Source organism: Hyperolius riggenbachi, chromosome 4 (genome assembly GCF_040937935.1).
Source record: "Hyperolius riggenbachi isolate aHypRig1 chromosome 4, aHypRig1.pri, whole genome shotgun sequence".
Classification (NCBI taxonomy): Eukaryota; Metazoa; Chordata; class Amphibia; order Anura; family Hyperoliidae; genus Hyperolius; species Hyperolius riggenbachi.
This window is the reverse complement of record NC_090649.1, coordinates 311,897,311-312,037,458: the sequence shown is the minus strand read 5'-3', so window position 1 is coordinate 312,037,458 and position 140,148 is coordinate 311,897,311. Positions and strand designations below refer to the sequence as shown.

Genomic DNA, 140,148 nt, shown 5'->3' with positions numbered 1-140,148 from the left:
GAACTTGTCCAGAATGGCAGCCCCAGCCCAGTAAAGCCCTTCCCTCTCTCCCTGATGTGCTGCCCTGGACCGGGTCCACTCGGCTAATAGAATGGCAGCCCCAGCCCAGTAAAGCCCTTTCCTCTCTCCCTCCTTCCCTCTGCAGAGTTGCGAGCTGAACATTACAGCACAGGATACTCGCCGGCTTCTGACGTAGCAACGATAACTTCTCTCTTCAGCAGCGCCTGGTTCCTCTGACAACGGCGGCTCATGTCATGTGACTCGGACGTGCATGCGTCACATGACTAGAACTGTCGTTGCCAGGGAGAGGAAGCTGGACGCTGCTGAGGAAAGATGTAAGCGCTGGCACGTCGGAAGCCGGTGAGTTTCTTCTGCTGTAATACGGTAATGCTCCGCTCGCGACTGCAGTCAGTAATTTTACAGATATTGTACTACTAAATTTATATCATGAAATATTGGTAATATTTGCCAATATTTCACTATGACCTAACCTCTCCCTACTCTCACACAGACCCTCAACAACTCCCCCCCCCCCCCCCCCCCCCCCCCATATGGTGTCTAACTTTAACCTCCTTCAATCTTTTCCTTTTTTCTTTCAGGTCTGCTGGAAAAGACAAAAAGGCTATTCAGGCTTCTATCAGACGCAATAAGGAAACAAACACAGTTCTTGCACGGCTAAATAGCGAATTACAGCAACAGCTAAAGGTAACATTTGGTTACTTTAAAGCCAGTTTATAAGTAGGAATGTATAACAGGAACCGTGATTTATAAAGCTGCCTGCAAATCTTAAAGGGACTCACAGCTGGATAATACAAAACATTTTATACATACCTGGTGCTTCCTCAAGCCCCATAAGCTCTGATTGCTCCCACGCCGCTGTCCTCAGCCTTCCCGCAGCTCTGATACCGAGTCCCCGCACATCCGTCAGTCCGGAGCCAGTCTGACGTAAGAAAAGCAGGGCTGAGGAGTCGGGAGTCTGCGCTCTTTGTGTATCTCTCCAGCAGCCGCTGGAGAGATACTTAGAGGGTGCACTTCTCTTGCGTAGACTGGCTCCGACTGGCTGAAGTGCAGGGACTCGGTATCGGAGCTGCGGGAAGGCTGAGGACGGCGGCGTGGGAGCGATCGGAGCTTTTGGGGCTGGAGGAAGCACCAGGTATGTATAAAAGGTTTTGTATTATCCAGCTCTGGTACACTTTAAAGTATAAAATCAAATGCAATTGCGCTACAAGCTCACAGTCGCATTAGATGTAGAAAACTTCCAGATGATCTCCAGGACAGTTCATCCACCACCACTGTGTCAGACACTTAAAAGACAAGAAGAGTTCCATAGGGTAGTACTGCAGAGCTCAGACTTCTCCATCACCAGTAATCAATATACACCAATATGGATTCCACTCCCCGTTTACAATCACCAAGTGAGTGATAGGCGCCCCCCCCCCCAATTAGCCCGCACTCACCCAGTTAACCTCTTAAGCAAGAGGTATATATAAGCGCTCAGGGGGAATCAATACGTCTGGTTCAGTAATCAGCCTTATCTCTGGAAGGGGATCCGTTACAGACCTCAATCAAATCCAAACGCTAGGGCTCAAATAAGTTGTATATAGTGAAGTATACACACAGTGGCCGTGGATGAACTGTCCTGGAGATCATCTGGAAGTTTTCTACATCTAATGGGACTGTGAGCTTGTAGCGCGAATGCATTTGATTTTATGTTTCTAAAGTTTTAAGTGACTTTTTATTATTGCGCTCCACTAATTGAGACAATATTTCTTATCTCCAGCGCGGTTTAATTTAACACTCTGGTACACTTTAACTACCTAAAGACCGCGTCACACCAATGGGCGTGACCGCGGCGGCAGCCCCAGGACCGCCTAACGCCGATTGGCGTCAAGTCCTGGAGCTGCAGTTTAGCAGGGAACGCGTGCGAACATGCGTGATTGTTCCCTGTCGGTTCACGGAGATCAACCTTACAAAACAAGATAATTCCTGGAACACCCTGGCCTGATTAGCTAGGTGATACACCATTTATATGGGGGAGCATGAGTCTGACCAATAGGCAATACAGTGAAAAAGAGGGATCAGGCTCTGCTTTAATTCACCATAAATAGCTTTATCCAAAAAATAGCAAACACTATATTAGCACATTCATGTCCTTTAAAACCATAAAATCATTCTCCTGATGGTAATAGCACAGCCGGCTGGACTCACACTATCAAGCACACTACATACATGCCAGTCACACCTGGGATTCCCACAATTCTGAGCCATACACAGTACCAGTTGATAGGCAACTCCTAACCTTAACTACAAGAGGACAAAATCCCTCTTAGCATAGTTCACACTAGTTAAGTGTTAAGTGTGTAGTCACTAAAACTGGCGTGGATCCAAGATGGGAGTACAGCTTATATACAGTTCCTAATTCGATCCGGAACGGAGTCCAGCATGACTTATGACCACCTCAACTGTGAGCATGTGATTAAAAGATGAATCTGTATCACAGATATTCATATAGCAGTCACAAAACAAGCCGCCTCACTGAGGCTCTCACCACTTAGTTAACAGGTCTGTGGCTAATGTCCATGCCGCTGTTTCTGGAAACGCTGTCCTCACCCAGGGTCACTTGCCGTACAGCTGTTCTGCCCTGTGATGCCAGAGATATCAGTAGGTTCCCTCTGGTGTATGTTCCAGGCTGTCAAGAAACGTGTGCACATGTATGCCAGTAATGGATTCCATTATCAACGCTGCCCCTTGTGTAAGACGCCTTCCATCCGATCAGCCGGCGCCAGGCTCCGTTTGTAGACTTGTTTAGGGCTTGTGGATCGTCGGTGCTGAGAATGAACGCCTTCTCCATGCGTATCGGCCGCTTCCGGCCTTAATCACGTGATCCACGCCTGTTTTAGTGACTGTACACTTAACTATGCTCAGAGGGATTTTTTCCTCTTGCAGTTAAGGTTAGGAGTTGCCCATCAACTGGTACTGTGTATGGCTCAGAATCGTGGGGATCCCATGTGTGACTGGCATGTATGTAGTGTGCTTGATAGTGTGAGCCCAGCCAGCTGTGCTATTACCATCATGAGAATGATTTTATGGTTTTAAAGGACACGATTGTGCTAATATAGTGTTTGCTATTTTTTGAATAAAGCTATTTATGGTGAATTGAAGCAGAGCCTGATCCCTCTTTATTTCTGTGATCAGCCTGCTAACTGCGATCGCGGTTAGCAGACTGTTTAGAGCCGAAAGAGTAAAGAATTCCCCTTTGTTTACGTTTGTACAGCGCTGCAATCTCCTACAGTGCTGTACGAGGGACAATCGGCTGTCCCTCAGAGCGGCTTGTAATGCGTGGCCTCTCATAGGCTGATGCCTATGAGAGGCAGGGAACAGTGCCGATCGCTGTCCTATGGCGATTTAGGATGGCACAGGGGAAGGGAGGGAAAAGCCTCCCTTTTCTCAATGGAAAAAAAATAGCAGCAGCGATCAGAGACCTCCGACAGAGTGTCATATTAAAGTGGATCGGAGATAAACTTTTACTCATTGCATAATTGTGTTCCTTTCATATAGTTTATAGGGCATTCCTCAAGCCAAATACATTTTTGGTTTTGTTTTAATACTCTAATTCCCTGTAAACTAAACAAGCCTCGCCCACAACTCCTTTTGTGCCTTGGCACTGTAGCAAGAGCTTATGGGAGCTCAGTCTGGGTAGGAGGAGGAGGAGGTTACTAGCCAGATATTTCAGAGGCAGAGGGGAGGAGGAGAGGGGACTGAATTTACACACAGGCAAGCTGATAGCATCTCCAGCCTTCAGCCTGTGACAAACAGAACATGGCTGCCCTCATTGTATCACAGGAATAAATAATCGTACACTTTTGAAGCTGTTTGCAGCTAGATTTGTTGTGTAAACTTTAGATAAGATATATGGACAAGTTACTTGTTATAGTTAGTTAGTTTTTCATCTCGGATTCGCTTTAAGGACAACAAAAGGAGATTCATTTGTGTGGTGAGTTGTAGGGCTGTGCAGCAACCTGACCAAGCTGCACAGCCCTGTATTGTGAAAAATGGTCTGGTCGCTAGGGGGGGTGTAAGCCTGTGGTCCTAAAGTGGTTAAAGTATGATGTATTCAGTTCACAATAGTTGTGAGGCATTTACCAATACATTTTTCTGTTGAGTTAAATTTAGGAAGCTCGCTATCGGTAGTCCAGAGAGTAGAGATGAAGTAGACAGGTTTGTGAAGGCACCAAGTAAACCTGTAGTCTCCCAAAGAAAAAAAAGTTGCATAGAGCGAAGCTTCTGGATAGTCCAGAGCATTCCCATCTCCTCCTCGACCCCACTGATGCTGCGCATGGACCCTCTGAACATATCCGACAAGCGTTTATCAGATATGTTCTCGTGGCCGCTCTCCCCTTCGCGACCGACAGTGGCTGGACTGTGCAAGTGGTGTTGAGGAGAGTATCGGAAACCTCTGGGCTAAGTATCTTCTTTTTCTTTGGGAGACCACTGGTTTACTTTAAAGTAAATCTGAGATAAAAAAAAAGAAAAGCATTTATACTTACCTGGGCTTCCTTTTTAAAAACTAGTTTTTACCTTTTATTTAGCTTAAGGATGATGGTCACTGCTAAGATGCAGCATTCCCGCGGCAGAACGAGCGTTTTATAACCCCCTAATCCCCAGGGCAAAAACTGGGAAGTGCCTCCTGATAGAGCATTAGGGCTGTAGCTTTGCCTCCAGTCCATTCAATCCCCACTGATCGCCGCCTCTCTCAGACTTCTTTCACTGAGAGGGGCAGGGAGAGGCAGAGATCCGCGGGAAGTTTGACGTGAATGGAGGCAGAACTACAGCGCTAAGCTCTGCCTCCCCGGGCAGCAAAGTACACAACTTTGAAAGTCTGGATTTTTGCTCTAGGATTTGGGGGTTATAAAACCCTCGTTCTGCCGCGGGAATGCGGCTTTTTAGCGGTGACCATCATCCTTAAGCTAAATAAAAGGAAAAAACTAGTTTTTAAACTGGCATCAGAGTCTCTTTAAGGCAATTCTGAGATGCTGGAAATAGACTAAAGTTATAATTGCAGATTCTTTACATTCGTTGTGAATTACTTTTTCATTAAATGGCAGTAAAAATTGGTGTTTATTTTCTGGCTTCAAAGCTTTGTACATACTGAAAGCCCTAGTTGACCCTTCCATATTTTTTCATTGTCAGTAAAAGTCAATCGCGAATTATACAATTACTGGCATCATTTTTGTAATTTGTTCAACAATTCCAAGGGAATGCAGAGCTGCCCATAGTGTGGGAGTTTTTCCCCAGTGCAGAACCATCACCATTTTCCACCCACCCCCTCTTTTCTGTGTATTGATGGTCAGTGAAATGTCAATCGTTCTGAGTTGATGCAAGTTTATGTAACTTAATCCCCCGGGTGGTATGATTATTTCCGGATTCGAGGGTCTTTTCTGAACGTTTCAGACCCTAAAACCAGAAAAAATCATGCCGCTAGAAAGCCAGCAGCAGCCCCAGCACTCACCTCTCTGGAATCCAGCACTGCAATTCTTCCTCTGTCCTCTGGGTAGCACTGTAACTGCAGTGCAATCACTGACGGCGATCTCACCAAAGTGATTCAGAGCCTCCGTGGAGAGGAAGTATAATAGCTGTCTGCGTCTATATCCCCCGGGAGGCGAGTAAAAACACCCGCTGCGCTCCATTGCTCTGCATTGAGCTGCCGGCGGCTAGTCCGAGCATAGCTAAGGGGGTTACCGCCAGGGAGGTTAGAGGACAGCTGTAACGAGAGAAATGTGGAGACTTTCATATTTATTTCCTTTTAAGCGATAACAGTTGCCTGACTATCCTGCTGATCATCTGCCTCTAACACTTTGAGCCATAGACCATGAACAAGCATTCAGCAGATCAGGTGTTTCTGACTGTATTGTCAGATCAGAGAAGATTAGCTGCATGCTTGTTTCTGGTGTTATCTGACACTACTGTAGCCAAATAGATCAGCAGGGCTGCCAAGCAACTTGCATTGTTTAAAAGAAAAATAAATGTCACCTTCCATATTGCGAGATTTGATTGATTCATTATCAAACTGAATACATTAGCTTACAGAAATTGCATAATCTTAATTAAAATCGGAATGATTTGTATTTCATTAAATATCCCTGTTCTTGTGTAGAGCACATGTAGGAGGTGGGAAGAGTTAGCTTTGTGTTCAGAGGGAAGGTAGCATTGCAAACCCAGCCAATCAGATCATGAGAAAAAACAAATGTTTTCTTGTGATGCAAACGGATACATTCCCTACAGTATGGATAAACCTGGGATGAAGCGTTCCATCACTCAGTTCACTGGCTGCAATCACCTCGCTAAATATGAAGCTACATGTTTATTTGCTTATTTCAGGGTGTTCACAATAAGTCTTATGATTGTCTGGTTATTCTATTTTAGGATGTCCTTGAAGAAAGGATATCTTTGGAAGTTCAACTGGAACAGCTCCGACCATTTTCTCATCTTTAAAATGACTACTGCTATCTGTGAAAACAGGCCTACCCTGAAGCAGACCCAGATTCCCCAGCTCAGCATGATCCATTGACCATTACAATGATGTGCCTCTGTTCCTCTGCCATGTTCATATTCCAGTAGCCTTGGTTTGTAAACACTCCCCTAAAGAACAACATTATTCACAAAAAGGGAGGTGATGGAATTATGGAATGAGCCAATGCTGACTTCCTTTTGAAAATGCTACTAGCTTGGTTAGTGTGCTGATACTCTGCTTATATAATATATATTATGGATTACTGACCTAGAACAGATGTGCAGATCACATGTTCCAACGTCACACTGACTCTACTGGCTGCATGCTTGTTCCAGGTGAGACTCAGCATACCAACAATATCAAAAGATCAGCATTACTGCCAGGCAACTGGTATTTTGTAAAAGAAAATACAGATGACAGCTTCCATATTCCTCAGTTCAGGTCTCCTTTAAGTATGGATATAAAGCTTTACCCTCCCCCTTTTCATGGATGGACACTGTAGATTCTTTAAGCCTTGGTGCAAATATCACATGTGATGTAAGCCACAGCAGCCAATCACACGTTAGCTTTAAGCAGTCTACTTTAAAGTTAGACTAACCAAAATAGACATAACCTTTGTGGGTACAGAGCACAGATGTTTGCACCATGTGTGATTCAGTAAGGCTTAATGGTCCTCACAATCATTAGACTCCTCTTTCTCCGAAATATGGTATTCTCATTCAGAAATAAGTAGTACATACAATGGTGACTGACAATCACTGCCGTAAGCTTATCCATGACTAAATCTTCCTTCTTTCTGAGTATTTGCACATTTGTTCTATTTATTTAGGTCAATCTGTTCCTCTTCCTATGGATATGGCAAGTTTTGTACCCTTTACTGTCCATGTTACCCTTGACCAATCATTCTTTTCCAAAGCAGCCTGTTAATGTCTGGGTTTCTCCACCTCGCCTGAAGGCCTTACTCCTCCGACCTATTAGAAAGGCTTTACTAATAGCAACAATTTCCCTGAGTGTATACTGCTCTTCAGGTTGATGTACTGTAATAGGGATTTGTTCTATATTGTATGATAAACACCTTTTGATCTCATATGTAAATTTGCATTGAAAGCTGACTAACAGCAATTATTGTATTTAATAGCTTATTCTGGCTGTGGGATCATAGATGTTAAACTGCACGGATGTATCTCAGCAGAATCAGGACTAGCAAATGTGTGATTTTTACACCAATAAAACAGCACAATATTTTACATTCTCTGTCTTTTACTTTTTACACAATCTTCCAGTTTTTAATGTATGGGCCATCTGTGAATAAGACCTGATGCTTACCTGCTGAAGTTAGATTCCCTTGAAATGTCATGCCATAGTATTAGGAGTAGGCATTGTCTGCCTTTTCACATTTTCTATTTTTAAAGTACCACATGACTTTCATATTCCCCAAGCAATATTGTCCGCTTTCCAGCTAGAGCAATTGGAGTTAAACTTCATACACAGGCACAAGTTGCCCATATGAAATTGGTACCTGATCCCTTAGGCAACATGGCTGGTCAGGGGCTGCTGTACACACGCACGGCCTCGGTTGAGTTTTATTTAGCTTATGTACAGGGCATTACACTTGGCCACCTCAATGCATGACTGAGAGCTCTGTATGCACACAATGCAGCAAATGAATCTTGCCTGTGACAAACACTGCTCATATCTGTGTAGCGGCATAACCAATGTGTGGCTAGATAGTAAAGGTAAATATTGTGTACTCTACATTAAAATATCCATTCTCCTTAATTGTACTTGAAACTACTTCTTAGGGCTGGTGCACACCTAAAATCAGTAGCATAATCACAAACACTAAGCATTTGAAGCTATTTTTCAATGCGATTTCAGGCATTTACCTAGCGATTTTCCGTAACTTCGGCCAGACTGTGCAAGCGCAGTGCACTCCCTCCAACGCTATCTGCAGGCGCAGTACTATTATCCACCAGAGAAAGCGTACTGCACTTGCACAGACTGGTCGTGGCTGGCCGAAGTCACGGGACCCGGTACAGAAGACTGAGTACCATGGCGTGTGGGAGCAATCCGTGTGGGTGGGGCTGGAGGAAGCCCCAGGTATGTATATATCTTTTAAGTATGTTTATCTCTGGTTTTCTTTAAATTGAAACCAGACAAGTTTAGGAGATCCTAAAAAATTATCATAGTATAGTCACTGAAATTTCTCTTAACCGCTTCCAGATGGCGGAGATAAAATCTAGCCCTTTTTGGAGACTGTTATTCCTGCCAGCGTGTAGTTTTCACTCACTGCTGCCATACGCTCTCATCGATCCTGCCAATTGTGTTGCTCTCTCCCTGCCACAGCTCGCTCGCCCTGCTATCGGTAACAGCAGAGCTCCGCGAGCCGGGAAGGAGATGATTTCATTGGTTTCTGACCCTTTTATCAATGTGGGCCAATCTCCTTGGCTCAATGAAATCTGCTCCTGACTGGCTCACAGAGCTCTGCCGTCACAGAGACGTCAGAGTGGGTGGGCTGAGGCCACGGGTGAACGGCCGTAGCGGCAATTCCTTTGTATGCACCAGCTTCTGTTACCAGTGGTCTCTGGTCCTTAAAGAGAACCTGTACTGAGTAAAATTATTTAAAATAAACACGAGGTAACTTCAAATGAACATTACATAGTTACCTTGCCATCAGTTCCTCTTTGAAGCTCACCATTTTCTTCTGACAATGATCCATTCCAGTTCTGACAACATTTTGTCAGAACTGAAATATATCAGTTGCTGTCAGTTATTTATCAGTTGCTGTCAGTTATAGCTGAGAGGGCAACTGCTGTGCCAAGTAATGTCTATGTTTTCCTATGGCTCAAGTGGGCGATGTTACAGTTTAACAGTGTGCTGACCAGAAAGCTGTTATGGGGTAATGACCATTTTCAAAATGGAGGACAGAGAATTCCCTTGATCACAGTGGACAAACAGGATGCGAGAAAGCGATTGAGGAGTAGACTACACAGGAGGTAAGTATGACTTGTGTATGTTTATTTTGACTTTTAATTTTCAGTTCGGGTTTTCTTTAACCACTTCCCGACCGCCTAACGCACAGGGGCGGCCGGGAAGTGGAGCCCGCAAGGACCAGCTCACCCACAGAGGCGGCGGTCCTTGTAAGGGCATGGGCGGAGCGATCGCGTCATCCGTGACGCGATCCTCCGCCGGCGCCTGACTCCGTTCACCCGCCGCAACATCCTGCCGGCCATACGGAAGCGCCGGCGGGATGTTAACCCGACGATCGCCGCATACAAAGTGTATAATACACTTTGTAATGTTTACAAAGTGTATTATACAGGCTGCCTCCTGCCCTGGTGGTCCCAGTGTCCGAGGGACCACCAGGGCAGGCTGCAGCCACCCTAGTCTGCACCCAAGCACACAGATTCCCCCCCCCCCTGCCCCCTGATCGCCCACACCACCCCTCAGACCCCCCCCCCCTGCCCACCCTCCAGACCCCTGTTTACACCCAATCACCCCCCTAATCACCCATCAATCACTCCTTGTCACTATCTGTCAACGCTATTTTTTTTTTTAACCCTAAACTGCCCCCTGGGGACTCCTGATCACCCCCCACCCCTCAGATTCTCCCCAGACCCCCCCCCCCCCCCCTGTGTACTGTATATCTCTATCCCCCTGATCACCTGTCAATCACCCATCAATCACCCCCTGTCACTGCCACCCATCAATCAGCCCCTAACCTGCCCCTTGCGGGCAATCTGATCACCCACCCACACCAATAGATCGCCCGCAGATCCGTCGTCAGATCACCTCCCAAGTGCAGTGTTTACATCTGTTCTCTACCCTAAACACCCACTAATTACCCATCAATCACCCCCTATCACCACCTGTCACTGTTACCCATCAGATCAGACCCTAATCTGCCCCTTGCGGGCACCCAATCACCCGCCTACACGCTCAGATTGCCCTCAGACCCCCCCTCCTTATCAATTCGCCAGTGCATTAGTTACATCTGTTCTTCCCTGTAATAACCCACTGATCACCTGTCAATCACCCCCTGTCACTGCCACCCATCAATCACCCCCTGTCACTGCCACCCATCAATCAGCCCCTAACCTGCCCCTTGCGGGCAATCTGATCGCCCACCCACACCAATAGATCGCCCGCAGATCCGACGTCAGATCGGCTCCCAAGTGCAGTGTTTACATCTGTTCTCTCCTCCAAACACCCACTAATTACCCATCAATCACCCCCTGTCACTGCTATCCATCAGATTAGACCCCTATCTGCCCCTAGGGCACTCAATCACCCGCCCACACCCTCAGAACGCCCTCAGACCCCAGCCCTGATCACCTCGCCAGTGCATTGCTTGCATCTATTCCCCCCTCTAATCACACCTTAAGACACCCATCAATCATCTCCTGTCACCCCCTAGCACACCTACCCATCAGATCAGGCCCTAATTTGCCCCGTGTGGGCTCCTGATCACTCGGCCAAACCCTCAGATCCCCCTCAGACCCCCTTCCGATCACCTCCCCAGTGCATTGATTGCATCTATTTTCCCCTCTAACCACCCCCTGAGACACCCATCAATCACCTCCTGTCACCCCCCTAGCACTCCTATCCATCAGATCAGGCCCAATACAACCTGTCATCTAAAAGGCCACCCTGCTTATGACCGGTTCCACAAAATTCGCCCCCTCATACACCACCTGTCATCAAAATTTGCAGATGCTTATACCCCTGAACAGTCATTTTGAGACATTTGGTTTCCAGACTACTCATGGTTTTGGGCCCGTAAAATGCCAGGGCGGTATAGGCACCCCACAAGTGACCCCATTTTAGAAAAAAATACACCCCACTGTATTCTGTTAGGTGTATGATGAGTTCATAGAAGATTTTATTTCTTGTCAAAAGTTAGCGGAAATTGATTTTTATTGTTTTTTTTTCACAAAGTGTCATTTTTCACTAACTTGTGACAAAAAATAAAATCTATGAACTCGCCATACACCTAACGGAATACCTTGGGGTGTCTTCTTTCTAAAATGGGGTCACTTGTGGGGTTCCTATACTGCCCTGGCATTTTAGGGGCCCTAAACCGTGAGGAGTAGTCTAGAAAACAAATGCCTCAAACTGACCTGTGAATAGGACGTTGGGCCCCTTAGCGCACCTAGGCTGCAAAAAAGTGTCAAACATGTGGTATCGCCGTACTCAGGAGAAGTAGTATAATGTGTTTTGGGGTGTATTTTTACACATACCCATGCTGCGTGGGAGAAATATCCCTGTAAATGGACAATTGTGTGTAAAAAAAAATCAAACAATTGTCATTTACAGAGATATTTCTCCCACCCAGCATGGGTATGTGTAAAAATACACCCCAAAACACATTATACTACTTCTCCTGAGTACGGTGGTACCACATGTGTGGCACTTTTTACACCCCAAGTACGCTAAGGGGCCCAAAGTCCAATGAATACCTTTAGGATTTCACATGTCATTTTGCGACATTTGGTTTCAAGACTACTCCTCTCGATTTAGGGCCCCTAAAATGCCAGGGCAGTATAGGAACCCCACAAATGACCCCATTCTAGAAAGAAGACACCCCAAGGTATTCTGTTAGGAGTATGGTGAGTTCATAGAAGATTTTATTTTTTGTCACAAGTTAGCGGAAAATGACACTTTGTGAAAAAAAAAACAATTAAAATCAATTTCCGCTAACTTGTGACAAAAAAATAAAAACTTCTATGAACTCACCATACTCCTAACAGAATACCTTGGGGTGTCTTCTTTCTAAAATGGGGTCATTAGTGGGGTTCCTATACTGCCCTGGCATTTTAGGGGCCCTAAACCGTGAGGAGTAGTCTTGAAACAAAAATGACCTGTGAAATCCTAAAGGTACTCATTGGACTTTGGGCCCCTTAGCGCAGTTAGGGTGCAAAAAAGTGCCACACATGTGGTATTGCCGTACTCGGGAGAAGTAGTATAATGTGTTTTGGGGTGTATTTTTACACATACTCATGCTGGGTGGGAGAAATACCTTTGTAAATGACAATCTTTTGATTTTTTTACACACAATTGTCCATTTACAGAGTTATTTCTCCCACGCAGCATGGGTATGTGTAAAAATACACCCCAAAACACATTGTACTACTTCTCCCGAGTACGGCGATACCACGTGTGGCACTTTTTTGCACCCTAACTGCGCTAAGGGGCCCAAAGTCCAATGAGTACCTTTAGGATTTCACAGGTCATTTTGAGAAATTTCGTTTCAAGACTACTCCTCACGGTTTAGGGCCCCTAAAATGCCAGGACAGTATAGGAACCCCACAAATGACCCCATTTTAGAAAGAAGACACCCCAAGGTATTCTGTTAGTAGTACGGTGAGTTCATAGAAGATTTTATTTTTTGTCACAAGTTTGTGGAAAAAAAACCAATAAAAATCAATTTCCGCTAACTTATGACAAAAAATAAAATCTTCTATGAACTCACCGTACTACTAACGGAATACCTTGGGGTGTCTTCTTTCTAAAATGGGGTCATTTGTGGGGTTCCTATTCTGTCCTGGCATTTTAGGGGCCCTAAACCGTGAGGAGTAGTCTTGAAACGAAATTTCTCAAAATGACCTGTGAAATCCTAAAGGTACTCATTGGACTTTAGGCCCCTTAGCGCAGTTAGGGTGCAAAAAAGTGCCACACATGTGGTATTGCCGTACTCAGGAGAAGTAGTATAATGTGTTTTGGGGTGTATTTTTACACATACCCACGCTGAGTGGGAGAAAGACCTCTGTAAATGGACAATTGTGTGTAAAAGAAATTAAAAAATTGTCATTTACAGAGATATTTCTCCCACCCAGCATCGGTATGTGTAAAAATACACCCCAAAACACATTATACTACTTCTACTGAGTACGGCAATACCACATGTGTGGCACTTTTTTGCAGCCTAACTGCGCTAAGGGGCCCAAAGTCCAATGAGCACCTTTAGGCTTTACAGGGGTGCTTACAAATTAGCACCCCCCAAAATGCGAGGACAGTAAACACACCCCACAAATGACCCCATTTTGGAAAGTAGACACTTCAAGGTATTCAGTGAGGGGCATGGTGAGTCCGTGGCAGATTTCATTTTTTTTTTTGTCGCAAGTTAGAAGAAATGTAAACTTTTTTTTTTTTTTTTTTTTTTGCCACAAAGTGTCATTTTCCGCTTACTTGTGACAAAAATAATATCTTCTATGAACTCACTATGCCTCTCAGTGAATACTTTGGGATGTCTTCTTTCCAAAATGGGGTCATTTGGGGGTATTTATACTATCCTGGAATTCTAGCCCCTCATGAAACATGACAGGGGGTCAGAAACGTCATAGATGCTTGAAAAATGGAAAATTCACTTTTTGCACCATAGTTTGTAAACGCTATAACTTTTACCCAAACCAATAAATATACACTGAATGGGGTTTTTTTAATCAAAAACATGTTTGTCCACATTTTTCGCGCTGCATGTATACAGAAATTTTACTTTATTTGAAAAATGTCAGCACAGAAAGTTAAAAAAAAATCATTTTTTTTTGCCAAAATTCATGTCTTTTTTGATGAATATAATAAAAAGTAAAAATCGCAGCAGCAATCAAATAGCACCAAAAGAAAGCTTTATTAGTGACAAGAAAAGGAGTTAAAATTCATTTAGGTGGTAGGTTGTATGAGCGAGCAATAAACCGTGAAAGCTGCAGTGGTCTGAATGGAAAAAAAGTGCCTGGTCCTTAAAGAAAACCTGAACTGTAAATTAAAAGTCAAAATACGCATACTCAAGTCATACTTACCTTCCATGTAGTCTACTCCTCAGTGTCTTTCTCCTGTCCCGCGTCCTGTTTGTTCACTGTGATCAAGGGAATTTTCCGTCCTCCATTTTGAAAATGGCCATTACATCATTAACAGCTTTCTGGTCAGCACACAGTTAAACTGTAACATCGCCCACTTGAGCCATAGGGAAACATGGACATTACCTGGTACACCAGTTTTCCTCTCAGCTATAACTGACAGCAACTGATATTTTACTGACAGCAACTGATATATTTCAGATCTGACAAAATATTGTCAGAACTGGAAGGGATAATTGTCAGAAGAAAATGGTGAGCTTCTGAGAGGTACTGATGGCAAGGTAACTATGTAATGTTCATTTGAAGTTACCTCATGTGTTTATTTTAAATATTTTTACTCAGTACAGGTTCTCTTTAAGGGGAGTAAAGCCCACGGTCCTCAAGTGGTTAAGGGATTAAGAAAGAAATATTGCGAAAAAATTATAACATTCAAAATGCATGATTATGCATATGTCTAAATGTACAGTAAATTGCTTTATAAATTACTTTTTTGCTATGTTGTGATAACTTTCAGTAGATGGTAAAATTCTGACTCATATTGGACTTATCCATCTCCTAGGGGGCTTCTTTGTTTTTAAAAGCACTAACTGAACAGCAGTTGCTCAGTCCAACTGGAGACTGGCCAGCATCTTTGTATGACCTTTTACAGGCAGTACTTTTATAAAGCAAAAAGGAAATGCTGAGAATCCCCCATGAGGCAACGGGCTAGTCCAAAACCAGTCAGATCAGATTCATTACTGCCTACTGTAAATGACAGCAACATAGGGGAAAAGTAATTTAAAAGGACCCCGAGGGTGAGAGACATGAGTGCTGCCATATTTTTTTCATTTTAACCTCCCTAGCAGTATTAACGGTTATACACATCCATACAATACATGCTGTGAACAGTATTGACTTGCATACACGTTAATACTCTCCTGCACTTTATACTAGACCCTTGCTTGACATATTTTGGCAAGTTACAGGAAAAAAAAAAGGTTATGAAAATAGATTGGATCACTTTTTTGAACAGAAATCCTGAGGGAATTGAACGCCAGGGAGGTTAAACAATACTATTTGCCTGGCAGCCCTGCTGATCATTCTAGCATCAGTAGTGTCTGAATCACACCTGAAACAAGCATGCAGCTAATTTTCTACGATTTGCCAGAAATATCTGATCTACATGCTTGGTTGAAAGTATTTGAGACAGTGGATCAGCAGGACAGCCCAGTAATGTGCATTGTATAAAAGGAAATAAACATGTCCGCTTCCATATGTCTCTCACTTCTGATTCTCCTTAAAGGGTCTCCGAGCAGTGAATAAAAACAAAATTGGTACTTACCTGGGGCTTTCTCCAGCCCACCGTAGGTTCGGGAGGTCCCTCGGCGTCCTTCTGGCTCCTCTCTCGTCCCGGTCCCTCCGCAGAAATGAGACTTGGCGGCACCGGGACCAAGTGTCGGGCTCCCTCTTCCTGAAAGCTGACGTTGATCGTCAACACGCCGGCCGCCTCGCGTCCTGACGCCGGCCGCCATGATGACGACCAACGTCAGCTTTCAGGAAGAGGGAGCCCGACACTCTGTGTCCCTGGGAGCCGCCGGATGTCATTTCTACGGAGGGACCGGGAGAGGAGCCAGAAGGACGCCGAGAGACCTCCCGACCTATGGTGGGCTGGAGAAAGCCCCAGGTAAGTACCAATTTTGTTTTTATTCACTGCTCAGAGACCCTTTAAGGTGCATTTTACTCTTGGAGAAATGTACTTTCTATTTAACGTTTATGTGATAGTGGACTTATAACTAGACATATTGCTTGCCTTTCTAGGTCCTATATTCACAGTTTATTTTGCCCCCTTTATTCTTTCTCTAAAAAACTGGTTATGTTCACAGTATGTAGTTCCAGCGTCATACTGGGACCTCAGGCTGTGTTATTGCAGTGGCCTCTTGCAGTTACTTGCTGATCAGTGGGTGGTGTGGCTTTTAATAGCCAGTGACCTCCCCTCCCCTTCCCAATCTATTAGCCATGGGTGGGGGGCTACAGTGATTAATCATGTGGGAGATAATAGGAGGGGGTTAAGTTAGGATCCAAAATGGCGTGGAGAGGCAAGGCTGCTGCCGCCTCCTTTCCCCACATTTTCAACACAAACAGTATAAGGCCTCTTGCACACTACATGTGATTCTGTGTTTTTTTTTTATACGATCTGATTTTTTATTCCGATTTTAAAAAAATGTAGCAGCATGCATTACTTTTTTTAATCAGAATAAAAAATCAGATCGTATAAGAAATCGAAATCGCATGTAGTGTGCAAGAGGCCTTAAACGTTCTACCTTGCAGTGACTTCTGGCAAATACTGTACAGCTGTATGCAAGCTGTAAAATGAATAGCTGGGCGGTGCTGTAATCCAGAAGCTACAGCAGTGAGAGCTCATAAGCAATGATTTACATACTGCTTATAAGAAGGCTTGTACTTTGCTTATGCATTAATGCTAGGAAGCATGCAAGTCATTAGATTCTCTTTATTTACAAACTTCACACAGCATTGCACATATCCAGCTAGACATAGAGACGTAATTACATAATCCAGTTACATTTTGGTATTTTATTATTAATATAGTGCTGACATCTTCCACAGCGATTAGACGAGTATATATTTTTTTTTTAACTGGCCCTTAGAGGGGCTCACAATATTATACCTACCATAGTCGCATGTCTATGTATGTATTGTAGTCTATGGCCAATTGTAGGGGGAAGCCAATTATTTGTTTTTGTGCTGTTGTGGAGCACTGCAAGGCGAGAGTGCTAACCACTACACCATTGTGCTGCTGCTGCACAAATGAGCTTCTGACTGCCCCCTTCTGAAGCATGTCTTTTATACAGGTGAAACTCAAAAAATTGCAATATCGTGCAAAAGTCCATTTATTTCAGTAATTCAATTTAAAGGGAGTCTGAAGTGAAAATAAACTTATGAGATAATGATTTGTATGTGTAGTACAGCTAAGAAATAGCACATTAGCAGCAGAGATATGTCTCATCGTTTCCAGTACAGGAAGAATTTAGAAAGTTCATTTATCTATGCAAAAGAGCTTCTTTGAGCTCTCGGACTAAAGCGAAGTACACACAGACCAACCTGCAGCCTGATTATCGTCTGACTTCAGTCTGTTAGATGATAATCTGGCATGTGTACACGTGCAAACTACTTAACAGATTTCAACGGTGACCGCTAACAGACTGTTTGCCCAATCCAACTGTCAGATCTATGTTAATCTGATATCGTGCAGTTGGTGCGTGAGTCATTTGAATGACTTGTACGTGTTTTGAATGTGTAGTCAGTCATTCTGCTTGTGTGCACAGTATGTAAATGAGTGGGTCGTTTATCCGTGTGGACAAACCGGTCCTGTGGTTTGTCGTGTTGGACGTGTGTATGTGCCATAGTTTAGTCAGCAATGCTATGTTTTGAAGCACTTATCTCAACCTGTCTCTTTCTGTTTGTTTAAAGGGACTCTGAGCTCAGAGTAAAAATTAAAATTTGAACTTACCCGGGGCTTTCTCCATCCCAGCCCTGGTCGGGACGTCCCACGCCGGCCTCCTGGCTCTTCTCCCGGCGGCTGTCCGCATTGCACGGACAGGCCGGTCCCCCGGGCGACACTGGCGAGTGTTGGGCCTTCTCCTTCCGTATACGTCACGAATGACGTCACACGACGGCGGCCAGCGTGACAGCACGGCGCATGTGCGATTAAACCGCGCATGCGCCGTGCTGTCACGCCGGCCGCCGTCATGACGCGCGGCGGCTGGCGTGTGACGTCATTCGTGACGTATACGGAAGGAGAAGGCCCGACACTCGCCAGTGTCGCCCGGGGGACCGGCCTGTACGCGCTATGCAGACAGCCGCCGGGAGAAGAGCTAGGAGGCCGGCGTGGGACGTCCCGACCAGGGCTGGGATGGAGAAAGCCCCGGGTAAGTTCAAATTTTATTTTTACTCTGAGCTCGGTGGTTTAAGGTTTATCTGTCAGGGTCATTAGCTCTGCTTTATCATTTAAACTGCAGAGGGTAATTTGTAAACTGCAAATATTAGAGAGTGATGCAATGTTATAAAAAAAAAACGAATAACTAAAAAATATGCGATTCTTTGCTACTAATGTTCTATTAATTATCTGTACTACACATACAATATATCATAAGGTTTTTTTGTTTTTGTTTTTTTGCTTCAGTGCCACTTTAAAGGGTGAAATTAATATATATAAAATACTCATTTCATGCAAAGCAAGATATTTCAAGCCTTTGTTATTCTGATGATTATGGCTTACAGCTTATGAAAACCCTGAGGGCCTGTTTCCACTACTCGCAGATTAGATGTAGAAAAACTGACTCCAATGAATGCCTATGGGCCTATTTCCACTAAACGCAATTTTTCTGATGCAGATTTTCCCATAGGCATTCATTGGAGTCAGTTTTTCTGCATCCAATCTGCGTGTAGTGGAAACAAGACCTTAAATCAAAATCTCAGACTATTAACGTGGCCACACACACACTATTCAATAAAATGATCCGATTTTACAGCAATATGATAAATATGTCCTGACTGGAGTATTGACACAGAGGTTAAGGATTGGTGACCTGTACTGAAACTGTTTTATGACACATTGACCCTGCTTAGATCATATCATTTACAGTATGTACAATCTTTCCAGTGACCTTGAATTATCCCTTACAGATTTACATTTAGCTTAACACAGAGGAAAGTTTTAGAAGCTGTACTTCATCTTGGTTGAATGCTGGCATGTATAGCACTCTGGCACGCAGACAGCCAGGTGACCTTCTCTTCCTCTGTAGGTGTAGTACAGACCCACCTTCGCTTTGGACCTTGCAGGACAAAAGCATTCTTCACATCTACAAGTGAAACAATCAGAAGATAAAATGCAAGTGAAAGTCCAGGCACAGGAAATATGGTCTGCTGACAGTATACTACTAATCTGAAATTGGTCTTAGAATCTATTTTATAGTTTATTTTGAATGGTCAATGACCGTGCCTGTTCTTCTGCATCACTTCCAGGCCCAATACTTCATTGGCAGTTGTGTAGTTATTGTTTCTATTCTGTGATAAGCAAAGGGTTTATTTATTAGCAATTATCTGTTTATGTAGAATTCTGCTTTAAAGTGCAATTCTGCAATCTGGGGAAAAAGTGCTTAAATGGCATTTAATATGTCAACCCCCAAACACTTCCAGTACATAAAAGGTAAGTGCATCTGTAGAATTGCAGTACATGGGTTACCAGTGTGATCTGTAACTTTATTTATTTATTTGTTGTATTTATAAAGCGCCAACATATTACGCAGCGCTGGACATTAATTTAGGTTACAGACAATATTTAGGGGTGACATACAGCAATATGACAATACAGGAATACAAGAAAACCAGATCACACAGCACAGTATGAGTACCAGGTAATGCTTAGTCAGTCACTGGATGGGAGCATGGAGTTAGGCAAGTTAGGTTCACTCAAATGCATAGCATGGGTGCACAGTAATAGAGGTGCATGATCAGGTAGGACACAAAAGGAGGAGGACCCTGCCCAAAGGCTTACAATCTAGAGGGAGAGGTAGGGACACGAGAGGTAGGGGACCAGAGTTCGGCTGTGGGTTTAGAGCAATTGTGAGGGGTGGTAGGCAAGAGTAAAAAGGTGAGTTTTGAGGGCCTTCTTGAAGGTGTTAAAGGAGGGGGCTGCCCTAATGGGTGGAGGTAGGGAGTTCCATAGTGTCGGAGCGGCTCTTGAGAAGTCTTGGAGGCGTGCATGGGACTGGGTGATGCGTGGGACGGTCAGGCGAAGTTCATTGGAGGAGCGGAGTGAGCGGCTTGGTGTGTATCTCTGAGTAAGATCAGAAATGTAGGTTGGACAGGTTTTGTGGATGGATTTGTAGGTCAGACACAATATCTTGAATCTGATTCTGGACTGGATAGGAAGCCAGTGGAGGGATTCACGGAGGGGAGCCGCCCTGGTGGAGCGATGGGAGGAGTGGATAATTCTGGCAGCCGCATTCATGATGGACTGCAGTGGGGCTATTCGGGTCTTAGGGAGTCCAGACAGAAGGGCATTGCAGTAGTCGAGGCGGGAAATTATGAGGGCATGGATGAGGAGTTTGGTGGTGGCAGGGGTCAGGAAAGGGCGAATCTTACAGATGTTATGAAGGTGGAAGTTGCAGGACTTTGTGAGGTTTTGGATGTGGGGAGTGAAGGAGAGTGCGGAGTCCAGGGTGACACCCAGACAGCGGGCTTGAGAGGTAGGGTGAATAGTAGTGTGGTTAACAGTGACATGCACATCTGGGAAGTCCAGGGATGACCGGGGTGGGAAGATCATAAATTCCGTTTTGTCTAGATTTCGTTTCCGGAACTTTCACCCTCATACTGTTTTGCATAGCCAGTCATAGCACCATTGCTACGAACTATTCAGTATTTAGCTACTGAAAATATTTTTTTCTCCTCTGTGAGTTTAAGGTTTGTGTTCATACTAGTCCACACTAGTGAAACATCACAAATACTGTATAGTTATGTCTATATTCAGTGTAACGTTAAGAGACATACCAGATTTGGTCCTGTACAAGTTATGTATTGTCCTGCCAGATGTCTGTGCCTAGTATTATTTTGCTCTTTATACTTCACGACTAACTGGCTTTGTAGACACACGCATACGCTTATGAAATTTCCATCATGTCCATGGTATGATACATGCTTATTGGCATTAGCTGTGCACCATCTTGGCCCATTACTACTTCTACTATGCATGAGGTCAGTTGCTGCTTATGGCCAGAACACTTGCTACATGCATAGTCCTTCAGAACTGTAACAAGGATGGTGACTGACCTCAAGTCGCTGATAGGAGCTCTGTTTCTGCTTTGTTTTGTTTTCTTGTCCATTTCTTATAAAGCCCCTCATTTACAGTCAGAGGCTAATGGGGAACTTTTATTACACTTACCCTGGGTGAGGCTTTTTGGTGTAAACTTACATTTTGTATCTGGAAGGTCTTCCACCAATAATCGTGGTAAAGAAACTGAAGCCATAAATTGGTAGGAAGCTGTAGGCACATGCTTGAATGGAATGTAGGAAATGTTGCATCTGGATATTACTAGTGCATCATTGAAGAGGAATAGACCCACATCACTGATCTGCTCATAGATCCTGTGAAAAGAAAGAAAAAGGTAGCCTGAGCTGCTCAGAGAAATTGCTGCATCCACAGGACAGCTCTTTCCTCATAAGCACTGTTAGTAAAGCCATATTGCATTCATATGCATTAAGCCAGGTTGGGATTGGTTTAGTAAGGCTTTGTTCACACTGCTGCTGGGGAAAATGGACATGCAGAAAGTGCCCATGTTTTCCTATGGGCTCTTTCACATACAGTGGGTTGCAAAAGTATTCGGCCCCTTGAAGTTTTCCACATTTTGTCACATTACTGCCACAAACATGAATCAATTTTATTGGAATTCCACGTGAAAGACCAACACAAAGTGGTGTACACATGAGAAGTGGAACGAAAATCATACATGATTCCAAACATTTTTAACAAATAACTGCAAAGTGGTGTGTGCATAATTATTTGGCCCCCTTTGATCAGAGTGCAGTCAGTTGCCCATAGACATTGCCTGAAGATTGCTAATGACTAAATAGAGTGCACCTGTGTGTAATCTAATGTCAGTACAAATACAGCTTCTCTGTGAGGGCCTCAGAGGTTGTCTAACAGAATTTTGGGAGCAACAACACCGTGAAGTCCAAAGAACACACAAGACAGGTCAGGGATCAAGTTATTGAGAAATTTAAAGCAGGCTTAGGCTACAAAAAGATATCCAAAGCCTTGAACATCCCAAGGAGCACTGTTCAAGCGATCATTCAGAAATGGAAGGAGTATGGCACAACTGTAAACCTACCAAGAAAAGGCCGTCCACCTAAACTCACAGGCCGAACAAGGAGAGCGCTGATCAGAAATGCACTCAAGAGACCCATGGTGACTCTGGACAAGCTGCAGAGATCTACAGCTCAGGTGGGAGACTCTGTCCATCGGACAACTATTAGTCATGCACTGTACAAAGTTGGCCTTTATGGAAGAGTGGCAAGAAGAAAGGCATTGTTAACAGAAAGCATAAGAAGTCCCGTTTGCAGTTTGCCACAAGCCATGTGGGGGACACAGCAAACATGTGAAAGAAAGTGCTCTGGTCAGATGAGACCAAAATGGAACTTTTTGGCCAAAATGCAAAACGCTATGTGTGGCAGAAAATTAACACTGCACATCATTCTGAACACACCATCCCCACTGTCAAATATGGTGGAGGCAGCATCATGCTCGGGGGGTGCATCTCTTCAGCAGGGACAGGGAAGCTGGTCAGAGTTGATGGGAAGATAGATGGAGCCAAATACAGGGCAAACTTGGAAGAAAACCTCTTGGAGACTGCAAAAGACTTGAGACTGGGGCGGAGGTTCACCTTCCAGCAGGACAATGACCCTAAAGATAAAGCCAGGGCATCAACTGAATGGTTTAAAACAAAACATATCTATGTGTTAGAATGGCCCCGTCAAAGTCCAGATCTAAATCCAACCGAGAATCTGTGGCAAGATCTGAAAACTGCTGTACACAAACGCTGTCCATCTAATCTGACTGAGCTGGAGCTGTTGTGCAAAGAAGAATGGGCAAGGATTTCAGTCTCTAGATATGCAAAGCTGGTAGAGACATACCCTAAAAGACTGGCAGCTGTAATTGCAGCAAAAGGTGGTTCTACAAAGTATTAACTCTGGGGGCTGAATAACTACGCACATCCCACTTTGCAGTTATTTGTAAAAAATGTTTGGAATGATGTATGATTTTCGATCCACTTCTCACATGTACACCACTCTGTATTGGTCTTTCACGTGGAATTCCAATACAATTGATGCATGTTTGTGGCAGTAATGTGACAAAATGTGGAAAACTTCAAGGGGGCCGAATACTTTTGCAACCCACTGTATGTCTGCTGTAGAAAATTCCAACCAGTATGGCTTTTCCAAACACTAGTTTTCATTCCAATTCATTGATGGTCAATGGGATGCTAATAATTCCAGCTCGCATGCACATTTATTGCAGATTTTATTGGGCCAATCAAAATTAGTAAGAAGTGCATTTAGCCCAACTGCAAGCACTGACCATCTCTGTTCATCAGATGAATGGCATGTTTCAGCAGTGCTGTACCATATGCATACAGTGTAAACAAAAATCTTCTATTAAGTAGCAAAAGAGAGCACTCTTTGCTTGGGTTGCATTAAAATAGAGCAAGGGTTGCAGAACAGTTAAAGGGGTTCTTTCGCGAAAAAAGAAGGCAGTTAAAAAATGTGACAGATGACAGGTTTTGGGCCAGTCCATCTTTTTAAGGGGGATTCTCAGGGCTTTCTTTGTTTTCAACAGCATTTCCTGAACAACAGTTGCAAAATCTAACTGACTTAATAGTGTGCAAGTGATTAGGGAGGCCGGCTGGTATCTTGCTATTTTGGCAGTTAAACTGTTGTTCAGGAAATGCTGTTGAAAACAAAGAAAGCCCTGAGAATCCCCCTTAAAAAGATGGACTAGCTCAAAACCTGTCATCTGTCACATTTTTTAACTGCCTACTTTTTTCGCGAAAGAACCCCTTTAATGAGTTAAGCATATGTGCTGTTGCACTTGCATGCGCACAATACTGCAAATGCTTCTTAAATCCAGGGTGGCCAGGATGTAATGTGATTGCTGTGTATTACTCTATGGAGTGTGCCCTTACTAGTGCCTGCCTCACTGGCCTCATTACCAGTAAGATGCCCCTATTGCCAATGGTGACACTCTACTGGACAGGAGGACGAGGAGAGGAAGATGTTTCACCACCAAAAGGGCAACTGTAGCGAGAGATGGATGGAGGCTACCATATTTATTTCCTTTTAAGCAATGCCAGTTGCCTGGCAGCCCTGCTGATATAGTGGGCTGCAGTAGTGTCTGAACAACACCAGAAAGAAGCATACAGCTAATCTTGTCAGATCTGACAATGTCATAAACACCTGATCTGCTGCATGCTTGTTCGGGGTTTATGGCTAAAGGTGTTAGAGGCAGAGGATAAGCATGATAGCCAGGTAACTGATATTTCTTAAAATGAAATAAATATCGCAGCCTCCATATCCCTCTCACTACACTTGTCCTATAAGTGCTCTCTAACATGTACTGTGTTTCCCCAAAAATAAGACAGTCTTAATTTTTCCTTCAAAATATGTGCTAGGGCAGGTCTTATATTTTGTGGGGGTAGGCAGATCCCCCTAATATATAGCCAAATTACATTACACCCACTTTCCCCGCTCTGCTCCTGGTCCTCTCCTCCAGAAAGTCTGGTCCCCCTGCTGCTTATGCAGCGCATAATTCACACCTCAGATCAGCGGTGAAGGCAGCTAGAGTTGCACAGTAATATTATACAGGTATACTGTACACAGGAAGTAAACAGTAATTTCTGTGCAATTCTAGCTGCCTTCACTGCAGGTCACCTCTGAGCTGTCCTGAGGTGTGAATTATGCAGAGCGTAAACAGCAGGGGGATCCAACCTTCTGGTGGAGGGGGCCAGGAGCAGAGGAGGTAAAGCAGGGGGGTAGCAGGTGAACACCATTACCTCAACCTCCCCGGCCCATGCTCTTCGCTGTGTCTCTGTGTTCCTGCCTCTTCCGCTAGGACTTATTTTCAGGGGAGGTCCTACTTTCACGGAAACACGGTACTACTATCTGCAGTTTCACTAATAAGATAAAGTCACGCATAATAAGTATTTATTAATAGTATTAACCACTTCACCCCCCCAGTGCTAAATTTCTCTGTCCCTCTGCGCACCGCTTCACCCCCAGGGACGGAGAAAGGCGCATTTGTTTGTTTACTGGCTGGGAGTGGGCGGGGAACTCTGGCGCACACTCCAGCCAGCCCGCACAGCAGGTGACTAATTGGATGTGAGGAACGAGCGTTCCTAAATCCAATTAGCCTCGCCGATTGCGAGTAGAATGAAGACTGCTTCAAACAGAAGCCGTCTTCATTCAAAGATGTAAGGTAAACAAACGTGCAGCGACCCACGCGCGCGCACACACCCTCTGGCTCTGCAGTACAATGATTGGTTATGGGGACTCTCCAGTCCCCAATAACCAATCATAGTACATCAATACTGGAATGGAAGCAGCACTGAAAGGGAAAAATCGCGCTGGTGTTTCAGGGGTAAAACCCCTCAGTTGTGAAATGGTTAAGATTACCTTAAGGATGCATTGATTTCTTCATTAACACACTTGAGTAATGCCATATCTTGCTTGTGAATTAGATGTCTGTTTGCTTCTATAAGATTCTAAAAACAGTATGCATGAAAGACAGGAGAACATCAGAATGTGCAAAGAACCCCTTCTCTCCAGTTTAAAAAAAAATGCCCTGTTGGAAAAAGACCACTTCAATGTAAAAAGACATACATAACTAAATTTTAAATTAAAAAGACATGCACAGTGACGTGACTAGGGGTTGACTGCTTCACTTGGACCACCAGCTTACCCTTCCATTCTGCCACACATCTCTGAAGTCCTATGCAGCGATGACAATGTCTACCCTCACAAACATACCCTTCCATTCTGCCACACATCTCTGAAGTCCTATACAGCGATGATAATGTCTACCCTCACAAACATATCCACAGGTAAGCGGAAGAAATGTTGGCAGTCTATTGTGCCTAAAAGGACTAAAAACCTTAACTGCGTACAAGGACATTTCTACCTCTCCCCCTTGCAGTCAGAGCTAGTTAGCATGAATTCTTGCTGCATGGCTAAGTGGTCAAGAGGAAGGATGAGAGAAATGCATTCCCTGAAATGGGCTATACAAAATAAGTGATTTTCCCCTTCCCACCTCACAATATGAACTCCTCCACCCTGAAAGAGATTGAAGGAGGAGTTTGGTTGAAACATTCTACCAGACAAAACTTACAGGGCAGCCATGGATGGTCTTCTGTAGGTGGGTCAGCTCCGTGTCCTTTTCTAAGGTGGCTTTTACCTGTTTAATAACAGTTTTTTTATGTTAATCTTTAAATACAGAGTGGGAGTGGCATGGTATATCTGACTATCAAATCATGACAAATCACAAATGTTATTATGTTTTTCAGCCATCAGCAAACCAATTCCAGATTAAGCGATTGAGGATGAAGGTTTTATCGATAAAATGTTTAATAAATCTATAACACCTTCGTGAATTCAAAATTAGATTTTACTCATGAGATAAATTATCAAAGGTTTGATAAAGTGTTTGATAAAGCTTAGTGAATTGAGGCCAATGTTCATTTCGCTGGTAAATACAGCTGTTGTGATGGAGATGAGGGGGATAGCTTTCTTTTTGTAGAAATATTACTTTACCCACTTGATGACCCAGCCTTTACCCCCCCCCCCCCCTTAAGGACCAGCGCTGATTTAGCTGATCTGTGCTGGGTGGGCTCTACAGCTCCCAGCACAGATCAAACACCAGGCGGAGCGACCAGATCCGCCCCCCTTTTTTCCCCCACTAGGGGGATGATGTGCTGGGGGGGTCTGATCGCTCCTGCCTGCGTGTGGCTGGCGGAGGGGGGGGGGGCACCTCAAAGCCCCCTCCACCGCAGGATTCTCCCTCTCTTCCCCGGAGATTGGGGGCTGCACAGGAATGGATCTGTCCTGTGCAGCCTCTAACAGGCTCCTGCCTGTCATGTGACAGCGATCCCCGGCCGCTGATTGGCCGGGGATCGCTGATCTAGTACAACGCTGCTACTGTTAGCAGCGTTGTACAAATGTAAACAAAGCGGATTATTTCCGCTTGTGTTTACATTTAGCCTGCGAGCCGCGATCGGCGGCCCGCAGGCTATTCACGGAGCCCCCCGCCTTGAATTTACAGGAAGCAGCTGCTCGCGCGAGCGGCTGTTTCCTGATTAATTAGCCGGCGACGCAGATGTGCGTCGCTGGTCCTGCAGCTGCCACTTTGCCGATGCGCGTTATGAGTGCGCGGTCGGCAAGTGGTTAAAGGGAACCTTAACTGAGAGTGATATGGATGTTTCCTGTTAAACAATACCAGTTGCCTGGCAGTCCAGCTGATCTCTGTGACTGCAATAGTGGCTGAATCACACCCTGAAACAAGCATGCAGCTAATCCAGTCTGACTTCAGTCAGAGCATCTGATCTGCATGCTTGTTCAGGGGCTGTGGCTAAAAGTATTAGAGATATAGGATCAGCAGGCAATTCAGGCAACTGGTATTATTTTAAAAGGAAAAATCCATATCCTTCTCAGTTTAGGTTTCCTTTAAATCTTGTCTCTTGTAAATTTGAATTAACATATAGGGCTCTATTCATAAAACATTTGCGGTAAAAAAAAATCTTGGAGGGAAAATACTGCATTGGTATTTTAGACTTTTGTGTGCTAATTCATAAAGAAGTTTACAATTGCGATGTAAGGTCGAGGAATTCCCGCACTAAACTGGTGGTGCTGCTGAGTTGATACATTTCTCTGTGCAGAGACAGAGTTAGTATAAAGGAGGCAGCCCCAGCATCCCTTTACATGTGCATTCTTTTTAAAACTGCCTCTCCTTGCCCTGAATCTTCTCTGAATCTGTCTAATATTCTTTCTAAACAATCTATTTAATTGCTGCAGCTTAGAAGAACTTCAAGAAATGTTACACATGCAGACTTTCTGATGTGAAATATATCTGAAAACAGGTACCCAAGGGGTTAAAAAAAACACAGCCTTGGTATTCCGGGATGCATTTTTTGTTCTGTTCTCACAGCAGCGTCCTGGGAGGTCTGTCTCTCCATTAGCTTGCCTGTTATCCGCTGGCTTATCGCAATATCTAAACAGCCGGGTTTCTCCGCTCACATTCCGCCTGCTCTAATCTTTATGAATTAATCTTCAGTGACATGTGTTGTGATAATCTCCGCACAAGGCGGTAATTTCCCACACTGCTCAGGAATTGTAGTTTTCCATGCGGAAACAGCTTTTATGAATGCACACTTTGCTAAATGGTCGGGAAAGTCAGCTGTTTTGAGCATTACCGCATGCGGGAATGCTTTATAATTAGAGGCCATAGTAGTATTTTACAACCATTCCTCCCTTTGCTTTTATCTGTCAGACACCAACCTTCAGGATGTAGTCCTTGTACTGCTTCATCTCTGCAATAGCGCTATTTAGATCTTTACGGTCAGGATGCTCCGGAGGGGTGTGAAGACGAACAGCATACAGAAGATTCACATACTCTTCAAACCTCATAGATGGGAACAGCAACAATTCCTGTAAACTACATGAAAATGGAAAGAATGCAACAGCCAGAACAAATGTTATGATCATCATGATGATACGTCTACGTTCAATTCATCAGCACTTTGGCTGAACAGGATGAGCACTGGCAATCCCAAATCAGAACACAATTGAACTCAATGATGACAGAATTGGCTGTCTGGATGCATGGAAGAATGCCACAGCCCTCTATGGGTCCCTCTACTGGAGCCCCCCACCTGGCTAGCATTTTGGCAGCATCCAAATGGCACTATATAACCTAACCCTAGGTGTGGGCCTTCACAGCCTAAAGCGGAAATTCAGTGTAATTTAAAGTTAGTGTCAGGGAAGGAAAAGAAAAGAATCCTGCTAAAGCAGCTGCACAACCAATGTATATAAAAAAATGTATTTTTTATTTGTATAAAAAGGGGATATAACATACATGTATTCAAATCATTAAAAAACATCACATGTAACAGGCACCTGCTCGCTATCCCCTGTGCTATCGGGGCATTTTGTGTTGACTTGGGGAAACGGGCCATGACCCGTGCAACGCATTGTCAGATTGCTTTTTGAATAAAAACTTTTTCTCAAGTGGAACTGGTGTCTATATCTTCTGGAGAGGTAAGGAATTACCTCTCTTTTTATTATTTGTGTATTCAGGGCCGGCCCTAGACTTTTTGCCGCCTGAGGCAAATTTTTAAAAAATTGTCACCGCCGCCCCTCCCCCCCCTCCCCCCCCCCGCTCTGGGGGGCCGCCGAGCTGGAGGGGTAGCTGGCAGGGGGTATTGGGCCAGCGGCGGGGAGGGGGGTCCGACCCCCCCCCCCTCCCTCGCCTGGGTCCCCCGTCCTCCGCTCCCCTCCAGCCTAAATAGAAGCAGCCGTATGTGTAAGAGGCACGGGCGGGGAGGACACTCACCTCTTCCCAGCGTGCGCTCCACTGACGTCACTTCCTGCAGCGTCCTGCAGGAAGTGATGTCAGTGGAGCGCACGCTGGAGCGAGGAGGAGGTGAGTGTCTCCCCGCCCGTGCCTCTTACACATACGGCTGCTTCTATTTAGGCTGGAGGAGAGCGGAGGACGGGGGACCCAGGCGAGGGAGGGGGGGGGTCCGACCCCCCTCCCCGCCGCTGGCCCAATACCCCCGTCCTGCCAGCTACCCCTCCAGCTCGGCGGGCCGGCTCCCCGCACCCACGGACGGGCGGGTGCCACCCCTGAAAATTTGCCGCCTGAGGCAAAAGTTTCACCCCGCCTCATGAGGCCGGCCCTGTGTGTATTTCTATTCTAAAACACTAAAATAGAAGACACATTAGGCACCATCATCCTACCCGTTACCAGTCAGACCTCCTTTGGAGGTACTAGCTTTGCAGTTTTTCCGGAAAGTGTATCGTACTACAGGAGAGTGACCGTCCGATATCCGGCAGGACCTGGAGCAGGGAAGGTTAAATTCCCTACAGGCCTATACAGTGGTTGCAGGAACTGCACCATTGGGCTTCCAGTCTCTCCTTACTTCTCACCTAAGTATTCTTGGCCCCTACGAGAATCGCCAAACAAAAAAAAAACATATAGTGCTTAGAAAATGCTGCTAGTGGGTTTGAGCCCTAAAGTATAGGAATTAAGCTTAGAGTCAAACACATTTCAGTAGAAAATACATATACAGTATTTACATAAATCTGTACATCTGTCGTGAAAGAGGGACAAATGAGGGTGAAAGAGGGACAGAGGGATTTGGTTACCAAAGAGGCACAGTTTGGAACTATGATAGTCTGTCTGTACACATTTGAGATGTATGCATAGGATGCCTGTACACGTGTGAGATGTCTTTGTGCTGTTCACATTTAAACTATAGCTGCAAGTCAATATTTACATTCCAAAGCAGGCACTGATGACGTGCAGAGCACTTTTATAGTTAGTATGAGGCTGGGAGCACACTGGGCAGTGCAGAAAACCATGGATTTTATGCACTGTGCAATTTTAATTTTTCTGTTGTGTTTTTTTTCATGCGCTGCAATTGCATTTCACGTTTGAGTTTTTCCTGCATTTTTTTTTTATATTTTCCCTGTGTCAATGGAGCAAACTACAGTATTATATTTGTTTTAAAAAAAAAAGCTTTAAAAACGTACGTAAAAACGCATTCCTCTGAGTCATCATTGAGATACATTGGACTTGATTCATAAAGCATTACCGCATGCAGTAATGCTGAAAACAGCTTACCGAGCACTTGAAAATGTCAATTCATAAAGGCTGTTACTGCATGAAAAACTGAAGTTACCGAGCAGTGAGGTAAATTACCAACTTGTGCTGTAAATACCTCAACAAACGTCAGTAAATGACAATTCATAAAGACTAGATCATGCGGTAAAAACACTAAATTTTACCGGCACCTCTGGTGTGGCGAAATGAGAACAAAAACTGTGAGTTTGTGGGAAGCCAGCTGTGAATCACACAAGCAGAGAGGGATAAGCTATGATTGACAGGACCAGGGAGCCAATAGAAACAGCCCTTGTCTTCTGCAAGTCCAGATGATCAATCTGATAGGACCCGCAGGCTTCTCCAGAGGGTCTAGCTTTTCTACCCCCCAGACAGGAACAGAGAAATCCCAAACAAAAGTTACTTCCCCTGCCTCCCTTCGGCAGTTTCACCTCTTAGGTTCCTGTTTGAAGAAGCGGAGGAACTAGTGGGGAAATCACCTAAGCAGGGCATGTTTAAAGTTTCTTGGAACGATAAAGACAAAAGAAATACTGAGAGCCCAATATAGTATGCAAAACAAGGAGTTGGAAATGAAAAATAATGTATATACTCACAAACGTGGGTTACTGCCTGTATAGGCAGGTGAGGAGATTAGACCTGTCCCCAGTCAGGATTAAAAGTCGCTCTCTGTAGATAAGGAAAAATGGGGATCAACCCCTACACCAGGGGTGGATATTAATAATGTAAGAGTGAACAGGGGCGCCAGCAGGATAAAAGGTTCTAAAAGGCTTAAAATCCCTCAGGAGGTGGTGGTGGACTCGCCTCCCCGAAGCAGACAAGATACCGTCAGTTTTATGACAACAGGTTTATTAATATACTCCAAAACAAACAAAAAAAAGTTTCTTGGAAGTTCATCTAAGCTGTGGAAAATAAATAAAATGTTCACCCCTTCCTGACCGCCTAATGCCGATAGGCATCAGGAAGGTGGCTCCCTCAGAACCGCCTAATGCCAATGGGTGTCAAGTCCTGGGGGCGGAGATTAGCGCGGATGCACGCGCATCCCCACTGAGTTAAGGAGCTCCACTCCGTAAACAACCTGCAAGCCGCCGTGGCTGGCAGGCTGAAAAGGAAAAAAAACACTGAAATTACTTGTACAGTGCTCAGATCTAGTGCAGCGCTGTACAGGGGACAGCTCTGTCACTGAGCTGTCCCTAGCAGAGGCTCACAAGCTGATCAGCATGATTGGATCTCGGCGGGGGAGAGATAATTAAAAAAAAAACATTTTTATAAATAATACAAAAAATTTTTTTTTATAAAAATCGCAGCAGCAATCTGATGCCACCAACAGAAAGCTCTATTGGTGGCAAGAAAAGGGGGCAAGATTAATTTGTGTGCTAAGTTATATGGTGCAGCCTGGTCACTAGGGGGTGTAAGCCTGTGGTCCTCAAGCGGTTAAGAAAGATTAATAGACAGATTCAGAGCGAGCAGATGCAGTATAACAAACATCTACATTCTAAAGGGATGTCAGGATGCCTCTTACTATTGTAATGCCTTCACTGCACTGAGTTTTGTCTTTTGAAGCCGGTAAATTAATGTAGAAACATTTTTATAAATTACCACACAAAAGTCTAAAGTACCAAATACGGTGATTTACCAAGCATTTTACATTTTCCGCACTGTGGTCTATGAATTGAGGCCATTATGTGCATTTTATATGCGTTTTTGAAAATATGCAGCAATTTGTGTGTTTTCAAAAATGCACATATATACCTTTTCATATGCAGCTCATAGACTTTATTGGCAAAAACGCTAGCGTTTTCTGCAATACTAGCGTTTCTGCCTAGTGTGTTCCTAGCCTGAGGCATGAGCAGTTTCAGTGTCTACCAATTCACACAATGCATTACGCAGTTAAAGGAACACTAACAATTACAACAACTTTTTTTTTATGCTCTATATTAGGGTACACATTAACACGAGTGCTAGGGGCACTTTATTTATTCACCCAGTTCTCTCTCCCTGCTTAAAAATCATCCTTCATTCCTCAAACAGCTCACAAATATACTTCACAGCATGCAGGAGACACGAGGAGGAGGCTTATCTGAGGAGGTAACATGTAACTAGACTTATTTATTTTTAGTATTTATACAGCGCCGACATCTTACACAGCGCTGTACAAAATATAATGTCTTGTCACTAACTGTCCCTCGGAGGAGCTCACAATCTAATCTGTAATATTGCTGTAATCTACAGTGGGATGCGAAAGTTTGGGCAACCTTGTTAATCGTCATGATTTTCCTGTATAAATCGTTGTATAATTTATCACAGGGTTGCTCTACCTCAATAATATCAATTTCATCACATTACCACAATAACATCAAGTCCAATAGAACCTGCTTAGCCAGTTGTGGGATCGCTATTACACGGTTCCAGGATAATAGAATGTTAAAAGAAGTTGAAGACAGTGATTAGCAGTGAGGTCATTGAACAAAAGGATAGATCCACCCGGGGTTTGAGGTGGTCAGCATCTGGTGAGCGAAATAGTGTGGAAGTGTGTCATCACGTGTGCTGCACTGGATCACTAAAGCACGGGTGTCTGTGGATTTATTGAAACAGAGTCATGCTATGTGCAGTTTTTGTCCTTTTATCTCTAGAAAGCATCTGATAAAGTGGAGAGCACAATTCAACCATATTAACCACTTAAGGACCGGGCTCACTCTGCAGTATCTGTGCTGCGTGGGCTCTCCAGCCCGCAGCACAGATCGTGATTACAGCAGGGCGATCAGACTTCCCCCCCCCCTTTTTTCCCCACTAGGGGGATGACCTGCTGATGGGGGTCTGATCGCACACGCTCTGTGTGGCGGAGCGGGGGAGGCTCCTCAAAGCCCCCCTCCGCAGTGATTTCCGCCCTCTCTGCCCTTCCCTCCCTCTCTTTTCCCCTATGGGCTGCGCAGGACGGATATCCGTCCTGCGCCAGATAGGATAGGCTTCAGCCTATCAAATGACGGCGATCCCCGGCCAATCAGAGGCCGGGGATCGCCGATCTCCGTCATGGCGCTGCTGCGCAGCAGCGCTGTATTCATGTAAACAGCAGGGATTTCTTCCACGCGTGTTTACACTACGCGTGCAAGCCGCGATCGGCGGCTCGCACACTGTTCACGGAGACACCCTCCGTGAAGTGGCATGGATTTCCATCCATACAAAATTCCATCCATAGAAAAATATATATTGGTGTTTTATATCTACAATATAAAACACCTGCGCAGCAAATGCACACTCACGTGTGTCGTCTTGTATAAAGTGCACATCAGTGAACCTACAGCGGGGTCTGTGTATAAGCGTCCGGCCCGGTCTCGTCTCGGCGTGGAAACGGCGTCCCGGTCCCTCTCTTTTGACTCCCATATAGCCTCACTCGGATTGGAGTGGGGCTATACGGGAGTCAAAAGAGAGGGATTCTATATTTTTATATTTTTTATTTTTATATTTTTCTGTGGATGGAATTTTCTATGGATGGAAATGTTTACTACATTAAAAGAAATTGAAGATGGTGATTACCAGTGAGGTCATTGAACAAAGCGATAGATCCACCCAGGGTTTGAGGTGGTCTGCATCTGGTGAGCGAAATAGTGTGGAAGTGTGTCATCACGTGTGCTGCACTGGATCACTAAAGCGCGGGTGTCTGTGGATTTATTGAAACAGAGTTATGCTATGTGCAGTTTCTTGTCCTGTATAAATCGTTGGTTGTTACAGTAAAAAATGTCAGTTAAATATATCATATAGGAGACACAGTGAGAAGTGAAATGAATTTTATTGAATTTACAAAAAGTGTGCAATAATTGTTTAAACAAAATTAGGCAGGTGCATAAAATTGGGCACCACAAAAAAAGAAATGAAATCAATATTTAGTAGATGTCCCCAAACTTTTTCGGTCAAGGGCCGGGTCAACATACTCCAGACTGCTGGGGGGCCGGAACATACATAAAATGATGTTGAAAAACATTACATTGAATTTAGGTATTGATACACCCCCCCCCCCCCCCCCCCCCCAAACATGCCCGGAGGAGACCTCCCAGCAGCAGCCAGTCAGTCATGCGGCGCCCGAAGAACATCTTTGTGCACCAGACAGTGTAGCATACCCAGGTGACAACCTGCCGTCCAGTTGGACAGCAGTGTCACCTAATGAACTTGATTGGAAGGCAGCGAATGACTGCTTCTAAAGTATGTGGATGGGTGGTGCTAGCACTGCTATTTTATATGCGGGCCACCGATATTTAAAGGTGCAATGGGCAACATCTATAAGTTATACATTTTGTGTTCGTGGGGGCCAGTGAAAAAGCCGCAGGGGGCCGCATTCGGTCGGCGGGCCTTAGTTTGAGGACCACTGCTCTAAACACTTCCTGTAGGATCCAATGAGATTCTGGATTCTGGTTGAAGGTATTTTGGACCATTCCTCTTTACAAAACATCTCTAGTTCTTTCAGATTTGATGGCTTCCAAGCATGGACAGCTCTCTTTAACTCACACCACAGATTAATTTCAATTATATTCAGGTCTGGGGACTGAGATGGCCATTCCAGAACGTTGTACGCTCCTCTGCATGAATGCCTTAGGAGATTTTGAGCAGTGTTTAGGGTCATTGTCTTGTTGAAAGATCCAGCCCCAGTGCAGCTTCAGCTTTGTCACTGATTCCTGGACATTGGTCTCCATAATCTGCTGATACAGAGTGGAATCCATGCGTGCCTCAACTTTGACAAGATTCCCAGTCCCTGCACTTGCCACACAGCCCCACAGCATGATGGAACCACCAAGATATTTTACTGTAGGTAGCAGGTGTTTTTCTTGGAATGCTATGTTGTTTTTCCTCCATGCATAACACCCTTTGTTATGCCCAAATAACTCAATTTTAGTTTCATTCGTCCACAGCACCTTATTCCAAAATGATGCTGGCTTGTCCAAATGAGCTTTAGAATACCTCAAGCGGCTCTGTGCTGTGGGCGGAGAAAAGGCTTCCTCTGCATCATTCTTGCATACAGCATCTCCTTGTGTAAAGTGCGCCGAATGGTTGAACGATGCACAGTGACTCCATCTGCAGCAAGATGATGTTGTAGGTCTTTGGTGCTGGTCTGTGGGTTGACTCTGACTGTTCTCACCAATCGTCGCTTCTGTTTATCCGAGATTTTTCTTAGTCTGCCACTTCGAGCCTTAACTTGAACTGAGCCTGTGGTCTTCCATTTCCTCAATATGTTCCTAACTGTGGAAACAGACAGCTGAAATCTCTGAGACAGCTTTCTGTATGCTTCCTCTAAACCATGATGGTGAACAATCTTTGACTTCAGGTCATTTTGAGACCCCCATGATGCTACTCTTCAGAGAGAATTAAAAGAGGAGGGAAACTTGCAATTGACCTCCTTAAATACTCTTTCTCATAATCTGATTCACCTGTGTATGTAGGTCAGGGGTCACTGAGCTTACCAAGCCAATCTGAGTTCCAATAATTAGTTCTAAAGTGTTTGGAATCAATAAAATGACAACAGTGCCCAAATTTATGCACCTGGCTAATTTTATTTAAACAATTTTTGTGCACTTTCTGTAAATCCAATAAACTTCATTTCACTTCTCAAATATCACTGTGTGTGTCTCCTATATGATATATTTAACTGACATTTTTTATCATAACAACCAACGATTTATACAGGAAAATCATTAGGAAACAAGGTTGCACAAACTTTCGCATCCCACTGTAACTAGGAGCCAGCGGTGATGTATATAGACTACTCCTGACTGACTGGCTTGTTTGTGATGATACACTCCAAGCTGCATCTCCTTAGTAGGCTGCTATGCGGCGTCTGCTGAAGGAGCGTACACACACCGTATTTTTACAAATGACGGGATACGTCAGACCCTCCTGCGGAGCGGTCATTCTGCCGATAGTAGCATGGGAGTACAAGCTGTCGGCAGACTGATAAGACTGTTTTTGACAGATACGCAGAACGGATCAGTCAAAAACAGTCTTTTTAGTCTGCCGACAGCCTGTACTCAAGTGCTACTGTCGGTTGAACGACCATCCCGTGGGAGGGTCTGACGAACCCGTCGTTTGTAAAATTATGACATGTGTACGTGCCTTCAGAGGGAGAGACATTGTTTACAAAGGCATTATCAGGATCAGTCAGGAACACACATTGCTGGAACCCCGAACCCCTTACCACCATCTGAATAAGATTCTTTCGTTCACTTCTATGGACATCAATCAAGAAAATCGATCAAAATTCAGATTGGACATGTTGAAAAAAGTCGTTCTGGCAGGTAACTCTGCCAGAACATCGTATGGTCTGTACCTAGCATAAAACTGATGGATGATTTTACAGCAGAGACGCAGAGCTGTGTGAGGAAGGAGATTGCTCCTAGTACTTGTGGTAATGTGTGCCTTAACATACAGCATTAAAAAAAAAAGTTGTTTCAATCAATAGTATTCCTTTACCCCCCGTGGCGGTAATCCCAAGCTTTCTACCACTATTTATTTATTTGTTTATGAGTATGCATTGTTCATACCTGTTTTGGCAGGTTTCTAATTATATCTTGCATTGTATATGTAGTGTGGGTCGCTTGGACGCTTCTCCTTTCCCCGGGCGGGGATGGCTGGGCTTCTTAGTCCCACGGCCTCCTCCTGCCTTTTCGCCCCCTCCTTTGTGTAGGTGTGGCTTGGGGAGTGGTTGTGCGTCTATGTGCCGTCTGATGTTGCTTGATGGGCCGTGCCTGTCGTGGTTTGCGGCGCCCGCCCCCCCCGGCTCGTATGTGGACGAGGCTGTTTGCCTCTGTCCCTCCCCTTCGGGGGATGGGGCCGGGTGGGGCGGGCGCTGTGTACGCCGATTGGCTGGTCTGAGTATTTTAGATGGATGCCGAGATGCGTGATTTGTCTGTGCCACGCCCCCCTTTGAGAAAGCCGGAAGTCCGGTGAAACATGTCAGGACAGCGTGGTGTTGCGTCCTGAGGCTGCCCGCACTTGCTCGCCATGTCACCCTATGCTGCCTGATGAATACACCCCTAGGCTGGACTCTGCCTTTCCCAGCACGTCTCCTGCAAACAACTTGTGAAGCGACGATGTCTACCTGCTGCCTGTTATAGGAGTGAGCTGCTTTGTTTCCAATATCCTTCTCTGCACATCCGGATTGGAGCTGATGAAACACCATCATTTGGTACTGTATGCATTGCCCTCGTTGGGAGTATATGTCATGTTTACGCTTTGCTCCGCATATTGGCAAGCACAGTGTTTGTCGCTCCTGCTTATACTTTGCTGAACTTTGCTTCTGATCTGCCGCTTTCCTGCAGCTGTCCGTTGCTTCCTGTCTGTGCCTTTGGGACTGCTTGCTTGAGACTAGCATTGGAGGAGATCTGCTTGTCCTGGCTGATTATTTTTATCCTTATATCAGCCTGACATACTTTGCTGGGTTCGGCTGGACTTTGCTTTATCAGTTTTTTACCAACTGTTGACATCAAAAAGATGTCCCACATATGAACTTCCATGACCACCATCTAATGTGAATCAGCTGATATTTGAGTCCCTATACTTGAGCCATTTCATCAGGGGTGCATGGGCATGTGCAGATGTTGGTATGAGTGGGTAGTGTGGTGACGGCTAGTGGGTTGCTTGTTGTTTTAATGTGCGAATTTCTTCTTTTTTATTGTGTATTCTAATTTTGATAATTAATAAAATCATTTTGATAATTTTTCTATAAACAAGTGTCTTTGTTGCTTGGAGCATATGCCCCGCAGTAGTACCTCCTAATTGTGTTGTTTAATCCCAAGCTATGCTCGGGCTAGCTGCCAGGAGCTCTATGCAAAGTATAGCGCGCAGCGGGCGTTATTACTCACCTCCTGGGGGATCCAGCCGTCGGTAGCCGTTTTCCTTCCTGTCCTCCGAGGCTCTGAATCACTCTGATGAGATCAGGTCATCGATCTCACCACAGAGTTACAGCGCCACCCGCAGGATGGAGGTAAAATTACAGCACTGGAGCCCAGGGAGGCGAGTGAGAGCAGGGGCGGCTGCAGAGACTCTGGCGGCATGATTTTTCCTGATTTTAGGGTCTGAAACATTTTAAAAGACCCTAAAATCCGGAAATAATCATACCGCCGGGAGGGGGGGGGGGTTAGGTGACAGAAGTGGTTTTGTCATTTATTGATATAAACTCTACATGCCACTAAATTCCCAATAGGAGATGGCCAATAAGATGCACATAATTCTGATTTGCATGCAGAGCCACTTCCCATTAAACTTGATTGGTCAAATTCCAAGCTGCATACAAATTGCATTACATCTTCATGCAGTTGGAATTATTTGCATTTCACTGACATTCTGTGTTCTGAATATCTATACAGCAATGATGTGTGCCTTTGACGATAACATTTGTGACTCACCTCATCATCTTAGTGCCAACCGTCTGGTCATGCCTTTTCAAGAAAGCTCGGAATGTTGGCGTGTCTTCCCTGCACTATAAGAAATAAGTGTGTGATTCTTGCATATTGATAAAGTGACATTGCTCATCTATGGAGTATGTATGTGCGCGTACTGTGTGTCCCCAAAATAAATGTGCCCCCCCCCCTCCCCCATGCATTCAATTCTCAACTGCTCCAGCTGCTCCTGTGGCACGCATGGGGAGCCAGTGGACGAGACCGGGAGCAGCAAGTGAGATTTAAATGCACAAGCACCAGGGGGCACATTAACATTTGGGGGCACAGCGGCCAGGCAGCGGAGGTGGCGTCACAAGGCTGATTACCAAGAGATTTCATGTTAAAATTGGCCTGTGGTGTATAGGGCAGGCAACAGATCTGTCTCCAGTCACACAGAGATCTGTCTCTTGCTTGTTCTGCTTATATATGGCTAGATGTATGGGAACCTTTGTGAACATTGGTGACATTTACCTCATTTTGGTCTAACTGCTGTCCCCCTGTCTATGCTTCCACTCTCCACACCCCATCCTACCTTATCCCATCAGTACAAAATGTTTCCTCCTATTCACTCCCTTACCCCTCCACCATTTCCTAGCCATCTCCCTTCCCATCTCGCTCTCCCCCATCACCACATGCTCTACCTCCACCTCCTTCTACACCTTGTCCCCCTTCTGTTTCCCCGCACCCTCTCCACTTTTGTCCTTAGACTCCCTTTTGGCCCTCAACCCCCATGCACCTCCCCTTCCCTCCCCCCCAAACTCTACCCACACACCCCCTAGGCATAACCTTATTCCTATCCATCCTACCCCTAGGCATTCGCTCCGTGTTTCCTGTGGCCTCTGGAATGCCAGGTCCACCCGCAATTAGCTGCTCTCTGGAAATTGCTCCCTCCAGCCACCAGACTCGCCCCCACTTTTAATACCTTCACACAAGCTCTCAAGACTCACCCTTTCATGCTCACATACCCCCCTACACCAGCACCATAACATGTTCTGTTAGACACCCTCTCAACAGATGCACCTATTGTCTCCACCCCCACCCTTTAGATTGTAAGTCTCTGGCAGGGCCATCTCCCTTAGTGTTTCCAGCTTGATTATGCAATCTTACTGACAATCACCCCTCTTGTGGACTAGAACAGTCTCTATTTTGACCTATGACACTGTATTATCAAATCATTTGCATGATCTTGTTTTGTTGTGAGTTTCCTGTATGTCCTACCTTGTATGTTAACCCTTTTATCTATTGTGCAGCGCTGCGTAATATGTTGGCGCTATATAAATACAATAAATAATAATAATAATAATAATAACCTTGAGTGATAAAACTATATACTCTGCAGAATATGTCAGCAGTGTACTATATAAATACTAAATAATAGATATAAAGTAACATATCTGCAGTGGTGCCGCTAAGGAGCTGTGGTCCCCGATGCAAGTTTTACATAGGGCCTCTCCAAGCACTCTATACATAACAATTGATACGGTGCCCCAAAACCTGCCAATGGCAACTACAGTGTCAGAGATGTACAAAGGGGATGGGGAACAGTTTGTCAATGATTACCACTATTCAAAGTATCTATAGAAGTGATTATTATGAGCACAGGACCAATAGAGAGCTAATAGTGTAGTTGAGGGGGGGCCCCTCAGGCCCAAGGGCCCTGATGCGGTGGCTACCTCTGCAACCCCTATTGCTACGCCCCTGCATATCTGTTCCTATATCCACTGCCTACATTACCGCTGCATTCCAGAAGACATTGGCCTTGGTTTGCTAAAGAGAATCTGAAGCCTAATTTAAAACAAAAAACACATACCTAAGGACAGGGAAGGCTCTGGATCCTTTAGAGCCTTCCCGTTCAACTCCCAGTCTCCTCGTTCCCTCGCAGGCTTCTCGGTTTAAATCTCCCACTGCGGGAGACTTTGGCAGTCTTCAGAAGCACTCGGGCTTCCAAAGACAGGTGGTTCTGTACTGTGCACACGCGAAAGAGGGCATCTACACATGCGCAGTACAAAGCGTCCCGTCTTCAGAAGCCCGAGTGTTGCAAAAGCCAGCCTAACCCGGGGAGAATGGTCATAGTAGACTAACGGGGGAGCCTACGGGGGAACGCAGGGACCAGGAGGAGAATGGAAAGGCTCTATAGGATCCAGAGTCTTCCCTCTCTTTAGGTAAGTATCTGGCTGTTGTTTTTAAATTAGGCTTCAGACTCCCTTTAAATTCCTCTCACTTTATCTAGTTGGTGTCTTTTCAGTACATTGCAAGACAAACTGCACGTAAAATAAGTTGTGCTTTGTTAGATAAAGGTTGATATAAGGTTAACGTATTTTTAATACATTTTCACTCTGAAAAGTAATATATAGATTAAGGGAGGAAACGAATTAGAAAATTTGAAGTAATCAAGACCAGATTGTTACAAAAGCCGAGCAGCAATGTATTACGTGGTCTTCAGAAAGGGTCAGCACCAACCCCGCACTTTTTAACCACCACTTTTTAATGGATTTTCAATAAAGAGCTATATTTTAAGAGCTATAAAACTTGGAGGTGCAGACCCTTTATGAAGGCTACACGTTACCATCTGAGGGGTATGGAAAGAAGGCAGGTCCCAGCACTCCGCGTTTGTTGATACATGGGTGCTGATCACGCCAGGATCACACCAGGAAGATCAGCAGTTTACTATGAACATTTATCAGCGTAATCACCAGTGTGGCCAGCACCTTGTTGGATGTCTCCTACAACTACCCTCAACTACCCCATGTGAGGCTGTGTATATAAATACAATGACAGTGGATTGTCTTTGTCCTCTCAGATGCATGGGAAGACCCTGTGACTTGCCAAGGAGTTACGCTCTTATGTAGCTACGCATGCAAATGATGAAATAGGTTAGTCCTGTGGCTTGACCTGTAAGGAGATGGCATCTATACTGCACAAACTACAGTTTATCATAATAAGTGCCATGGCAAGGTTGTAATATTGTTAAAAAAAAAGTGGTTGTAACACTTTACCTTGTCAATCGTTTTCAGGATCACTGTGTAGTTGTTGAAAAAATTGGTGTATGTTTTCAATTTTGATCCAAACTTTAAAAAAATATCTCCCAAACACTGCGCAGGCCCCCATTCTTGCAGTCTTTCTGCCAGGTCAGTTAACAGCTGCCTAGATTGAAAATATATTTGATCAATCAGTTAATTTAGTATCCTTAGTAGAGGTAAGTAAAAGTTAAAGAGGAACTTCATCACAATCAGTAGCTGATACCCCCTTTTTCATGATAAATCTTTACCTTTTCTCAAATAGATCATCGGGGGGTCTGTATGGCTGATATTGTGGTTAAAAAAACCTCCCACAGTTCGATGTCATGACCATGGTCCTGACAGTTTGCTGTCTGGGAACCTTGTTGCATTGTGGGAAATAATGGCTTTTTCCAACTGCCAAGCAAGCAATATCTCCCTCTGTGCATAGAACTCCCAGTAGGGAACATTCCGTACAGATCACCTGGCAGAACTAAAGATGTCACCACCAGTTATAAATTTCAGAATGTGAATCAGGGAGAGGAACAATTTTACAATGGGCAAACAGTGACTAAATAATCTAAAGATAAATATTGTAAAAAAAATAAATAAAAATAATAAGCATTTTTATGCATTACGTTATTTTCACTTCAGTTCCTCTTTAACCACTTTGCATCTAGACCTTGTTTCCCCCTTATGGACCAGAGCAGTTTTGACATTTTAGCTATGTCCCCATTAAATAAGCAATAACTTTATCCCAACTTATGACACCTAAATTAAATATATACCATTTTTTTTCAAGACTAACTAGGCTTTCATTGTATGGCATTTTCCCCTTGAACAGTTTTTTTTCTATGCATTTTAATGGGTAAAATAGGAAAAAAATGGAAAAAACATTATTTCTTAGTTTTACCAATTCCAGCTTAAAAATAAAAAGCGCTATTGCAGATAAAGAACACAAATTTTGTTTGGCTATTTCTACTGTTTACGGTATCTCAAAACTTAAATTATGTTTCTGTCACAATTTATGATGAGGATATTTGATTCTGAAATAATGCTGCAGTGTGTATTTTTCACTATGAACTGAGAAAATAAAAGTATTTTTAATGGTAAAAATCAATCTTATTGGCTGAGGGAACATATATTCCCTTTCACCAATTAGTGCTGCAGCAGATAGTGCCAGAGGTTTTGCACAGGAACAAGCCCAATCCTGCACAGCACTGCTTCTGTTACAAGACGTATATCTACGTCCTTGTGACTTAGATGAAGTCATAGAGGACCTAGATATACTGCAGTGGTGGAAAAGTGGTTAAACTGAACCTGAACTGAGAGGGATATGGTGGCTGTCATACGTATTACTTATTTCCGTTTAAACAATACCAGTCACCTGGCTACCCTGCTTGGCTCTTTGGCTGCAGTAATGATTGAATCACACACCTGAAACAAGCATGTGGCTAATCTTGTCAGATTTTTGTCAGAAACATTTGAGCTGCATGTTGAGGTTCTTTGACTAAAAGTATTGGAGAGTAGAGACAGCCAGGAAATCTGCATTGTTTACATTTAAATAGATATTCCAGCCTCCTGCCTCCATATCCCTCACTCTTCAGGTTCTCTTTAAAACCCAATTTCAACTTGATTGCCATTTTTGTATAAATGGCAAACAGCGTGATCACCAATTCATTTCTTTCAGTGTTTACAATGCCATAGGCTGACGGGTGATTGATTCAAATATTTTATTGGAATGTAGTGACAATGAAAGACAATAGGCCACGTACTGCTACTTCTTACCGTGATCAGTAATAATCACAGCTAGCAAGTCATTGCTCCATTCAAGGAAACAGAGCTGCAGATCACCACTTTAGTATAATTATAGTGAAGTGAGTACAATAAAATATTTTATAAATATGGTATTTTAAAAAAAAGGCAATCAGATTTTGGAAAGTGGAGAATAGGAAGTGGCAATCCGTTATGAGATCACCACTAGACAAGCTCGTTAGTGGTAGAACATGATTAGAACCTTTTCCATGTTGTTATCACTGTATGAATACGAGGCAGATTCTAGGCTAAATAGCTGTCAGGGCAGGTGTGACAAATATGTTTCCCCCATCACAGCAAACCCCGAGTGTTTCATAGGATCCTAGAAGCTATGGGGCACTTCAGGACACCACTGAAGGGTAATTCTATGGCATGCATAGTATGTTATGGAAATGGCCATAATAGTTGAGGGTGAAAGCCTGGTACCTTCCCCCCAATAATGTAATTAAGCAGCCATTATAGGAGATGATATACACATGAACATACTTGTTGAGCTGTAAAATATTGAGGATGTCAGAGAAAATTATCTGCATGTTAGAGATGCTCAGTATGGCGCGATTTGAGGATAGTGCTGACTTCAGCGGGGCCGCATACACATCTCTGATGATCTCCAGGACTTGCACATACTGCCTCTCGCTCCTCACAATCTCGTGGGCAAACTTTGAGCGTTTATCTCCCATATCAGCTAGCAGTTTATTATCCTGTGTGTAAAACACATACAACAGATGGCAAATTATCACTGTGAGCGTGAATTATGCTTCAGGAAGAATTGTGAAGATAAAAAGCTAGACAGTGGTGGTTGCCATCTACAGTAATTTCACAACCAACCTCACTCCCATTTGGAAAAATCTGGCCAATGGTACCACACACGTGTTAAATTTCTTCCCAATTATGGAAAAAATGATTAAAAAGTCTGCAAAAATTGCTTGGGTGTATATATTAATACATTTACAATCTACCCTGCACAAATCCACCACTCCCGATTCACTTATATCGGATATATATATATATATATATATTATATATATATATATATATATATATATATAAAACTTTCGATGCTTTGGGAAATCCGATCCTTCTTATTGAATTGCTGTAAAATCATTTTATTGTACCATGCGTGGCCACCTTAAGTCCAACCAGTAAATGGCCAGTAAATGGTAACATAGCCGTAATTTAAAATACCAATATTTTACTATGTAGTACCCAGCAACCATTCTCACTTGAACCCTCCATTATAGATGCCTAGCCCTAGTCACCCCACCTAATATCTAACCCCCCATGGGTGCCCAACCCTAAACCCTCCTCCCCGCCACCTGATAAGTGGCTAAAAAAAAAACCCCTACCTAATGTCCAACCTGCCCTGAAAGTGCCTAACCTTAACCCCCCAGCCTAATGCCTGATCTCAACCCCCTCCTCTATCCCATTGCCTGACCTTAACCCTACCCCATACCTAAAACTAATCTTTAATAGCCGCACCAAAATGACCAATAGTTGTAGCCAGTCGTCTACAATCATTAATTACTATGTAGTAGCCATTGGCTTGTAGCCGCATGGGGTGCCTAAATCACCACTTGGGTGCCCAATTACTGAAAACTAACACAGGCGTCTATTAGATACCTACTGAATGTGGTGCTATTTTGACCTGATCGGGTAAAGAGGGAGTCAGGGGCCTCACTGAATTCTAGACAGAGGTTGCACGAGTGGCAGTCTCAGTCAAGAACCATTGTGTAGAAGACTGTCAGAAATTTGCATCGTGTGTACCTATCATAATACTTTAAACCATAGACCCTGAACAAGCATGCAGATCAGATGTCCATGACAAATACTGTATGACAAGACTAGCTGCATGCTTGTTTCAGGTGCGAGATTTAGACCCCACTGACCAGAAAGATCAGCAAGACTGCCAGGTAACTGGTATTGTTTAAAAGGAAATAAATATGGCAGCTTCCATAGGTCTCACACCTCGGGTTCCTTTTACAGGGTATCACATGGCATTAAATACAAAACACCTGTAGTGAGAAAAACAGGCAGTCTCCTCCTTAGAAAGGCTTCACTCCACCACTGTGAGATGTTAGGAGAGCATCTCTCTGTGTCCATGATGGGCCACATCGCTTCTGGTCACATAAATGGGAAGTGGGTAGCAGCCCTCTCCATCAAAGCCAGTCCCCCAGCCTCAGACATAATATAGTCATTAAATATACTATCATTACCTGGAAAGAAGTTATGAAATTATTTAATCTACCTTGGAAAAGTTCCAAATATATGCCACTCTAGGGCATGCCTGAATTTATCCCTGGAATGCAACATAGCTCTTTTCTTAAATGGGAAGACAAAGGTATAAGCAAACAGTTATTTAATCTAAAGGAGAAGAGATGGTGGAAACTTTCTGAGCTCTATAGTTCCTGGGATATCCCAAAAACTGATTCCTTGGCCTATAGTCAAATCAGATCTTATGTACATAAACATCTGGTAAATATCGCCTGTCTATCTGAAATCGCCCTTCTGATCTTTTCCTCAAACCTTTTACTGAGAGACTCTCCCCCTCCTCGCTTCATAATGGTCTCCTTCAAATAGATGCCCAAAAATTAGCACTCCTCAATCTAACACGTTGGAACAAATACTTCTCAGTCCCACTCCTAGAAGAACATACCCTAGAAGGTTTAAATAATTTCCGTATCATCATCATCATCAATGAGACCTGGAGAGAATCTCATCTCTTTTTTCTCGCTATAGCATCCTCCCCCCCCCCCCCCCCCCCCCCGGGAATTCATAGTTGAATGCCCTAAGTGTAAACTTCCTTCAGCAGACATGGTTCATTGCATTTGGCAATTCCCCAAGATAGCCAGATTTTGGGATCAAGTCTCTCGATTACTTGCACGATTCAAATGTGGTCAGCATGATAAAAACCCTGTTATATTTATTCCATAGCAATTCCGTCCACCATCAAGTTCCTCCAAAATACCTAAAGAAATCTGATATCTTACATGTCACTCTAACTGCTGCACACAAGGCCATCTTTAACAGATGGATATATCCTACTACTCCAAAGATACACCATGTGAAAGACGAAATGTTTGACCTATTCACTATGGATAGATATGATGCTCTTCTTCATTAAGAGAAAGGAGCCAAATGGTTCTTTAAAAAATTGAAACCTTTTTATTTTGCGTTTTTTTTCTCAAGCCGAAATTCACAACATTGTGGAACCTTTCAAATACACTGCTTCGTACTGTACTGAGGACCTACTTGGAATCTTTAGGACCCCTACAACTATCTACTTGAGACTGCTATCTTTTACACATCATGCACAGCCATTATCAACATTTTTCTGGTATAACCATTTGAGAGAGCAACAGGGTGGGTGGGAAGGGAGGGAATAGGGAGTTGGGATTTTAGGATATAATGTTAGGTTATTTGCTTCACTTACCGCTTTATATATTATCTGAAGGCGCTATTTCCCAGTGCATCCCAAGACTGCAATCAATGTTTCATTTATTGCCTTAGAAAATGCTATACGGCTGAAATACTGTAATCTGGATTGCTATCTTGGTGTCATGTAAACTGATTGTTTAACTTGAAAATCAAATAAAAAATATGTTTACAGAAAAAAAGCCAGTCCCCTTGCCATCCCACACTAGCTGTTAATGGATGGAAATGACCACCTCAGAAGATATGGCTGGAAGAAATAAAGAGCAAAGAATTAAGGCAGCCATACACTGGTCGATGTGCCATCAGATCGACCAGCTGACAGATCCCTATCTGATCGAATCTGATCAGATAGGGATCGTATGGCTGCCTTTACTGCAAACAGATTGTGAATCGATTTCAGCCTGAAACCGATCACAATCTGTTCAGCTGCTCCTGCCGCCTGTCCTCCCCCCGCGCATACATTACCTGACGCTGGCTCCCGGGCATCTTCTCCACGCTGCACCGCTCTGTTCTTGCTCCATCTCGGCGCTTCCTGTGTCACTCCGTGACCAGGAAGTTCAAATAGAGCGCCCTCTATTTGAACTTCCTGGGTCACTGCAGTGACCCAGGAAGCGCCGGGATGGAGCGGGTGCAGCGCTGAGAAGATGCGGAGAAGACGCCCGGGAGCCCGCATCAGGTAATGTATTTTTCATCGGATCGGCCGCCGCTAGCGACGCGCACTTTACCCGCGGGCGATCAAGGGTAATTTCCCGCACGGCGCGATTGACGGACCGATCCGATTTCGGGAGGAAATCGGATCGTCGGCGGCGTTTACCGCGAACGATTGGCAGCAGATTCGATCCCAGGATCGAATCTGCTGTCGAAATGGCCGGGAATCGGGCCAGTGTATGGCCACCTTAACGGAAGCTTCCAAACAAGTGAGAATGTTTTTTTTCTCACTAAAGATGATATCTTCTGATTCCAAAGTGCCATTTTAATACTTAGCAGTAGCTCTGCATAACATATTACTTTATAATTATAATATTTACATGGAATAATACAAAAGTAACATAGCAGAAAAACAGCTCTAACAAGGTTTTGTAATACTTGTACCTTGCATAAGTAGTAAGTGCTCTATTCATTTTTCCAAAAATGATTTTGACTTACCAGCAGGCTGAGCTGTTTGAGTTTGGATTCAGAATGGTCTGGCAAAGCAGCAGCCTGATCAGATGAGTCGTGACCTTCAATATCCTCCTGCTGCAACATGATAAGAACTATATGAAATACAGCCATAGCACACAAACATAACCTGCATTTATGGGTACCCTAAAGCTAGGTCCACGTGCCAGATGACGCTCAGCTGAGGCAGCCAATAAGGACTGTCTGAGTCCAGAAAATACCATGTATATAGGAATTCCCTTAGGCAGGGGTCACACTTGTCTTTTTCAGTTTTCTGAAAAGTGTAGAAAGTGACAAGTGTGACCCCTGCCTTACATCAGCTAATGTAATTTATAGAGAAAACGGACTGTTCTTGTGCAGGTTGTCAGTTTATTGTCTGTGTGCAAAATCTGCATTCAAGTGTGACCTAGGCCATTGATTAACATGAGTTCTCAGATGAAATCATTTTTTCTGTGCAGAAAACGCGCAGGAAAGCAGACAAGTGTGACCCGTCACCCCTGCCTCAAAGATCTGTCACATCGGATGCATAGCAACAACACCACCCAAACGACCCCAACTGCAGTGTTCTCCTCCCCACCCCTCCACTGGAAACCACTGAGTCATGCATTCTCCTCCTTCTGCAGAAACAGACACGAATGGCAGTGGAAAATGTCATGGTTTGGGAATGTTTTCCTTCAACAATTAATTATTCAATGTACCTGAGGGTGCTGAAGAATTGCAAAACAGTCTGTTAGAAGATTGAAAAGCAATCAAAAGTGGACTATAAACAGGACAATGACCCCAAAACTGCCCCCCTCCTGCCACCATCAGCACCAATGATCACTGCTGCTGTCTTCCTCCCCTCTTTTCTTCCACCACTTGCTACTCACATAAGATGGCTAAGCGTTGACTAGGATGGCTGGAGATGAGTTAATAGGGGCTCTCATGCTTGCTTAATTCCAGGTCCATAATGAGATAAACAGGAGTACATAATGTACTAGTCTACTAATAACTTGATAGGGGTCCCTTTTTGTTTTTTTGTGCATAACAGAGTTAGAAAACTAATGCTGTTATCTATGCAGATAAGACAGTTGAACCAGTCAAAATCTTTTCGGAACTAGCTGAAAGTAAACAGAAGCCAAAACACTTCCATTTGGCTGAGGAAACACTGCTGATAGCATTAGACTGTTGTAAAGTTTAGTTCATGGTTGCTTTAAATGACAAACACCCGATACTGCTGTACAGGAACATTTGCCTTTGCATTTTGAATATTTTGACACTTCCAGATTATCAAGAAGTAAAGAAATGTAAAGCACCATAGATATTTTACTAATGATTACACTCAACTGGCTGTTTTAGAACAAAAAAACAAAAAAAAAACAACTATATGATCTGTCCAATTTTAAATAATCCATAAAGAGAGATAAATACAATTTAAGGCCTGTAGTTTACCTTTAGGAATGCTGATAATGTGTTGTCCTTATCCCCTTCCAGCTGCAACAGCTTGTTCTTCAGCTCATTTTTGCCATAATGTTTCAAGAGGTAGAGTGAAAGAAACTCCAGTGGGTTATCCTGCAAAAATGACTCATGATAATTCTAAAAATAATAGCATTTTTTTTTTAAATAATAGTATAATTAAAGATGAAGGGCCATACACAAAATGGCTGTGCTCAACAACCAGGGAAGACACAATATTTCTGCTAATGAAATTGGGTTAGAATGCCTCAAAGCAGATCCCTGCTCATGTTGTCAGATGTGTTTCTAAGTGTAGTTGAAGTTTTCACAAATGAAGTTGTTCCTGTGACCAGCAAAAAAACTTTATGACTGTGCCTCTCACCATGTGTTGCTTGCTAAAGTCTACATTTTCTTGAACTTTTAAAGTCATCATTTGTTTAGTCTGCCAAGTGCCAACAACACAATGGCTCCACCACCTCTGGAAGATTGTTACAATTGTCTCCAAGTAACTTTGGGTACTTAACTGAAATGCAAGGTTCATATTACTATCGCCTCGTTCCATTGCTATCCTGTTAGGCGCTGACTTGCTGTACTTCATTATGGGCACCACAATAAAGCTGGCAATGCATATATTGCCTACATTGTACTTCTAAACCCAATCAGTAGTGCCTCGACCTGTCCTGATAATTGTTTTACCACATCTGTTGTATAACCTATGAATTATTCCCATTTACACAGAAGAAGCTGATAATTAGGAACAGATTATGTTTACACTTTCATTTTAAAGAACATCTGAAGTGAAAGGGATATGCAGTCTGCTATATGTAAATGCTTACCACAAGAGAATTTATGCGTGTCAAACACCAAGTTTAACCCTAATGCTACATACACACTTGAAAGATAAATGAAAGATATCAGACTAATTTTACCCCCTTCCATGTAGTATGAGAGCCATACTGTAACGATCGGTGTCAGCACACATAGAGAATCTGATTATTGGTGATCTGCAGTATCACCAAGAATACAGATATATACCTGATTATTATTGATCTGCAGAATCACCAATAATACAGATATAACTAACCTCTGGACACCTATGTAATGTGAGTGTTTGGTGCAACAGTAATGACTTTGAGTGGGACCACCCGAGGAGCAGGTGGTCCTTGGCCGTATGGGAGTTACCTCCGTCTGATAAGTACAAAGAACTAAGTACAGCAGCCTGAGACGTCCAAAGGGGTGGAGCCCCAGGCTGAATAGCAGAAAGGCCCTGAGGCTAAGTGACACCTAGAAGGTGGGCATCACAAGCAGGTCTGGAGACTAATCTCTCAATGGAGAGGGATAGCTCTCAAGGTCGGGCAGGCCAGGTCGGCAACACACGAGCAGATAAGGTACAGAGACAGAAGGCTGATTCGGTAACCAGGGACAGGCAGGTTTGGCAACAGGGTATCAGATATGCGTAGGTACCGAATCAGAAAGCAGAGGGATAGTCAAGAATGCAATAGGTCATAACAGATATCAAACAATGCCTAGTCTTGGGTGTGAGGTCCGTGGTCTCTACACCCTGGAACTAGTCTGAAGTATAATATGATGGTAACACAGTATCCCTAGTCTTGGGTGTGAGGTCCGTGGTCTCAACACCCTGGAACTAATCTGAAGTATAACACAATGATAACACAGAATCCCTAGTCTTGGGTGTGAGGTCCATGGTCTCGACACCCTGGAACTAGTCTGAAGTATAACACAATGATAATACAGAAGTAATCTGGCTCAGTGTGAATTCCCAGGTCCTCCTGGTTCAAACACACTGTGGGATCTGACTATGGTCTGAGTGCTTTCACGTAAGTGTTCGCAACGGCAGACAACTTGAGACTGACCAGCAATAGGTATATATAGAGCGGCGCTCTCCGGCGCCACCCACAACTGATTAACCAATGGCCACTAGTTCTGGGATCAGCTGACCAACCTGGTCAGCTGATCCCTCCTCGTTTGGCATAAAGGTCCTGCCTCTCAGCGCGCGCGCGTATTCTTCAGTTTGTGTGCACTAACAGGCCCAGCCACCTCAGACGCACGCTGCTGCGGCTTCTCCGCAATCTCTTACACATACCTACACAGTCTATTCTATTGTGCTGAACTCCCCATTAGATAAAAATCTTTGCAGGATGCTCTACACAAAAGTGCCCGTACACATTCAAAAGATCATTATCTGCAAAAGATCTGTTCCTGCAAAAGATCCATTCCTGCAAAATGCATTCATAGTCTATATCTGCAGATCCTCATACACACCTTGTTTACCAGACTTCATCTGCAGATCAGATCCACCAGGATGGATTTTCAGATCTGCAGATGATTGTCAGATATGCAGATGAAGTCTGGTAAACAAGGTGTGTATGAGAATCTGCAGATATCATAGACTATGAATGCATTTTGCAGGAATGGATCTTTTGCAGGAACAGATCTTTTGCAGATAATGATCTTTTGAATGTGTACAGCATCTTTGTGTAGAGCACCCTGCAAAGATTTTTATCTGATGGGGAGTTCAGCTCAACAGAATAGACTGTGTAGGTATGGCTTTCATACTACATGGAAGGGGGTAAAATTGGTCTGATATGTTTCATTTATCTTTCAAGTGTGTACACACCATTACAAATCTGGCTTTGCAAATCTGGCCTAACTGGCTTATCATGAGGCATTGCTCATGCAAATATACATTTGCTTTCGCATGCCAAACTATGCAGGGTCATTGGTATTGGTTTTTGACCCTGCATAATTTGTCATGCGAAAGCAAATGCATATTTGCATGAGCAATGTCTCGTGAGAAGCCAATTAGGCCAAATTTGCAAAGTCAGATTTGTCAGGTTCAACTTGGTTTGATGCACACATAAAACTCTCTGTGTAGAGTCTGCTTTATGTATTCCCTTTTAAACAATGCTAGTTATCTAGCGGTCCTGCTGATATCTGTCTCTAAAACTTTTAGCCATAGACCCTGAACAACCATGCAGCAGATCAGGTGTTTCTGACTGAAGTCTGACTGGATTAGCTTGTTTCAGGTGTGTGATTTAGACACTACCTAAAGAGATCATCTGGATGCCAGGCAACTGGTATTGTTTAAAAGGAAATAAATATGGCAGCCTCCATATACCTCTCAATTCCTTAGGGATTCCTCCCCAGAATTCCCCTGAATCTAGTTATCTCCATGATTCACCAGTTTAAGTATTTCTACCAATTTGACTAACATCTTAACACAATTCTAAATGACCAGATTTATCAATACGTAGCATATGAGTGTTCAGTGTATTTGATTATTGCAGCATGCACTTTATATATGCAAATATGTGTCATTATGCAGGCAGGTGGTTATAATAGGCTTTTTAAGTGTTTTAACATATTGTGTTTATTATTGATAGTTCTAGATATGTAATATAGAGTTGGGTTTTTTTTTACATCTTCAACATATACTCAGTGGTGCTATTCTTTTTTTTGGAGCTCTTTGGGATAATGGTGTTTAATTCTTCCATAATATAACATTTATGCTGACAGAGTGGGTAACATGGGAGTTCCTTGATCTGTCACCATAGCATATGTACTGTACATTATGTCATGTATCATGCATCCAATTAGAGCGGACAATCGACAGGGAAGTACACTGGTAATATGGTATGCACATCATGTTATTTATGATGCATGATGCATCTGAGATACTTTCTCCTTACAGCTGGGGAGCAGCAGGGAAGTACACTGGTAAAGGGGCCCAACTTCTAAGCTCACACAAGGACTGATTCCTCTGGCCATGGATCATAGACATGCAGGCAATGTCAGGGTTTAGACAAAGCAAACTTCTAAATACTGTAATCAGGAGCTGTGGAACACAGTGGTGCTCACACATACTGAATTTACTTACACGTTTCTCCTTTGCAAGCTCAACCAAAGCTTCAGTTAATGCTTTGGCAACATCCTGATTGTCCTGCACCTTCACCACAGGCATTGTGTCAAACAGGAACTGACCTGGGAAGGTAGAAAAAACCCAGTGCCAGGCTTATTGTGTTACTGGCCAAATACTTGCAGCAAATGGATATTAATGGTCATAAAATGTTAGCTACATAGAAGCAAAAATGGAATTATTCGCATTGAGGCTTTCTACTGTTCTTATAGTAAGCTTCTGCAGGGGGGATGGGAGAGAACAGGGGGTTATTGGGGTCTGCAGGGAGGAGAGTGAGGGTGCAAGGGGGAGAGAACAGGCAATTATTGGGGTCTGTGGGGTAAACGGGATTAATGGTGTTTGCAGGGGACACAGTGAGAGTGTGTGTGGGGTGGGGGGCTTGACTTGGGGAGAGAACAGGGGGCTACTGGGTACTACAGGGATGACAGTGAGGATGAAGGGTGGAGGGGGGAAACATTGTTACTGTCTGTCGGCAGCAGGCATGAAGTCCCAAACCAACAACTCATAGCAGGCCAGGCTTCAACTTCAAGAACCCTCCCACCCCCACCGGAGTGAAGAATTGAGCCTCACTCAACGGCAGAGTCAAGCAGGCTCATCCGAGGTAATTCTGTCCAGTCAGGTCTAGCCTGCAATAACAGCAAGCGTCTTCTCTCCTCACAGGCATGGACGCACTGACGTGACATCCATGCCTGCATCACATGAGCTGAGCGCTGCGTTACAGCTGGCTGTGTGTATGTAATACACATAGCCAAGGTTGCCATGGAGACCAGGACGACGCCGCCAGGAGGAATTAGCCCCCCGCCTCAATTTGCACCCAGCGCAGGTAGACTACAAATATTGAGCAGGGGGCTGGCAGCCAAAGCATCCGGCGGCTGCTGTGACTGGGACAAGCATCAGGTGGTTATCATTCTTTGGATGGCAAAGGTGGCCCGCAGAGACTCTGGGGCCTGGGGGCAATTGCCCCCTTTGCCTTACTTGTAGCGCCGGCCCTGCTAGAAGTTCAGGGGGTGGGGCTTACTATGGAAGGGCAAGGGTAACTAGTGAATACGTAATAGTCAATGAGATGCAAATCATTCTAGCTAGCATGTACATTTAAAGAGAACCCGAGGTGGGATTTAATTATATTAGTGTGGCACAGAGGCTGGTTGTGCACATTAACACCAGCCTCCGTTGCCCCATGGTGTGCCTCCAGGACCCCCCTGCGTGCCGCTATACCCTCCGCAGTGCTAGCGACACACAGCGTGTCGCCAGCACAATGTTTACCTATGCGCTGTCTGTTAGCACCGCTCCCACGCCTCCTCCGCATCAGCGCTACCCGCCCGCGTCCCTTCCCTCCCGCTGATTGGAGGGAAGGGACGTGGGCGGGTAGCGCCGATACAGATGAAGCGGGGGAGCGGCGCTGACTGACACCGCATAGGTAAACATTGTGCTGGTCGACACGCTGTGTGTCGCTAGCACTGCGGGGGGTATAGCGGCGCGCAGGGGGGTCCTGGAGGCACACCATGGGGCAACGGAGGCTGGTGTTAGTGTGCACAGCCAGCCTCTGTGCCCCCCTAATATAATTAAATCCCACCTCGGGTTCTCTTTAATGCAAATGGTGTGCAGCTTGGAACTGGGCAAAAAAAAAAAACACCAGGGAGTATATTTAATTGACCCAATTCCAAGCTGCATACAATTTGCATGAGATAAGCATGCAAGACAAAATGATTTGCATCTTAATGAACATCAAGGTAAAGCCTGATACACACATCCAATTTTGATTGGCCAATTTTACCACCTCCATAGAGTATGAGAGCTTGCCTCCACAAATCTGTCCACAGTATTGATAATCTTTTGCAGCCCCTCATACTTCATGGAAGTGGTAAAATTGGTCAGTGATTGACCAAGCAAAATTGGATATGTGTGTGCACCCTAAGTCACTGGTTAGGTATCCTTGAACTCTAGATCTCTGCAATCCTACACACATAGGTTAGAATGGGCAGCATTCACTAAAGGCAGTTCAGTAAAATACCGCATTTGGTATTTTACACTTTTATTTTCCAAATTCACAAAAGATTTCCTGCATGAGGCAGAAGTTTGGTAATTTACCACACAAACATGCCTCAATTCACTAAGCCCTGCTTGGTAAAGGCTGCCATACACTGGTCGATTGCCACCAGATCATCAAACAGATAGATCCCTCTCTGATCGAATCTGATTACAGAGGGATCTATTGGCTGCTCATATACTGCACACAGACTTTGAATCGATTTCAGCATGAAATTCACAACCTGTGGAGCTGCTGCTGCCTCTGCCTTTGTCAGCCTTGCCTCCCCCAGCCAGCAGGGCCGGATTTGGACTTCTCAGTGCCCTAGGCCCGGTACCACCAACCGCCCCCCCCCCCCCCCCCCCCCCACACACACACACACACACACACACACACACACACACACACACACACTCAGGGTGCATACACACATCAGACCATAGTCTTTGGAAAATGAAAGATCACAGACCAATCTTACCACCCTTCATGTAGTATGAGAGCCATACCTACAAAGTCTATTCTATGGAGCTGCACTCCACATCAGACAGAAATCTTACCCCCTTCCATGTAGTATGAGAGCCATACCTACACAGTCTATTCTATGGAGCTGAACTCCCCATCAGATAGAAATCTTTGCAAGATGCTGCACACAAAGATGCTGTACACATTCAACAGATCAGTATCTGCAAAAGATCTGTTCCTGCAAAAGATCCGTTTCTGCAAAATGCATTCATACTCTATGATATCTGCAGATCCTCATACACACCTTGTTTAACAAACATTCATCTACAGATCAGATCCACCAGGATGGATCTTCAGATCTGCAGATGATTGTCTGATCTGCAGATAATTGTCTGTTAAACAAGGTGTGTATGAGGATCTGCAGATATCATAGACTATGAATGCATTTTGCTGGAACGGATCTTTTGCAGGAACAGATCTTTTGCAGATATTGATCTTTTGAACGTGTTCAGCATCTTGCAAAGATTTTTATCTGATGGGGAGTTCAGCTCCATAGAATAGACTGTGTAGGTATGGCTCTCGGACTCCATGGAAGGGGGTAAAATTGGTCTGTGATCTTTCATTTTCCAAAGACTGTGGTCTGATGTGTGTATGAGCCTTTAGGAAAATGAAAGATCACAGACCAATTTTACCCCCTTCCATGTAGTATGAGAGCCATACCTACACAGTCTATTCTATGGAGCTGTACTCCCCATCAGACAGAAATCTTTGCAAGATGCTGCACACAAAGATGCTGTACACATTCAAAAGATCAGTATCTGCAAAAGATCTGTTCCTGCTGAAGATCCGTTCCTGCAAATTGCATTCATAGTCTATGAGAACTGCAGATCATCATACACACCTTGTTTAACAGACATTCATCTGCAGATCCGATCCACCAGGATGGATTTTCAGATCTGCAGATGATTGTCTGATCTGCAGATGAATGTCAGTTAAACAAGGTGTGTATGATGATCTGCAAATCTCATAAACTATGAATGCAATTTGCAGGAACGGATCTGTGGCAGGAACAGATCTTTTGCAGATACTGATCTTTTGTGTCTGTACAGCATCTGTGTGTGCAGCATCTTGCAAAGATTGTTTTCTGATAGGGAGTTCAGCTCAGAATAGACTGTGAAGGTATGGCTCTCATACTACATGAAGGGTGGTAAGATTGGACTGTGATCTTTCTTTTTCCAAAGACTATAGTCTGATGTGTGTATGAGCCTTAACGATCACTTGTTTGCAGGATACCTATGAATGTTTTCTCTCTGAAAAATGATGAATGATTGTTTTTCCTGTTAGAGCAGTGAGTCCCTAATGCCTGGTACGCACCAGATAGATGGGTTGAATCGATTTTCCGATCACTTATACAAAGTCGATTAGAAAAATGATCAGAAATCAGATTAGACCTGTCAGAAATAATCAATTTGAACCCATCTATCTGATGGCAAATTGCATGGTGTGTACCAGGCATGAAGTAGCAGAGCGGCATTCATCTCCCTCTCTGCTCTTCTGTAATCACAGATCTGTTGCATTTATTTTATAGTATTTATTGTACTGATTCTTTCACAGGTGTTTTTTTTTACTGTTTGCCAACACGGTACAAATATATATTTTTTTTAATTTTTAGTGTATGTTATTACTTTTGGTATACAAAACAGAATGTAACAATACAAAAGTATACAACAGTACATTTGTAATGATAATTATAGAGAAGTTGTCTATCTCATACTAGACTACTGCTGCCTTTAAAATGAGCCAGCAAGGGGTTAAGATTTAGCATAGAAGGGGCTGCCATAAATCTCTCTAAGGAAAAACAAACCTTATCTGTTTAAGATTTACAATCCAGGGGGAGAGAGGAGAAGGAATGGCTCAAGTCATTAACAGAATCTGACCAGCAATACATTGTTTAGCCCAGCTTGAGTTGTAAAGTGGAAATAATTCTGTTAAAATGTTTACTTTTACTGTATCAGAAATTGTCTACATTGTGATCCATGTTTCTCTCACCCCTGGCAATAAACTGCAGCTTGTATGTTCAGGAGCTAGCACTGTCTCATCGCACACCACAAAGTAAGGAAAATACACGGAGCTCTGGAATTCTGACTGTGTGTGTGCAGCAAAGCCGGGGCGCTTTGGAGCAGGAGAAATGATTTATTTTGACATGCAGCCTCTTATCTCTCTCAGGTCCTGCCGCCCTTTTATCCTTCTGATTTTTTTCCGCCCTAGGCCGTGACCTTTGTGGCCTTTGCAGAAATCCGGCCCTGCCAGCCAGCAGCAATGATATTACCTGTCCACCGGCGCTAGTCCCCAGGTCTGTGCTGTCTCTTTTTCTGGCTGGCCTTCTTCTCCATCTCCTCTTCACTTCCTGTCCTGTCCTGTGACAAGCGGAAGTTGAAACAATAGAGGGCGCTTCTTATAGGACAGGACTGGAAGTGAAGAGGAGATGCAGAAGAAGGCTAGCCGGAGAAAGGGACAGCACGGACCCGGGGACTCGCGCCAGTGGGACAGGTGAGATTATTGCTGCATCAGTCATCTCAGAATCGAACGGCGCTAACGACGCACTCCCGACCTGCTGGTGATCAATCGAAATTTTCCACCTGGACAGATCGACCGAATCGATCCTTTTCGGATGGAAATCGGTCGACTGGTCAACATTTGCGTTGACAATTTCGCAGCAGATTCTATCACATTGATCAAATCTGCTGTATATCAACGGGAAATCGACGTAGTGTATGGGTACCATAAGTGCCACTTACCAGCGGTGTAGCAGGTCAGCAGTGAGGCAGGGAGCTGTGTGTATGAGTCGGGGGTTTCTGTCCAGTGCATCCCCCTCATCCCTTTAGATGTGTTGCAGCCACCGGGGGAGGCTTCTGCATGCCAGAATACAGATTTGCACATCTAAAGGGATGCAGAAAAGCCTGAAAAATGTCACCTGCCTCTGATCTGTGAGAGTGAAGACTCGCCTGATACCCTGTCGCATCAAATCAGTGTGAGAAGCAGGGCTGTGTGGCTCTCCCTATTGGCTGTCTGGCTCTCCCTAAAGGCTGTCTGTTAAAGTTACCGCAGGGAGAGAGCATGAAAGAGTGAGTTAGCGGCTGAAATGAGCTGGCGAAAAATACTGAATACCTTTGCCCGATACCAACTGCTATAGCCTTTGTGAATTGCAATTTATTGACATTTCTTTTATACCGTACAAATCGATAATTTACCTCACTAGTCTGTAATTCTAATTTTACAGTATGTCCGGCAATAGGTTTAGTGAATTGTAATTTGGGAAAGTGATCTGTAAAATCAGCTGTTTTCAGCATTACCAAATGCGGTAATGCTTAGTGAATGCTGCCCATTTAATGTAAAAATTACATTATAGAAAAATCTGACTGGGATGCAGACAGCATTAAGGAAATACTTTTTAGCCCAACAGGAAAGTGTTAAAGGTTATTATGCTGTCTGAGCTTCCATTCAGAAGATGATTCTTAATTCCTTCTCCATTGACACAGTCATAGGCAACAGAAAGCCAGGAGCAGTTTCCCCAAACAGGTCCACTTGCTAGGTTTATGCCAGCTTTTATGCAAGTCGCAGCAAAACAATGGGCCATAACAATGTAATTGTAGCCTCTTCCTGCACAGTAGCAGCAGAGTCAATAGCTAACATGGTGCAATACTCGGCTGCTAGAGAAGAGAGAGCAGAAGTTCAACTGATCCTCTCAGCTGACTGGTTTTTTTGGCCTTGTGTAACCTGACAGGAAGGGATGAGGGGGCAGATTAGGCCAGCCACTAGCAGAGCAAGTTTATATTCATCTACAAACTGCAGTAAACATAACTACACGATGATGCAATACATGAAATGCTCTACTCATCGTGCTAAGACTTTATGCATATTATTCTGCTTACCACAGTTTAGTGAATACATCCCGTTGTCATTGAGACAATATATCTTGGACCTAATTCATGATGCCAGTTCCCAATTTTACTAAAGTCAATGGTTTTCAGCATTAAGAAGACTATGTCTAAAGCCTGGCACACACCTTCAATTTTGACTGGCCAATCTTACCACCTCCATGTTGCATGAGGGCCAACAGATTGTGATGAATGCTATGAATAGGTGGTGTAGGTAAGATCTCATACTACATGGTGGTGGTAGGATTAGTCTGTGGTTGGCCAATCAAAACTGGATGTGTGAATCAGGCTTAAAGCAAACCTGAAGTGAAAATAAACTTATGAGATAGTGAACTGTATGTGTAGTACAGCTAAGAAATAGAACATTAGTAGCAAGAAAAGAGTCTCGTATTGTTTTCCAGTATGGGAAGAAAAAACTTCAGTTGTTATCTATGCAAAATAAACTTCTCTAAGCTCCTTACCTACTGGGTTGAATACAGTCCTGCTTTCAGAAGCACTTAAACAGTAGAGAAACAGTGAGAGACAGCTTGAGATAAGGTTTTACAGCAGGAAAGTTCAAAGGGTCATTATTTCTGCTTTGTTTTATAGTTTAAAAGACAGTGTGGATTAAAACTGCAACTGTGACAGTCTGATGCAATGTTATAAAAAAAAAGCTATATAACTGAAAATAAAAATATGAGTCTTGTCTTTGCTACTAATGTTCTATTTCTTATCTGTACTACAAATACAATTCATTATATCATAAGTTGTTGTTTTTTTTTTTTTTTGCTGCAGGTTTGCTTTAAGGCCAGTAGTGCAGAGTTGCACAGATTTAATAGTAAATCCTATTTATAAAGGTGCTGAAGAATGATGTTACTTAGGCCAGTCATAGACTACACACTTTTTTCAATTGCTTGATAAACACATAAAACTGAACAAAAGTTCTTCAAAAACTAAGGCCTCAGTCCTCTGATTTTGAACAAAATGTTGATGGAAATTCAGATGGGAAGAGTGGTAGTTTGTATTCATCATGCACAGGGAGGAGTGACAGGGGATTCATAGAGAAGCTGTTCTATGATGATAATCACATAGTCGGTGGGAGATCGCTGTATAAGGGCCATATCCTATTAACTAGTCTCTTGAGTTTTCTCCAAGGAGATATTTTCAAACCTTATCAATAAAATACATTTAAAGAGAATCTGTACTCTAAAATTCTTACAATAAAAAGCATACCATTCTATTCATTATGTTCTCCTGGGCCCCTCTGTGCTGTTTCTGCCACTCTCTGCTGCAATCCTGGCTTGTAATTGCTAGTTTTAGGCAGTGTTTACAAACAAAAGACATGGCTGCTAACCAGCTTGTGATAGGCTCAGAGAAGCTCAGTCTGTGACTCATACAGAGCCTGCGTGGAGAGGGTGTGTATAGCTGCTCCCTATCACAAGCAGAGCAGCACATTCTTGTCTGAGCCGACAAAGCTGACAAAGGAAAGAAGATTAGATTAGATAACAGAGATATTACAGCGACTGTGCAACTAGAAAAGGCTGCAGTAAGACAGACCACATTAGAACAGGTATAGGAACTTATAGGATAGAAGAAATAAGGCTGAAAAATTTGTTACAGAGTCTCTTTAAGGCAAAATATTACTACTAAATTTGCTATTACCTTACCTATTTTTTAGTACTTTTTCAATTGTTAAAGAGACTCTGAAGTCTCATAAAATTCACATTTTTATTTTAAAAATCACTTTAACATCATTGCCCTACCTAAAACGCTGCATCTCTGCGGCTGAACTCTAACTAAATCCCCCCTAACTCCCCCCTGCAAAATCCACGACTTTCTTGGTCGTGGATTTTGCTGCCCCCGGGAGTCAGAGCTTTCAGTATCTCCGCCTCTCCCCCGTCCCTTTCAGTGTAGGAAGACTGATAGGAGCAGGCGGAGGATCCGCGCTGATGGACAAGTGTAGAGGCAGAGCTGCAGCTGAAAACTCTGCCTCTCACGGAAGCGCTCCCCGCAGTGTGCCCCGGGGAGTTTGGGGGGATTTAGTTAGTGTTCATCTGCGGGGATGCGCCGGTTTAGGTAGGGCAATGATGTTAAAGTGATTTTTAAAATAAAAACGTGAATTTTACGAGACTTCAGAGCCTCTTTAAGTACCAAAGAGTTATTTTTTAAATAAGAATGTAAAAATGTATTTCCTGGTAGAAAACCCAAGAGGAAAGTAAATTGGATAAAGGCCTTTATGTGAAGTATCACAACTGTGACGGAAGTCAATTACAAGTGATCACTTGATCACACATGTAGGTATGAACAATAAACCATTGGTAACCTAATATGGTCATGTGACACAACTTTAGAGGGGCCTGTCTATCCCCATCTCGGTAAGCTGCTAACTCTTTGAGGGGTAACTGAACAGAAGTACTAGGTTTAAGCATTAATCCTGATCTCTGTGTTTCATGTTTGTCTTTGTATTCTTCCTCTGTGTTTTAGAGGAATGGGCATCAGGCGATGAGGGAGTGATTACCTATAATTCTCCCGGATACATTCCTTTGGAGATCACATATGTACAGCTTCATCTGCTTCCTGATCACACGCAGAGCTTCCTCCATCACTCCGGCCAATCTGCACCAGGCCTGAAGTTTCTCTTCTGTGAAATATAACGATGGTGGGAATTCACGTCTTCCTGGCGTCATCAGCCAATCGCTGAAAACTGAAACAACCACATCATACTGACATTACACAGTGTGCAGAGGCAAGTTGTGATGTAGCATATATTATTGACCTACCGCCTTTATAATACACATATGGATGACTGGGAAATGAGATCGTTTCCCGTACTTATATAACCTATTTCCGAACAGTTTGTACAAAACTTGGTTAAATCATGTGACCCAATTACAAGTAATGTATTAGTAAATCAACAAAAAAGGTTTGTGCTTTAAAAATCAATGTGTAAGCCACTGCAAGCAGTGAAAAGAGACCCTTTCATTGGTCTGATGACAATAGATGGCTGATGGTGACTGGCTGCTGTCGGTCACTGCATTTCATTATTTTTTGCACTTTATTTTATTTTTTTTGCATTACGATGTTCTCGAGAATGTACATCATTCAAAGCCAACTGCTAGTATTAACTGTTAAAACTGTTTAATTTTCACATCTATAAGTACTGTAGTAACATAGGGCAGAATTAATGACAGCTAGTCTATCATAATACTTATCCTTGGCATTAGAAAGCAAAGTGTCCCCCGTGCTTTAACTGGAAACACGTCTGCCTTGGGAACTTCGTTTTGAACAAAGCTCCCCCCCCCCCTTATGTATCCCTCTCCCCCACCCCTCAGATTGTAAGGCTATTTGTCAGGGCCCTCTTCCCCTTATGTGTCCCTCTCACCCACCCCTCAGATTGTAAGCCTATTTGGCAGGGCCCTCGTCCCCTTATGTGTCCCTCTCACCCACCCCTCAGATTGTAAGCCTATTTGGCAGGGCCCTCTTCCCCTTATGTGTCCCTCTCACCCACCCCTCAGATTGTAAGCCTATTTGGCAGGGCCCTCTTCCCCTTATGTGTCCATCTCCTCCACCCCTCAGATTGTAAGCCCATTTGGTTGACCATCCTCCCCTTATGTATCCCTCTCCTCCACCCCTCAGATTGTAAGCCCATTTGGCAGTACCATCCTCCCCTTATGTATCCCTCTCCTCCACCCCTCAGATTGTAAACCCATTTGGCAGTACCATCCTCCCCTTATGTATCTCTTTCCCCCACCACTCAGATTGTAAGCCTATTTGGCAGGGCCCTCATCCCCTTATGTGTCCCTCTCATCCACCCGTCAAATTGTAAGCCTATTTGGCAGGGCCCTCTTCCCCTTATGTGTCCATCTCCTCCAGCCCTCAGATTGTAAACCCATTTGGCAGTACCATCCTCCCCTTATGTACCTTTTTCCCCCACCCCTCAGATTGTAAGCCTATTTGGCAGGGCCCTCCTCCCCTTATGTATCTCTCTCACCCACCCCTCAGATTGTAAGCCTATTTGGCAGGGCCCTCCTCCCCTTATGTATCTCTCTCCCCCACCCCTCAGATTGTAAGCCTATTGGCAGGGCCCTCCTCCCCTTATGTATCTCTTTCCCCCACCCCTCAGATTGTAAGCCTATTTGGCAGGGCCCTCTTCCCCTTATGTGTCCATCTCCTCCACCCCTCAGATTGTAAGCCTATTTGCAGGGCCCTCCTCCCCTTATGTATCTCTTTCCCCCACCCCTCAGATTGTAAGCTTATTTGGCAGGGCCCTCCTCCTCTTATGTATCCCTCTCATCCATCCCTCAGATTGCAAGCCTATTTGGCAGGGCCCTCCTCCCCTTATGTGTCCATCTCACCCACCCCTCAGATTGTAAGCCCATATTTGGCAGGGCCCTCCTCCCCTTATGTGTCCTCTCCCCCACCCTTCAGATTGTAAGCCTATTTGGCAGGGCCCTCCTCCCCACGTTCTCTTCTCCACCACCATATGGACTCAGTGAATCGTCTGCCATATTTATCTCTACATTGCAATCTGTGCACCGTTGTTTATTGTTACATCACTATTTTGTGTACCATTGTTTAACACTGTAATGCCCATGTCGCACTGTTTAATGTTTTAATATCTCTCCTATCTTGTGTACGGTGCTGTGTAATATCTTAGTGCTTTATAAATAAACTTTATTATTAATAATAATAACAAATCTGAAGAGTGTGAAGTAGAGGAAAACGACAATAAAAACTGTATACAATAAATAATTAATTAAGTAACCAGTATTCACTTACTATGTTGGTAAGATCCAGTGGCTATGCCGGTTGGTGAAGAAAACTTGATGCCAGTAAGCTGAGACAAATTCTGAAGGATTTCCATCCCTGGCTCTAAATTATACAATGATAGCAATATCAGTGCCCTTGTAGCATCAAATAGAGGTGGAATACTGGATGTCATAATATACAGGATATTGGCATATGATTAGCATCAGATGAGATCACTTTAATCAGTCATGGAATGTAACACAAACTTCCAAATAGACTGAGAAAGTTCTATCACTCAGTGGAGCAGCTTCAGCAAATTTCTCTGGTACAATTATCACCTGCTTTATCTCCTAATGTGAGGATTTCATTTTATTGCCTGCACTTTATCTCTGAATTCAAAAAGATTTATCAAGCATGAGCAAAGTTTTATGTTAATTTAACAACGAATTATGCTTAAATTAATACAGTTGAGCATTCGGCCCCGAACTGTTAACCAATTAAAGCCCAATCCCTTTTTGTGACAGTAATTTTGCGGTTGCAACTTCAAAGCAAATCTGTAGTGATAAAAGCAAAAAAGCAGGTGCTTACCTACGGAGAGAGAAGGCCCTGTCACCTCTCAGTGTTCTCACTTCCCTCAGTGAAGTTACGTCGTCTTCAGGAGCCCTTGGAAGGCTTTGGGATCACTTACGCATGTGCAGTACAGAGTCGCCCATCTTTGGGAGCACTCGGGGACACAAGCGCTACTGAAGCCTTCTGAGGGTCCCTGAAGACGTATTCGACCAGGAGGGGACAGGGAAGGCTCAATAGAAGGGTGGGGGGGTAAGCTAATAACCAATTTATATGTTTTTTGAGGAGTGATTTAAAAGTACTCAGCCTACACATAATGCATTTATCTTAGCCAAATGTTAGTTTTGCTACTCACAATACATACCAAAATTCTTATTAATAGCTTTTTCTTAGTTTCAGATATTGAAGATTGAAGTGCAGAAGGTAAGCATTGGCAAAATATGGATAAAGTGAGCAAAAGTGTGGTTATCCAATGTGTTGTGATGGACATGTACAAGGTGTCAAGTCAGTGGGACCCTCAATATGGACTCTTGAAAACAAATGGCAGAGACAGGTCAAGTCTGCCACAAACATGACCCTCTTGGAGGGTGGTCTGTGACATTTCTCAAACGATTTGTGACTATGGATGAAGAGCATTGGTTCAGCCAGTCCTGAGTCCAAGGTGCAATCAATGCAGTGGAAACACCCCTCCTCCCAACTCCCAACTGTTCTAGTCAGTCCCAACACTTGAGAATGTGGTGGTCAATTTTTTGGGATGCGAGTGGTGTCATCCTGGCTGAGTACGTCAAAAAGAGTAAAACTGTGAATGGTATATATTAAGCTGCTTAACTGAAGTGTTTATGGGGTGAGACAATCAAGGCAAAAGATCTTGGAATGTTGAAGAAACGTGTCCTTATCTATCAAGACAATGTGCCTGCACAGCACACAAGTCCAATGAAATGGGATTGCAAAATGACAGGAAGCTGGGAATTGCAAGGAAAAATGCCCCTTCAGCAAGTGTGTTCCATGCCTCAAAGTCCATGGCTGTACAAACCAACACATTATAGTTTTACAATACAGTGTTCTATACCTGAAGCAGCCAAAGGGACAAACAGGTTAATACGACCGCTATCTCCTTCTGCCACAACTTTGCAAGCTAGTTTTTCCCAGAATTCTCTATTATTAGGACTCAGAACACTGTGGGAATCAATTCTGATACCTGAAAAAAAAATGACACTGTTAAATAATACTGCATATGTTTGCTGTGCTTATATCACCTCTACCACGTTCCATTCAACATTTATGACTTATTCCATGACAGAAACATTAGCCTGTAATCCATGGTGACCAATCATTAATAATTTACAATCTAGCTTCTTAAACCTGAGCCTCAGCTTGGTAAGGCATGCAAGTTTACTAAGGAAAAAGGTGGGAGGAAGCGATAAGGAACACCTGGTTCCCTACAGTCTTATTACAGTAGCTTCAAGTCCATCTATTTCAAACCATTGAGGAATTAAATTGGGCACGGTCCATATAAGTATGAAGTGTAACTTTTAATATTCAATGTAAAAACAGATTAACAGACAGATACCTAAAAATGTACATTTACATTTGTGTCACAGTATTGTTTTCCTGGTGTAGCCTGATGCACGTTTCACGACCTCGGTGGTTGCTTCTTCAGAGGCAAGAAGTACAAGTATAATTCTCTGTGAATACTTGTACACAAATATATATACCGTATATACTAGACTATAAGTCTAGAAATGTAGGTCTAACTAAATAAAAGTATAGGGGTTAACTTATACACAAGTCACGAGCAACACTGACCACACCGAGTAATGTGTGCACTATCAGTGAAATTCCCATTTGCAGCAATTTACCCAGTGGTAAGTGACACTTTCTTGATAAAGGATAATGCCAATAAAACAGGTCTGAAAGTCCTGGCCACAACAATTAACAAGGGGCAGGGGGAAAATACTGGGATCAGTCTGGGTCTTCTACGCATGCGCAGTAGACCCGGACTGACACGACTTAGCAAGCTACCAGGGCTGATCGGGGCTGAAGGGCAGACCGCAGGAGGTCAGCGGGGGACTTACACGTGTTTATGGGGCTGGAGGAAGCCCCGGTAAGTATTGATTCTTCTTAGGTTTTCATCTCTGAGTTTCTTTAAGGGACACATGGGGTTAATGGCTGCAATACTGAATGCAGTGCAGTCATTAACTTCTTTTGGTTCCCAAGCGCAGCTGTTAACTTAAATTCGAGGATATACATGTAAAATTGTTTTTCCAAATGTTCACAGGAACAGGCACAACAACCAGGTTTCTAAGAGACACCACCGCATGAAAAAAAATCATTTTGGGCTGCATGCAACTTATCTGGCATGGACTGTTAGAGTGTCTGGTAGATACAGCCACTCTCCTGTAACACAGATGCCAAGGGAGCTGTATACATCCACCAGAACTGGCGTGGCTCGACGCCGGTACATAAATCACGTGGTTTTTCTACCAGAGTCCAGCCATGCCAGTGTTGGTGGATGCATACAGCTCCCTTGGCACCTGTGTTTACGAGTTTTCATAGAGAATGATACTTGTATTGATTGCCTCTGAAGAAGCAACCATCAAGGTTGCGAAACGCGCGCCAAGAAAACGAGGCATTGATGTAAATTTGTTTAGGAATCTGTCTGTTAATCTTTTTTTTTAAATTGAATATTAAAAGTTACCCTTCAAGGGGCACTATGGCGAAAAATTGTAAAAACATTTTCCAGAGTAAAATGAGCCATAAATTACTTTTCTCCTATGTTGCTGTCACCTACAGTAGGTAGTAGAAATCTGACAGAAGTGACAGGTTTTGGACTAGTCCATCTCTTCATAGGGGATTCACAGCAAGGCTTTTATTCTTTATAGAGATATTCCCTAAAAAGGATTTAAGCAATGATGCTGGCCAGCCTCCCTGCTCGCTACACATTTTTTGGGCAGTTTGACAGAGCAACTGCCATTCACTAAGGGCCCTTTTCCACTAGCAGTCGCTAGCGTTCACGCTGAACGCTAGCGATTGCTGAATCGCAATTACCGGCGATTCCCTGACGTTTGCGGCCGCGATTTTGCTATGCAATGCACTGCATAGCAAAATCGCGGCAAATATCGCTCCGCCGCGCGTTCGCGTTCCCGTAAAAAACGAATCGCGGTAGTGGAAATGACCTATCGCGATTCCTGTGTTAAAAAAGCAAACCGTAGCGATTGTAAAATCGCTAGCGGTTTGCGTCTTTGCAATTCAGCCAGCGCAAACGCGCTGGTGGAAAAGGGCCCTAAGTGCTTTTGAAAATAAATAAATCCCTGAGAATCCCCTATGAAGAGATGAACTAGTCCAAAACCAGTCACTTCTGTCAGATTTCTACTACCTACTGTAAGTGACAGCAACATAGGAGAAGAGTAATTTATGGCTCATTTTACTCTGAAAAAAATGTACTTCTTATTTGTATATGTTTGCACATATTTTAAATTTAAATGTTTTTCCGCCGTAGTGCCCCTTTAAGGGCTTGTTCCTATTAGGGGCAATTTCATTCTTTTTTTTTTTTTTTCAATTTCATTCTTTTTTTTTTTTTTTTTAGCTCTGGATTTTAAAAATCGCCTTAAAAGCACTTGTGCAATGTTAGCTTATGTGAGTGTTCTCACATAAGCGATGAGCTTTCTATACAATCACAAATGCGGCTCCTGCACCATTTTCAGAGTGTTTGGGATGCAATAGAATGGATAGGGAAACCGCTAAGAGCTTTGAAAATCGATTTTCGGAACGCTTTTAATGAATAAATGCATTGTATTTATTCATTTCCAGGGCAAAGAGTTCACTTCCTGACTGACGTCAAGAAGTAAAAAAAAAAAAAAAGCTACACAAAAGCGCTTAGAAAAGCACTAGCAAAATCGCTCAGCGCTTGCGATAGTGCTGGCAATTTATAATGTAAACCAAGGCCTTATACCTATATGGACTGTGACCAATTTAAACCCTCAATGTTCCAAAATAGATGGGGCTCGATTCACAAAGCGGTGCTAACCCAGTTAGAGACTTTAGGCGTGATAACCATTGCACCACGCTGGTGAAAAGCCAGTTTAGGCGTGATAAGTTTAGGCGTGATAAGTTTAGATAAGTTTAGATCACGCGCAAAGTCCCGCACGCAAAGCAGCGCCATTAAACTCTATGCGAAGTGCACCAGTCTTTGCTAGCACAAAACTTTTGATCAGCTGTGCACTGCGGTACTAACCCAGTTGGTGCTATAGTTATCACGCCTAAACTTATCACACCTAAACTTATCACGCCTAAACTTATCACACCTAAACTGAGTTTAGGCGTGATAAAGGGCTTTTCACCAGCGTGCTAACTGTTAGCACCGCTTTGTGAATCAAGCCCATGATATTGAAATATATGAATAGTGGGGGCACTATACTGTTTTTGCATTGAATACTGTGTGTTCATTCATTACAACTGCAGGTGGTTGAAATGCAACCAGCTTTTTCTGGCACTTTTTGTCCTGAGTATGGTATTGTAAGGACAGGATCTTAGGAGACTCCCACACACATCTGGAAAAAGCAGTTGTATCCACCTAAGATTAATTTGCCAATTTTAGTACTGAAATCAATTCTGCAAAAATTTGTGATGGGTTAAGGACAACAAGCTAGCCAGAAAACGGCAAAATGAAGCAATGGCTCGTGGTCTGCCTTAGATCAGTGCTGTGACTGGGAAGGAAGGGGGAGTTCAAATCTCAGCTGTCCAGCTATGATAAATCTGTCCCACACAGCTCTGTTTTCTAATAGTAAGTAATAAGTACATGACAGATTTCATTAATCCCCCATACTGACTTTTGTAAGGGAATGATGAACATCTGTGACCTACATCACAGCATATCTGTATTAGAAGACTCACTGTGCAATAGCTGTATGTGCTGGGAATCCCCATCAGCAACGATTCCAATGCTCTGAGCTGTGTTTCCGTTTAATGCTTTCTCCACGCAGAACATTAAACTTTCTAGGGTCATCCCACTGAAGTCATATACAACAGGAACCACATTGGGTTTCACGCTACTGAGAACAGCCTACAACAGACCAGAGATTATATAGATAAATAGCAGTGTTAAAAAGAGTCACAAGACAGTGAAGTAAAGAAAACAAAAAAACTAAAAACAACCTCATATGCCAATACGTGAGATGATATCAGCACAAGGTAGATGGGTCCCGAAGAGCCCCTCTGTGCTGACTGATGATGCCCAGTGCTGCACTGCTTGATAGATACAGCAAGGTGTGAGGCTTTATCTGCTACATATAGCCTGAAAACAAGATAAAATACACCGTAACACATAGCAGGAATAACAGAAATCTCAATACATTGACAAGTAATAAAGTTTGAGTGTCAGGCTGTTAATCAACACACCTCCTATTGACTGGCCCCGCACAGTGGGAAAGCAGTGGGGGTGAGATATGAGTTGGCTGCTGTTCGAGTTTGCTAAATTTATAGCAGAAAGAGTCAGCACTACCACAGGTAATGTATCATAGCCAAAGATACATGCAAATGCAGCACCAGACTGCAACATGGAGGGAGGTGCACAGAGGCGGTGACAAGGGTGAGTTAAAGAGAAACAGTGACTAAGAATTGAACTTCATTCCAATCAGTAGTTGATACCCCCTTTTACATGAGAAATCTAATTCCTTTTCACAAACGGATCATCAGGGGGCTCTGCATGGCTGATATTGTGGTGAAACCCCTCCCACAGGAAACTGTGAGGAGCATGGTCCTGGCAGTTTACTGTCTGTTAACCCCGTTGCATTGTGGAAAATAGCTGTTTACAGCTGTTTCCAACTGACAAAAAAGAAAAGCAGCAGCTACTTCCAGTGACATCACCTGTCAGCAAAAAAATGTCACCTTGTTATAAATGTCTGTAAATCAGGGTGAGGAAAGATTTTACATCAGGCAAACACTGACTAAATCATTTATACATAATTATTGTAAAAATGAAGCACTTTTTTTTATTAAATTATTTTCACTGGAGTTCCTCTTTAACACCCACTGCCATGGTGCGCATTTACGAAGATTCAGGATCTTATTGGAAGAATTCAGAACAAGATCTCAAATTCAAACAATCCAAACATGTCAAAACTACCTCTTCTCACTCAGTGTCTTTACAAACCTTTACATGGCTTTACATGACCCATGTCAAAGCAGTAATGCAGAACACTTACTGCATGCATTTCTGCTGTGAGCAAGCAATTTACAATTTGTTATCTTACTCTAGAAATTATTTATACTATATATTAGTGTACTTGTTTTTTCACTATTGCCACATTCAGCTGAACTTATGAGGCTTTCTGACACCGCACTGCTGTACAAATGTCTGTGTGTAATGCAGTGTTGTACTATTCAGTGCAGCTGCATGGGATCAGAGTTGCAACAGAGAGCAATGCAGAGTGCTGTGCATTCTGCATTGCTCTTTAAAACACATGGCCACCTGTATCACAACACGGCAGTGTGCCAGGCCTTGGTCCTTTGCTGAAAGCATAAACCTACCCTTATCCTTTTCCATTTCACTTTGATAATATATTTTATGGGAACCTCCATGCTGATAAAGTATTTTAAAAAGATATTAGCAGCTAAATCTAATGTGTAAACCGTCTTGGTTAGAGGTATAAACATTCTTGGTCAGAAAATGATGAAATGTGGCGATACATTTTGTTAATGATAACACTATTATGAACTACCACACTTTTTGTTACCTTTTTGGTAACGAGTCTATCGATTGCTGTACAAGCGCCCTTTCCACAGCTAGTCTGAAGCTTGGTGTATGACTATCTTCCTCTAACAGCCGAGCTGTCAAATCCTTATCAAAGCCAGGATCCTGTCCCTGGAACAAAGGTAAAAGAAGCAATATTTCACCACAGCTGAAATTTGATTCCTGAAGTTTAATTCCCCATCAATCAGTAAACCCAAGCTACGCACAGTGTTGGAGCTAGTAAGCTCTGAGTTCCCTACCCTCAGTGGAGTTGACTCTGGCCGGAGCTGCTTGCTGCTGATAACAAGTGTCCGATAACAGTGTCTGCATGTTTCATCAGATACTGCCTGTGTTAGAGGCAGGATATTGCTCTAGCTGGAAGTTAGCAATTGTGTTTGTTGCAGTTGGCATTCAGTTTAGAGGTGGTGGGGTGAGTTCCCTGGAGGTGAGAGGTCCAGGGCTTGCCCACACTTCCCTCTAGGTGTCGCATGGTGGTTTGGGGGCCCCAGTGAGTGAGAGAGACCTGGAGTTTTTCATTTTTCAGGCCTCATGTTTTCTTTTTTCTAGAAGAGCTTTTGAAAACCAGGCCACCTTGGATGAGCGGAGCCTGGAGATCAGCAGGACAATCCAAGTCAGGTGTGACCCAGTCTCTGAGCTTATCTGACCAGGCCTCCAGGCAAGCTCCTGGGCTGTCATGTGGACCAGTGTTTGTGATTTTGTGTTAGTTCCTGTCACATTTATGTTGTTAATCATGTGCATTATGCTCCCATGATTGTATCTTACTTTGTAGGAATTTATTGAAGAACAGACAAGACAAAACATTTATATTGTTCTTTGCTCCTGGTGGACTCAAAGCACCAGAGCTGCAGCCACTCAAGGCGCACTCCACAGGCGACCAGGATCATTAGGGATCCTTGCCCAAAAACTCCTTACTGTTTTATTTACTGGCTTAAGCTGGGATTCTAACCCTTGTCATAGGCCTCAAAACCAACATCAAAGACAACAGCCCTACTAGTACGCCATCCAGCTGCCCCAAGAACAGAACGAATCAACAGTGCATGACATGTGTGGCTGCATAATATCTGTGCATTGGTTCTTGAGTAAATAAAACATCATTGTCCTTCAAGCTTACCTTGATGAGCCACAGAGCTGCTTGCCTGGAGGCCTGGTCAGATAAGCTCAGAGACTGGGTCACACCTGACTTGGATTGTCCTGCTGATCTCCAGGCTCCGCTCATCCAAGGTGGCCTGGTTTTCAAAAGCTCTTCTAGAAAAAAGAAAACATGAGGCCTGAAAAATGAAAAACTGCAGGATATATAAGCCAGCATTGCTCCATTAACATCAGCTTAGTGTTAACAGTGTTTAAGCTAGCAATGTACTCAGTACATTCAGACAATCCACAGTTCATGAGTTTAGTGCTGGCGTGGAAATTACATATGTGCCGTACATCTTATCATTTGTATATGGGGACTGTGACTGTGTCAGTTGAAAAGGGCGCTGCCACAGATTTCCACGTAATTTTCCGCAATTAGCTGCTAGAAGTGGTGAAAGGGGTTCCCGTTATTTTTTAAAGCTACAGTATATCATGGAAATGTTTGTGGCTACAATACAGGAACTAATTTCTTCACTATAAGCCCTTAATTTTGCAGCTACAACGATCTCATTGAATGCTGTTTATATCTTTGACATAAAATGAGGCTACAACAATCACGCCAAATACGGTTTATATCTTTTGAAAATTGTGGCTAGTGATCTTACAGAACACCATTGTTATCTTTTACATAAAATGTGGCTACCAAGATTATGCCAAACATCGGTTACATCTTTCAAAAATTGCATCTACAGCAATTTCACTGAATACCATGGTTAAGAATAGGCACCATCATGGGGGGATTAAGGGTAGGCGCCGCATGGCAGTTTAAGGTTACGCACCATCATAGGCACAAGCATGGGGCTTTAAGGTTAGGGCCTTGAGGAGGGGTTTAAAGTTATGTGCCAGGGGGTTAAGGTTGGGCACCATCATGGGGCATTAACGTTAGGGACCAGAAGGGTTTAAAATTAGACATCACCATGAAGGGTTAACTTTATGGTCAGGTCAGGGTTATATTTCAATAGCGACTACATCCAGCGCCCTTTTGTAAACAGAATCACGCACATCACTATAAACAGATACATTTTTATGAACAAAAGCATGTTTATCTGCTACTTCGGGCTTCCTTTTATAAACAAAATGACGTTTATTGGCTACATCTAACGCCCTTTTATAAATGAAATCAAATTTATCAGCTACATCCTTTTTTAAAGCACCTTTGTTACTTGTACACCTAGCGACATAAGGTTGTGTTCAGCTCAGCATGACATTAGCTTACTTTCAGATGCCCTTCAACTTAACATTCAATAGCATAGGAGGGATATCAGACTGATGTCTGTATATCAGAAGCTTGCATGCACTGGCTCTACCGATTACTCATTGCAGCCCTGAAACTGTACTGAGTGAGCGGCATGTGCTGTTCTATGCATGGGGGAGCAACGCGGGAGTGACATCATGTGGCGGACCAGGTAAATGGAAAGAACAATCCCAGTCGTCACTCAGGCAAAGTGATCCGCCAGGACAGATAGCTGGCTGAGAAGGGTCAATGGCAGCCGTACACATGCTGGTTATTGGCAGCCTTGCCAGAGTTTTATCGAGTGTGTGTATGGAGCTTTAAGCAATTACAATATATGATTAAGCATTTCCATGAATAACTATACACATACATTGATAAGATTTGTTTAAGCCGAGCTCTTTTAAACGTACATCTTTAAACATGAAAAAAGTGATTCTTTTAAAGCTCTAGTAATGTTTGTTTAGCCAATTCTGACTCTGTGTTTGTTGGCCCTCTAATCTCAGCATTCAGCGATACAATATCAAAGCATAAATACATACTATGGCAACAATGTAATGATACATGACAAAACATTCATGGAACGAGTTGTCCTAAGCTATGATGAAACTAAAATGTCTGTGGTAAGACCTAGATTAATATGCATTCCAGTCATATTGCTTCACCATCACCAGAAACATCCAGATCACAGTCATTACATCTGGTGACACTAGTTATCACAGTTCTGTGTTCAAAGCAAATCTCCACTACTTTTCTTTACAATTACAGGGTCAAAGCCATACCCACAGTGGCCACAGGAACTGATATGGGACCCAGTGGCATCAGGACTGACTTGTTCCTAAACTGTTGTCTGTCACGTTTTCTGTCTCCATCACACAAGACACCTATACTTAAACTGTGTTCTAGGGATGCTGTACAATTATAAGCAACTTGTTGCTCCGTCTATAATGAATTTTCCTATACAAATCCACGTCAGCATACCACGGGTTAGTCCCGCCCCTCTAACCCCCTCAGGACATGTAACTATAAATTTAAAGATGGCTGACAAGCCCAGTGCTTTTTTTCACCTGTCCTAGACTCGCTCAGGAATAAATTTAAAGAAGATACAAGGATTTTTTATTTTACTCTTACCTGGCTGTGTCTTCATAGCTTCCACTCAGGTTCTACCCCTCTCCTGAGTGAAGCTCTCACTTTCGTGACCTCTAAACGAGAGTCCTAGTGAGGGTCCCCCTTCTGCTGGTCTGTGGGGGTCGCGCATACCTGCTGCATATACAATGCGCAATGTCTCTTTTGATGCCGACAGGGTGGCGCTTCGTGTCCCCTAAAGCCTACTGTCCGGGTGGAAGCTGGCATCCGGCCATTGCGCATGTCAGGAATCATTTCCGCAATACAGTGCGCTCCACGGACGGCAGGACGCCACACTCAGCGCCATGACGTCATGCGCATGCGCCCTACCTCCAGGAAGACGCCGTTTTACACGGATATAACGCGGGGAGGCATGGAGAGGGTCGCTGAACGGCGCAAACAGATTCTCGCTGCTGGAAAGGTAGGGGGAGCGGAAAATCCTCCCAGGCTTCTTTTTCTTCTTGTGGTTACAACAGTGTTGACTGGAGCTACAATGTATTGTCTCTTTTCTCTTGTGCAGCCGGGGACATAGAAAGCTGTTCAGCCGTGCACATATATTCCCAGGAGATCAGGTGTGTCAATTGACTATCATCCTAGCCTCTCCATACAACCACTTTACGATTATATACTAAATGTATATATATATATCTATATATTTGTCTTAGGCATTTCTCATTTCCCAAGATGGAAACTGAGGACCCTCACACATCAGACCAGCATAATAGTGAAGGGTAAGAGGTTTTTAGCATAGTAAGTATTAGGTAGGAAAAGAGTGGGATAATAATTAACGGAAACATTCTGTTTTTCGTTTATGTGCTTTTTCTTAGACGTCAGACTGCCAATACTCCTAAAGAAGCTAGAACCTCAGGCACTCATAAAGCATCTACTGAATCAAGTGGGGGGTCCCCCTCTAGTGGAGGCTCAAGGAAGAGACAAGCATCCGTAGACAAACATAAAATTTATTGCTGGGCATGCGGAGACTATCCGCTACCAGGAAAACTAGTATGCGCGGATTGTCTCTATACCCTACCTAAAGAAAAACAAGCACCCAGCCCCGACTTGCCCTTACTTATAAAGGAAATAGTACAACAGACAATATCAGAACAATCAGCTTCCACCCCGACAGCTGTTAATTATGAAGATGAGGACTCCCTGTCTAATATGGAGGAATTTTATGAGGAAGATGGTATTAACATTGGATTTGACTTCGCCCTTATCAACCCCTTTATTAGATCGGTAAAGGAAGCCATCCAGTGGGAGGACCAATCTGAACCCCCCAGTAAATCCAAGAGTTACTATCCTCACCTCAAAAAGTCTACTACTACATTCCCTATTATGCAAGAAGTTAATGATTTGTTCAAGGATGAATGGTCTAAAATGGAAAGGAAGGTTTCTTTACACAATAGATTTACAAAGCTATACCCCTTAGAGGGTGACCTAATAACACAGATAGATAGCCCACCGATAGTGGATGCGTCAGTAGCCCGCCTGGCCAGACACATGACACTGCCCGCTGAGGACTCAGTACCCTTTAAGGACGGAATGGAAAGGAAGATGGACGCAGATTTAAAGAAAGTGTATACTGATGTTGGTGGTGCTTGCCGCCCTGCCATAGCGTTAACTTCAGTAGCCAAAGCTATGAAATCTTGGGCAGACAATATGGAGGGAGCAATCCAGGCAGGCCTTGACAAAAGGTCGCTTAGTGTAATGTTAGAAGATTTTCGGGTGGCGTCGGATTTTATCGGCGAAGCGTCTTTTGATATTATGCGTTCTTCCGCTCGGGCAATGTTGCATTCCGTAACTACTAAAAGGGCACTTTGGCTTAAGCCATGGTCGGCGGATCCTAATTCTAAATCTACATGGTGTAAAATTCCGTACGACGGGAAAAATCTTTTCGGTAACAGACTAGATTCAGCTATCAGTAGAGTCACTGGGGGTAGGTCTGGATTGCTCCCTCAAGATCGTCGCCCTAGGAGACAGCGCCCAATGACAAACAGATCAAACTTCCAGTCGCGTTCTAAGGACTTTTATACCAATAGAACTGGCCGCAATTTTCGTAGACAATGGCAGGGGGGCCAAACAGCTATCTCAAAATATAACAAACAGAGAGCCAACCCCTCAGGTCCCCAACCCGCAAAATCTTTCTGAAGCTACGCCCGTCCACATGGAGAAGGTGGGGGCAAGACTGTCAAGATACTTCGAAGTGTGGGCGAAGCATATAAACGATCAATGGGTTGTCGATACAGTGCAGAGAGGACACTTATGGGCGTTCAAGCAAGGGCCCCCACCAGACTATTTTCAGGAAACCAAAATCCCCAAAACAGGAAAGCACAAGGCGATACTTTTTCAATACATAAACGAACTATTGATCAAAGAGGCGGTGATAGAGGTACCACAACACCAAAGATTTGCGGGGTTCTACTCCCCGCTCTTCTTTGTGACCAAGAAGAGCGGAGAACTTCGCCCGGTATTAGACCTGAGATGCCTAAACAGTCAAATCTCATTAGAATCGTTCAAGATGGAATCACTACAAACGATAATCCCATCAATCCAGTTGGAAGATTGGCTTATATCAATCGATCTAGCAGATGCCTATCTCCACATCCCAATACAGGGTTTATATCAAAGATACCTCAGATTCGCAGTAGGGACACAACATTACCAATTCAGGGTTCTACCGTTCGGCATCTCAACGGCCCCGAGAACATTTACCAAAGTCCTTGTCACCATAATCGCACTACTCAGGAAGGAAGGCCTACGCGTCCACGCTTATTTAGACGACATTCTTTTAATAGCAGAGTCAGAACAGCTGGCCCTACAACACAGAGACATACTGCTACAAACACTCCAACAATTTGGGTGGCTAATCAATTGGAAGAAGAGCAGTTTAATACCATCCCTTTCTAGGGGCCGAAATCAATACTCACCAAAATATAATAAAGCTTCCGCAGGACAAAGTCAACAATGTGATTTCCAGAGTGGAGACCGTACAGCACGAGCACAGACTGACGGCAAGGGAATGGTTGAGAATACTGGGGACTATGACGTCAACTATCCCCATGGTAAGGTGGGCGATGTGGAACACCAGAATATGCCAGAGGAATTTCCTGGACGTATGGGATGGGAAGAGCATGAAACAACAGATAAAGATTCATCCCTCGACGAGAGTTCAATTGAACTGGTGGCGGAACCCGAGCAACTTACTAAATTGCCACAGGCTACGAGAGACAGTGCCATTGATATTGACGACCGATGCAAGTCACAGGGGCTGGGGTGCACACCTCAATCAACATTATGCTCAAGGAGTATGGAGTTTCTCAGCCAAGAAGGTGTCGGCGAACATATTGGAGCTGAAAGCAGCATTCAAAGCACTGCAACACTTTGCGGGGATAATACAAGGCAAACATGTACTGATAAGGATGGACAACACGGCAGCGGTATCTTATGTGCAGAATCAGGGGGGCACGCACAGTCGAACCCTGCTGAGGGAAGTTTGCCCCATCTTGAACTGGGCACAGAAGAATTTATTGCACCTACAAGCGATACATATTCCAGGAGTACAAAATGTTATAGCGGACAGCCTCAGTCGTTACGAATACGACAACAACGAGTGGTCACTAAACATGGAGGTATTCGAAATGATTTACAGACACTGGGGCCATCCTCAGATAGATCTGATGGCAACACCATCCAACACGAAATGCAGACGATTTCTCTCCCGATACAGATTCCAAGAAGCAGTGGGTTGGGATGCGCTGACAACACACTGGGAAGCCACCTTTGCGTACGTCTTTCCGCCAGTACCACTCATATACCGCATACTTATGAAGATCCAGCAAGAGAGGACAACTGTACTAGCAGTGATTCCGAACTGGCCCCGCAGGCCCTGGTACCCGCTACTCCGCAAACTAGCTATAGCACCACCACTGCCTCTTCCGTGCAATCACGATCTGCTAACGCAGGGAGATCTACTCCATCCGAATCCGTCAGTGCTTGCTTTGACGGCATGGAAACTGAAAAGCAGAAGCTGATCACCTTAGGTTGTTCTGAGGCTGTAATCCAGACACTAATACAGTCTAGGAGAAACTCTACCAATTCCACTTACCATCGCATATGGGGTAAATACATAGAAGTAATGACCAAAATTAATGTAAACCCATACGAGCCTAAGGTCACAGATATATTACATTTTTTACAGCAGGGCCTAGATTTGGGATTGGGGGTAAATACGCTAAAAGTGCACATCTCAGCAATTTCAGCATTGACAGATAAAAGGTGGGCAACGCATCAACTAATTATTCAATTTATAAAGGCAGTAACTAAACTAAGACCACCAAGGAAAAATTTAAACCCACAGTGGGACTTGCCCTTAGTCCTACAGGGCCTAGCACTGCCACCGTTTGAACCACTACAGAACTGTTCGCTAGAGAACCTAACGATAAAAATTGCATTTCTTATTGCCATCACGTCGGCTCGTCGTAGCTCTGAAATTCAAGCACTGGCATGTACTGAGCCCTTTCTGCAGTTTTTCCATGACAGGATAACTCTGCGTCCAGTTCAAGAATTTATCCCCAAGGTGGCAACTACATACCACTTCAGCCAAGAATGGAACCTGCCAGGTTTTACAGATGACGCAATGCAATATCCAAAGGCTCTTGACATTCCATCAATACTAGCCACCTACCTGGAGCTCACTAAGGGGTTTCGTAAAACCAATAGACTCTTTATTATAACAAAGGGATATAGAAAGGGCCATCCTGCTACAACTAGAACGATAGCCACTTGGATGATAGCAGCTATAAAAGCAGCATATAGAGCTAGGGGCATGGAAGCGCCACAGGAAATCAGGGCCCATTCCACTAGGGGAATATCAGCTTCATGGGCAGCTTATGCTAGAGTTTCCCCTGAGACTATCTGCAGGGCCGCCAATTGGTCATCCATTAATACCTTCATTACCCACTACAAGGTGGACCCAGCGGCAAGCACAACTTCAGAATTTGGCAGAAATATATTGCTTTCTTCACGTATGATTTAAATATGTGTATTTCACAATAAAAGTTATATTGCAGCATTCTAGTTTGTACCCACCCATTTTTGTCCTTGAGGTAATAGTTAAATCCCGTGGTATGCTGACGTGGATTTGTATAGGAAAACGGAAAATTGTATACTTACCTGACGGTAATTTTCCTTTCCTGTACAAATTCCACGTCAGCATACGGGATTACCCACCCCATTGAACGATTTAATTCTAGGGAGACAGGCCTAGTTACAAAAAAGCACTGGGCTTGTCAGCCATCTTTAAATTTATAGTTACATGTCCTGAGGGGGTTAGAGGGGCGGGACTAACCCGTGGTATGCTGACGTGGAATTTGTACAGGAAAGGAAAATTACCGTCAGGTAAGTATACAATTTTCCTTTATCACATTTGGACCATAAATCCCGATGGAGGCCAAAATCAGTGGTTAGAGGAGCAAAGGCCAGCTGCCAGCTAGGAAGTACCACTTACTAAATTATAGTACTTGTGGAGGGAACAAAAGGATAAGGTCTCTTTCACAGTGCGATGCTAAAGTCGGACGTTAAAACAACATTTAACGCAGAATAACTCACTGCAATGAATAATCAATGCCCTGTTCACAGTGCACATGTTGCGTTGGTGTCTAACGCTGCACGTTAAAGAGAACCCGAGGCGGGGTTCTTCCATCGCAATCCATATACAGAGGCTGGGTCTGTTTATAGAGCCCAGCCTCTGTTGCTAGTTAGTTTCTTTTAAAGCCCCCCCCTGCGCGCTGTCAGACCCCATAAAACACAGCCGCGCAGGCGACACGCAGCGTGTCGCAGCCGGCTGTGTTTAGCTCACTACAGTCAGTCTCGACGCTCCCCCGCCTCCTGAATCTCTCCGGTCCCCGCCCACATCCCTTCCCTCGCCGCTGATTGGAGAAAAGGGACGCAGGCGGGGACCGGAGCGATTCAGGAGGCGGGGGAGCAGCCAAGACTAACAGTAGTGAGGTAAACACAGCCGCGTAGCGCGGCTGTGTTTTATGGGGTCTGACAGCACGCAGGGGGGGCTTTGGAGGGAACTAACTAGCAACAGAGGCTGGGCTCTATAGACAGACCCAGCCTCTGTATATGGATTGCGATGGAAGAACCCCGCCTCATGTTCTCTTTAAGTGAATGTACTGCATGCAGTGCGTTATACACGTTATTAGCTGCATTAGACTGTTTGCACATGCTCAGTAATGACTTGGAAGCATGCTTTACATTGCCTGTATGCTCTGCTCTATGCAACGATAACGGGGCATTAAGTTGCATTGTGACTTTTTTGGGGGTGTTGCGTTGTAATTTGCATTGGGACTTTAACGTCGCATCAAAACGCAATGTCCTACTGTGAAAGAGGCCTCTAAGGCAACAATGTGGGTCCTTCAACTTCCTAAGCTACTTGTTCTTTGCTAATGGCAGCCAAGTATTTCACCCCATATGATTATGTGCAGCACATCTAACCCACAGACTGTCCACAGGTGAGTGTTCTGATATTATAAGGGTTAATATTTCAACTGCTTTGGGGAAATGTCTTGTTAAATCTATGCCTTAATTTTGGATGTCGCAATTGCTCACATGTTTATGGTCGTCAGGGTTATATTTCAATAGCGACTACATCCAGCGCCCTTTTGTAAACACAGCTGTCTAATGACCGATCCGTACTCCAAATTGACTCCTGACCCTGTGATCATTTTAAGCCAATCACAGTGATCATTGAGATGAAATTAAAACAGGCTCTGGTGCTGGAGAGATTAATGTTACCTGTACCACAAGAAAAACGCCCCTGGGGGGTACTCACCTCGGGGGGGGGGGGGGGGGGAAGCCTCTGGATACTATCGAGGCTTCCCGCATCCTCCTCCATCCCACGGTGGTCTTGCTCTGGCCCACGGAAACCACAGCCGACAAATTTTCAGGCTGTACAATATTTACCTTTCCCTGTTCCAGCAGGGGCGCTGTTTCGGCTCTCGGTTTGGAAATAGGCAATAATAGCCGATCTCAGTCAGGTCCACTCTACTGTGCAGGGGACGATTGTGAGTGGCGCAGGCGCAGAAGATGCTGACCTGGCGAGGTCGGCATGTGCAATGGGGGGGACCCCGGCCCTGGGACACTGGAGCTGCGGCATGGGACAGATAGGATGCCAGGGGATGGAGGAAGCATCAGGTAAGTAAATCTTGTATTTTTTTCACCTCAGACCTGTCCTTTTACATTTAAAGTCCGGACAGAACATTTTTAGTAGTTTTTTTTATAACCTATTTTGATATATGAAAGTCCAACTAAGCCCCAAATTGAACAAGCCAAATTATTTTAGAAGTCTATAGAATCAAGGTAATGGACAGAATATCCATTTAATAGGCTAAATGGTCTTGCCACTGCACCAACTGTTTCTTCCTCTCCTCTGTGGATTCAGTTGTTGGGTAGGTCAGATAAGGTGTGACCATATGACGCACAAGTAAGGAGGAACAGAAGAAGAACAAAAAAATATTTCTCAGCATTCCTATATTACAGTAAAAACTATGGGTCTACATGAAGAGGCTTGTAGTTCAGTAAGTAGCCCTTGATAGTTATTGAAAAAAATGCTGCGCCACCACAATAAAGACAATTAATATGTCGTTACTACAATGATATCACTAAACACAATACACATAAATGTCCTTAGATCCAGAGCAATGGTTGGAGTGCGCTGTGTTGAATCCTCTAGAAGTGTTTTTACATCAGTAACATCCACTGCGCGCTACCATATCTGTAAAACAATCTGACATAGCGTAACCTGCTTTCTTTGCATATAACTACACCCACATCAACCGTGTCAATGGTGAGATAGAGCCCGTGCAGAACTCCCTCCACCTCTAATAACAGAGCAGCTCACCAAATGATGACCACCAATCTACAGGTGGGATTCACGCTCAGCATGTGGTACTCAGGGGCTCATCAGTAATCCACATCCATGATATCATAAAAAAGGCCTTTATTCCTCAATAAAAAACATAAAAAACGTCATTGCGTAACATCCAACTGTCATATAAAACACACTGCGCCTCTCGCGCCCTCTATGAACTTACAAGCTCCAGAGGAGAAGTAGGCATATCACAACGGCAGGGCTGTCCGGCTTCCACTGTTTCACTGCTGGGTCCGTTCGCGGCGTCCCGCTCGTTCCCCTACAATCAGCGGCTTACCCGGACTTCCGTGTTATGCGTCAGGCGTACTGGCTCCGCCCTACGCGTTTCGTCACAAGACTCATCAGAAGAACTAGCCATACACTGTCACTGGGAAATACCAAAACTCCATTGTTGCAATCATGATTGAAATGAATACTAAGCAACTTCTTGAATTCGCTGCTTTAGCGAGAAATGAAAGGAAACTCTGTTACCATATGTTTGCTGATGACTCCTATGATGATTTAAAACAGTTAATTTTACAGGTTCAGTCCTACATCAGAGAAGAAATCTTTCCTTATGAGTTAGAGGATTTCTTGTCTGTATTACAGGAATGTTGTTCTGAAGCCCAACCAAGTTCAGTTAATTTTTCTTCCTGCTCTCAGCCGCCAGTACCTGTAAGAATTAACTTATCAGACCCCATTAAAGATCCAGCTACCTCTTGGAATCAAGCCAAATCCTTGCCAGTAATTAAACAGACTAAGCCAATTAAATTCAATCATAATCCTGCTGCTTCCATTAATACTGAATTTGCATTTGCTTCAGCTATGGACGTTGACTGGACCATCCAGCATAATAAGTATTATTCCCTGCTTGCAGAGAGACAAATCTGACTGTTATAAGAAATTGTCAGCATATTCCCATGAAGAGTTAATGCAAATAATTATGCATGTTAAATCTTTTATGCAACAGGGCAATATAGCAGAAACTGAGGTGCAATCTTTATTGCAGATTCTGCAAACCCTTGTTACAGTAAGAGATCATTCTACCACCTGGACTCAAACCAGAACCCTACCAGTTTTTCACAACAAATTCTCCAAAATAACAAACCAGACCAAACCAACTCAAACAAATTCGGTTCCTGCTACTCAGAGTCATTTATCTACCCCCATCAAGAGTGATTGGGATCCCCCATTCGGATAGTGGGAAATTGAGGCTTTAAATGATGAATTGAGGTATGACTGGGAATCATTTTCTGATGACTATGCAATAAGATGCAAAGTTTTTGTCTGCATGCATTAAGTCTGCAACAGCTCTGATAAATATGAATGTTTGTACACGTGACTTTGTGGCCCCGTTGATTGATGCATGGGAAAAGATTTTGCATGCAAATTTTCCTTTTGCTGATGTTTCTAGCAGTCAGTTTATGCAGCACTCAGTAACCAATGGTAACCTTGTCAGTTCCAGTACCAAGTTTGTTAACTTTGATCCAGTATTTCAGCCTGAACAAATTGATCATATGTTTGCTTATCTTAAGAAAGACAGGGATCGTTTTCTTGAATTTTACTTAGAAAAAGGGGATCTTTATGTGTTGGCATGCATGCGTGCAGTTCAATCTATGGTTGATCATAAACTTTGTAAGCATGAACCTGCCTCAGCTTTAATAATCGCTTGGCAAAAGATTCTGTCGTCCTATTCCCATGTTTATCCTTCCTCTGTTAACTCCGTACCTACCTCTGACCAGAACTCACCACCTACAGCAGCTAAAACCCACTCCAGAGACTTTAATTTGTCTTCACCTGTGATTCAAAAGAAACCTGTTCCTTTGCAGACAGCTATCAGATCCACACCCTGGTCATTCCAGCATCCAGCAACCACATACATAGACTCTCACAAATTTACGCCTGCCTCCACACTAGTTCAGAAGACAAAGACAAGACGCAAATATTTTCCTACATCTTCCATCCTTCCAGTTACCTCCACAAGGACTACAACAGCTATGTTGACAGCTTCTGCAGACCCACAAACCGTTTCTTTGCAGAAACAGGTGCTATCTGTATTCCAACCTGCCGTTTCAGCTGTATCCACCACTTCTGCCATGCCTGTGCCAGCCACCTCTGCCATGCCTGTGCCAGCCACCTCTGCCATGCCTGTGCCAGCCAGGTCCCTGTCTGTAGGCTCAGAAGCACCCTTGCCTGTCAGCTTGCTGACCCCTCTGTCAGACGGTTTGGCGGAGTCTCTGTCGGTCGGCTTGGCTGTGTCCATGTTGATCAGTTTGGCAGTGGCCCGGTCGGACAGCTCGGCAGAACCCCTGCCAGCCAGTTCGGCGGTGGACTCTCCAGACGTCTCAGTGGATCTCATGCCAGTTGTTCCAGCAGAGTCTCAGTCTGCCGTTTCAGCAGAACCGCACATTACAGCTCAGCCGAAGGCCCAGCCAGATGCTCGACCATTAGGTCTGTCAGCTACCCGATCTAAGGTTCAGCTGATTGCTCTGCCGAAGGTCTTGCAGCTATGCAGCCAGTGGTCCAGCCAGTCGCTCAGCCAAAGGTCCAGCTTTCTCAAATCCCTGCTGATGTCCATTGCCCTCTGACTTCTGCTAGAGCCCAGACTCTCGCTGACATTCATTCCGCACAGGTGTCTGACACTGAGTTCCCACTGATTCCCACTGTTATGCAGTTCCCACAGTCATCCACTGAAATCCAGACACCAAAAACACCTGTTGATGCTGTTTTCACAGGTTTCCACTGAGGCCCTGTACTCATTTACACCTGCCGAGACCCAGTTCTCCCGATGCTCTGCTGAAAGTCAGTCCCCACAGTTTACTGCTGAGGCACAGTGCACACACATTTTGGCTGATGGTTTATTCTCAAAAATTTCTGTTCCTCCGGAGACTCTGCATTCATTAATTAGTGCCCAGCCTTACGAACTTTTGCCTGAGATTATCCAGTCTGCTGCTTTGCCTGCCCTACTGGTAAATGACTTTCAGTTTATCCATCCTGATAGTGTCCAGTCTGCTGTTCCTGCTCCTGATAACCTACAGTCTGCTGTTCCTGCTCCTGATGACCTACAGTCTGCTGTTCCTGCTCCTGATGACCTACAGTCTGCTGTTCTTGCTCCTGATGACCTACAGTCTGCTGTTCTTGCTCCTGATGACCTACAGTCTGCTGTTCCTGCTCCTGATGACCTACAGTCTGCTGTTCCTGCTCCTGATCACCTACAGTCTGCTGCTCCTGTTGCCTCCAATTCTGCAGTTCCTGCTCCTGTTGCCTCCAAGTCTGCAGTTCCTGCTCCTGTTGCCTCCAAGTCTGCAGTTCCTGCTCCTGTTGCCTCCAAGTCTGCAGTTCCTGCTCCTGTTGCCTCCAAGTCTGCAGTTCCTGCCGATGCCCTCCCGTCTGCTGCTCCTGCCGATGCCCTCCCATCTACTACTCTTCTTGAGGGTGTTTTGTTCTTCCTGTTGGTATTCAGCTTACTGTGCTACTCGACTATGGATCCAGGATTCTTACGGGTGTTCTGCCTATTGCTTCTCCAGTTGGTTCCTGGTTTCCTGAATTTCCAAAAGGCCTCCAATTTTCTTTGCTGCTTGGTGATCTTAAATGTATTCAGCCCGGTAACATTTGAGTTCCTTCCTTATCTATTACTGCACAGTGTTCTGACTAAATTGCTACCTGCCTTTTTGCCCAGTGTTTCCTGGGATCCAGGTGGGTGTGAGTTCATGTGGAGCGTCCAGAGGCCGCTCCTTGAGGGGGGGGGGGGGGGTAATGTCTCGATCTACATCTGCTGGTAACATCATGAACTCTATGGATGGACTTCCTATGTCTCACCAGCAGATGTCACCAATCTCTTCAGGGAGTGTGCAGCCTGAACTGCTTTCTGCCCACCAGCAGAGGTCTCTATTTCCAGAAACATTTCTGTTAGACTGCTAATGAAGGCAGGTCTGGGATCACATGGACATTGTCACCTGACCTCCCAGCACACTATTTAACCAGCTTCAGCAGACCAGTTCAGTGCTAGTTCTTCAAGCCTGTTTCCTGGACCTGATCCCCGAGTTCTAGCCTTCCCTGCTTTGCTCTTGTTACCTGCCGTGTATGACCTTTTTTGCTATTTCCTCGACTAATCTTTTGCCTAAGTGATTATATCTCTGTATGATTTCCTGGTTTGACTCTGCTTGTATGACTATCCGTTGCCTGTCTATCTGCTTTAGTCGCCTTGTGTATGTATATATTGTATATAGTTTATGTGTATATATATTTACCAGGTTCCAGGGTTTAGTGTGCACACTAGTGATATATGCTTAAGGCTGCCTTGCATATTCATTATATGCAAGGAGCACTTAGTGTATATATATCCCTGACTATTACTAGTCCTGTGTATGGTTTCCTTTTTGCAGTTGCATCTTTTCTTATTTTTGCCTGGTTTCCGTGCATGAAGCTAATGTACGTTTGATGCTATGTGCTTAACTTATGTTGCAATAAACCTTGTTGTTTTTCCCTATTCCTGGCCTGAGTCTTGGTGTATTTCCACATTAGTGACTAACCTGCAATTCCTATGCACTGCATGTGATGTTTTATGTTACCAGTGCATTGGTATCGTAACACTTCTGCTTGTACATGCCTGAAGATAATATATTCTAATACTGGTAACTTGTGAATAATTGTTCAACATAGTGATGACAGAAGTTGGCTTTTTGAGGCCATGCTACTACTCAGTGGCAGGGCCGGATTTTCCATAAGGCACTGTAGGCATGTGCCTACAGGCGCCTGACGATGGAAAGATGGCTCACTTCCCTCCTAGGGTACCTCCCTCCCTCGTTTTCTATGCAGAATCCTGAGCGAAGTATAAATGAGGGGTTGCTTACCCGGCTCTCAGCATTCCACTGACGAGCTACCTTCAGCCGAGGGCACCTTTAGCCACCAAATACTTGGGGGTACCTTAAGTTACTTAATATTGAGGGTACCACTGGCTACCTAATACTAAGGGGAACCTGTGCCTACCTATGCCAGGCAGAGGAAGTAGGGGAAATGTTGCAGTTGGGCCAGCGATCACACTTGTGGTACGGTTTGTTGGGGGGGGAGTCTAGGGTGCCAGAACATCTGTGCCTATAGGCTCCTGTGATGTAAATCCTTGTCTGCTCAGTGGATATAGTTATAAACACACCACACACACACAAAAAAGACAAATGGAAAGTCCCAGTCTGCTATTTCCTACTTGAAAAAGTTATGCGTGAAAATTCAGTTTTTTGCTTTTGTCGGTTTTTTTTTTTTTTTATAAAAACAGAATTTTGAAAAATATTTTATCGCCTTATCCATCTTCTAGAATAGAACATCAGATCAATCACACCTCGTAATGAACTATCTGGCAGTGATATAATAGCCACAGCATCCCTCTCCCAATATCCCTGAAGCCCGTCGCAATTAAATTCAATGGAACAGGTTACACTTCCTGCGATGCAATGCGGCGGAAGTGGTTCAACTGACGTAGAGGCTGCAGTGTGTTGTCGCGCAGCACCAGAAGCAATGCAAGTTAATGGTAATGCAAACATTTTGAATATTTCTTGCGTATGCGCAGATGCTGATTTCAGGTGGCATATTTTCTGTCCGGCACTATGCATGTGACTAAAGGGAGAAACTTTTTGGGGATGTTTCCTGTGGATTTCCTTGGTGCAGTCTGCCACAAGTAACAAAGTGATTGTAATGGTGCATTGTGTTGCGATAGCCATTTTTCCATGTACAAATTGCACCACACCAAGTGTAAAAGGACCCTTAGGCTAGTAGTGGAACTATAACAAGGATGCCATCAGGATATTCAGGACTATAAAGCATCTCCAAGCAATAGCACAGGAAATAGGGGCTGCAGAAATTGAAACTTCACTGTGGATCAGAGCTCCCAAGCAGAGCCTTCCTTTAGCCATATCATTAACTCTTGATTGTTGCTACAATAATAATGATCACTACTTTGTACAGCAATAATCATTAATAAAGTGTACACTCCTCCTGCCTGGCTTGACTCAGGCCTTGACTGTCTTTGAAAGCATGTATATGAGCTACGTAATGCAGTAAAGAGGAACATGCCTCTCTAGTGATGCACTTATTGTACAAAGGAAAACTTAATCAGAATTAAAGACACAGTCGTCAGACTCCAACCTCTGCATAAGTGGAGGACCTCCCTAAATTGTTGGCTCTATACCCAATACTGGGCCATGTGGTAGGATTTATCACAGACTAGCGGAACAAATATTGTATGTTTATTATCCTGGAAATTAAACCAACATAAAAAGCAACTCACTCTTTTGTAATGATAGTCTCTCCTGAAGCATCTTGCGCAGCCATTTTTCCTGTAGCTTTTCTTCCAACTCCTCCTTTCCTTTCTTAGGATCATTTAAAGTGCCATATGTCTCTGCTGCCTCCCTTGGCGTGAGATAGTCCAGGCTGCAGGCACAGGAAATATAGTGGTGCTTCCAGGCACTGTACTCATTGCCTGCTGGTGTGTATGGCAAAAACCAGCCAAACTTGGTGCACTTGGGCATCCATAAACAATCCTGTATAATATACGTCAGGAAAATACAGAGCAAGATAAATAATTTACACCTTGACAATAACTATTTCTGCTGCTGATGCTAGACATAGATAGTAAACTTTGCATCATGCCAGTGTTCCCCAACCCTGTCCTCAAGGCCCACCAACAGTGCGTGTTTTGTGGAAATCCACAAAGGTGGTTAATCAGCTCTGCTGAGGCACAAATTACCCCACCTGTGCATGTTTGTGGTTTCTGCAAAACATGCACTATTGGTGGGCCTTGAGGACAGGGTTGGGTAACTATGATGTATACTGTACCCTTCCCATCTGCATAGGATAGACTGGAGAGACGGATAGAGGTGAAATGGGGCCCTAGGCAAGTACCAACTTTGGGCCCATCTTTGTTGACCACCAAGCTTTATTTGAAGAAGGGTAGAAGCCCCCAAAAATAAATATCTCTCCGAGTAAACGTTATAAAGACAAATAGATACAAGCGGTATCTTACCTCTTCAGATAAATAAACCCAGAAAAGATCAGGTAAGGTTTATTCAAGCACAATTTAAAAAAAAACAATGCGTTTCTCGGGTCTCTGCCCGCTTCCACAGGCCAACAAAGTGCCTTAGGGAATTCAGTTTGCAGCCTGGCTGCAAAATTTTGGAATTTTGTGTTGTTCTGGCCCTAATGGACAAGGGGCTCATCCCCACCTCTAGTACCCAGAAGGAGAGAGGGGGAGTGCTGATCTGTGTCCCACCCCATTCCCGCTCTCACCTACCTACTGTATACACCCGATTCAATCTACAAAGGATATATGACGGGGTTTTAAATGAACAAAAAGTCTTTTATTCTTCAGTTTTCCAATTTCTTCAAGATTGCGGACAAGTACATACACGACCCAATACAGAACTCCACATCATAAAAAAGAACTTTTTTATGATGTGGAGTTCTGTATTGGGTCGTGTATGTACTTGTCCGCAATCTTGAAGAAATTGGAAAACTGAAGAATAAAAGACTTTTTGTTCATTTAAAACCCCGTCATATATCCTTTGTAGATTGAATCTGATATTATACCAGGGGTGGAACTATACTACTGTATTTTAAGTGATCTTGTATTGCTGTACTGTATACACCCCTTATACACTATTGTGCACACAGGGCAGGGAACCCACAGCACCCTGTGATACCCCTGGCCATCCCTGCACTGCCAACCCCTGTTCAGCAAGTTTGTTTTGTTTTCTTAGATCATTTCTCTGCCTGGCTTTTCCAGTTCCTGTCCTCTGAAACCCCTATCATCATCATTTAACATTCCTATTGACACCAACAACACTGTCTCCAACAAACTTCTATCACTCACTTCCTCCTATGGCTTAGATCAGTGGTCCTCTACTTCAACCCACACTGATGGCCATACACTTGACCTCGTATTCACTCGTCTCTGTTCTGTCACTGACTTTACTAATGATCCACTACCACTTTCTGACCATGACCTACTAAAAGTGGACCCAAATTAAAAATACAAGATTTCAGAAATAAAATCTATTTTCTAAATTATAATAATAAATAGCAACCTTTTTTTTCAGCTGCATTATGACAAATATAAAATATTTTACATTTATTGGAGGAGCCCCTGCCTTCCTTTCATATTGCCGGGACAGAATCCGGCAAACTGGTGAAGTAGGTGGTGTCTGGCAATGGAGGAATTGCTAATGGCTGCCCCCTGTATAACCCTAGTTATGAAAAGAGAAGGGTGAAAAGCATGCACTGAAATGCTCAAAGGCTTGAAGTAGTGTTTATTTATCTTTGTATGTTTCAGAGTGGTGCAACTAAATATTTTGAATTAAAAACATTTTTGGTTTGAGTCCGCTTTAACTTCTTTCTCTCCTCCTCTTTTCCTACCACCCTGGCACAAGCACGCTCACATACTCGCAAAAACTATTGCAATCTAGACATGAAATCTGTCTCTGATGCCCTGGCACCTCTCCTCACACAATCCTTCACTGACCCAGACTCAGCTGCTATACATTACAACAGCTCCATTCCAAAAGTCATGGATGACTTCGCCCTTCTTACCAATGACTGCCTTCGCCGTGCCAGTCGCCAATCCTGGATGACCAAAGCCACTAAACAGTTGAAAAGATGCTCTAAAGTAGCTGAACAGCGTTGGAGGAAAAGTAACACAAGCGAGGACTTCATCTCATACAAAATAGCCTTGAACAACTTCAAAAACACACTCTCTGTAGCAAAACAGTCCTATTTTTGTTCCCTAATATCTGCCCATTTCTACAAACCAAAGCGCTTGTTCAAGCACCTTCAACTCCGTTCTCCACCCCCCCCTCCTCCTCCTCCTCCATCATCTTGCTTATCAGCTGAAGAATTTGCAACATACTTCAGTGATAAAATTGACAAAATCCGAAGTGAATTCTTCACGCAGCCCACAAATCCCACCTCCACACCTCTCATTGACCGCTCTCTAACTGCCTTCTCTACACTCTCTGAACATTCTCTCTCCTCTATAATATCCAAAGCTCATCTAACCACCTGCTCTTTGGATCCTATTCCCTCCCATTTCATTCTGCAGCTATCCTTATCTCTCATGCCTGCACTTACATCGCTATTTAACCTGTCCCTCTCCACTGGCATCTTTCCGTCCCCACTCAAACAGGCTGTTGTGACACCACTACTTAAAAAAAAAAAACATCTCTAGATCCTACCACACTCGCCCAGTGTCACTTCTCCCATTTGCATACAAATTACTTGAACGCTATATACATTCAGAATTAAGCCATTATTTATCTGCTAACTCCCTACTTGATCAGTTCCAGTCTGGCTTTCGCTCTAACCACACCACAAAAACGGCCCTTACCAAAGTGGCCAATGACCTTCTCACAGCCAAATCCAAAGGTCAATTTTCCATACTCATCCTTCATGACCTGTCATCAGCATTTGATACTGCCGACCACACCTTACTCCTACAGATACTTGCAAATGTAGGCATAAAGGGCCTCACTCTCTCATGGTTATCTTCCTACCTCTCTGGAAGGTCCTTCACGGTCTCTTACTCAGATCACAAACACAGAACATTTATATTGCGCTTTTCTCCTGGCGGACTCAAAGCGCCAGAGCTGCAGCCACTAGGACGCGCTCTATAGGAAGTATTAGGGAGACTTGCCCAAGGTCTCCTACTGAATAGGTGCTGGCTTACTGAACAGGCAGAGCCAAGATTCGAACCTAGGTCTCCTGTGTCAGAGGCAGAGCCCTTAACCATTACACACTCCAACCACCGCCAGATCTCTTCTCATGCTTTGTCTGTCGGGGTTCCTCAAGGCTCTGTTCTCGGCCCCCTCTTCTTTTCCATCTACATGGTGACTGGTGACTTAATCAATTCATTTGGGTTTCAATACCACCTGTATGCAGACGATAGACAACTGTACCTCTCGGCCCCAGACCTGAACTCCCTCCTTCATGTCCTCTCGCTTCTTAAAACTCTCCCTCACCAGCTCCTGTCATCTGCAACTCAAACTCAACTCAAAAACATATCTTGCATGCGACCTTTTCTCACTCAAGACACAACTAAAATGTTAATACATACCCTTATAATATCTCGTCTGGACTACTATAACATACTACTTTGTGGACTACCTTCTAACAGACCAGCCCCACTGTATACAACCCCTCCTCTTGTCCCCCCCCCATTCCCTTTAGATTGTAAACTCGCAAGGGCAGGGCTTGTGGTGATATATTGGGGTGCTGATGATGTTAGGGAATACACGATCATATTTCTGTCATTTTTCTGTCTACATTGTCTGCTATATCTCACATGTGTATTCTGCTTTGAAGCGATTGTCATCTGGCTGTACTACATTTGCATCTAAAGGGACTTCAGTGAATAGAGCTGGGGTGTTAGCCTACAGCAAAGACATTGGTTAATTAGACAATGGCAGAAGTGAAGGGTTTTGTTCTACCTTATCTGGAGTTGAAGCTTGGAAGTCATTGACAACTGAAACATTTACACTTCTGTTGATGAAGGCTGTTAAAGCATTGTGAAGAACTCTAGACTAGCCAGGAAGAGCCTCCTGTGTGTTAAACACTATTTCGTTGTGAGGAAATTAAATTATTAGTGGAGGTGCAAACTATATCCTGTAAATTACATCTATTAGGAGATGGCTAATCAGGCCAATAGCAGCCATATCCTTATCTTTGATCAGCTAGGAAATACTGTCAACAATGGGGTTGTCACCTGTAACTTGGACTAGGGAAGTCTTTTCATGAATGTGCTATAATACACTTTTCATACATGGATGTTAGATCTCTGGAAATTGAATTATGTCTGAGATTTAATTAAAACTAGTTCCTCCCCTCCCCAAGGAATTTGCAGCCTCCAGGCGTATCTCACAGTATAAAACAGCAGCTAGGATAACCACAACTCGTAGTTCTTGGAGATACCACGGCTAGAACTAACCTGGTTCCTGACCAAAAAAGTGCGTACTCCCGCAACAACGCCCAGATCGATACGCTGCTACGTTTATATCCCATTTTTAGTTTATGCAAATATCCTTGTGTGTATTTTTGTAACTTTTATCTTGTACTTTTTACCTTGTACTTTTTTACTTTGTTTTTTGTACATCTGTTGTATATATTACTTTCTGCACTGTTCCACTTTTTTCCCTGGAATATTAAATTATTATTTAATAAGCCTGACTTCTGCTGTACTAAACTAACACTCATAGCCTAGAGGAGACTGCAGTGTAGCTGTGTATAAGTCCATGCCTAATTGTATGCTTGAGCAACTCTACCATATTAAATTGTAATTGCATTGTGTGTATGGGGCACTTCTGCGCTCGACAGCTGAGTGGGAAGTCTAACAGTATCGTTCGGAATGACTGTTAGTGGTTTTGCTTCACTACCATGTAAGATTGCAACTGTGTGTGTGTGCGTGGCGTTCTCGTATTCGGCCTAAGCACAAAGCTGACCCAAATACGAAAACGCAGATTGCGTATTGAGCACTCGACAGCTGAGTGAACGTGTCTAGCAAACAGCTAGTGGTGGCAGTAAGGAGCTTTTTAGGGGTCACAGCCTTGGTTGTAGCTTGAATAAGGCTGTCCCCCGCTTGATCTGGTCAAACCCGCAGTCGGGAACTGTATACGCAGGCGTGCCGTGGGCCGGTTCCTGACATAATTGGCTGGCAGTGGTGGGAACGTTTAGTACATTAGTACGCAGTTTAGCTCGCTATTCTGAGTACTAAAGGCTGGAAGCTTGCTAGAAGCAACTAGCCTACAGAAGTCTACTCAGTGCAGAATCTATATACTTTTTTTTCTTTTGTTTAAAGATACACACTTGGCATTTTGCTTCCCTTCCCCCCTTTTCTTTTTTTTTTCTAATTATTTTTGCAACACGATGGCTCAGAAAGCATCCAGCTATGCAAGGCAAAACAAAGAAATGCTACTCAACCTGTGTGAGCACAGAGGCATAGAAACGGCGAACGGCCAGACTAAGGAGCAGTTAGTTCGTGCCCTCGAGGAGTATGATGAGGCAGAGCAAGCCCGTGCTTCAACGTCAGCGGATGCAGCTCACGACACGCCAGAGGAGGAATCGCTCCCGCCACAGAATGCGAGTGGAGACGATGTCCTGGATGATCCATCGAACACGGAGATGCCATCTCTGGAAGCTGATCTACAGCTACTGAACTCGGCTGATCCTGAACTGCGCCTAAAGCTGATCCTACTGCACCGACAGGCAGAGGAGGGAAGAGCTGAATGGCGACACCAGGCCGAGAGGGAAAGTACTGAACAGCGACATCAAGACGAGCGGGAACAAGCTGCACAGCGACTCCAGGCCGAGAGGGAAAGAGCTGAACGGCAACACCAGCTGGAGCTGGCTAAACTTCAGCAGCAGAACCGGTCTGCTGGATCCACAGAGCGCGAAGGTGAGCGAGTCCACAGAATCCCACTGGATAAGTTCCCCGCTATGGACAAGGACTCTGACATAGATACTTTCCTACAGGGGTTTGAAAGGACTTGTCGGCAGTATGGGGTGCCCCGTGAGCAGTGGGCAAGATATCTCACACCAGGGCTGAGAGGCAAGGCCCTGGAGGCGTTTGTGAGTCTCCCCCAGGAGGAAGAAACAGACTTTGAGGCGATTAAGAAAGCCATCATTGCGCGATACCACCTCACGCCAGAGGTGTATCGAAAACGTTTCAGGACAGTGCAGCGAGGTCCTAATGACAGTTACCTGGATCATGCGTGCAACCTGCGCACTGCCTTCCAGCAGTGGGTAAAAGGACTGGCTGTTGAAACCTTTGATGCCCTGCAGGAACTGATAATAAAAGACCAGATCCTCCACACTTGTCCTGTTGAGGTCCGGCAGTTTGTACGGGATCGAGAGCCAAAGACCGTGGATGAGGCCGCGAAAGTTGCTGATGCCTACACGTCCAATCAAGCATCTGATTTTCGGAGGACTACGGCGCCCAGCTGGAAGGGAGAAAAGACTGCGAGACCTTCTCCTCTGAGCACCCAGTGAAGCCAAGTCCCGCAGCCGCCTGGAGGTAGAACAGCCACCGTTGACACTCGGAGATGTTTTGCCTGTAACAAACCGGGTCACATCAGTGCTACGTGCCCAGGAAAGAAGAAGGAAGCCCCAAACTCTGGCGGGGCCCAAAATGCGTTGTGTGCCACCAGGAATGCAGGTAGCTATGCTGAGAATCTGCAACCTGTCACGGTTGGGGATACAGTTACCACCGGTCTGAGAGACACAGGAGCAGAGGTGACTCTAGTGCACCCCCAGCTTGTGAACCCTGAGGAGTACATTCCTGGCAAGACTATGGCTGTCAAAGGAGTTGGGGGTGTCACCCCCGCCATACCCACCGCCTTGGTCCACCTGGATTGGGGGGCCGGCAGCGGAATGAAAGAAGTGGGGGTAACGGATGCCATCTCCACGAACGTTTTGTTGGGTACTGACCTGGGACGGTTAGTGGCCCGATATGAGCCTACTCCAAACCGGCCCGTGGAGCCTGCATCCCCAGCAGAAGTTCAGGACTCTTGCAAGGTACTGTTTGATAATGCTGTGCAAGTGGGGAGTGCTGGTGAGTCCCCAGGTGCTACGGACTGTGTACTAGGAGCCAGCCCTAGTGAGTCTCCAGTGCCCAGGCCTGGAGGGGGACACGTTGTTACCATGAATGCAGATAATGTTGATGTAATATGCAATGTGTTGCATAATGACATGTGTACAGTGAACGCACCGTCAGCTGCAGTGGTGACCCGCAGTGCTCACCGGGCTGCAGCAGACGAATTGTCCACTGAAGGGGCTGATGTGACTGGGTCGGGCTCTTCCACTTCAGAGCCTGGCTCTGAGGACCCAGAGGCCTCTCAGTTTGCCACCCCCCTGGTGCCTGTGGCCGACAGCGCGGAGTTCTCCGAGGCTGTACGACTTGATGGCAGCCTGGAAGAGCTCAGGGGTCTGGCGGACAGGGCACCGGGTGAGGGCGACAGAGTGAGGGTGTACTGGGAGCAAGGCAGACTGTACAGAGAGGTTATTCTCTCTGAGCCGTCTGAAGTGGAGGAGGCACACCGGCAGTTGATTGTTCCCCACAGGTACAGGGAGCAGCTATTAAGAATAGCACATAAGGTGCCCCTGGCTGGTCACTTGGGGATCCGCAAGACCAAATCCCGGCTTGCCCACAATTTTTATTGGCCCCACATGGGGACAGATATTGCCGATTTTTGCCGGTCTTGTGTCGCATGTCAGCGGGTCGGCAAAGCAGGTGACACAGACAAAGCCCCACTGAGGCCCTTACCCATAATAGAGGAGCCCTTCCAAAGGGTTGCTGTTGACATAATTGGGCCTCTAGCAATACCCAGCAGCACAGGGATACGTTTCATTCTTACGGTGGTAGATTATGCCACTCGCTACCCTGAAGCTGTAGCCCTGAGCTCCATACGGGCAGACAAGGTTGCAGACGCATTGGTGCGCATTTTCTCACGGGTCGGTTTTCCCCGCGAAATGCTCACCGATCACGGCCCGCAACTCATGTCGCGCCTAATGGAATGCCTCTGTAAGCAAATGCAGGTAGACCACATCATGGCCAGCCCTTACCACCCCCAGACAAATGGGTTATGTGAGCGGTTCAATGGTACTCTGAAACAGATGCTAAGGGTGTTTGTTGAATCGCAAGGGAGAGACTGGGAGCGATACTTGCCCCACTTACTGTTTGCGTATCATGAGGTGCCCCAGGCATCCACCGGGTTCTCGCCCTTAGAGCTCTTATATGGGAGGAGGGTACGCGGACCCCTCAATCTCATTCAAGAGGTCTGGGAGGGGCAGGATATGGGTCCCGGAGTCTCCATAGTGGAATACGTTCTAAAGTTCCGGGAAAAGATGGACACCCTGGTGGGGTTAGTGCGAGAGAATCTTACTCAAGCCCAGCCCACCCAGAAGCAGTGGTATGACCAGGGGGCTAGGGAGAGAGTTTATGAGGTCACAAGGTATGGGTCCTAAACCCGATGCGACAGAATAAGCTGCAGGCCGCTTGGGATGGGCCCTATACCATACATAGGAAGATTAGTGATGTGACCTATGTGGTCGCGCTGGATGACCGAGGTAGCAGCTGAAAACGTACCATGTCAATATGTTAAAAGAACATCATCATAGAACCGCTTGCGCTCTCCCTGTCTGCACTTTGCTACCGGACGGTGAAGCAGAGGCCCTGGTTGACATCCTGGCCTCCACCCAGGAAACAGACTCTGTTACCGAGGTGCAGATCAATCCGGAGTTGACAACAGAGCAGCAGGCTGGGCTATCTGATGTGCTGACCCTTTACCGTGGTACCTTTACAGCCCGCCCTGGTCTGACCAGCCTGGCTGTACACCATGTTGACACCGGGAATAACAAGCCGGTTAGACAGTCAGCATATAGAGTCTCCCCTGAGGTTCAGGCCCACATCAGCAAGGAGATTGAGGAAATGCTGTCACTAGGGGTGATCCAACGGTCGCACAGCGCATGGGCATCACCTGTAGTGCTAGTACCCAAACGGGACCAGACCACTCGATTCTGTGTAGATTATCGAAAACTAAATTTGATAACTGCATCAGATGCTTACCCAATGCAGAGGGTCGATGAATTGTTAGATAAGCTAGCTGGCGCGCAATATCTAACAATCGTGGATTTGAGTCGGGGATACTGGCAGGTCCCTCTAACAGCTGAGGCACGGGAGAGGTCTGCCTTTATCACCCCCTCAGGTCTGTTTGAATTTAATGTGATGCCTTTTGGAATGAAAAACGCCCTGGCCATCTTCCAAAGGGTTGTAAATGGTCTCCTGGGAGGTTTGGAACACTGTGCTGTCACCTACCTAGATGACATCGCCGTGTTTAGCGCCAACTGGAACGACCACTTAACGCAGCTGTCACAGGTTTTGGGGCGCATCACTGCAGCAGGACTAACAGTCAAGCCTAGCAAGTGTCAGATAGGTATGAAACAGGTACAGTACCTAGGACATGTGGTGGTGGGGGGGGGGGGGGGGGAGATTCGTCCAGATACTGGGAAGGTAGATGCCATTGTGTCCTGGCCCACCCCCCAAACGAAGAAGCAGATTCAGTCCTTCTTAGGGACTGCTGGGTACTATAGAAAGTTTGTCCCCAACTACAGTGCCCTCGCCAAGCCATTGACAGACCTCAGAAAAAAGAAGCTGCCCAAGCAGATTCTCTGGACACCAGAATGTGAACAGTCATTCACAGCTCTGAAGAGGGCCCTAGCCAGCCCTCCCGTGTTGCAAGCGACAGACTTCAGCCGACGGTTTGTAGTCCAGACGGACGCCTCAGCCTTTGGCCTAGGTGCTGTGTTAAGCCAGGTAAGCCAAACTGGGGAAGAACATCCGATTCTGTACTTAAGTCGGAAGCTGCTACCCTGGGAGGTAGCTTATGCCACCATAGAGAAGGAGTGCTTGGCAATTGTATGGGCCCTACAAAAGCTGCAGCACTATCTCTACGGTCGCGTATTCACAGTCGTAACCAACCACAACCCTCTTAGTTGGTTACATCGGGTTTCTGGTGACAATGGCAAATTGCTGAGATGGAGCTTAGTTCTGCAACAATATAGCTTCACTATTCAACATAGGAAGGGGAGCAATCATGGAAATGCTGATGGGCTGTCCCGTCAAGCAGAACCAACAATGTAGGCGCTGGCAGGATAATCTGGGAAGATCATCTGCCTTGCCCCATTCTAAAGAGGGGAGGTGTGGGGATATATTGGGGTGCTGATGATGTTAGGGAATACACGATCATATTTCTGTCATTTTTCTGTCTACTTTGTCTGCTATATCTCACATGTGTATTCTGCTTTGAAGCGATTGTCATCTGGCTGTACTACATTTGCATCTAGGGACTTCAGTGAATAGAGCTGGGGTGTTAGCCTCCAGCAAAGACATTGGTTAATTAGACAATGGCAGAAGTGAAGGGTTTTGTTCTACCTTATCTGGAGTTGAAGCTTGGAAGTCATTGACAACTGAAACATTTACACTTCTGTTGATGAAGGCTGTTAAAACATTGTGAAGAACTCTAGACTAGCCAGGAAGAGCCTCCTGTGTGTTAAACACTATTTCGTTGTGAGGAAATTAAATTATTAGTGGAGGTGCAAACTATATCCTGTAAATTACATCTATTAGGAGATGGCTAATCAGGCCAATAGCAGCCATATCCTTATCTTTGATCAGCTAGGAAATACTGTCAACAATGGGGTTGTCACCTGTAACTTGGACTAGGGAAGTCTTTTCATGAATGTGCTATAATACACTTTTCATACATGGATGTTAGATCTCTGGAAATTGAATTATGTCTGAGATTTAATTAAAACTAGTTCCTCCCCTCCCCAAGGAATTTGCAGCCTCCAGGCGTATCTCACAGTATAAAACAGCAGCTAGGATAACCACAACTCGTAAGTTCTTGGAAATACCACGGCTAGAACTAACCTGGTTCCTGACCAGAAAGTGCGTACTCCCGCAACAACGCCCAGATCGATACGCTGCTACGTTTATATCCCATTTTTATTTTATGCAAATATCCTTGTGTGTATTTTTGTAACTTTTATCTTGTACTTTTTACCTTGTACTTTTTTACTTTGTTTTTTGTACATCTGTTGTATATATTACTTTCTGCACTGTTCCACTTTTTTCCCTGGAATATTAAATTATTATTTAATAAGCCTGACTTCTGCTGTACTAAACTAACACTCATAGCCTAGAGGAGACTGCAGTGTAGCTGTGTATAAGTCCATGCCTAATTGTATGCTTGAGCAACTCTACCATATTAAATTGTAATTGCATTGTGTGTATGGGGCACTTCTGCGCTCGACAGCTGAGTGGGAAGTCTAACAGTATCGTTCGGAACGACTGTTAGTGGTTTTGCTTCACTACCGTGTAAGATTGCAACTGTGTGTGTGTGCGTGGCGTTCATTTGAATATGCTGTCTCTGCTCCAAAATCAATGTTTGAATAATTTTGAATAATTGTTGAATGATTTAGTTTTGTTTGATTGTGTGTTTGTGTTTGGTTCACTTTAGTTAATTCCTCTCTTTTTTGTTAATTTATTTTGCCCCCGTTTTCCAGCCATGCCCCTTCTCTCCCCCCCCCCGTCCTGACCAACCTCGCTGGCCACTACATCCGCCGCGAGCCGCCGGGATCGTTTTTCCGGCACCATGATTGGTTGTGGATAGGAGGTGGAGTCGGGTGACGCGCATGACGCGTATGTAATGACGCGTGCGGACATTTGCATGCCCGCTTGCGCGTCCTGCATAAATGACTGGATGCGGGGATTCCTCCTTGCCACGCCTCCCTTCGAAAAAGCCGGTAGACCCGGCGAAACATGTCAGGGCTGCTGGCGTGCTGCTAGCACGGTCCCTGCCTGGAGACCTCCGCATGCTCTCCATCCTCCATCCATGTTCCTTGCCTGGTCACCTTTCAGCCCCTGGGCGTCCATCGGACTGACGACAGCCAGCCCACGGCTCTTTAATCATACAGAGTGATACATTACAACAAACTGCATGAGTGATCTATACAGCCATACCTAGCAGCATTGATGCATGGACCCACCGATATTGGATCTTCTGGTACTCCCCCAGCTATGAGTTTCCATCAAGGGGTCGAGATACCTGAAAAGTGAGGAGCTAACTGGACTCCATTTAGGCTGCGTCTGGAGTGGGTACAGTATGTTTCCTTCCTGTGCTCATACGCATTTGTGCTTTTGCTGCTACCTTTCTTACTGATCTGGGCTTCGCTTGCTAACTGACTGTTTGCTTTTTTGTGCTGCTGCATCCGGATCTTTCTCTGCATTTTTTGAACATTGTCAGTTTGCTGTGTGACCCGTCTGGAGGACACTTTGTTCAAGGAATCTCCCCAGGCCTACGTTTGTAACCATCTGGGATCCCTGATCACATTAGGTGATCCTAGGTAGTGGTATGTTTGTTGGATGCGTGCGGGGTGAGGTTCTATGGCAGTGTGTACCGGTGCTTTCTTTTAAAATTTGTTTAAGATGACATTAATAAAATTTGTATATTTTCTTATTGAATTTAGTCAGTTTGGCTTTATGACTTATGCTCCCCACCCCCCCTTTTTCCTTTACTTTTACGTTTTGCGTGGCGTTCTCGTATTCGGCCTAAGCACAAAGCTGACCCAAATACGAAAACGCAGATTGCGTATTGAGCACTCGACAGCTGAGTGAACGTGTCTAGCAAACCGCTAGTGGTGGCAGTAAGGAGCTTTTTAGGGGTCACAGCCTTGTTTGTAGCTTGAATAAGGCTGTCCCCCGCTTGATCTGGTCAAACCCGCAGTCGGGAACCGTATACGCAGGCGTGCCGCGGGCCGGTTCCTGACAGGGCTCTCTCCCCCTTTTGTGTCTTGAAAACTATTATACCTTTTATTTATCATGTTACTTTTATCACCGCCATTACCAATTCTGTATTTTGTATTCTGTATTTTGTATCATTTTTGTATTTTGTCACTAATTATGTATCTTGTATATTGGTGTACACTATTGTCTGTATTATTATGTGCCCCATGTTCGTTTCTAACTTTGTACAGTGCCACGGAATATGTTGGCACTTTATAAATCAATAATAATAATAACAGTGCAATCTAGAGGCAGACCGTTTTCTTATGTCCTACAAGATTGGAAAGGGTTAACTCACCTAGTCCACCATCTCATTTTCATATCCCAAACATATTTTAATGGCCTTTTCCTATATATTCATGTCACTTACTGTCCCTCAAAGGAGCTCACATTTGGCCTACCACTATGTTTTTGGGATGTTTGAGGAAACAGAATACTTGGAGGAATCCCAAGAACACAAACAAGGTTCAAACTTGAGCTTTAGACCCTGCTGTAAGCTGAGAAAATTAGCCGCTCTGCAGTCCACTCTGCAGACCACCTCCCATCTTCTGACCCTTGAATTTACTTTGGCTTCTAACCCCTGACTTCTGACCTCTGGCTTTTCTCCAGTCCTGCAAGACATCCAATGATAATGGCCCATACTTATGAGCTACAAATGCAGCTAGTCACTAGCACACGGGAGCTTGTGCGCGACAGATCGGTGACAGCTAGTCAACGGGTCCCTCCGCATACACACTGCGGAAGAGGGATTAGTGGTGCGACGGAAGCTGTCTTCGACGTCCCCCCCCCCCCCCCGCCGGAAACTCCGTGCACTGCCTATTGGTTGCTGTCGCTAGTCCGCATACACACGCGGACTACCGACAGTTGCGGCGGCAACTGTCGCCAGGCGATTGACCGCGCCAATCGCCTGGTGACAGCAGCGATGAGCGACGGTTCGGGGCACGCGTGCCATACTCAAGGGCGACCTGTCGCCGCGACACACACGTGCCACGTGGTTGCGGCGACAATTGTAGCCCGTGAGTATGAGCCATAAGTTCCAATGTATTTGTCATCACTGTTTAGAATAGTGATACATTCAAATTAGCCATATTTGGCTTTGTTTTAACCAGTAGAAATGTGAGAATACCTTTTGGTGTGTTTTAAAGCTTGGCCACATGTCACATAAAAAATAGGTAGGGAAAAAGTCAATCCAACTTCAAAATTTCATTTTCAAATTATAATGACACTTGAAAAAATGTCAGGAACACTACATGAGTAGGTAGCTCACAAAACACCCACTTATGAATAGCTTTGGTTGTTAGCGTTCTATGATGGTGACATTTTTGGTCTTTTTCCGATTCCAATCTCCTGGGGGTATGCAAACAAACAATGGAGCTGTAACAATTTGTGCAAAAAAAAAAATATATTGCACCTTGGGCATAATGGATTACTGCACCAACCATTTGTTACTATTGTTGTATTGTGACGAGCTGTAGAATAGTTTTTGGTGTTTATAGTACTGAGGCCTATGTCCCATGATTTTTTTTTTTAGTGCCAGCCTGTCAAAAAATTGTAAAACATAAATAAACAAAACATTTTCAAGCTATGGTGCAATTTCAGCAAAACCGGATAAGTCTAAATGTAACAAAATATGTATATGTGAGTAGGCATTATCATCCGCTGGCTCCGGGCTTCCTCCGTTTTTCATACACGTACCGCCCACGTGGCTGCCTAGTAAGGGCGCGTGTGACGTCAGACATCACACATGCGGCCATGTTACTAGGCAACCATGTGGCACGCATGAATGGAGAATGGAGGAATCTTGAAGCCATGGGGGAGAACAGTTAATGTATCACTTGCACTGGGCACCGGGACATTTAACATTAGATGGATAGGGTTGCGGTGTCACAAGGCCAATGCCTGATCAATTTCAGCATGAAATAGATCGGGAATCGGCCTGCGCTGTATGGGCAGCCAACAGATGTCTCTCTAATAAGATTCTATTAGAGAGGGATTTGTCTCTTGGTCTAATCTACCCATCATCATTAGATGTATGGCTACCTTTATATTTGGTTGCAAAAAATGGCCTTAAAAAAATCTATTAGTGCAACTTGTGGTTAATAGTGTGAAATGTACCCAAAAAGCTATCTGAATAGCAAGAGAATATAATTTGGAGTGTTTGAGAATTGAGGCCTATGTCATTTTGCTGCAAACTGAATGAAAAGCAATACAATTGTTATTTTCATATATTCTGTACCAAATAAAAGCACTTGTAAAAAAATGAAAAGAGAATACATAAATAGTTACCTTAGGGACTTAGCTTTTTAAATATGTATTTCATGAGGGTGTATTACTGTTATTTTTGCAAATAAGGGCTTGTAATCATTGGTAGTGTACAAAGAGAAAACAAAAACCACAACTTTATTTCAAAATAATATATTGTCACCATACTATACTATATACAATACTATACATACTACAAATAGGCAGATAAATTATGGGTATTATGTAAAGTAGTATTGTTTATTTTAAAACTATAGGGGATGGAATTTGAGACATAGTATATTTTTTCATTTTTTTCCTAGGGTTTCCCTTTAAAATGCATAAAAATTATAGTAATTACTGAAAACAAATATCACCCCCAAACAGCTGAATTTGTGGCAAAAAAAACAAGATATAGATCATTTAGGTGTGATAAGTAGTGATAAAGTTATCGGCAAATGAATGGCAGGAGCGCTGACAGGGGAAAATTGCTTCCGTCCTTGAGGTGAAAACACCTGCAGGCTAAAGTGATTAAAAAAAAATTAGTAGGGAAGTGAAATCTGAAGTGTTTGGAATAAATATAGTATGCGTGGCATTATGGTAATTCTCATTATGTTTATCCTTCCAAACCAAGAAAGGCAGGATTGCCTTCGACTTTCGTTCCGACTCTGTTCCTGTTTAATACTATCTACATGGCAGTGAAAGTGGCAATCTATTATTTCCTTAGGGTCGGGTGTTATGTATATGCAGGGCCGGCGCTACCATAGAGGCAAAGGGGGCAATTGCCCCAGGGCCCCAGAGCTTGTAGGGGCCCCCAGTGGCTACAAGAGGGAAAAAAAATTCAAATCGACCTTATAGTTTTTGAGAAAATCGATTTTAAAGTTTTAAAGGAAAAAAAATACACATTTAAAAACCTGCCAAATTTAATGGTTAATAGCAAATCCACCTTAAATGCTAGAAACCCTAAATTTGCAGGATATGTTAAGAAGACCATTGGGAATAAGAGGAAAAAACTATTTTTCAAAAAGACCTTATAGTTTTTGAGAAAATCGATTTTAAAGTTTCGGAGGAAAAAAGTATACTTTAAAATGCGGTAAATGTCACTTTTAGTAGCAAACCTAACGGTAGTGTAATTTTACATGCATCAAACGAAAGCGCAATAAATTTCCTGACGGGGTTTCCTGGGGGTCCATATGCAGCCGCAGCGCTTTGGCCAGGGATCTCTATACAACCGCAATATGGCTGTATGAAGATCCCTGGCATTTTTTCCTATTTTCCCAATTTTTTTTTATGTTTAGAGTGTGGGAATTTAAAAAAAAAATTATGTGGAGTCCCCCCTCCTGAAACTTTTTAACCCCTTGTCCCCCATGCAGGCTGGGATAGCCAGAATGTGGAGCTCCGACCGATTGGGGCTTCACACCCTGACTATACCAGCTGCAAAAAATGCCGATTTTTGTTCCGGGGTATCTGTTGGGGGGGCCCCCCAGGTTTATTTTGCAATGGGGCCCCATTGTTGCTTAAACCGGCCCTGTGTATATGCCCAGATCTTTTAGGGCTCTAATGGGCCATTTAAAAGGAACATTTGCCTCTGACCCACTGCTCTGTGTGGGTGAGAGTAATATTCCCAATACCTCACTTTTATTGTAATTCATTTTCATATTTGATAGCAGACCATATTCTTGAAACTCCATCATAAGGTTAGGCAGGGCAATATGCAGATCCATGAGGAGGAAAAAGCATGTCATCTGTGTATGCTGCAACTTTATGACTGGATTTAAGAAATGGGAGGCCCTGAATGCCAGAGTTTAATTGTACCCTGAATAAAGAGGTCCCTACGATTAGTATAAAAATAATTGGAGCAAATAGGGGCAACCTGACAGGTTCCATTACTAATATTGAATGCACTCCATTTGCTTTAACCTTAGCAATAGGGAACCTGTATAAGGCCATAATATAGGAAAGCAATCTATCACCCATCCCTATATAATGCAGAACCCCCTCTATAAAGTCTCAATCTACCCCGTCAAATTATTTTTCAGTATCAGTTTAAAAATAAAAGGGCAGGAATGGAGCGGGATTTGGACCAGTATAGCAGGTTTAATGTGCGTATTGAGTTGTCTCTAGCCTCTCTACTGTGAATGAATCCAGCCTGATCCAGATGGATTAGTTTTGCCAAGTGCAGGGTCATCCTGTTGGCCAGGATTTTCCCAAATACAGTAGTTTAAGGTCTACATTTAGTAGGGCAGTTGGTCGATAGCTCTGGCATAGAGCTGGGTCCTTCCCCTCCTTTATAAGGACTGAGTTATGTTACTCTAACATGGTGCACAGAAGTCCTCCTTTTCTGGTATTAGTGTTTAAAGTACACCTGACTATGCTGTAGAATATCATTATGTTTAATGCTTTACTTACTTTCTGCACTGTGACATAAATCACAGCACAGTGCCTTCCTCCCCCATTAGAACCCCCCCCCCCCCCCCCCCCTTCTGCTCAGTTGACATTGTTGACTTGAGAAGAACATCGAGGATGGGCAGGGAGGAAGTGTCAGTACTTCCCTCTACTCTGCTCGTCATCAGTAACGCCCCCTCCACTCGCCATTAGTTCCTATATGCACAGCTCGCTGGGAAGCTGCACTGTGTGCGGTCTTGAGGTAATTTAGCTCAGAACGATAGCGCTGCGTACACTATCGTTCTGTGCTAAATTGCCTCAAGACCGCACACAGCGCAGCTCCCCAGTGTGCTGTGCATATAGGAACTAATAGCGGTAAGTGCTTTTTGCTTTACTGATGACGGGCAGAAAGGAGGAAGTACTGACACTTCCTCCTCGACCATCCTTGAGCTCTACATTATGGATGAGCAGAGCAGGGGACGGGGAGGCGGGGGTAGCTGGAGATAAGCGTTTAAAAAAACGAGGTCAGGGGTATTTTAAGATTGAGTTTAAAGGACACCTGAAGTGAGAGGTATATGGAGGCTGCCATATTTATTTCCTTTAAGCAATACCAGTTGCCTGGCTGTCCTGCTGATCCTCTCTAATACTTTTAGCTATAGCCCCTTAACAAGCATGCAGCAGATCAAGTGTTTCTCATATTATTGTCAGATCTGACAAGATTAGCCACATACTGGTTTCTGGTGTTTTTCAGACACTACTGTACCCAAATAGATCAGCAGGACTGCCAGGCAGCTGGTATTGTTTAAAAGGAAATAAATATGACAGCCTCCATTTCACGCATTACACTTGTCCTTTAAAGTCTCAAGAAGATGGGCCAGGAGCTGCTGTGAATAGGACCTGCAATACTCCCTTGCCCATGGGAGTTTGCGCAAGTGCCCTCTAGACTAGAGCTCTTCTAACATAAGCAGATTTTCCAATAGTCCCCTTTCTAACCATGATAATTTAGGCATTTTAGAGCTTTTAATGTAGTTTGCAATGTTTTTGATGTGTGGTTGATTTATCTAAATGTTGAGTAGGAAGATTATATACATTTTCATTACATTCTTTGAACACTCGTGATATACTGTATCTTCATATTTACAATGTTTATTAGCAGCTGGATCTTTGATCCTGGGAATATGGTTTGCTTTTTGTTGTTTTTGAAAAGACTTTGCCAGGTGTGCGCTACATTTATTCCCGACCCGAACTCATATACTTTTTGCTTACACCTAAGTGTGGCGTATCTAATGTTCTCACCTTACTTATTAGCTCTCAATTTACGGTATCTCTTCTTAAGTAACTTAACTCATTATTTATCTCTTCTTAATTGACTTAAAGGATACCAGAGCCGAAGCCACAATATAAAAAAGACATGGCATGCTGTCAGGAAAATGTGAGCACTCTCTTACTGCTCCCTTGTTTGCAACTTGTGTGCCTCCGTTGCCCCGTTCTAGATTCCATTAGCGGCTCCCGACCACAGCGTCCACTATAGAAATACTACGCCGCGCATGTGCAGTACTTCCTTCCTTCTACCACCTGTGCCCGCAGCTATGTCATCGTCAGATGGGCGTGTCTAGCGACGATGTAGCCGCGGGCACATTATTCAATCAACAAAGTGATCATTTTTCAAGAAACCATACTGAAGTCGATCGACTAGTGACCCACATACTGCAATCAATATCCTATGTGATTCACCATCACATTTGATCTGACCAATGTTGTGACTCCATGTTCTGAATGCAAAAATCGATTCAGAGTCGATCGAATGATATGTGAACAGCAGCAGATTCCTGTACGATCGATCAATTTCTTTCATCCTGCTCGATCGACTAAGCTGGTCGATTCGACATGGAATCAGCCACTTTTCATACATTGGGAATTCTGGAACACACTCGATTCTCTCTCGATTCTCTGAAATGATCAAATCGAATGGTCGATCGTACAGCCAAATTGCTAGATGTATAGCCACCTTTACAGTTAAGGTGAAAAATAAGAAAGCTTTGAGAATCAGCCCCCTTATGTGTTTATCTCATGCAATAGCTCTCCTTACAGTTAAGGGAAATATAACAAAAAGCTTTGTGACTCAACACCATTATTTGTCATTTAACTGCATTAACCTCCTTAGCGGTATGCCTCACACTGTGTCGGGCATACCTCTTGCTGGCCCCAGAAGTCCCCCATGCATAATTAATGTAATCTCATGCCTGTAAAACCTTTAGCTAGCACTAGGCTAGTTAGTACAAGTGTCCAGCTCCCCCCGATTGCCTGTCATACCCACCTGATCCCCCCGTTAATGCATTACCCAGCCAGGATCCAGCGATCGCGCAACCTCCACGCACAGCTCCGGTCTCTCTATGGCACAGGTGTCGAACTCCAGGCCTGGAGTGCCAGATCCATGGCAGTGTTTAGGATGGACTGAGAAAGAAAGGAATATGTTCTACCTGATGGGCCACGCCTTTCCTAATTCAGACCCATCAATTCAAATCAATTTGAGCTGTGCCAAAAATGTGTGAGGATCTCGGCCCTCGTAGGACCGGTTTGACATACCTGCTCTATAAGGAGGATCAGGTTTGCGCATGACGTCGGCGACGTCATGATATCATGTGCGATCCTCCCCATAGTGAAGGCCGGAGCTGTGCGGGGAGGCTGCGCCGATCGCTGGATCCTGGCTGGGTAATGTATAGACGGGGCAGCGGCGAGGATCGGGGGGTGCCGGACACTTGAGCTAGCTAGCCTAGTGCTAGATAATGGTTTTACAGGCATGAGATCACATTAATTTCACATGGGGACACAAACTGTCAAAACCTCCTGAGCGGCGTAACGCTCAGGAGGTTGAAAAAAAAATTCCTGTTGTAACTTTAAAACCGATTTTCTCATAAACTACAAAGTCTTTTTGAAAGATTTTTCCCCCCCTTGTTCCCACTGTTCTCCTTAACATACCTAGCAAATTCGGTAATTCTAGCATGGATGGGGGCTTTGCTATTAACCACTAAAGACTGCGGTATTGACTACAGCAGGCTAAACAGGTGCAGCATTTGCAAGCTTGCAAATGCTGCAATGCAGGGCGATCAGGCGAGCGCCTGACAGAGGTACTCTGCTGCTAGCTGCCTATGCAGCAGCCACCTTGCTCTCTGTGCAGGTTTGCATTGTGGTCGGTGGCTATGGACTTGGGCAGCATTGGAGACGGAAAGGAAGAGGAAGCTTCTGCACTGGAGACGAGCGGAGAAATGAGTGACACAGATGGCTACTGCGGGGTGAAGGGCAGGCGAGCTGGCTACCTATACTGAAAGGTGGTGGGGGGGGGAATGGAGGGAGGGAAGGGCTACCTATACTGGAGGGAAAGGGGGTGGAGTCATCTGGCTACCTATACTGGGGGAAAGGGGGGGGTCATCAGGCTACCTATACTAGAGGGAAAGGGGGAGGGGTCATCTTGCTAGCTATACTGAAGGGAGGCGGCTAGTGACAGTAGCCTAGGGCGGTAAAGAGTACAAATCCGGCCCTGTTTAGAGGAGCAGTGTAATGTGGTGAAGGAAGACAGAACACGTTAAGGGAGTGTATGTGAATCCCGTACCTGCTCAGCCAGGAATTTCCAGTGCCAGCTGACCTGTGCTGCAGAACATAAGTCATGAGGGTTCAGGAAGGAAAATATGTACAAAGACAGAAACCTGGGAAGCACTGTTGTAAAGTCAACTTTGGTGACAGGAACCTCTTCAGTGAACCAATCCTGTACAAATCTACAATAAAACAGCCCAGAATCGCTTTAGTCAACAAACTGCTCAGCAGTAACATGTTGCTAATAGAGTAAAAACATCTAAAAAACATTCAAACATTTTAATCAGAGTATAGCATCCAGTCAATAAAACTTCTGGGATTCTGACCCTTTCACTTAGTAGAGCGGGTTGTTAATCAGTTGAAAGTGAATCTGAAGTCTAATTTAAAACAAAAAACAGATACTTACCTAAGGATAGGGAAGGCTCTGGGTACTATAGAGCCTTCCCGGTCTCCTCATTCCCCTGCAGGCTTCGTGGTTTAGTTCTCACGCCGCTGGAGACTTTGGCAGTCTTCAGAAGCACTCATGCTTCCGAAGACAGACGGCTCTGTCATGCCCGTACATGAGTGCCAAGAGAGGGCACTCATGCGTGCACACACAGTACGAAGTGGCCCGTCTTTGGAAGCCCAAGTGCTTTCGAAGACTGACAAAGTCTCCCCAATCCGGAACAGAGCAGTCTACGGCCAAACGGTCATAGACTGCTAACAGGGGAGCCTGCAGGGGAACGCAGGAACCCGGGAAGTGAATGGGAAGGCTCTATAGGACCCAGAGCCTTCCCTCTCCTTAGATGAGTATCTGGTTTGTTTTTTGTTTTTTAAATTAGGCTTAAAGAGGAGCTGTTAGGTATAAGGTCTCAGAGAAAATAAACACATATATCAGTAGCTAAAGATTGGCTGTACTTACATTACATATGCATTTCACTGTCCACGTTTGTACTTCACAGAATTTTTATATAGTATATGCAGAGATTGATGCTCCTGACAGCTCATGGCAGGTTCCATGTTTTTCTGTCAAATGTGTCGTCATGTCCTGCCTGCTTCCTGATCACAGAAAAGCTCGTACTGAATAACAGTGTGCAGTGAATATTAATTAGCCATGTGGCTAGGAACAATAGCTGACTCCTGCAGTGTACTCTGCCCGGAGATTTATCAGTGCTACGCGCTGGACTGATTACAAGCTGCTGTAACGTCTCATTAGCAGCCGAGGGGAGGGCCCCAGAATGCTTTGCAGTATAGTATGCGGCTTGGGTCCTCTTAGGTCTAACAGCTTTTCTGATAAGCACACATCAAAGGTAAGAGAGATTTTTATCTTCACTAATGCCTTTTTGGCTTCCTTCTAAACTGTTTAACACAGGAGAATAGAGGTTTAAATTAGCTTCTGCAGCCTGACAGTTACTCTTTAAGTCTCTTTTTAAGCTGCTTTGGTGTTAATGAAATTACATGCGACCCATACTGTTCTGGGAAAAAATTCTATTTCTATTTTTATTTTTATATGGGGGAAAAAGTAAATTGAAAAGCGCAGAAATCAAAAGTATAAACACCTCACCTTCCTAATGGCTACCGAGAGATCTGGTTACTTGCAGTCTGCTTTCATGAAGTCTATGGTGCCCACTAATGATCTAATTTTTTTCATCCAATCTTAACATCTCTATGTAATATATAAGGTCCTGCCGAAAGGTGGCCATGAACGATACAATTTACTGAACGATTGTTTACGAATGATTCTTCGGATAAACCATCGGAAATGATCGTTTGTGACCACTAATGGAAAATTGAAACTTATCCGATTTTTGGATCGATCTCATCAATCTGATTGGCTTGGTTAGGACATTTTTATCCATTAATGGTTCAAAGCTATCACTTCCGATCGTTCATACGAAGAATCGTTTGTAAACGATCATTTGGCAGATTGTATCGTTAGTGGCCACCTTAAGCTGGCAACTAACGATACAATCTTTTTTTCATCCAATCTTACCATTTCTATGTAATATAAAGGTAACTGCCTAAATTATCCATTCATTATATTTACTCAGGTTACCCTTTTACTACATAGATTTGGTAAAATTGGAGGAAAACAATTGTATTGTTAGTGGCCACCTCAGTTTACTCTTCTACTACAAACCGTAGATTAGGTAAGATTAGATGAAAAAGATTGGATCATTAGTGGCCACCATTAAGGTTGAGATGAAGTTGGGTGTGATGATGCATAAGATATCCACAAGTTATCACATGTACTACAAGATATCCAAGACATGTACCTGAGGGGAGAAGCAGCATGATGAGATAAACATGCATGAATAGTGCCAGCCTTATACTAATAACTAGGTCCTCGTCCCCCCCTTTTTTTTTTTACTTACCTGCCTGAAAGTGTTAACATTCATGTATGCAAGTGACAGTTTCTCTCCAGTTAAGGCTAGCTGGACTATAGCATAAACCTCACTAATAAAGAATTACAGCCATAAAACTCTCCAGTAAGGAGTTCTATTGCGAACAATACAATACATATAAATGCTAAATTCTTACTGAGAAAAATGCATTATAAATTACTTTTTTCCCATGTTACTGTTCCTTACAGAAGGTAGTGAAAATCTGATCTGTCAGGATTTGAATTAGTCTATTTTCTCACGGAGGATTTTCAGTTATTCCTTTATTTACAAAAGCACATATGGAACTGTTGTTGCTCAGTCCATCTGCTTTTGTACAGAATAAAGTTAATACTGAGAACCCCCGTGAAGAGATGGACTAGATTTGATCAGATTTCCAATACCTACTGTAAGGGAGCATTTCCACTATCCAGCTATTTGCATTGCGTCTCCCCGCAGTTGTCTTCTGGAAAAATATGGAAGTCCAGACACGGCTATACACTGCAGGGTAATCGTGCTGCAGAAATATCTGACCTATACTGAAGAGGTGTGTGTGTGTGTGCGTGTGTGTGTGTGTGTGTGTGTGTGTGTGTGTGTGTGTGTGTGTGTGCGTGCGTGCGTGCGTGCGTGCGTGCGTGCGTGCGTGCGTGCGTGTGTCCATGCGATATCTGGCTACCTATACCAAGTTTGTACACAGGAGACTGAGACCAGGTACTGTCGGATTGCTGATTTATTGGTCTTCATTGGGCATTTACTGCAATGTAAATGCAGCAACAAAAACAATAAATCAGCAATTTAACAGTGCCTGGTCTACTGTGTACAAACTTGGTATAGGTAGCCAGATATCCCCATTCCCCTCTCCCTGTATGCTGTTGGTCAGGGGGTGGCCAGTGATAGTGAGTGGGCATTGGATTGTAAAAAGTACAAATCTGGTCCTGGTGAAAGATGTACACATGCTAGATTTTTGTCTATGATGGTTCAGAATAACTGTCACTACCCAGGTTTTCTCTAAAGTGTATATGAGGCTAAACACATGGATTGATGGCAAACTGCAGTGCTTACTGGGCTTCATCAATGAGGCCTATACCATATAAGTAGTTTTCTCTAAGAGCCCAGACATCACTTACTTCAGTTGTGATCTGCTGCTCCTCAGTAAAATAGAATGGAGAAACTGTTTGCGTTGCTTGTCTGTCCACAAGTCATACCAGTGGCCTATGAGGTTCACTCTATCCTGAAAGAGCTGGGGAGCACATTTATAATTAACTCATTGAAACTCAAAATGTTTGGAGACAAAAGATAAAAGGCAAAAAAAAATTAAAAAAAAAATGGTAAGACAATTGCATCATAATGCTTTAAACTATACCTGAGATTGGGACTTAAGAAAAAAAAATATACATACCTGGGGTTTCCTCTAGCCTCCTCCAGGCTTATCGCTCCCTCACCGTCCTCCTACGCCTCCTTGTTCGTCCCCAACTGGTCCCGAAAAATCCTCCAGTCGGCGCAGGCCGGCCGCCCACGGTCACCTGTCTCGATCCCGTTGCCGGGAGTGTACTTCTCCTGCGCAGTAGTACTGCACTGGTGTAGAACGCTTCCATCAATGAGAGCATGTGCAGTTGGCCCTGGACCAGAGGACTTTACGGGGGCCAGTTGAAATAGAACAAGGAGCACGGCGAGGGAGCTGGAGGAAGCCCCATGTATTTGTATTTTTTAAGTCCCCATCTCAGGTTTACTTTAAGGCAAACCTCCCAACATTTTAAAATTAGAAATCGGGCCACAGGCCACACCCCTAGCCACACCCCATAACCACACACCCAACACACGTGACCCCAGTCACGCCTACCATAAAGTTTTTTGAAGATTTTTTTCCCCCACTAAATGCACATAAGAGACAGCCTTTCACCAGTAAATGCAGGTAATGACAGACAGCCTTTCACCAGTAAATGCACGTAATGAGAGACAGCGTTTCCCCAGTAAATGCACATAATAAGAGACAGCTTTTCACCAGTAAATGCACATAATAAGAGACAGCTTTTCACCAGTAAATGCACATAAGAGACAGCTTTTTACCAGTAAATGCACATAATAAGAGACAGCTTTTCACCAGTAAATGTACATAATAAGAGACAGCTTTTCACCAGTAAATGTACATAATAAGAGACAGCTTTTCACCAGTAAATGCACATAATAAGAGACAGCTTTTCACCAGTAAATGCACATAATAAGAGACAGCTTTTCACCAGTAAATGCACATAATGACAAACAGCCAGTGTCCCCAGTATATGTAGCCAGGGATATATGTGCCCAGTATATGTAGCCAGAGGTATATGTCCGCAGTATATGTAGTCAGGGGTATATGTGCCCAGTATATGTAGACAGGGGTATATGTGCCCAGTATATGTAGCCAAGGGTATATGTGTCCAGTACATGTGCCCAGTATATGTAGGCAGGGGTATATGTGCCCAGTATATGTAGTCAGGGGTATATGTCCCCAGTATATGTAGTCAGGGGTATATGTGCCCAGTATATGTAGCCAGAGGTATATGTCCCCAGTATATGTAGCCAGGGGTATATGTGCCCAGTATATGTAGGCAGGGGTATATGTGCCCAGTATATGTAGCCAGGGGTATATGTCCCCAGTATATGTAGGCAGGTGTATATGTCCCCAGTATATAGGCAGGTGTATATGTCTCCAGAATAGGTAGCCAGCTGCTCCAACCCCCCCAGCAGGAGGAGAGCAGCGCAGTGGAGGGAGAGCGGTGGGCACAGCAGCGGAGAAGGGGGGCCATCTCTCCCCCTTCCCTCACCTTGGGTGCTCTCCCTCCCTCGTTCTCTCCTCTGGAACTAAGTGCGGTGGCTGGCTGCGGGCGGAAATTACCTTCCGTGTCTCCGTCTGGTCTCGTCGCAGGCGTGGGATGATTTGCCGCTACTCTGGTCTGATCCAGACCAGAGCAGAGGCTGCGGCACCAGAACTTTCGGCACTTGGAGCGACATGGAAGGTAAGTCCCGCCCGCTGCCAAACGCCACCGCACTTAGTTTCGGAGGGGAAAGCGAGGGAGGGAGAGCACCATAAGGTGAGGGAAGGGGGGGAGATGGTCCCCCTTCTCCGCCACTGCCCACAGCTCTCCCTCCACTGCGCTGCTCTCCTCCTGTTACGGGCGGCTGTCAACACTGACAGCCGCCCGGGACTTGGGGGGCTCATACCGGGATAGCAGGAGAGCCCTCCAAAATCGGGAGAATCCTGATGAAAACGGGACGGTTGGGGGCTATGCTTTAAGGAGAGTTGCAGTGAGAGAATATGGAGGCTGCAATCTCTACACCCTTTGCCTGGCAATCATAGTGAGCCTTCACCTCCAGCAATGTGTGGGACAGAAACCTGTAAGCAGTCAGAATAGCTGTTCTGCCTATTATGCTGGGTCAGAGACTCGGGGTGTTTCAAAGCAGAGGTCTGCACATCAGCCAGGCAAATAACATGTTTTAAAGCCCATTCCAGACACAGTCATAATATACAATATAACAGTATATTACATGCAATTTGCATACAAAGTTTAGTAAAAACCCACAGCAGTTTTTCCACAACTAAAAAATGGAGAATACATGCTATAACGCCAGAAACCTACACTTGCTTGATCACTGTCAGCTGGCCTCCAGTCACATGGGTTGCAGGGAAGGGTAGGGGGACTGCACTTCCAGCTGAAGCCATGCCTGCCTGCTGACATATGTCCTATCAGGAGGCATGGCTTCAGACAGACTGGGAGTGAGGAGGCAGCTAGGCGCTGCTGGGGATTTTTGAATTGGTGTAGCAGATATTTCCTGTATTTAGTCAGCAAAGATGCCAAGGTTGTTTTGGTTTTTTTTATGTATTTTTTGCAAAGCCTTTTCATGTATAAATAATTTGAAATAATGCTCTATTTAATGTAAGGGAAACACCTGTCTGAATTTAGGCTATACAAGAAGTCAGCAATAGTGCCATTCATCCTCTTTTCCCATCTTTTTTGGTAAGTAGACTTATGTTAACTTTATAACAAACGTTTAGAAATTTGCACATATACCCCACAAAAACACCACCTATGAAACATTGAACGAAAGCAGTAACAAAATACGTGGAGAAGCTGATCATTGTATGATTATTTTCAGGCTGTGCTCTGCCACAACAAAAACCTGTCCTACTAGTGGATAAATGTGTTTATCAGCTCCTTGCTGCGATTTGCCCATTGTCACCTTTGTTTCCTGTTTTTTTTCTAAGGCTGCGTTCCCACTTGAGCCGAGAAAATAGATTTTTCATCTGATCTCCGCTCATTGCAAAATTGACAGTGAGTGGCAACTAGGTTACATATAGGAGCCGTTTACACTTGTCAGCCTGCAATGGATCCATTGGATCCGCTGCGGTAAGCAGAACGCACTTCTCTGCAGCCTGCAATAATCCTGGAAGAGCAGATGTGTTCCCAATATAGCCTATGGGAGTAACCTATCTGCCCCAGGATCCAGCCGGCCCACAGCAGACCATCGGATAGTGTGTAATTGCAAGAACATACCCACGGTTGTCAAATCGCGAAAGCAATCGCTGGTCGCGAAAAAAGTCACCCATTGCAATAAAGTCACCACAAAAATCGCATTGTGGTTATGGACCTTCAGTTGCATACAGTTCATCGGATAGATAGGCTGTAAAAAGAAGTCCTCAACTGTTCAGTTTCCTCTCATGGTCTGCTATACCTGCAGTATTCTACAATTTAGCTTTAGTATTAACTATAACTATTTTTTAAATCCAGGGTTACTCAATACTAGCACTTCTATGGCCTACAACATTGATCATACCACTATTATATATCAATGCTGGGTTTGGCTTCTATATATGGTGCAATTCCAAATTCATGCAAAGGATGCCCCATGTAATGTAGTAAAGTGGTCAAAGTATTCTGGGTGATTAGTAGGAAATTCCAGGTTTGTTAAGAAAAGCTACTTGCTTTCAGTTTGGCTCTGTATCTTGTAAGGTGCTGTTCCTATCAGAAGTTGGTGGAAGCTGCCACCTAAGGCACTTATCCTGTGCAGCTAATTACTCCTGCCACAAGGTAGGAATTTCTGGACAGTCCTGTGGCAGCAGTGCTCCAAATAGAGTACTGTATTTTTCGGACTGTAAAGCTCAATCTACATGGAGCGATCCGGCAGCTCGATTAGCTGCCGGATCGCCTCTTCCGCATCCCTGCGCGTACCCGCCGCGTCCCCGCTTGTGCGTCGGATTCGATACCCGCTCGTCCCCGCCGGCGCCGCTTATCTTCCGCTCGATTCCCCGCTATTGTCCGCTCGCGGGGATTTGAGCGGCGGCGAGATTGGACCTGTCGGATCTTATCAATCGAGCTGCATCAGCGGCTCTATTGATAAGCCACATCGGAGCATGTAGACGGAGCTTATAACTCTCCTGACCATTAGACACACCTAGGTTTAGAGGACAAAAACCAGAGGAAAAAAATATAAACTAAACCTGGTACCATCCATGGTAAAGGGGCATCTTGTGGCTTATGCCCACTTTGTACCTCATGTCTCCTTGTATCTCCCTGTGTCTTTCTCTGTCCCCCGTGTGTCCCCCTTGTGTCCTCCTCAATGCCCCTTTGTGTTTCCGTGTCCTCCGTTTGTCCCCGTGTCCTCCTCTGCATGGGCACAGTACAGGGAATCCATGACATTGCGGCAGGTTGGAGGTTTGTATTGGCAGGCTTTCACAAGTCAGGAACTCCCTGCATTTGGAATATAAGACGCAGTGATTTTTTCCCTCACTTTTGGGGGAGAAAAAGTGAGTCTTATAGTCCATAAAATACAGTACATGCAATGCTGCTGCCAAGATTGTTGTCATTATTTAGTTGACTACAACCAGGCCTGGGGACATTCTAACGTTGGGGTCTATTCACTAAACTTAAGTAAGGGCTCAAACCCACTAGCAGCCTTTTCTAAGCACTGGTGATTTGAAAAAAGCTCTTGCTAATGCAATGCTATTGGCGATTTATAAAATCACATCCCTCAAGTGGGATCACATCCATAACATTACATTAGCAAGAGCTTTTCAAATCACAAGCGATTAGAAATGGCTTAGTAATGTACTGCTAGTGGGTTCCAGGTCTAAAGGTGTTGTGTGCAGACAGCGCAATTTTACTGATATGAACGCCAGCTATGTAATGCAAGTTGTGCAATGGGCATTATGTACCTGGGGTTATTATCGATAAAATTGCTGTGAACTACCTGTGCAGAGCAACCTTATCAAAGCTTAGTGCATCAACCCTTGTTCCAAATCTAAAACCTTGTTCTAAAACTATGATGTGTGTGGTGTGCATAATTCAGTCTGATTTACGGTTTCTGAAATATAGTCAGAACATATAGATATACTGTATACAAGACACTCAGGTCTTCCTTTACCATTCTTGTATGCAGACATTTTTCCCCATCGTACAGCATGATTACCTGATTGTTGAAAGACTTGCTTGCCATTGGTGTCCAAGCACTAAACCTTGTGTGACTGCTTGCATTCTGATCCGAACTAATGTTGTCTCTGATTGACATCTGTGTCTCTCCAGCCTGAAGCCCCACACTGTCCAGATGCCACTTCTTAACACTGTGCGGACTGAGCTTGCGAGGGCTGGACATCATGTTTACCTTGTACACAGAGATTTCAAGAAACGTCTGGTACAGCACTGCCTTACTCAAACTGAATAGTGAGGAGTACTACTTCCATGAGTGTTACAGAGAAAGTGAAGTACATCCCTGTTAATAAAAGACAATATGACAATTAAAAAAAAAGTGTATATATATATATATATATATATATATATATATATATATATATATATATATATATACACACACACACACACACACACACACACACACACACACACACACACACACACACAGTAGCAAGAAAAAGTATGTGAAAGCTTTGGAGTTACTGTATTTTTTTACTATAAGACGTTCCTGATCATAAGACGCACCCCGGTTTAGAGGACAAAAACCTGGGGAAAAAAATATATACTGTGCTAAACCTGGTGCATCCATGGTGAGGTTGCATTTTGTGCATTATGCCCCCATGTGTCCCCCTTGTGACCTCCTCTTTGCCCCTTTGTGTCCCCCTGTGCCCTCAGTTTGTGCCTGTGTCCTCCTCTGCATGAGAACAGTACAGAGAGTCTCCAACGTTGCTGCGGGTTGGAGGTTGGTATTGGCAGGCGTTCACAAGTCAGGAACTCTCTGCATTTGGACTGTAAGACACAGTGACTTTTTTCCTCACCCTATAAAAAGGAGGTTCAACCAGTTATTAACCACTTGATGACCAGAGCACTAACCCCCCCTAAAGACCAGGCCATTTTATGTTGTGCTGGGCTGTGCAGGCTTTTCAGCCTTCTGCACAGCCCAGCTTGGGAGCCCAGCGATCGGACTCACCTCCTTTTTTTGTCCCTAAGGGGACATGCCGCCGGAGGAGTCTGATCGCTGCAGCAGTTTATTGTTTTTTTGTTTTTTTTCATGCACTTAGGTTCCTATAGATAGTATAGAAGTGCAGGAAAATCCCATAGCAATCACGCCCCTATGCAATTTTTTCATAATATGCATCAAAATCACGCTGCACACCCATTAGATCGTGGTAGTGAAAAACAGAAGAAAACTACAATCGTATTTTAGTGGAAGAGAGCCCTAGGTAATATGACAAGTATTTCACATTTTAGCATTAACAATCTATGTTCACTAACCTAGGCACGTGGTGTGTAAAATTCTATTTCTACTTCAAAGTAATTTGAAGTATCTGTTCTGGTGGGCACATACTATACATACATTATTCTTGCAATGGAAAGGTTTTTGTACAAAAGCTTACAAGCAGCAACAAATGTGTACTTCTATAAAACTTTCTTCTTTGGCTCTGCAGTAAGGAATGACAGGTTGCTCTCCTTACCTTACACAGGTCTTGTGTGTACTGACAGGAGCAGGGCTGGAGGCGGCTGCTGCCTGGGAGACATGTACACAAGTCCAGGCACACCCCTTTCTTTTACCACTGACTGACTGGCCTTTCCAGACAATATTAGTTTTATCTGGCAAAAATAGTTGTTACTAGGCAAGCAGAAGTTTACATTTTATTATTACATAGGCATTAATATTATTTGACGTAGTTTCTAGTAGATTTAGAAAAGACATTGCCATAGCAGATGGTCCAATCTTCTATTACATTTCTTAAAGAAAACCTGAACTGAAAATTAAAAGTCAAAATAAACATACACAAGCCATACTTCCCTCCCGTGTAGTCTACTCCTCAACCTCTTTCTCCTTTCCCGCATCCTGCTTGTCCACTGAGATAAAGGGAATTCTCTGTCCTCCATTTTGAAAATTGCCATTTCCCCATAACAGCTTCTTGGTCAGCACACTGTTAGATTGTAATATCGCCCACTTGAGCCATAGGGAAACATGGACATTACCTGGCACGTCAGTTGTCCTCTCAGCTATAACTGACATCAACTGATATATAACAGACTGCAACTGATATATTTCAGTTCTGACAAAATGTTGTCAGAACTGGAAAGGACCGTTGTCAGAAGAAAATGGTAAGCTTCTGAGAGGAACTGATGGGAAGGTAACTATGTAATGTTAATTTGAATTTACCTCATGTGTTCATATTAAATAATTTTACTCAGTTCAGGTTCCCTTTAAAGAGTCACTACAGCGAAAAACTGTAAAATGTAAAATATGTACAAACATATACAAATAAGAAGTACATTTTTTCCAGCATAAAATGAGCCATAAATTACTTTTCTCCTATGTTGCTGTCACTTACAGTAGGTAGTAGAAATCTGACAGAAGTGACAGGTTTTGGACTAGTCCATCTCTTTATAGGGGATTCTCAGGGATATATTTATTTTCAAAAGCACTTAGTGAATGGCAGTTACTGGCTATCATTCATAAAGCGTTCCCGCATGCGGAAATGCTAAAAATAGCCGACTTTACCGAACACTGAGCAAAATGTGTATTCATAAAGGCTGTTTCTGCATGCAAAGCTGACTTTCCCGAGCAGATCGATAAATTACCGCATTGTGCAGTGATTCTATGTGGAAATGTAACAAAATGAAATTTCATAAAAATTAGCGCAAGCAGTATGCAGACGGGGATTACCGCTCCCCTGGATGTAGCGATAAGCATGCGGAGTACATGTAAGAGAATGAATGGGACAGACCTCCCAAGCAGCAGCAGAGAGAACACCGCACGGAGGGACTCGGCCAGCTTCTCCTGTTTCCGCATGCCTACCGACAGCCTAACGCCAGCCTACAGCGGGATATCTCCGCACTCCTATCACAACTAGAAACATTTTTATGAATGACCACCCAGAAGGCTGAAATACCGACAGCGGTGTTTTCCCGCAAGGATTTTTGTTACCGGCAACACTTTTATGAATGATAGCCACTCTGTCCAACTGCCAAAAAACTGTGTAGGGAGCAGGGAAGCCAGTCAGCATCTTTGTATGAATCCTTTTAGGGAATATCTTTATAAAGAATAAAAGCCTTGCTGAGAATCCCCTATGAAGAGATGGACTAGTCCAAAACCTGTCACTTATGTCAGATTTCTACTGCCTACTGTAAGTGACAACATAGGAGAAAAGTAATTTATGGCTCATTTTACTCTGGAAAAAATATACTTCTTATTTGTCTATGTTTGCACATATTTTAGATTTTACAATTTTTTCGATGTAGTGCCCCTTTAACAGCTCCAAGCTATGGTGTTTGTCAGGCCCTATTTCTTACCTATGAATCTTTAAAGAGAACCTGTACTGAGTAAACATATTTAAAATAAACACATGTTTATTTTAAATAAACACGTTTACAAGGTAACTTCAAATGAACATTACATAGTTACCTTGCCATCAGTTCCTCTCAGAAGCTCACCATTTTCTTCTGACAATAATCCCTTCCAGTTCTGACAATATTTTGTCAGATCTGAAATATATCAGTTGCTGTCAGTAAAATATCAGTTGCTGTCAGTTATAGTTGAGAGGAAAACTGATGTACCAGGTAACGTCCATGTTTCCCTATGGCTCAAGTGGGCGATGTTACAGTTTAACTGTGTGCTGACCAGAAAGCTGTTATGGATAATGGCCATTTTCAAAATGGAGGACGGAAAATTCCCTTGATCAAAGTGAACAAATAGGATGCGGGACAGGAGAAAGACACTGAGGAGTAGACTACATGGAAGATAAGTATGACTTGTGTATGCTTATTTTGACTTTTAATTTTCAGTTCAGGGTTTCTTAAGGACCACCTGAAGTAAGGATATGGAGGCTGCCATATTTATTGCCTTTTAAACAACACATAGGGCTCTATTCACAATGAGTTACCGCATGAGGTAATTTAGGTAGTGATAAATACCGACCAAAATATCTCCATTTTGAAATTCACAATTTCTTTCTCCCTAAATTACCTCTTACGGAAAGAGTGAGGTAATTACCTCAAAATGTATCTCCAGTTTGAGATTCTCAATTGAATAGTTGGTGTTAAGGATTTTTCTTTATCACCTACAAATGTCAGGTGATAATTTTCACTTTTCTACTTTTGGCCTTCAGGATGGAGCCTTTGGAGCTTTGTTCGCTCGAGTTTATGTCAGTTTTCCATAGAAGGCAGAGAAGACGAGTGTGTCTAATCTCAAGGCGCACTTTCAGACCTTGTACAGTCTTTTAGATGTTTTTAGAGATGCCGAGGAGGAAATTCCTCTCTGCTCTAAAAGATAAGCAACAGCATAATAACCTTTAGGCTGGTTTCACACCAGGACGTTGCGTTTTAGGGGACGTTAAGGTCGCATAACGTGCCCCTAACGCAACGCCTGGTGGTGTTGGAGCAGGACGCTACCAAGAGCCGCGTTACAAGCAGCTCTTGGTGCGCCTGCTCTGTCGGAGGCACTGCGGAGAACACGTGAGCGGAGCTCTCCGCATCACGTGGTCCCGCCAGCCAATCAGCGGCCGCTCCAAAGAGTAAACACTGCAAGTGCAGTGAATATAAAGTAGCCATGTGCCTGGCTACGTAGCGGCCTCTCCCCTCCTCCTCTCCGCCCCCAAAATAAAAAAACCCACCCGTACTGAGCATGTACAAACAGTCTTCGCCGCGTGTAAAGTACTGCATGCAGTACGTTATCAGGACGTGCTGCGTTACAATGTAACGCAACGTAAGCACTGTGAACAGCCCATTGATTTTTCATTGCTGTGCGGTGGTGTGCGTTACAGGCTGCTCTAACGTGCGCCTGTAACGTCCCACTGTGAAACCAGCCTTAAAGGAAAACATTTTTTGTTACAGCTGATACAAATCCTCCAAAAAATCTCCAGTGTGTGTACTTCCTGCTTTCTTGGAAGCATACATAGGGTTAACATCCTGTGTTTACACATTAGCTGCACTGCTGAGGCAGCCAGCTGGCACAGCTGAGAGCTCAAATTACAGTTGTGATTATTCACAGATGAGGGGGAATTAGACAGGCTAAATTATATACATACAGGGTGCATTTATATGTTTTCCTTCTGTCCGGCACAAAAGTTGAGGCCCCACTTTAAATGTGACAGGCTTTCCTGGGTCACCTCTGTGTAATGGGTAGCAAGCATATGGGCTGCCCTACAGTGGTCAAAAAAGCTTTTTTTCCCGTACATATTACTGACTGTTTTAGCACCTGTTTTACCGCACTTTTATCAAACATTTATCACACTTGGTAAATTTTGAGTGAATACTCAAAAAAAATCGGGGTACTTATCCGTTAGCCGGGCGCATCCGGCAGGTGGCCCTGTTGTAGCTAATTTCATTCATACTTAGTTCACGTAGTACTGTGTGAGTGGAAGCGCAGCAGGTGGCGCTAATTACATTTATACGGAACGTAAGAATACAGTGTTAATGGCAACTAATACATTGTATTTGAAGTGGCCGGAACTGTCACTTAATGGAATTAAAATGAAGTCACTTCGTCACTTTTCTGCCCTCTCTCAACTATACAGGGAGTGCAGAATTATTAGGCAAGTTGTATTTTTGAGGAATAATTTTATTATTGAACAACAACCATGTTCTCTATGAACCCAAAAAACTCATTAATATCAAAGCTGAATATTTTTGAAAGTAGTTTTTAGTTTGTTTTTAGTTTTAGCTATTTTAGGGGGATATCTGTGTGTGCAGGTGACTATTACTGTGCATAATTATTAGGCAACTTAACAAAAAACAAATATATACCCATTTCAATTATTTATTTTTACCAGTGAAACCAATATAACATCTCAACATTCACAAATATACATTTCTGACATTCAAAAACAAAACAAAAACAAATCAGTGACCAATATAGCCACCTTTCTTTGCAAGGACACTCAAAAGCCTGCCATCCATGGATTCTGTCAGTGTTTTGATCTGTTCACCATCAACATTGCGTGCAGCAGCAACCACAGCCTCCCAGAAACTGTTCAGAGAGGTGTACTGTTTTCCCTCCTTGTAAATCTCACATTTTATGATGGACCACAGGTTCTCAATGGGGTTCAGATCAGGTGAACAAGGAGGCCATGTCATTAGTTTTTCTTCTTTTATACCCTTTCTTCCAGCCACGCTGTGGAGTACTTGGATGCGTGTGATGGAGCATTGTCCTGCATGAAAATCATGTTTTTCTTGAAGGATGCAGACTTCTTCCTGTACCACTGCTTGAAGAAGGTGTCTTCCAGAAACTGGCAGTAGGACTAGGAGTTGAGCTCGACTCCATTCTCAACCCGAAAAGGCCACACAAGCTCATCTTTGATGATACCAGCCCAAACCAGTACTCCACCTCCACCTTGCTGGCGTCTGAGTCGGACTGGAGCTCTCTGCCCTTTTCCAATCCAACCACTGGCCCATCCATCTGGCCCATCAAGACTCACTCTCATTTCATCAGTCCTTAAAACCTTAGAAAAATCAGTCTTGAGATATTTCTTGGCCCAGTTTTGACGTTTCAGCTTGTGTGTCTTGTTCAGTGGTGGTCGTCTTTCAGCCTTTCTTACCTTAGCCATGTCTCTGAGTATTGCACACCTTGTGTTTATGGGCACTCCAGTGATGTTGCAGCTCTAAAATATGGCCAAACTGGTGGCAAGTGGCATCTTGGCAGTTGCACGCTTGACTTTTCTCAGTTCATGGGCAGTTATTTTGCGCCTTGGTTTTTCCACACGCTTCTTGCGACCCTGTTGACTATTTTGAATGAAAAGCATGATTGTTCGATGATCACGCTTCAGAAGCTCTGCAATTTTAAGAGTGCTGCATCCCTCTGCAAGATATCTCACTATTTTTGACTTTTCTAAGCCTGTTAAGTCCTTCTTTTGACCCATTTTGCCAAAGGAAAGGAAGTTGCCTAATAATTATGCACACCTGATATAGGGTGTTGATGTCAGACCACACCCCTTCTCATTACAGAGATGCACATCACCTAATATGCTTAATTGGTAGTAGGCTTTCGAGCCTATACAGCTTGGAGTAAGACAACATGCATAAAGAGGATGATGTGGTCAAAATACTAATTTGCCTAATAATTCTGCACTCCCTGTAGAAAACTGCCAGCTGGGGGGGGGGGGGGAGAGACACACGCGTGTCCCCCCCACAGTCGTTCGTCGCAAGCAAACAAGCAGGATTCCCTGCCGCAAGGAACGACTCTGGGGGGACACGTATGTCCCCACATGCTGCCAGCATTGTATAGAAGCGAGAGGGCAAAGGGGAGAAGAACAACAGACGAAGGCGGCGGCTTCATCTGTTACATTGGCGCCGCCTTCATTTTAATTCCATTAAGTGACAGTTTCCGGCCACTTCAAATACAACGTATTAGTTGCCATTAACACTGTATTGTTACGTTCCGTATAAATGTAATTAGTGCCACGTGCGGCGGGTCCATTCACACAATACTACGTGAACTAAGTATGAATGAAATTAGCTACAACAGCACCACCTGCCGGATGCGCCCGGCTAACAAATAAGTACCAAAATCGGTAATCACTGGATTTAATTTTTCACCTAAAAAAGTTACCGCACATGGTTTTGTGAATAGAGTCCAAATTGTCTGGCTGAACTACTAATCCTCTGCCTCTAAAACTAGTATTAGTCGTAGACCCTGAACAAGCATGCATACCATATGTGATATAATGCACAAGGTTGCAATGTTACAGAGAAAATTGTTTTTGGTATTGTTTTTTCTCTCACACATAGCAAGCGGCTGAAGAAAAGGTCTGGATGTGAGTTCATATTTGGCTGTGCTTGGTGTGGGGGATGGGAATGATTTGCAGCAGGTGTGTAGAGGGGAGTGTGGATGACTTACATGGTTACATGTTTTATCCAGTAAATACCACATTTTTTATGAACTTCCTCATGGATTGGACTGTTATCTTTAAAGAACACTTGATTTCTTACCAAACGAGGTACTTTTCCGTTAGCCTGGCGCATCTGCTCGGCTCTCGCTTTCCTCCCCCTTGCCTCTCTCCTATACAATACTGGCAGCTGGGGGGCATGCGTGTCCCCCCAGAGTCGTTCGTTGCAAGAAACAAGCAGAGTGCGGAGGCTGCAGACATTGCTTCTGCCAGCACCCGCTCTGCAAGAACGAACGACTCTGGGGGGGACACGCATGTCCCCCGGCTGCCAGTATTGTATAGGAGAGAGGCAAGAGGAGGGAGCTAGAGCCGAAACCGGCAGCTTCATCTGTTACATTTCCGCCAGCTTAATGTAATGTTACACTTTTGTTACGTGGACTATTAATGTAATTAGCGCCACCTAGCGGATGCGCCCGGCTAACGGAAAAGTACCCCAAACTATACTCACATTTGGTAAAATATGAATGAATTGCAAAAAAAAAAAATATATATATATATGTTACCGCAAGGAAATAATTACCTGTCAGGTGAATTTAAGCCATAGTGGTGCTACTTCAAATCATTCATAGCGCAATTTCATATCTAGGTCAGATCTAGCTAAATCTGTTTTTAGATAACTTAGGGTAAGGTTGAAGCGTGTGCCAGGATGTCACCACTGATGAAAATCCCTCTAATTTCTGCTCTAATGTAACCATGATCTCTAATGTACATTAAATATGACCATGTGATGTAATGGGGAAAATAAGTAAAGCCACATACAGCCATCCTCAAGGACAGCAATACATGCCTGCAGAGTGCATAATTCTGCCAGCATATCAGAAGTAAGTAATTTTAACCCTTTCCAATCCTAACTCAAACTATGTCCGATACAGGAAAACTGTTTGCCGCTAGATGGCGCTGTTGCTGGATAAAATCCGGCACAGTATCAGCCCCTTCAAATCAAGTCTGAGACTTTGATCGCTGCTGGCACCATTCCCCACCGCTGTGCCACATAATATTACGTGGGCGCATTTGGGCTTATTACTAGAGGCAGGGGCGCCTCTGGCCATTTTGTTACTCCAGGCAAGGAAACCTGTGGGGCCCCCAAACACCCCCCCCCCCCCCCTGGACCTCTCCATGAAAATATTCGCAATGTGGCAGCTTTTCACCAGAAAATAATCGTGTTACAGTAGTGGTTCAGTGCAATACTACGAGCTGCCAATCTACCGCCACTATACCACTGTTTCCAATTGTAAAAATGTACTGCTTGATTGTACTTTTGGTACATTTTTGCCATGGATTGATTGAAATTCTGATCGATGTGGTGGTTGATAATCGCCATATTTGATCATTTTAAAAGAATCTGTCTGTAAAGATGAATGCATGTATTGACAGCTATAGGCTAGGGTTACTAATAACAAGATTGGGTGATTCAATTGTAAGGGTAAGATTGGGGGGGCAAAGTAGAGAGTAACAAGGAACATTTATAATTACTTTTCTCCTGGCGGACTCAGTGCTGACTCGCTCAGTAGGCAGTAGCAGTGTTAGGGAGTCTTGCCCAAGGTCTCCTACTGAATAGGTGCTGGCTTACTGAGTAAAAAGAAGCAGAGATTTGAACCCAGGTTGCCTGTGCCAGAGGCAAAGCATCCAGAACTATCCAGAGAGAGGCAGATAAAACACACCACAGCCAAGAGCAAAGAGGACTATGTGGAAAAATCGAGGCGTGAAATAAAACAGTCACAAAAGATAACCATATACCAGTCTCTACAAAGAGAATATAAAATGACCCCATACCTGGAAAAGCTGCAAAACTCTCAAGAGAGGAAAATCCTGAGTGTCTACAGATTGAGTGCTCACAACCTCGAAATAGAGTCTGGGAGACACAGGCAGATGTACAAACCCAGGGAGGAGAGACTGTGCCAACACTGTGAGCAGAAACCCCCTGAGTATGAAAGCCACTTCCTGCTGCACTGCCCCAAATATACTGCAACCAGGGACACTTACTTTAAGAAATTGTTGGAACTATTCCCAGACTTTCTCACATTAGAAGATGAGAGAAAAACATATATCCTACTGGGAGAAGAGGAATCCACAGTGACAATCGCTGCACTGCCCCAAACAGAGGCGCTATATGTGCTACCTGAGAGCTACTGTTTTGTCCCCTGTTTTATTGCCTGATGAAGCGGGCTTGGTCCTGCGAAACGCATTGCATCTATTGAGGTACTAATAAAGTGTTTTTATTTATGTCAGACAAGTAGTCTAGCCTGCTTTCGGAGGTAAGTCCACCACTGCCTCCCCAGCATATTTTAAAACTTTTAATTATTGTTTTTATTCTGCTGGCGCCTCTGTTCATCAAAGTCATTATAGTGTCCACCCTTGGTGGAAGGTGGACCCACCCCTACCTTTCTTCTATCTACGGAGAGCGACTTCTTAACCCTGAGTGAGGACAGGTCTAATCTCCTCACCTGCATTCACAGTGGTTGCCTCAGCGGTAACCCTTGTTTGTGAGTATAACCTTCTCACATTACATTATTCACTATTGTCCTGAGCATACTACACCATATTGGGCTCTCTGTGTCTTTTTCTTAGTGCTTCACATTGCCTTATACACTGTACCAGCAGCCTGGGGGAAAAATCTCCCTCCTTTCTCCTGGCTAGTCCGTTCTGGAATGCACACAAAGACTCCATCCTCCTCTTCTTTTCAAGTCATAAGGAGGGGCGGGCAGGACAGGAGTCACACAGACACACTCTAGATCCCAAGATAACACTAACATTAGGGAATGCCATACAAAGTGTTGTAGACAAAAGGTTTGTAGATTCCTTATTTGAGGCTGAGCAGCAAAGGCTTTCATTCAAACTTTTTATCTCCGTTCCCTAAGTTTTCAGTCTCTAAGGACAGGAAAAATAAACTTTTTTTTCCCCTCAATGCGCCCTGCCATAAATCTGCACTCTAGGCAATTCGCTTATCAGCTGGTCTCTAGAGGCGCACTCCAATGAGTTCTGGTTCACCATGAGCTTGCTGGGTAGTCTGTAACTCTGGGTGTTTCAAGTCTAAAGGCTCATACACACATCAGACTATAGTCTTTGGAAAATGAAAGATCACAGACCAATCTTACCACCCTTCATGTAGTATGAGAGCCATACCTTCACAGTCTTTTCTATGGAGCTGAACTCCCCATCAGAAAAAAATCTTAGCAAGATGCTGCACACACAGATGCTGTACAGACACAAAAGATCAGTATCTGCAAAAGATCCGTTCCTGCAAATTGCATTCATAGTCTATAAGATCTTCAGATCATCATACACACCTTGTTTAACTGACATTCATCTGCAGATCAGACAATCATCTGCAGATCTGAAAATCCATCCTGGTGGATCTGATCTGCAGATGAATGTCTGTTAACCACTTCAGCCTACAGAGTCGGAAATCGTAAGCATCCGAGCAACGTTCACCTCCCATTCATTCGCCAATAACTTTTTTGCTACTTATCACAATTAATTGATCTATATCTTGTTTTTTCCGCCACTAATTAGGCTTTCTTTGGGTAGTACATTTTGCTAATAAGTATTTTTTTCTAAATCCATTTTAACAGGAAGATTAAGAAATAAATGAAAAAAATTCATTATTTCTCAGTTTTTGGCCATTATAGTCTGAAATTAATATGCGCTACCGTAATTAAAACTTGTGTATTTTATTTGCCCATCTGTCCCGCTTATTACACCATTTAAATGATGTCTCTATCACAATTTATGGCTCCGATATTTTATTTAGAAATAAAGGTGCATTTTTTCAATTTGCGTCCATCATTACTTATAAGCTTATAATTTAAAATAATATAATAACATAGTCTCTTGACATGCATATTTAAAAAGTTCAGACCCTTGGGTAACTATTTATGTTGTTTTTGTTTTGTTTTTTATTGTATTTTTTTTTCTAAATAAAAAATGTATGTGGGTAATTGTTGGTGTGGGAGGGAAACAGCTAATTTTAAATGTAAAATAAAATAACTGTTTATTGGAAAAAGTATGTGGGTGCAGTTTACTATTTGGCCACAAGATGGCCAAAGTCAAAAAAAGTCCTGGACGCAAATGATCTCGCATCCAGGAACTAAAAGAAGACGGAGAAGTTTCCTGGGGGCAGAAATACCGCGCTCTCTCAATAGAAAGCGTCGGTTTTTCTGCGGGGAAGTTAGATCGGTGAATGGGAATTATATTACCATTCACTGATTGGGGGGCTAGCGGCGGAAGCGCGCGCAGGAGCGCGCCTGATAGCACGCACCATGCAGAGGCAGCAGCAGAGCCTATCTGGACGAGTAAGTTCGTCCAGATAGGCCGAAGTGGTTAAACAAGGCGTGTATGATGATCTGCAGATATCAGACTATGAATGCATTTTGCAGGAACGGATCTTTTGCAGATACTGATCTTTTGAATGTCTACAGCATCTTTGTGTGCAGCATCTTGCAAAGATTTTTGTCTGATGGGGAGTTCAGCTCCGTAGAATAGACTGTAGGTATGGCTCTCATACTACATGGTAGGGGGTAAAATTGGTCTGTGATCTTTCATTTTCCAAAGACTATGGTCTGATGTGTGTATGGGCCTTTACTCTATAGAGCCACATTAATTCATGCCATGCACTGATGAGGATCAACCAATCCAAAACAGTCTGTATGCATGTTGGATTATTTTGGCTCTGTACAATTAACAAGCGGACACATCACTGCAATTCCAGTGGTTCTGGAGGTGTGGCTGGCTTACAGGAACAAGGGGAAATTTGCATATCCAGCAGTGATGCTTCGTGGGAGACATCATATGCTCACTCCAGCCTGAATTATTGCAAATTGCTTCTGTTTTAAGGAGGCAAATTTTTGTTTTGCTTGGAACTACTGTGATAGTTCCTCTATTCACGCCTCCCCAGATGACAACCATGCCCCATCACCATTCCCATTCCAGTAATTGGCTAACAAGATGACCCATTCCAGTAATTGGCTAACAAGATGATCAGCAGTGGCTGAAAGTCACTGTCTTCTAACCTTTCCTAAAGTGCAAATAACTTCAGTGGTGGTGCTGACAGGCCTGAAAATGGAGCATTCATTTAAGATCCACAGCTGCACATAGTGAAGGTATTTAGAACAAAAAGGGAAAAGGATCAGGAACCATCAGAAGCCTTTCTGGCAAGGGAAATATCTGATTTTCTCACTACTGGTTTTAATTTCTACACAGATAAAGGCACCCTTTACACTGACCTCTTCAAACATTTAAAGGGAACCTAAACTGAGAAGGATATGGATTTTTCCTTTTAAAATAATACCAGTTGCCTGACTCTCCTGCTGATTCTGTGGGCCAGATTTATAAAGAATGCCCGAGACAAAATATTAGTAGGTTTTTAGAAATCCATGCAGAATGGTCTCAGGCATCTTAAGAAATCATTAGATAGTGCAGATTCCTTCTAAAACTGTTGTATAATAGGAGGAGCTAGGAAGGTCTCTCAGACAGTGCAGTGTGTGAGGGGAATTGCTGTTGCTGAGGTAACCAACACACCTGCTGTATTGATAGCAGCAGGCTCTGAGGAATTCAGCAGGTGGGAGGAGCACATCACAAATCATGTCTAGCCTGCATTCTGCAATCATGTCTAGCCTGCAATTCTACAGCTGTAGCACTGCTTTCAAGCACTTCTTAATCTGCCCCAGTTTAGGGATGGATCTGCACTTCTCTTAACTGTAGTGCAGCTCTAGAAATCCACACTAAACTGCCACTATTACTAGGATTTAAGAACGTTATCATGCAGAACTGTTCTTCCTGCTGGTTAGAACAGATTAACCTCCTTGGCGGTAACCCCGCGTAATTTTTTTTTGCTGGACGCAGCTAGCACTTTGCTAGCTGCGCCAGCACACCGATCGCCGCCGCTCCGCGCTCGATCGCCGCTATCCGCACCGCCGTAGAGCCCCCGCCCCCCCCCCCCCTAGACCCCTGCGCCGCCTGTCCTATCAGCGCCAGGCAGCGCTAAGGGGTGGATCGGGACTCCCTTAGACGTCACGACGTCCATGACGTCAGTGACGTCCATGACGTCATGGCGACGGGGGAAGCCCTCCAGGAAATCCCGTTCTTTGAACGGGATTTCCTGATCGCCTATCGCCGGAGGGGCTGGGGGGATGCCGCTGAGTAGCGGCTATCATGTACCGAGCCCTAGGCTCGCTACATGATTTAATAAAAAAAAAAATAGCAAAAAAACGGCAGTGCTGCCCCCTGGCGGTTTTTAAATATACCGCCAGGGAGGTTAAGAAGAAAAAACTGTCGGTAATGCGTTGATAAATGACGTCACTCTAAGCGTAATATACGCTTAGAGAGACGCATGGGGGACGCAACAGCCAGAAAAAGCGAAGTTTCTGAGAGAAGCTATCGCTTTTTTTGCGGGGGAGAGGAATCAGTGATCGGGCACCATAGCCCAATTCACTGATTGCCAGGACGCGCACATGGCCTCCTGGGCGTAGCTAGTACGTCCAGGAGGCCAAAGTAAAACCTGTAATGAGAAAAACCTACCCTGGGGGTACTTACCTGGGGTAGGGGAAGCCTCCGTATCCTATTGAGGCTTCCCCCGTCCTCCTCGGTCCCACGGCGGCGGAGATAAAGCTCCCCAAACAGCGGTGATGTAAATATTTAGCTTCCCAGCTCCAATGCAGGTGCAGTATCAGCTCTCCGCACGGAGATAGGCGGAAATAGCCGTTCGCAGTCGGGCCTCTCTGCTGCGCAGAAGCAAGTCTCCTGCGCAGTAGAGCAGACCCGACAGAGATCGGCTATTTTCGCCTATCTCCATGCGGATAGCCGCAACAGCGCCCCCGCTGGAGCCAGGAAAGGTAAACAAATCGCTTGTCAGGCTTGTCGAGGGAGGATTCCGGGACACTTCGGGGGAGCCAGCGCTGGACTGCCTGCAGCTACAGGGATGGGGAAAGCCTCCTTGGGACCCTGAGGCTTTCCCCTCCCGAGGCGAGTACCCCCAGGGGAACTTTTTTTGTTACAGAGTCTCTTTAATTAAAATGAATGCAAAGAACTGCAATGCTTCTCAAAGAGGACATGCATTCTCTCTCAACCTTACGGGCCCGTTTCCACTAGCCACAGCGCGCGGCTGGGAGATGCGCGGTGGCACTTCCAGGTCTGCGGGAACGCAGACGAATCCCAGAAGCCGTGCCATGCACGGCTATGGAATTCGCTGCCTCCCATGCGAAAACTGTGGGCAATGCCGGTGAGGCGCCATTATTTACTATGGCAGAGTTTCCCCAAGCGATTTGCCTGCTTTTCGCGCTAGTGGAAACGGGCTCTACCACATAAGGTTACAAAAGCCTCTCAATCAGTTAAAGTGGATTTATAGATAAATATGCCTAAACGTATGGACTCTCAAACAATTCTAGCTGTACAGTGGTTGCTAGTATACAAAAATAAATCAGAAAACACAAATACTGAAAAGATAAAGATGACATTGTTATTTATTTGTCTATAAACAGAATTGTGAGCCATTTAAACATTAAAGTGCTGGTATGTGCCACATGTATATTTAAAACAGCCAAAACAAATCAGGCATTTCAGTAAAAAGCAGCATTTGAAGCAGTGTCATAAAAATATTTTCAGCTTGCACAAATAAGATATATACAACTGATACATTTGTTCATTATAGAATAACAAATAGCTCACTCAAACATCGAGCAAAGAATAGTAAAAAAAAAACCAAACAAAGCACGGAAGCACATAGATTGTCTGAATGCAAAAAATAATGATAATTGAGTTTAACAGGCATTTTTGTTTTACAAAGATAAGTAGCTTTGCAACACTACCCAAATCAGGCCCAGTTAAGACAGAACACACATAAAACCCACAGATACTCTCAGACTGAAACCAACATAACAGTGGACAGCTGCACAGCAAATACTGAACAGGTTTCATGTAATTTCTATGCACCATTATCTGAGATGAATGACACACTACCTGAGTTATAGAACATAAACAGGTTGTCTGTTTTCAATGATACACAAACACTGGATTACAGTGCAAGAAAAAAGAAAGAAAAGAAAATATAGGGTCCCCAAAGCCACAACACTTAGGCACATGTGGAAGAATTTAAAACAAAATGAATTGTATGCGTGTTGATTTCTACTGAGCAGTTGGGAAGCAGCAGACAAGCTTCTGCCTCCATATTGCAACTGGAAATTCCTGTTTTGTCCTATGTAACACCTTGTACAGATGTACTGTAATGTGATCATGGCCTGAAGTATGTTGTATGAAGCTTGCTTGATGTTGTATTATCTTGCTGTACAGTTGCAGATACTGGTTTTTGGTACTACACTAGGGCTATATGCACACACTTTAAATTTCTGCCCCCCCACAGGGAATGGGACTCGATCCCTCAGGCAACAGTTTGGGGCCCAATGCTATGCACAGGTATCGATAGCAACAGCACGCTTTGCTAGCCTGAAGGCTATGAACGGGGATGAAGGGACCATACACAGCACAAAACAGAGCAGTATGGAGTGGGAGAGATAAAGAGGGGGAACACTGGACTTGAGCAGTGCTTTTACAAGATGAGCCTGTAGTCTGGATTTCTTGATGATATGGGGGATGGATAAGGGGGTCTATAGCTGTCCTCCCCTCAAGTGATCCATCGGAACAAGTCTCACCACAATCATTAAAAATGTGTCTGTAGCTCTACTGTCTCTACAGAAATCCATTTTAAACACACCAACCAACCAACCAGAATGTCACATTAATTCTATTAGTGCAGTGAAGGAACATGATAAAAGTTTCTATTTGGCTAAAATGAACAACATATGTGCAATTTTCTTTTTCCAGCCAGACCAGCAAAGTAGGTGTGATGTGCAACTCTTCCAGGCCGCCTCTTTCCTGCATCCGAGACCTATGAACGCAAGTATCCTCTCAGCTAAAAATGGAATACAAAAATAGACTTCTATTACTGCACGCTGCCCAAACAGCCCTGCATTTCTCGGCTTGGGAATGTAAGCATGTAAACCGATTGTTGGTTTTATTTAGAAATGTGAAAGTATGAGGTATGGATGATGTGAATGCATCACGCCACAAAGCAGTTCTAGTTACACTGTTTGGCATACTGCTAGACAAAAAAATACATTGTAGTATCAGAGATATGAATGAGAACAACTGCAGGCATGTCTTCAGCTGGTGGTTGTTTTGGGGATATCTTGGGCATCTGCTAAGTGGAGCTTCTGTCTTAAGTCACTGTTAAGGAACTTTGAACACATGACAAGTTTAAAGCAAACCTGAACTGAAAATTAAAAGCTGAAATAAACATACATGTCATACTTCCCTTCCGTGTAGTCTACTCCTCAATCTCGATCTCCTCTCCTGTTCCTCCACTGTGATCTATGGAATTCTCCCTTTTACCTTTTAAAAATGTTGATGACCCCGTAACAGTTTCCAGGTCAGCACACTGTTAAACTGTAATATTGCCCACTTGTAGGGAAACAAGACACATTACCTTGCACATCAGTTGTCCTTTCAGTTATAACTGACAGCAAATGTTATAACTGTTTTTTTTCAGTTCTGACAAAGGCCTCAATTTACTAAGCTCATCTCCTGTCTTTAATAACGTCTCTGAGCTGTTTCTACTGTTATCACCATGGTGAGAAGGCATGTAGTATTCACCAAACAATTTAACACACACCCACACCCGGGAAGTCTGTTAGGCTCCCCCCAGAAAATTCAGAGTGGTGTGCGATGGAGGAACGAGAGACCGTGACCAACCTGCTAGCCTGCTCGGGAGGTAACGGGGACAGCCCATAAAACTCTGAACCTGTCTAAATGCCAGGCACATGTGAGTGCAACATTTTAATAAAGTTTACTTTGGTTTAATGGAATTACGCTATGTAAGCTGTTTTTTTATGAGGTTTCACTACTGAGGAGCCTACTTGCATATTTGATATCTCGGCCAAAGAGAACCAAAAGGCCAAAGGAGACCAGACAGCAGCCCAGAGAGCTACCTGCTCAATCTGCTAAGCACTACCTACATTCTTACAATATACAATCAGTATATTGTAAGGATGTAGGTAGTGCTTAGTATCAACTAGAAATCCACCACCAGGGACCCCGTGAGGGAGAGAACTCACCCGATTGGTGTGACCACTGCTAGATTGATCAGGTAGCGGCTGCTGTCTTGTCTCCTTTGGCATACCTACAGCCTATATGGAGTGCACACACTGAAGAGAGTCTCTTATGTTGGACTTGTCTTTACAATTATTTCTGTATTTAAGTGTTTGGTTTTAGATTTATACTAATTGCTAACAATTGCTGACTTTGGTATCTGAAGCAGTATACAGGCCAAGATCACATTGTTAGGTGCATGTACCGGTAATAATCTGATCCATATAGAGATTGTAGCACTTTTAGAAATAAGTTTGAAATGCACAGTATATGTAACACTCCATGGGGTGTATGCACTAAACAATGCATATTATTCTGCTTAAAAAAATATCCAAGTTACAAAGAAATGCACTCAAAAAGAGTATATACGTACATCCACAATAGTATCCACCCCAGGTTCGCCCAACCCACCCACCTTCATACCCCCCCCCCCCCCCCCCCCCGCTGGAAGCCTCCATTTAGCCACAATCCATCCTGTATTAGGCACCAACCATAAATGGTCGGGACCTTTGAACCGGATATGATCGCACTCAGGCATGCGCACACAACCCTCTGGCACCATCCTGGCGGCTTCCTGGACTTCCTCTCAGCAGTGCATGGTAGTGCTGAGAGTGCATGTGCTGTGATCAGGAAGCTGCCGGGAGTGCGCCCAGAGCATTTGCCAGGAACCAACTGCACATGTGCGAGTGCTACCACGTCCAGTTCAAAGGTCCCAACTACTCGCGGTTGGGTATAGTATGGGGACAGATTGTGACTTAACAGAGGCTTGCGAGTGGAAACTGAGGACACAGTCCAGGCGTGGATACCATTGTGGATGTACATATATATATACTCTTTTTGGGAGCTTTTAACTGAGATATACTTTAATGCACAGTTCTACACAAAATGAGTAGAGTAATGTACTGCAGTCTTCTCTACACATCATGCGGGAAAACTTTATGCAAGTTATTCTGCTTACCACAGTTTCTTGAATGAAAATCAGCTGCATTATGCAGCTATTAAAAAGAAAATGCAAGACCAGGAAAAGAATACAATTGTGTAGTGGTTCAGAGATGCCTCTGTGTCTGACACTGCTGCAATGACCTGCCAAAAGCTCTGGCTACCAGTCAAACAACTGACCCATACAATAATGGCTGCTATGTGCAACCATTGCTGCCTGTGCTCCGCCAACTTCATATGGTAAGGGGGGCACTAAGTGGAACAAAACGTTGTGAATGGTAAAGGTTACACTAGTCAGACAAACCCTCAAATCCACCCATCTCTGTCAGTCCTCTCTTTGTAATGCTGGGAATACACAATGCGTTTTTTTCAGTCAATTTACCATTCGACCAATTTTCGATTTGTTTTTCCCCTCGATTTCCCGCTCGAATCTCTTATCTTTTCTTATGAATTTCCATTCACTTCTATGAGAAATCGAGCGGTAAAACGATCAAAAGCAAGATCGGACATGTCTGAAATTATCTATCTGCTGAAAAAACGCATGGTGCAGCAAGGAGATTAATGCTACAAACAAGAAAAATTGAAGATTGGCTGATTACAATGACCACAGCCATTTCAGTAATACTAATATGGACCCTCTGGTCATACAGTACAGAAAGGTTGCTGTAACTGGAATTCTGTTTTAAATGCTCAGCTTTATGAGGGGCCATCACTCCATGCTGGAAACCCATATGACTGAGATCCTATACAAATGGCAGGCCTTTGGCTGCCTCGGGATAGAGACTGGATAGAGGGTGGTATGCTAGGTGCCCAAAAACAGAGTACTAGGCACTGTTTTTAAAGGATACATAGATGAATTCAGCTCCTCCAGCTGTGAATTAAAAAGACAAAAAAAAAAAAAAAAGCTA

General features: G+C 44.1%; 3 protein-coding genes across 7 annotated transcripts in view; 1 reads left to right on the top strand and 2 right to left on the bottom strand.

Annotated features, from left to right (window-relative positions):
- Positions 1–7,758, top strand: part of REPS1 (RALBP1 associated Eps domain containing 1) — a 150,464-nt gene extending 142,706 nt beyond the window's left edge. For all 4 annotated transcript variants that reach the window (XM_068231680.1, XM_068231681.1, XM_068231682.1 and 1 more), the window contains 2 exons: positions 600–705; positions 6,424–7,758. In XM_068231680.1, coding sequence (XP_068087781.1) covers positions 600–705; positions 6,424–6,492 — 175 coding nt within the window. In that variant the 3' untranslated portion in view covers positions 6,493–7,758. The remainder of the gene's footprint in view (positions 1–599; positions 706–6,423) is intronic.
- A 10,829-nt stretch (positions 7,759–18,587) lies between these two features.
- Positions 18,588–120,497, bottom strand: ECT2L (epithelial cell transforming 2 like). The gene is made up of 22 exons (XM_068279498.1): positions 120,265–120,497; positions 114,948–115,060; positions 111,480–111,642; positions 90,149–90,401; positions 73,581–73,714; positions 72,453–72,580; positions 70,873–71,011; positions 70,612–70,780; positions 66,788–66,916; positions 65,182–65,274; positions 62,921–63,106; positions 53,959–54,062; positions 50,058–50,177; positions 48,615–48,704; positions 44,523–44,737; positions 42,222–42,369; positions 39,193–39,266; positions 28,462–28,618; positions 26,300–26,365; positions 25,588–25,676; positions 21,335–21,507; positions 18,588–19,223 (listed from the first exon to the last, which is right to left on the bottom strand). Exons 1-22 carry the CDS (start codon positions 120,448–120,450, stop codon positions 19,093–19,095), a joined length of 3,060 nt encoding a protein of 1,019 aa, XP_068135599.1. The 5' UTR covers positions 120,451–120,497; the 3' UTR covers positions 18,588–19,092.
- A 15,106-nt stretch (positions 120,498–135,603) lies between these two features.
- Positions 135,604–140,148, bottom strand: part of CCDC28A (coiled-coil domain containing 28A) — a 13,080-nt gene continuing 8,535 nt past the window's right edge. Inside the window, exons 5-6 of one of the 2 annotated variants that reach the window (XM_068231676.1) lie at positions 140,089–140,111; positions 135,604–137,371 (exon numbers count right to left, since the gene is read on the bottom strand). In XM_068231676.1, the coding sequence (XP_068087777.1) occupies positions 137,317–137,371; positions 140,089–140,111 (78 nt within the window). In that variant the 3' untranslated portion in view covers positions 135,604–137,316. The remainder of the gene's footprint in view (positions 137,372–140,088; positions 140,112–140,148) is intronic. The other variant, XM_068231677.1, reaches the window with a different exon arrangement.

Excerpts from the sequence above, each read along its gene's own strand:
- ECT2L (XM_068279498.1), bottom strand. The coding sequence starts at position 120,450 with ATGATGTCCAGCCCTCGCAAGCTCAGTCCGCACAGTGTTAAGAAGTGG. Across the intron at positions 71,012-72,452 it reads ATAGACTCGTTACCAAAAAG|GCTATATGTAGCAGATAAAG; the intron begins GTAACAAAAAGT and ends TCTTGTTTTCAG. Across the intron at positions 21,508-25,587 it reads GAAATCAATGCATCCTTAAG|GATCTATGAGCAGATCAGTG; the intron begins GTAATCTTAACC and ends TTCTTTTCACAG.